General features: G+C 39.5%; 1 protein-coding gene across 1 annotated transcript; it reads left to right on the top strand.

Moving 5' to 3' along the window:
• The first annotated feature begins 30,216 nt into the window (after positions 1-30,216).
• On the top strand, positions 30,217-85,587 carry LOC131228665 (agamous-like MADS-box protein MADS2). The gene is made up of 8 exons (XM_058224482.1): positions 30,217-30,275; positions 79,753-79,831; positions 82,332-82,393; positions 82,509-82,608; positions 83,714-83,755; positions 84,159-84,200; positions 84,678-84,817; positions 85,251-85,587. Exons 2-8 carry the CDS (start codon positions 79,754-79,756, stop codon positions 85,339-85,341), a joined length of 555 nt encoding a protein of 184 aa, XP_058080465.1. The 5' UTR covers positions 30,217-30,275; position 79,753; the 3' UTR covers positions 85,342-85,587.
• The last annotated feature ends 53,496 nt before the right edge of the window (positions 85,588-139,083 follow it).

The raw sequence follows: 139,083 nt of genomic DNA, 5'->3' as shown, positions 1-139,083 counted from the left end.
CTAGGAAGCTCCGCGGGGCTCCGGTAGAGCCGGTTATGACACCCATCGCTGGCCAGTTTAGCTAGGCCGTCCACTACAGAGTTTCCCTCTTAAAGGGTATATGAGAGAACTTTAGATTTAGGGGTTTTTGGTTGCTCCGGATAATTCCTATGCGGTACCGGATATTCAGGGTCCGAGGTTAAAGGATTTGAATTCCATCACACCCGTGCTGATGTACCAGTACTTGAGGTATAAAGGGCTAGTGTTGCCACCATATTGCATGGATAGTAGTACCACGCCCCTAGTGTTTGTTTGTCAATTCTGAAGGCACATTCTCACTTAGGGGTATGACACGTGTAACAAACTAAAGAAAGTAAGGAAGAAGAAGAAAATGAAAAAAAAAAAGAATGGAGAAAGGTACGGATGTGCAGAGAGAAGGCGAGAGAGAGAATGGCACTCAGTAAAGAGCGACTCATCCATGTTTGTGCCGTTGAGTGTCGTAGACCACTCGAGTTTTAAACATTCTTTTTCTCTTAAGTTGACCGTCCCTACTCATGCCTCAGTCGTAGACTCACAAGACTTCCAATATGGGGTCATGATTTGAGTACTCACTGTGGTGAAATCCCATTGTAGTGTGAGTGCACAGGTATATAAAATAAATAAAAACAGCTGACATCCTAATACTTGAAAGCAGATCTACAAGCTTAGAATTTACACTATCATGGTGAATCTCTATCACTTGAAATTTACGTGATCATCTCAGTGATACCACTAGAGCCTTTGCTCCATGGGCCCCGAAATCCATGTCACTGGTGCTGGCAGCACACTGAGGGTTGGGTGTCTGGTTCTACAGATCTCATATGCCTAACAATTTCTTACCCTATAAATTTTTCGGGAGATCTTCAAATTTTTGGGGCTTTTCCTAGGATATTATCTAGAAAATTTTGACAAATATAAAAACCTTTAGAAACAGTTATTGTAAATTAATAAATAAATTTAAAACATAAATATATAGACACATAACAAACTCAAAATATAAATATATAGTCACGTACCAAATTGCTTAAGGTTTTTACTTCTTTTTTTTTTTCAGCAAAAGGGGGAGCACAACACCTATAACTGTGTTAATAAGGAAGCGTAGGCTATAAATAAATAAATAAAAACAGAACAAGCACCAAAAAAAAAACAAAAAAAGGCCTGGCCTCAACTCAAGCATTATGCTAAAAAAAATCAACTCAAGCTTTATACATAAAACAATCAAAGACAAAAGCCTAAGAGAAACTAAGGGGATGGGGAATAGAAGAGCCTAGCCGTACAAGGCTTGACCCTCCCCAAGTGAACCCTGTTAGCTCTTGCAAATTCTGTTGCCATCAAGCATAGCTATAACCTTCACCATAGTATTTAAAAATGACGCTCACCAAAGTGATCCCTACAAATGCCTTCCCCACCAACTTCCCCCGAGTTGCTAGAAGAGGAATCATCCATATTTAGCTTGAACTAGCCTAGGTCTAGCCTATTCCACTTCACTATCTCCACTGAGGATGACCCTCTTCTACTTTGTTGGAGCCCAAGGACAAGAAGGTGCCATGGCAGAACAAATGATTAAGGGTTTCAACAAATGATTAAGGGTTTCAATCGCATTACTTGACTACACTAATGGATTGCCTATCACTAACTATCCTTGAGTAAATATCAATCTCAACTCACCTCATTGGTCTTTCATTGGCTCTTCTCCATCCTTGATAAGGAGACTCAAACACTAGTCTCCTGCTTTGATACCACTTGATGCAGGGAGTACCAGCCAACGCACTAAAAGCTCTATAGTTGTTCGAGAAACACCGGAATATCCATTTATCCAGCCCTCCCAGGCAAACCAACCTAAACCTCTATGTGGACTACCCTGCATTTCACAAGTCGCATAGTGGACCCCACCTTGTGGCCATTATGTATCTCATAGACCCCATCTCGTGGCCATTCTGCATCTCACAGGCCCCATTTCGTGGGTCACCCCATCCTAGTGTGGAGATGCACCTACATCACTCCTACTGATCAAGCCACAAAATGCTCTTACTTGATTCCTATGATAGTAGCCCATTGGGGCCTTGGACCAACAGAAGCCCATGATCGATATTTGTTCTTGAATAGTAAACTACTAATTCTATTTCACTCCATTGCCTCCATGCTACTTGAAGAACCCTCTTCCATTGGTCCCTAATATGATCTTCCACTGTTGTAGCAAACACATCTTGAAACAAGATGCATGCCCACCTGCTGAATGGCTGCATCCACTAAATTGTCCAGCTCATTATTTTTCCAAACAAAAACTACAAGTTTTGGGGGAACAAACTTACTCCACACCCACTTGGTCCAAAGTTGCTTGTTCTTCTTTTCTCCCATGCTACTTGCAAAGTTAATCTTTGGTGCCCAAATCAACCCATCTTCCCGGTCCTGAATCATGAAATTTTTGCTGGAATTTGCTAAAGAACTCCAGGGAACCATATTTTCAATAATCAAAAAATCCCATATCCGCTCACGTGTCCGTAAAAATCAACAATTTTCACCACAATCAAAAGCTCCAAAATGCACATGTTATCCACTGCTACAATAATTCCTACACCTATCCAATTTGCATCCAGAAATTTGCCTAGTATTATATATGTTTATTGGCAGTTTCTAGGCCAAGTCTTTCTATAAATTTGAGCCCTCGATACTAGCTCTCCGCTGGGCTTGAAGAAATTTAGAACAATAATTTGCTTCTTGAATCTTGCCCATAATAAATTTCCCCACTTGTGGTTCCTACACATGTTAATGTGGTACCTTGTCATCACTTCCTCCACCCTCTTGATCTTGAAACCTGCTTCCATTGCTAGATAGTAGGGTTTCGACCATTTAACCAATGTCTTTTTTTGCGGCTCTCTAACTTACCAAAAAAGTAAGTCAAAGAAATTGCCTCCAATTTTTCACATATATATTTTGGGATGTTTAAAGCTGCCATGATGAGTAATGGGTAGCTGCAAAGTAACAAATTTAATAAGAGATTCTCCCTGCTGGAGAAAGAAGTTTCACTTTCCAACCTTCAATCTTCTTCATAGTCTCTAGGGCGAGAAAGGTGAATTGGCTAGCACAAATCCTTCCTTTCGAGATCGGCACCCTCGAGTAGGTAAAGGGTAATGATGACTATTTGAATCCTGACACCTACATTAGACTTTGGGTCCTCAAGATTAGGGTCTTCCTAGGCAAAATGACACAACTCTTCCTATTATTAATTCTCTGCACTGAGGTCTTCTCATAATTGTCTTAAAACCTCTTCAAGCTCCTAATGGAGGATAGCCTACCATTAAGGAAAAGAATAGTATCATTAGAAAAAAGGTGGGAGATCATTGAACATTCCTTCGATAAATGAAAGGGATGACAATCACCATTTAGGATGATAATTTTTCACTCCCATACTAAGAGCGCCAGCTGTGTTGGACGCGGAAACAACCTCAGATCAAATCAAACAATAATAAAGAAAGAAAAATTCAAGCAACTAAAGAGAAAACAAATTTTACATGGAAAACCCTTGCAGGAAAAAATAAAATAAAATCATGGCACAAAGCAACGATCAATCCACTATATCAGAAGAATTACAAGAGATATAACAACTTACAAATGGAAAACCCTAGCTTTACCCTTCAAAACCCTTTAGCTCTTAAGCCTTGTTATACTCTTAACACCCCATAAAGAATTAAAAACAAAACCCGCACTTACACAAAAAAAAAATTACGCTTGTTCAGTCGACCTAACTGAACCTTTAGTTGACTAAAAACTTCACAACATGCTTTGGTCAACCTGATTGGACCTTCAATTAAGCGAACAAATTACAACTTGCAATGGTCTATCGAAACATAACTCGATTGAAGCAAGAAAGAAAGCTGCAACAAATTAAAAGTACTCGATTAACAATCCCCATCTTGGCTTTAATTCTCTAGCTCCACTGCTCTAAGTTACTATCACTATCTCTAATCATCTTTATAGTAACACAATCATTAGTTCTTGTGCACACTCCATCTTCATTTATTCTTTGTCAAGCCTAGAGAAGTCGAGCAAAACTTAAACTTCTCTGTAGGAACAACATTTGTAAGCATGTCCGTTGAATTCATGCTAGCATGAAACTTCTCAAGAGTGATATCTCATTCTTCTAGCATATGTCAGATAAAATGACGATGCACATTAATGTGTTTAGTCCGAAAATGATACACTAAGTTTTTCGCTAAATTGATCACACTCTCGCCGTTAGAATGTAATTTTTGCTGAAGCCCCAACTCATTCATCATCTCTTTTCAACCAAACAACTTTCTTGAATGCTTACATCACTGCCATATATTCAGCTTCGGTTATGGAAAGTGTAACCATAGACTGAAGCTTCAACATCTAACTGATAGCTCCACCCGCTAATAAAAATGAGTAATCAGAAATAAGCCTTCTATTATCCATATTCTCTATATCATACACATCCATATAGCCTACAAGTTTTTCCTTAGAATTTTTGAAAACTAAGATGTAGTCTGTCGTACCTTGTATGTACTAAAGTAACAATTTAACTATTTTCCAATATTGTTTGTCGGGGTTTGACTTGTATCTGCTCACAACACCAACTGCATTTGAAATATCAAATCTACTATTGACCATGGCATATATAAGACTGTCAATCATACTCGAGTAGGGCACATGAGACATATATTGCTTTTCTACATTTGACATGTAGGACATGGCTCCAAAGAAAGTCGAAAGTGAGCAAAGTGGGTGTATTAACTAGTTTAGCCTTTCACAATATTGAGCACGTGTCATCCCCTGTGTAAATTTATCCTTCCTCTAGGAGCACCAGTTCTCCGCGTCTCCATCCATTTTTACTCATAAGCTGGTGGTGACTATCATTGGTGTTAACTTGCCATGCACATCCTTCGTTGTTGTTTGTTGGTCGACTTAAAAGGATATTTTCCATGACTTTCTCTAGCATATCGAGGGACATGTTACTGCAATTAAGATCACCAGCCTTCAAGCAACCTTCATCCGGTCCTTAATGGAAAATTGGCCCTTTGTAGAGGGTATAGACTCTTGACATGATCATCGGAAAACTATTCTTCTTTAATATCATATTCTACATGTATCAGATCTCCTTCAAATAACAAAATATTGGGGGTTTTTTTTTTTTTTTAATACGTTCAGCAGTCTCATTCAACGTTGTAAAGACAAGTTCAAGTTCTTGATTCTTGTATTTTTTTTCACACATCATATGAGAATATCATGATTTTTCAATATGGGTCCGGTGTAGAATATGGTACTGAATTTTTATATGAGAATTTTGTGATTTCGCAGAGTTTTGATAACGCCCTTTAATTGGGACTAGTATGAAACCGGTTCTATATGGATTCATGAATAGTCATTGGCTCCATTAGTACATGGTAATACATACTTTATTTTATTTATACATGGATGAATAAGTATTTCTTTAAAAAAATCCCAACAAGAAGGCAATCTAACCTTATACTCTACCATATAAAGCAACTCAATAAGCATCCACACCCAGATCCATAGCTCAATTGGCAGATTGAGTGGAGATACCTCATTTCAACACTCGAGGTCTTGGTATCGATCCCTAGCGGGGGTGGCTAACATCGAGTGTGTGTACTGACATGGGTGTGTACTAACAAGCTAACCCAAAAAAAATAAAAATAAAAATCAATAAGCATCCTCATGAAACAACCATAGGTTAGCAAATGGCAAAACTATTGTATTTAATGTCCTAAATCTAATCAGATATAGGGTTGTCAATGTCATCAACAGTCTATTCGATGTCACCTTCGATGGCATCGAATAGTACTGCTCGATCCCATCGAAATTTTTTGAATTTTCTCCACCTAGTCTCTGACTTATATGGGCACTTTTTTCGACGCCATCGATGGATGTTTGATTGAACCTTCGATGACATTGAAACCAGATCAATGTAATTGAAATTTTATGAAAAATCGTGTTGTCTCTAGATAGTTTGGGTATTAGTTCAATGCCATCGACCTAGCTTCGATGCCATCGAAGAATAAGTGTCGATGACATCGAAGGACATTCGATGACATTGAACATTTTATGCAAAATTTTGCAGATCCACCAAATCTTTGAAATTTGTTTCCGATTTTGTTTAGAATTCTCCCATAGGCTATAAATATGGGTGTAAATGGGATTGGGTTATATTCCAAGGGTTTCTAAATAGTTCTAGGGTTTCAAAGGGGGGTGGAGCAAGGGTAAGATTCGAGGTTGTTCGAATTGGGTAAGTCTTCTCTCTTTGTAATTTCTACTTTCATAGTGAATTCCTATCGCTTTGTGTCATGGTTTTTTCTCGAAAGGGTTTTCCACGTTAAATCGTTGTATTCTCCTTTGTGTTTACATGGTGCTATCTGATTGGTATTCTAGATTCATCTCTATGTGATTCCGTCATTCTCCCAACAAAAACATGAATCAAAACATCGAGAAAACACTCAAAGCCTATGCTCAAAATCTTGTTGAGTCAATTTCCCAGTCAAGTCACTAAGTTTGAGTTCCACTACTTTCAAGTTCAAGTCACAAGGAATATTCAGAATTTTAAATATAAGGAAATCATCATTAACATTGATCATTTTGTCTAGATTAATTTTTGAAGGTTTGCGATTGGATTTACCTGTGCATCCAAATGCAACCTAAGTTTACTTAGGACAACTCGGGTGAGTTGGGTTAAGGGTCAACGTTAGTTTACCTAGGACAACTCAGGTGAGCCAAGGTGCCCAACTTAAATTCCTCTACACCCAACCCAACCCAACCCAACCCAACCCGTCTCAAATGCATGTGATTATTCTCAACCAACGGTAACCCAACAAGAATTTGCTCAACACAAACTCGTCCTAATGCCCTTGATAACAACCAGCACAAACTCAGGTTTGGGCTAATAAGGTTAGGGTTGACCTGAACCCAACTTTTAGCCTTAGTGTATGGTATCGAGATAGATACTAAGGGGGCGTTTGGTGCTTGGGTTTAAATGGGATTTGGTGAAAGTGGGTTTTAAGATCCCATTAATCATTGCAAGGTGTGTTTGGGAATCACACCGAGGTATAGTTTGTGAAGCCCTTATTAGAATCAACGCAGGGCAAGGATTTCTACTATCCTACTCTGGTTCCTTGTAGCTAGTGTTCGGTGACATGTAGCCAATAAGGCAGGTGCTTGACATGGGTTTGAAGTTTCATGTATAAGAACTGTAAGTATCTTGAGGAAAATATTATCGCATCACTACCGAAGTAGATAATTGGATATAAATAGGTGTACGAGGGCAGCCATGGAAAAGCATCTTGGATAATATGTTGGTGTGAGATAATGGGACCTTTGCAGGAATGGCTTTTCCAAGATAAGAAAACGACGGTTGATATGACATCAGTCAGGTATTTTCTTTATTTAGGTCATATCAACGAATGGTTACTGCACAAGCACGTATATTATACATCAGTTAACTACCTTAAAATACGTAGTCTTATCCGGACCATATAGATACAGGGGATATAACCATTCGGTGCAACATTTTGCACTAAGAGAAGGTTTTTCTTACCCTCCAGAAAGCCCCGTTGCAAATAGTGACCCATTACTGATAACCGGATCCTATCTGAATATCTAGCCGCCTAAGGGCCTGTTTGGCCAGGCAGATTGGAAGGGGTTGGATGGTATTGGAAGGGATTGGAAGTTAAATCCTGAGATTGGCCGGGCATGCCAAACAGACCGGGTGATCTGATCTCGAGATATAGCAATCCCATGGATCTTAAGGGGTCGTTTGGCACCTTGGATTGGAGGGGATTGGAGGGGATTAGAGGGGGTTTCAAATCCCCTTGGTTGTTTGGCAGCATAAAGCAACTGGGGATTGCCAATCCAGGGGGTTCCCAATCCCCTCTTTGAGGGGGTTTGTAATCCAAGGTGAGAGCTTGGATTATACCTAAAATCATTTCAATAGTTGCAGGTATAAATGTACGTCACTGTACACTATCATTCTACTGGGCACATGGCCCACTAACGATGATCAGCACCGTCCAAACATTATTCATGTAGATCAGCACCGTCCAAATATTGTCCAGCACCATCCAAACATTGTCCATATTAATCAACGGTTAAAAATCGTTGGTTAGTCACTCGGACATGATCTTGTGCTTGCGGTCCATCTGAGACTTGGAATTTCATCATTTTTAGGCAAAGCATATATTTTAGCGGGCTTATCACAACCATAGTGTCAAAAATTATATATCTCACTAATTGGGGATATTAAAGTTGATTTAGTAATTAAATTCAAACCCCCGTAAATATACCATGTATAGGTATTTTTGAATTAAAGTTGATTCACACTCCAGGGTGCCAAACACACCGAGAGGATTGCCAATCCAGGGGGTTTCCAATCCTGGGGGTTGCGAATCCAGGGGGTTCCAAATCCACGCTCCCAAACAGGCCCTAAGACAATCCACTGACAACACCATCATTACCTTTAGGGCCTGTTTGGCTGGGCAGATTGAATAGGATTGGATAGAATTAGAGTGGATTGCACGGATTTCAAGGTAATGATAGCTGCGTCAGTGGATTTGTGCAAGATCTATGGGATTGTTATATCCCGGGATTGCTATATCCGGTCTATTTGGCATGCCCAGCCAATTCCGGGATTAAACCTTCCAGTCCCTTTCAATCCCTTGAACCAAACACGTCTTAGGCAATTTTGAAGGGATTAGGGTGGATTGGATGGGATTTAAAGATAATGATGGTGATGTTAGTGGATTGTCTTTAAGATCCATGGGATTTGCCCGATCCCGTGTCTATTTGGTATGCCTGGCAAATCCCTGGATCTATCTTCCAATCCCATCCAATCTACCTGGCGAAATAGGCCCTTAAATCCCATCCAATCCACCCTAATTCATTGAACTTTGCCTGGGACGTGTTTGGTTCAAGACATTGGAAGGGATGGGAAGGTTTAATCCCGAAATTGGCCAGGCGTGCAAAACAGACTCGATATAGCAAATATAGCAATCCCATGGATCTTGCACCAATCCACTGACGTAGCCATCATTACCTTGAAATCTATGCCATCCACCCTAATACCATTCAATCCCTTCCAATCCACCCGGCCAAACACGCCCTAAAAGAAGGCCCATCAACACATGAGATCAATGGCTACAATTAATCCAATGGACTTGATACGCATATGGGCTACGTTCTTACATCAGGTCATGAGATCTGGACCATCTATTCGATGAGGCCACCATGACAGTGGCATGCCCAGGGAAGATTAGACACGTCATTAGTGCTCGTAATGAGTGGGCCCCATGAAATGGTGGCCATCCAAAAACCCAGCTTTGACTGTTCCAAACCCTTCTTGTGGACATCTTCTCCCATCTTCATACAATTTGGAAGCTAGATGGCCACATGTAAATACAGCTTGATTATAGTAACTGGTGGGCCACAAGACACACCGGCCCTCCAAAATCAGATTTTAAATAAATAAATAAATTAAAAAAAAAAACCATGTCACCACCAACCTGAGTGTACGCCTTTCCCGCCTCTTGCTTCTTGTCTTCCTCCACGCTTTCTTCAATATATTTTTTTTTTTTTGGAGTTCTCATTCAGATAGTTGAGGTTTTGTGGGCCCAGTTAGTGTTCAAAACTCTCCACAAACTGGACTTCTTTGTTGTCGTTTCAGATAGTTGAACTGCCAAAGACAGCAGCGAGCTTCTAACTTTCAATTCCTCCCTTCATATGAGTAACGCCTTCAACGATTGGATGTCATCAACAGAATATCTACACTTGCTTTCTCCAGTTTTTGTTCTCTTGCCATTGAGTCGCTTGCTGAGTCATTGTTGCTCCTTGTTCATGTACACGTGTGGTCAATATCGCCTTAAAAGCTCTTCCTGTTGTAACTTCTCACTCGGAGGCCATCACACTGGATAAGCATTCAAACTGAAATTATATAACTGAATTTTTGGATAACTGAAGGCAGTTTCTTCATTTCATGAAACGGAAAAAAAAAAAGAAAAAAGAAGCAAACGTTGATAGTGTAATAGCCAATAAAAGCATGAAGACGATGAGAGGAAGCAAAAATACTTAAAAGAAATCCATGCAACGTCACTTAAGAAATCCAACCTCGGCCAGCGATCCATAGCCTAACAGCATCTACTATGGTAATTTGCCGAGCAGTACGCATCAAGCACATAGTTTTGCTTGTTTGAACATTGGTATAAGAGCTCAGGTCAATTGCCGGAGTCGGATCACCACTGCTGCCCCCCTTTTCACTGATGCCAGCGCTCACGCAGAGTTTACTTTTTTTTTTCTGTCATCTGCGGACCCGCCCTCTCACGCGGCCGACGAAAACACCACAAGTGGACAGCACCACAGCCCTTCGAAGCCGACGAATCTTCTTCCTTTCGATTGCCGTTGCCAACCATCAACGAATCCACTTCCAAATATTGCTATTAAAGAAAAGCAAGTAAGGATTTTTTGAAACCCACCACAGCTAGCATGAATGGGTCAAAACCCTTTTTTCTATTCCTAGGGATTATCCTATTTTAGGTGCGTGGAGTATGCATGAACACGAAGTTACAAAATCAACTTCAAGCGATTCTTACTCCATTATGGCCTCTCTTACGGGCAGTTTTAGTGTAAATAGAGGTAAACCATGGTAAAGGCATAATAATGAAAAGGTACAGTTGTTTGAAATATTAATGAATTTCATCTGAAATTTCAAGCAAAACTCAAATTTGTAAAAGCAAAATCTTATATGGCGCCACTGGGATGTATGTATTATATACATACCGTCCATTCCATTCCTTTTCTTAGATCATTTTAGGGCATGGACCAAAAATTGAGGCACATCCAAAGCTCAAGTGAACCACATCACAAAAACATTTACCCCATTTTTTAAATAATGGACGGCATGGACAAAACACTTACATCAGGGCGGGGCCCACGTAGCTTTCTCGCAATGGTATTGTATTTATGTCATGCAAATCAAGTAATACTAAAGTAAATAATTGGTACTTATTTACGTTAAATTACCAGTAACTACGTCAAATCAAACGTGCCCTAAATCTTCACATCGAATAGCCTTTTATATGGTAGCATCCATTGGTATACTCATCCCTTGTACGAGGGGAGGGACGGGCATCTTTCCTCATTTCTTTGTTGTTTTCTTTGGGTTCTCTGGAGGTGCACAAAGTGCGGTGCACCTCACCCAAAATGTATGGCCCACGACTCTACTTTAGGCCCAACAATTTGGGGCCATTTAACACTAATTGAGGCCCATATAAATTAAGCCCATTCTAAACTCTAGGCCCACTTCCACTCAAATCATACTTTTATTACACAAAGTTGATGGTTGCTATATTTTCTACATCTGACCTAAGATTTTCCATTTAAACCATTAGAATCTTCTTAACAAGATACACGCATGAGAGGAGATAATCAACCATCAAAAGCATTGGATCATCTAATAAGGATCCTGCCTTTGCCGAATTGGTAACATTTCGCTCCAACTTTCCGTGACTGCATCTCAGAGGTATATTGGAGATGGCCTTACTTTCCATTTTATATATTTCTTTATTAAATAGTAAAAGAATTTATTTATTTAATTAAGAGGGATTGACAGGTTAATTGGACTTTGCCCTAGTTGGTTATGATTGCTTGGCTGGGTATCAAATTCGGGTTGCCTAGGTAGAACATAGTGTTTGTCTCATCCCAGCCACACGTAATATAGACAATTGTAAGTTATTACGCTCCCAGTGTAGTGTAAAAGAGGCACACCCAAATTGGTATGAAGGCCCACTTATATGTGATTAAGGTTTTAGTATGAAAGTTTTGGGTAAATACTTTAACGGACAACTTTAAGTAGAGTACTTGAAGGCCCATGTGAGAATCAACATGTGTAGACCAACTATTTGACATAAAATTATAGTTGGTCCATAACCTGCATATAATGAGCCCATTGTGCTTTTTTTTTTTTTCTTTTTGTAATGTAGATGTAGTGTTGCCTATCATAAGAGTTAGAGTTTCTCTCAAGAACATTCATAAAATAGAATAAACACAAGGTCATTCAACGAGCTAAGCGAGTAATATAAGATAACACATATAAGGTAGATGTGAGTAATATAAGGGAATTCTCTTAGAGTTATTTCTATTATTTAATTTAACCAAGTGGGGGGTTGTTGAAATTTTCTTATTTTGGTTAAATAAAATAATAATTTTGAATTTGAAAATAAAAATCTTTAAAAATTTCATTTTCCCTCCAAACATTATGAAATAAGTGTAAAAAAGTGGTTTTTTTAGTACCACATCGATTAGAGATAAGATTTTTTTGGAGTTTATAAAACAATGTTAATGATCCAACGGTCTGAAATGTTTATATTAATAAGTCAACGTTTAAAATGTTTTGCAATGTTCTGATCATTGATGGCCTCAGGTACAATGGTCCGTTTCACCCCAGATATTATAAACCAGACCCCCAAGTCCATAACATCAAAAAGTCCAAAAACAGTGATCTCCTGATCAAGAAAACAATAACAACATCTCTCGTTTCCTTTTAATTAAATTCTCGAACTCATTGAGTTACTCCATCTGAAAACCCATTGAGTCTACTAGAGACAATTAGTGTGTTAGCCAAGTTCCTAAGGTAGTCCATTTGTGATTGTTGCATGCACCATGCAGGACTAAATAGGCTTGTCGTATCCTGAAAGCAATTCATCTACAACTCGCCAGCGATCTGTAATCTCAAAGGAGAGGTTAAGGACAACGTATCTAATACATAATAGTTTCATCTTGGTTCTGATAAATCTTCTTATAATTTTATTTTATTTTTAATTTCAAATTTTTATTTTCAAAGTTTATTTCCAACAGGTTAAAAGCCACAAAGATCAGTCCCATACATTATTTAGGTGGGCCACATGACCAAAAACAATGTATAGAGTAAAGCTTCCTCCAAATTATTTACGTTAGTGTGGCCTAGTTGAATCACGAATGGGCCTAATGTTTAGGACCATGCCTACTATGGCATCTAATGATTAGAGTGAATTTTATATGATCATCACAGTGAGCCTAGTAAAAGTCATGGGTGGACATCTCTCTCCGATTGTTTCCTTTGGTGTGGCCCACCTCAATTATGAGTCAACTTGATTTTTTGCTCCCAAACCTAATATAAGATAAAACATCTACTAGAAGTGGATTTCACATATAGACTATAGTAGGTTCCTTTGAAAAATAAGAGCATATAAAAGGTATATTCCTATAGCAAATTTGAGGGACGCCCACCATTATTTGATACACCCCAACATGATATGTATGTTAGATCCACTCCAACCATTAGACGTCATGTAATCCTACATTAGGCTCAACGTAAAAGAATAAATGACCTATGATTCAAGTGGGCCACAATGAAGGAAATGGCGGCGAGAAATACGCCCACCCTTGTTTTGTATAATGTAAGTCATTATGATTATATGAAATCCACTCCAACCATTATGTCCCACACTAAAATTTAGGCTTGATTTTGAAATATTAAGCCCATCTATGATTCAATTGGGCCACACCAAGCAAAATAGCATGGAGGGTGAGCATTGTTACATACATTGTTTCTAATCATGTCGTCCATCTAAGCCATTGATGGGGCTTCTTCTTTTTCTTTCTTTCTTTTTTTTTCTTTTTTTTTTTGCCTTGGGGCCAACATTTGGTCACTCTCCCGCTATTCCCAGTAGATTTCACATAAACATCAGTGGGCCCACCCGAGCCGGTGCTTTGCATGCATGGGCTGAGCACACTTAATAAAATTTAACGGAACGTTCGCTACTGACCATTACTGGATTAGATTAATGAGGTAGCTTGTTAAAAACATTTTCCAAATAGGTACCAGAATTAAATTTTATACTAAGTAGGTACTGGAATTAAATTTTATACTAAGTAGGTAGTAAAAAATATTAAGTAGGCAGTTTTCTGTAAAATTTCCTGTCTTCTTTCTCTTCTCAACCTACGAAGAGTCAAGTGTGATAAATGCCATCCATCATGCATCGTAGAGTCAGTCCGTTCTGTGGTTCAGTGGAGCACAGGTTCGATACTAACACACAAAATACACATCATTGAGCCATCTTGATCCTGGCCAAGATCACCTGCTGATGAGCGGCTTGGATATAACGTGAATCTTCGCACAGCACTCACATCACACACGGTTAACCGCTAGTGGGCAATCTTACTTGGATTCATCCCTTAATGGCTTGCAGGCAATCGTGTATGAACTCGTTTTTGCCAATAACATGACTCCCGCGTGTATCATGTTTTGTCTGGGCCCATACTTAAGAGTCTATCGATGATCAGAACCGTCCATGTTTTGTCTGGTTCATCAGATGAAATACAGTTTTAAAAAATAAAAATAAAATTAAAATTAAAAATTAAAAATTGAAAATGCTTATGTTGAATGTGGAATACTGAAGAAAAATCATCAGTCTCTCGTTCCTTTCAGAATGACTATTAGACCGTCGGCCATTCAAAACATTACCCAAACGGAGGCCTCTGCCTATCCAACCATCTTTGCATGTGGGCCCCAAGGGATGCCAGTGGCAAAGCTATCTCTACATGTTTCATATGGCAGTGCAATGCAAATGCAGTCCCTTGCATGTTGCATGAGCCAGTGCAATCTCTCTCATCTTGCGTATTTTCACCTTTCATCTTCTTCAGTCGTGTGATGACATGTGGGAAGCAAGTCACCGTGTGGCGAGAAGAGCAGTGTGCTTGATACATACTCGACGAATTGCCTAGTGCATAACTACTAGGGATGATTTCTTCTTCTATAAACAATCAAAATCCTCGTACAAAATCTGTGGTTTCATAATTTTTCTTAGTCCTCGACAGGTTCATGAATATTTGCATCATGCATTTTTTTTTTTCTTTTTAATTTTCATCGTGAATCTTGACAATATGACATTCCGAAGGTATGGTATAGCCGAGGTTATCGTCCTTGATTGAGTATAATGGCAGAATGGGATCCGTGTGGCAACCCAATTACTTAGGATAAAGCTTAGATGATAATGACAGCATCCGAGGATGCCTCACATCGTCCCAGAAAGATAATTTTTCATTGGACAGCTTGGGAACTTTGATTTTCCTTTGTGTATACCAGGTGTTGAGATGTGTAGGCCATCTATTTCGCCAGTTTTCAGCACAAACCAATCCTGCTCAACTGCTATTCCAAGACACCCAAATACACCTGCCAAACTGATATGCCTGTGTGAGAATGATAACTGCCTTGCTTGATTTTTATGCTAGTGCATCTTAAGAGTGTATTCCACCTGTGAAGGGCCTCCCGTTCAAGTGTGATATTTCACCGGTCTTGTGAAATCCTCCTTTCATCTGACATGATGAATAGCCAACATCAGATCATCCTGATTCTGGGTCACAACTCATAAACAATAGGGCCCACCTATTGAACACCTTGGATCTTGCACGGACCCTCTTCATCGAAGTGTGTTGAATATCTTTTTGTGTATACTCCCATTCATTCCAGTCTTAGCTACTAGTTGCTCACTGAGCAACTCAAGCATCCACTAAAGGAGAAACATTAAGGTTTTTTTTAGGGGCCTTGCATACTTTCATTTGTATTGAGAAGTCCTTGAGAATTTTTCTATCTTTTGGAAAATGAAAAAAGAAGAAGAAGAAGAAGAAGAAGAAAAGAATAGAAAAGAAATTGATGGTCGTATTCGGATTAACCAATTTCGCAGATTACCAGGTTGTGGTTGGAGACTTAGAGATTTTAAGAAAATCAAGAAGATCCCACCTTATCACCTTTACATTCTATTTTTGATGATTCAAAGAGCCACATAGAAAACTGCAGTTGAAAAGTCGACACAGTTGAGATGCATTTTGGTAGGTTTCGAAGAAATAAAAGAGTGAATTTCAGAATCATCTTAGTCATCAAGTAACAAAAGTAGTGTTGGGATTAATAGCTATGAGGCCCTTTTGATCACGACCAGTCGTGATGGAGACTTGGGTAATCACCACAATGGTTTGCTAATCCAAATCTTTAATATTGTTTTAAGATAATATTAATATTTCAAATTATATTTATTTTGTGGTCCATTTTGGGCCGCTCAAATTTAAGGGAGGGAAGCATTTTCCTATAGATATTAAAGATCCAACTGATAGGACGGTGGATTGGAATCTATAAAAGGTGATTGGCAACCATTGTGAAACACCATGGGAAATCAAGAGAAATTTTGAGGCTGGGATGAATGTGACGAGGTTAATCAATGTCTTCCTCAAGGATAACTACTTTGAATCCCAAAGCTTTTTTGGACTCCTCACAAAGACTTCTCGAATCCACGAGGAGAAAGCAAGGAAAATAGAAAATAAATTTTATAAAATTCATAATTTGATTGATGAATGAATAAACGAGTTTACACCACTTTAAATAGGGATACTAAGCCATGAAAGAAGTTTTAAAATTAAACTACAACTAAAACTCCTAGAATTCGTAACTTACTATTTATAGACAATCGTGATTTCTACTAGTGCACATGGTTTTCTACCAAAAATAGTAAGTGTCCTATTTGTCGAACCATGGTGTTCTCCTAGTTATTCCATGCACTTTTCATGTTAGGAGCAACTCTTAAAGCCCAACGGATGAAGAGTTATACTCAAACTAAAACTTACTATAAATACTAAAAACGAAATTAAAACAGGGATTCGACCGTCAATCTAAAGGTATTTTGCAAATTTGGCATGCGTAACTCGGTGTAGCAGGGTTGGGTGGCTAAACTAGCTCATCTTACACCAAAATCATATATGGTACGCCCGATAACTCATTCCGGTTTGCAAGATACGTCTGTTTTAAGTTCTGACGGTCCGGATCACCTCTGCTTTTGATTAGGCCTTTTCTGATCCATCTTGGCCATGAAACTGTCCACGACCCACTCTACATCAGTCCCCTCCACTTCAGTAGAACTTGTCCTGCTTTGGTTCAAGATACTCGATCAAGTTCGTGACGTTAAAAGTCCGTGAGATCGTCATGTCATCCAAAAGATCAACAACGTAAGCATTGTCATTGATCTTTCACATGATCGGTACCAATAATCTTCTTATTCTTCAATTTGTTATACGTCCCAGTTGAAAATCTCTCTTTGTGTAGATGGACCATAACGTGGTCATCCACCTCGAATATTTTTTTGTCGCCGATGCTTGTTCGCTTGCTCCTTGTACTTCTCGTTCGAGGTATATAGCTTAATTTGTACCTCTGCATGAATGCCCATGATCCTGTCTGACATATGTTCTGCTACAATGCTTATACGTGGGAGCTTGGGCAGAGGGACCAAGTCAAGAGTGTGACGAGGCACTTGACCATAATTAATCTGGAACGAGGACTTTCCTGTCGAGCAATTCACCATGTTGTTAAATGCAAACTCAACTTGAGACAAGGTCAAATCTCACTGCTTCGATTTTTTACCTGAAATACATTGAAAGAGGATTCCCAACATGCGATTCACAACTTCAGTCTGCCCAACAGTCTTTGGGTAGTAGGCGATACTAAACTGAAGTCATGTATCAAATTGAGTCCACAAAGTCTGCCAAAAGTGGCTAATTAACTTTATATTACGATTAGAAGTAATGGTCTTAGGAACCCTATATAACCGCATGACCTCTTTGAAGAATAGATTTTTCACGTGTGTTACATTGAGTGCTTTCTTGCATGGGAAAAAATGCGCCATCTTGGAGAAACGATCTACCACCACAAACACCGAATCTATACCACGTTGTGTTTATAAGAGACCAAGCATGAAGTCCATGGATAAATCCTCACAAGGGTCATCAGGCACAGGTAACGGGGTGTAGATACCCGTATTCTGAGATTGCCTCCTAGAAGTCTGACAAACATAACAATGTTGCACTGTTTTTCCCACATCACATACCAATTACTGCAAATAATACCGCTCCTTCACAAGAGCTCACATCTTATCTCGCTCAAGATGTCCACCAAGGCCACCTCCATGTAGCTCCTGAATAATCGGATCTCTCAGAAAATTTTAAGGGATGCACAATTGATTCCCTTTGAAGAGGAAATTATCCTTTATATGCAGGTCATTGGGTTGACTTCTTGACACTTTATCCACGAATCTTTGAAGTCCCCGTCCTTGGCATACAGCTCCTTGAGACAGTTGAAGTCGACCACCTCATTGCTCATTATAACAAGTAGTGATACACGACGGCTAAGTGCATCCACCACCTTATTCTACTGCCCTGACTTGTGCTTCAGAATGAACGTGATTCCTGCAAAAACACAACCCATCTAGCATATAGACGATTTATGTTACTCTAACTATTAATAAACTTTAATGCTCGATGGTTAATGATAGAACAAACTCTCTTTGAATCAGATAATGCCGCGAATGTTGCAGACAACTGCGTACAGCTCAAGCTTATACGTCAACCACTTCTTTCAGGCTTCGCTAAGCTTCTCGCTGTAGAAGGCTACTGGCTTGCCTTCCTGTGATAATACTTCAATTCTAATATATGAAACATCACACTCAACCTCAAACAGCTTGTCAAAATTAGAAAGAACCAAGACCGCGGTTGTGGACAACCGATGCTTGATCTCATGAAAGCTATTATCAGCCTCATCAGTCCACTGAAACGGTACCTTTTTCATGCAATCCATAATAGGTGCGATTATCGTGATAAAATTTCACACAAATCATCAATAGAATTTCGTCAACCCGTAAAAAATTCTCACTTCATAAATGTTTGTTGGGATCGACCATTCTCTAATGGCTCGCACCTTTTCATCGTCCCCATGGATGTCCATGGACATTACAACAAATCCTAGGAACAACAGTCTGTCCGTTAAAAAACTACACTTCTTCAAATTGAGGTACAACTTGTTAACTTGTAAGACCTGCAACACCTACTTGAGATGTTCTCTATGCTCTGTCTCATCCTAACTATATATCAGGATTTCATTAAAATATATTACCATAAAATGGCTAGTGAACAGTTTTAGCACTTGATTTATCAAACACATAAAAGTGTTTAGTGTATTCGATAGACCAAAGGGCATGACCAGCCACTCGTACAACCCTTCCTTGGTCTTGAATGTCGTTTTCCACTCATCACCGGGTCGGATACGAATTTGATGGTACTTGCTCCTCGATGGGTCGCGTCACGGTCCGACTACTATGATTGACCGAGTAATATATGGCATGCTTCCATGTCGACCACGTCATAAAGTATTTGATCCTTACAAGTTTTACCAATTAAAAACGAGACAATGCGTTGTTAAGTTACCTTGGTCTCATTCACCCTTTTTATCCATCCAATTGAGTATAGGGAAGGATCTTTTGTCGTTGGTAGATACAACTTGTCCACCATCACTTTTAAGACGATGTTCTCGCTACTACCACCGTCTATGATTACATCACAGACCTTGTTGTTGACGGCACACCGCGTACAGAATATGTTGTGTCATTGTGGATCTAATTCATTCCGTCGGGTGTACAATAATCGCTTCACAATTAGACGTTCGCCACGATCATCGCCCGTTCATTCATCGCCACTGCTCCTTCCTCAGTGGCTTGTTCACTTTCATCAAAGTTAGTGTCTTCTTCTACGGCCTCACCTTCAGTGCCCCCTTCATTTATGGTTAAATGGGTTGCGGGGCGTTGAGGACAGGTGTTTGATAAGTGGACCGGTTAGCCACAGCGATAACAATTGTTCGGCCTTGGTCGAACGTAAGGATTTGGAATCCTACTCAGGCCCGCCGTTATGGGTGCTACACTTTGAGGCCTAGATAAGTCACTCCCCATATCACGGTTTGCGGTGGGAGGAGGTTGAGGACGTCCTCCTACTGGTTCTTTTCCTCATGTCAGCATTAGATCCTATGTTGGACCCGTCATGGGGGGTCGAGTTGAAGGATAAGGCCGAGTAGGAATTCTTACAAGTTGCGTTTCCACCATACTTGTCAATTGAATCACTTCATCCACGGTCCCGACTGGGTGCATCTGTACTCGGTACTGAATCATTGATCGTAATCCCCTATAAATAGTGCTACCTTCTGTGATTCAGTTTCTAACAGATCATTTTACGTTGTCAATCGCTAGAATTCTTTAGTGTAGTCTGTGATGGTTCGATTCCCTTGTCGGTAGTTTTGGTATTACTAGAACAATATATGCTCATAATAACTAGGAATGGATCATGATCTAAGAAGGCATCTCATTCTTAGCGATGATGAGATGAGTGTCTTATTTTGTCTGGCATGTGAGAGTTATAATTGCTCCCACTATGCAGAAGTACCAATTTTTAATTTAAACACTACTAATTTCATATTTTTATTATCTAGCACGTCCATGTAATCAAAATATTATTCTACTTCGGCTAGCCAGTCGAGGAAATCTTTTATGTATAATAAACCGTTAAAACTAGGAAGTTCAACCTTACCTCAATAGTCTCTTTCAGCACGATCTAGACGACCGCCTCCATGGATTGGTCGTCGGGCAAAGCCTTCATCAAGGTCCTCATCGCTAGAGCTCGAATAATCTTGTGTAGCACTACGAATCACCACTGGTAGTGCTCTACGGATATCAGGGTTGTGCCGTACAGCAACTACAAGCAGTTGAGCATCGCCTAGGGCTTGGGACAGAAGTAACGCATCCGCAAGACGGTCGAGGGTTGCCTACAGCCCTTGCATGGTCAACTGACTCTCCTAATGGAAAGCTTCCAGTCTTTCCGAAAGATAACGAATCCCTGGATCACCGTCCATAGAATTTTAGTTCATACCTTCGTTGTTTACCATTAGCCCAAGGGGAGTCCTCGCTTTGATAACAATTGATGCAGGGATGAACGTGCTGAGGTTGATAACTACTCTGAATTCACGGAGCTTCTCTAGACTTCACACAAAGACTTCTTGAATCCATGAGGAAAAAGTACGGAAGTAGAAAATAAATTCTATAAAATTCATAATTTGTTTGTTAAATGAATAAATGAGTTTACACCCCTTTAAATAGGGATACTAAGCCATGGAAGAAGTTTTGGAATTAAACTACAACTAAAACTCCTAAAATTTGCAACTTACTATAAATAGTAAACTTACTATTTATAGACAGTCGTGATTCCTTCTAGTGTGCATGGTTTTCATCCAAAATTAGTAAGTGTCCTATTTGGTTGAACCATTAAGTTCTCCTAGTTATTCTAAGTACTTTTCATATTGGGCGCAACTCCTAAAGCCCAACGAATGAAGAGTTATACTTAAACTAAAACTTATTATAAATAGTAAAAACAAAAGTAAAACAGGGATTCGACCATCGATTTGATGGTATTTTGCAAATACGGCATGCTCAACCCGGTGTAGAGGGGTTGGGTGGTTAAACTAGCTTGTCCTACCCCAAAATCATATGGTACATTCGATAGCTCATTCCAGTTTGCGAGATACATCCGTTTTAAGTTCTGACGGTCCGGATCACCTCCACGTCCGATCGGACCTTTTCTGATCCATCTTGGCCATGAAACTATCCACAACCCGCTCTACATCAAATTTTCTAGAAATTGCTATAGTTTGGAAGAGCATACGATTAAAGTGATTCCCAATATATATCTTTCCTCGTCTTTGGACACTGATTGGCGGTCCCAATCATCGTCATTTTCATGAAGTTGTTAGGTTTGTGAGAAGGGTGCTTTAATATCACTTAAAACGTGCAACTTTCCCATGATCATCTCTCCAAGTTTACTTGTTTTCTTTTTATTTATTTATTGATATGAATAGCTTTATGGAAAAACTACCAACGAACATTTGGGTAGGGTCCCACCTATCATAAGAACTCATATACATAAAACCCAACCCAAAACAGCCCGAAAAATAGATCGAAGAGCACACACCTTAGATAAGGGGAATGAAGGATCGCGAAGAAGACGCTGCAGCTGCCAATCTGGAAAAGATTACTCCCTACCCTTGCATTGTCTAAAGGCCATAGAGCCCCTAATTAACCTTGGAAGGTCCGCTTGACTCTGATATAGTTTATTGGGGCTAGAGCTGGGCATCAGACCGAGTCAGATCGGATTAGGTCCAACTCGACTCGATTCGAAATTTGTAAGGCCTGACCCAAACTCGATCCGATCCAGGATTGAGTCTGGGTCATCTAACTTGAACCGATCCGAACTCCTATTGGCCTGAACCGATCCGAGTCCGACTCCTCAGGAAAACCGAGTTGGATCGGATTGGGCAAGGTTCGGATCGTTCATTTTTTTCAACAGTGTGGAAATCATTATTCTCATTGTTTCCTATAGTGTGATCTACTTGATTATTGGATATACTTAAAATTTAGTATCAACCCCTAAAATGATCTAGAAAAACTGATGGACGGTGTGGATAAACCAAAAAAATTCAAGACGGGCCCCACATAGTTTACTCAGTAGGATAAAAACATATTGAGTTAGTCAGTACGAAATCTGCTTCTTGAAGAAGCTTTATAATTCCCATCAAGTACTACTATCTATAGCTCACACCAGCTATATAGCTGCTCTAGGTACGTGTCATGTGAAGACGAGCACTGACACTCCTCGAGCTCCGAGTTGTACAAATGGTTCAAAGGAGATCAAAGTTACATGGGCCTCACAGTGATGTATTTATTATATCTACACCGTTCATCTATTTTTAAAGATCATTTTAGAGCATTATCCAAAAAAATGAATCATATCCAAAGATCATCTAGACCACACCATAAATAGCAGCAGAGATAATGATTTTCATAGTTACAAAATTTGTAGGGACCACCATAACGTTTATTTTACATCCAATCTATTCATAAAGGTCACAAGTACTTAAATGAAGAGGAAAAACAGATTGCATGAGCTTACAAGTACCTGAATGAAGAGGAAAAACAAATTTCATATTGATCCAAAACTTCTGTGACCCCAAAAAGGGTTTCAATGGTAGACGTTCAATCTCCCACTAGTTTTTGCAGTGTGGTCATGTTGCTGGTTAGATCTGTCTAATTTTTTGTCTCAAGCCTTAAAACGAGCTTGCCAACTGGATGGACAGTTTGGATATCAAACCCACAGATCTTACTGACGTCAATATAGCAGCTATATAGTTGGTGTGAGGTACACTACCAACCAATCCGCTTCCTGTCTACTGCTCACTTGCCTTGTACATCAAGCAACATTTGAACTGTTTGCCTTGCATATCAAGCAAGAAGCAACGAACTGCACCTCTTTCTCTCTTTCTCTCTCTCTGCAACTCTCATGGCAAAAGAATCATGATTTTCAGCATACCAGCTCAAAACCTATGTGAGTTCTTATCAACTCCCTCTTTTTTCATTTTCACCTATACTTCTTATTTCAGCCATGCCCAGCTCTTTAGAATAATAGTGTATTTATTTATTTTCTCTAAAGAAAGTATGCTATTAAGAATTGGTTCATCAGTGTTCATACATATATAAAATAAAATTTATTAGAAACCATAATATACACATCATGTATGGCCTGAATCGGATTGGTCCGGATCGAATCGAATCCAATCGGATCGGATTTCAGATCGGTCCGATCCAGATTGACATTGATCAGAGCCCGATCCGATAAACGGTCGGATCTGTCTGATCATACCCGAACCGCACAAATCCAGGCCATCGGTTCAGTTCGAATCGGGTCGGATCTGGTCAGATTGAGTCAGATCCACCGGATCGAGTTAGAAATGCCCAGCTCTAATTGGGCCAACCATCATTGGTCAACCTAACTAGCCCATCCACGACTGAATTGCCTTCACGAAAGGTTTGAGAAAACTTGAGATTAAGGAATCGCTGTTTTCTTTAAATTTTCTCAATCGGTATGTTCTAAGTGCTGCTAAATGGTCTATAGATTTATGGGAATTGGGGCCCCAAGTTTTCTCTCAAGGAGCCATCAATATTTAATTTAAGTCATCCCTCTCTGGTTTATACCATTTAACGATTTCAACACTCTCGTTGTTCTTTGAATCGCTGCATTTTTTCCCCAAAAGAACCCGATTACTTATTTGCATATTCATTGAAATGAAATTTTAGCGGGTACTCCATAAGTCATAATTGAAGACTACACTAATCTTGACGCAGGGAAGGACGTGTAGAGGTTGAGCACCATCTTCCTCAGGGGGGTAACTATTCTGAATCCATAGAACTTCTCTAGATTCCTCACAGAGATGCCTCAAATCCACGAGGAGAGGTAGAAAATAAAAAAATAATTCTAATAAAATTCATAATAATTTAATTGATGATGAAAAATGAGCTTACAATCTCTTAAATAATAACATAGACCCTAGGAAGAAGTTTCATAATTAAACTGTAACTAAAACTCTTAGAAATCGTGATTCTTACTAGTACGCATGGTCTTTGGCCAAAAATAGTAAGTGTCCTATTTGGCACAACCGTGTGATTCTTCTAATTATTTTAAGCACTTTTCATGTTGGGCGCAACTCCTAAAGCCCAACAGATGAAGAGTTATACTCAAAGTAAAACATACTATAAATAGTAAAAATGAAATTAAAACAGGAATTCGACCATCGATCTGATGGTATTTTGCAAATTCGGCGTGCACAGCCTAGCGTAGCAGGGTTGGGTGGCTAAAGTAGCTTGTCTTACTGTACAATTATATATGGTATGTTGGATAGACTTATATTTAGCTTTATTGAACGAGATGAAAATAGTGTTTTGTGTATGAAAAGATGATGAAAGGTTATAGTAGAGATTGGGCCATTTGGGTCCCAACGGGTAACAAAAATGACACTGCTTGGTATTTTGGTAAAATATGCCAAATGGCTAAGATCACTTAGATAGTGTTTCGTCTACTTGGACTGCAGGGACCATCATCCTCGTTATTGAAATTCCTACACCCCTCCTCCCCTTGGTAAGGTGGGAGCACCTCCAACCATTCCCTTCCTTTTCGAGTCAAATTATCCATCCCTTCCCTTTGGAGTCGGACGGTCCATCATCTTATTCATTAATTATCTATTGAATGGACATCAAGTTGTCGGTTAGGATCGGTTGATGCTCATTAAGCGCTTTAGATTATGAAACATGTGGACCAATATATATGCATGCTTATGTGTACAGTGGAAGGATGATGATGATTGCGTAGTGACCCTGACACCACCAACCCTCTTTGGTGAACCATGGCAGGATTTGTATGGGTCACATGCCACAGCCATATATAAGGCCACACAAAGTATCCTTGAAAGTTATTAAATAAATAAGTACTTGGCTGGTCATCATAGAAGTCAAAAAACACAAGCTCCATTAGCCCTAAAGGTGGGGTGTAAATTAGGTGAGTCTCTAATTATAAGACCTACCTTGACGTGTGTTGTATATTCACATCGCTCTTTCATTTTTCTAGCTCATTTTAGGGTATAGTGTCACGTCCTGTACTTCGGATACAAAGTATGCACCCTTAGACCGAAGTTATGGTCCATGACTCGTACACTAAGTGTACATGAATCCGTCCTTTATATAATTATTAAGAGGCACAATTTATATGTATTCTAGATCATCACCACATTAACATTCATATAACCAACTGTTTCACTACATCTCTCTCTCTCTCTCTCTCTCTCTCTACACACTTACACACACCCCCACACACTAACGTCGTGGGATTTCACCACCTATGGATACTTGAACCCTTGACCGGGTGTTGAAACTCCTAACAGTCTACCACCAGAGCAAGAGTAAGGATCCTATTTTCACTACATCTATTAACACTTCGTCCATATTCAACTAAAGATAGTCAATCTTCATTCAACAAGGTTATGGATATAAACATATTTAATATTTAATCAAATTAACATTAACTAAAATGAATCGAAATTGAAACTCCTAGAATTAATCGCATAATCAATTCAGTTGTGAGCTCGTCTTCAGCCAAATTAGCCCATTGGTCTTGAGTTTCATTTACCAATTCAGCCTCCTTTTTTCTGCACTCGATTAGATTGTTGTACATCATCTGTCTCTATACGGTTGTTAATCCATATATTTAGTAGGCTAGGCTAGTGAGTGAACCCATCATGGTTCATACGTAGCACAATATAAGATATCATAACATAACTGAAAATAGTGAGTATGCAGTATAAGCATGAATGTAGAAATGTCATGAAGTGTATGTCAAGTGGGATGATTGTCCACTTGCTTACGTTAGATATTTGTCAACCTGAAAATTATACCCTTCAAACATCCACTGTATGTAGGCATGGGCATTCTGTACCCATCAGACATCCACCTAGGCAAGCATGGGTAATCAGACATCCACTATATGAGTAGGCTTCCAATATCGTGGGCATCTGGTAATGAATCTACTAAGCATAACCATTCAGGGAGATTCCCTAAAAACCCAGACACAAGGTGTGCATGTAGTTATAATGAATACATATAATGCATGATCAACGTTTATGCATCGACGTGATCAATTGTTATATACATCCCTTGGTTCAAGAGAAAATAATTGTTTAATGATCGCAATGCTTTATATGTTCATGTATTCAATTCACATTTATAGTTATAGAGCATGAATTAATAAAGAAGAATCTTATCCTGTTATTACAACAACATAATGGGAATTCAATCATGGCAATTGTCACAAACATATTTTCTATCTTATCCTTACAGGTATGAGACACGTTGGAATTAATTCATCTATTCGTGGTAAGGTTAAATCTGTCGAATAGTCAAATTAAGATGATTGGACATGCCACAATTCAATTATATTATTCCAACAAGTTGGGTCCATTTTTTATTCAAAAAAAATGACCCAACATTAATTCTTAAATTTAAATTTAGAAAACAACAGAGACCGTCAATCAATACATTCGATCGATCGAGACAGCATGAGGTCCCTCAATCAATCTTCTGATCGATCAACCAAGAATTGATAAAATTCGAATTTAGTTTTTTTAGTCTCTAGACACTTTTAGCTACTTTCGATCGATTGATCGATCGAGCTTCGTTAATTAAATCAGTTTGCTTGCAAGACAAAAACGGTTGACTTTAATTGATCGAGACTGCTCGAGGTTCTCCTCGATCGATCGAACCTGGGTTTCAATCAATCAGAACGGAATTTGAATTAAGGTTTTTGGTCTCTGGACAAAAATCATCTTCTTTGATTGATCGAATCTCGATCAATTGAAGTCGAATGAGTTCTGTTTGTTACATGATTTGATTTTTTTAGAAAAATTTAGCTTTTCTCACTTTATCTTAATTTTGTTTATTCTAATTAATTTTAAGATTTCAGCCCAACTAATTCAATGATTTCACTTATCGTCAAATTCAGATTAACCAAAGTTTTACTTATATCCATTATACCCAAAACCTATCATTGTTAATAAAAACTACCTTTCAGCGAAAATTTATCAAATTCCTTTATATCTTTGGCATAATAAAGTAAATGGGGTTTAAAATCTCCTAAAAGAGAGTTTTGATATCCAAGGAGAAATCTTGAATTACATTCAAAATTCTTCCATGAGTTGCTCGGGTAACATGTGTCACTTGACTAATTAGATTAACAATTTCATCACTATAATTACTTTAATACAATGACATGTGTTGTACAAACATTGTCCATGTAAATCGACCTATGAAAATAGTTGGTTAGTCGCCTGGAAGTGATCATGAAGTTGTGTCCCATCAAGGATTTGGTATTTCAACATTCTCGGAAGAAGTATATATTTCAACGGGACTATTGTGACAAACATATTATATATTTATACTAATTAAAAATATTAAAATGAATTTCAAAATTAAATTCAAACCTTCTAAGTTCAGTATACATAGCTACATTTGCAGTACATTGAGTCCAAGTGCTAAACACGATGGGAGGGTTTCAAATCCCTACGCTCCTCAACAGCATCCATCCTAGAGAGCTATTGTCAGTACGTCCTATAGACCTCCCGCCAGTACCGAATCCGTCCTTGCATGATGGGACGCAGTCCGCTTCTCCCTGTTGGTAGAGCCACGCATGATGTTAGTCGGTCGGCGGACGTACAGCTTTCAAACCATCTTCGTACGTCCATATTTACTGCAGCACGTGGCCAATGGTTAGAAAAAATACGGTGCCGGCATCTCTCTCGTATTTTAAAAAAGCCTAATCTCTTAGACGGCCACGTGGCCCAATGAAAACTCACTCGTCAGGTTTCTCTTTTACTCCTCGAATCCGCTCTACATTGGCAGCGTCATGTCTTGTCGTGAAGGAGACTCGTCTCCGCACCCGTGAAGATGAGAAGTTTCCGAACACAAATAAACACATGTGCTACAACGCGATAATTGTGTGAGATCTAAGCTTTCCATCAGGTGAAGTGTAATAACAAGATCATCTGGAACAGAAAACAGTTCATTTCTTAAATCAAGTGGGCAACAGAATATCGATACAAATGAATTGGTAAAATAAAGTTTTTAACCGTCATTTTTGGTTGTACGTTGTCATCTTACCAACAGGGCGAAAATCATCCCATCATCTGAAGAAGAATTAAGCATAACTTCCAATCTTCTGGATGGCTCAGATCTACCACATCTATTTCAAATTTGCACTTGTGGCCGCGCGTGGGAGTCTACGGCTCCACACGAACGTGCAATTAGCATTCAGTAAACCACTAATAAATATCTTACAATGAATTGCGCAGACGCGTGTACGGAATTGCCCGGTTTCCGGGCGCAGTTTCAGTGGATCTCCGACCCACCGAGGTCGGTGGATCCCTAACTGTGGGGCCCACTGTGATATATGATCCTCAAATCCACACTGTCCATCCATTTGGAAAGCTCATCCAAATAGTTGTTAAACCACACCATAGTAAACATTCGTGATTGAATCCCCACCATTAAAGACTTCAAGGGTGCCATTGGAAGGGTTATTTGCCATCCAAACCTATTGATGACGTCACAAAGACTTGGATGAAGAGATTACACATATATGAGCTTGATCCAAAACTTTTGTGACCCACAAAGTTTTTAATGGTCAATTACCACTGTTTCCTGTATTATGGTTCACCTGATATTTGGATCTGTTTCATTTTTTGGATCATACTCTAAGATGAGTTTTCAAAGCAGATGGACGGCGTGGATATAAGGCGCATGCATCAAGGTGGGCCCCGAAGTCAGGTATCCACCCACCACGGTTGATCCCCGGATCCGGCCTACCCTCGGTTTTCATATGAATGGGGCCCATGGTTTAGAGATCCAAACCATCCATATGTTAGATGTTACCCTTGATCGGCCATTGAGTGAAAAATCCACCTCTTATACAAACTCTCGTTGATGGGGTCCCTATTATCAGGCCTGGCTTCTCTCGTTAGTAAGTTCTCCATCAACGTTGGCCTGGCTTGAGGGTAGCAAAGCAAGATGTCGAAAATTGCAGCTCCTCTCTGAATAAGAAGATCGTGAGATAGCTGTGGATGGCCTGTTTGATATTTTTATGGTATGAAGCGGCCCCGGACCGTCCATCCAAAGTCATATGGGTTCAGCTGGCTCAGAATTATAAAGTGCGGGCCCTGCGACAGCTTTCGTGCCTGGGAGCAGATGGTCGTACGTCGTGTGGTAGCAATTGCCGGTTCTGCTGGAGATAAAAGAGAAGACTAGCTATCCTCTGCAATTGCTTCTTCGGAGCGTCTCTGCCTCAGTAAGATTGTTTGGTAACGGCAATCTGGTATGTTTCTCATGTCTTACCTGTGGTGGGTCTCCTTGAGTGCAAGGCTCCGGAGTTCTCATCTTTGCTACCATCAATTCCATGGAGTTTTGTGACTAGAGAGGATCAGGAAAGCAGGCTTCAGGCGCCAGTTCCTTTTACAGCTTGCTGTGGGAATCGCAGGAAGTAGTGGGATGGCCCTGTTTTCTTGAGATCCTTCTGCAGCTGCTTTGATGAGCTATTTCCGAATTCAGTAGAGGTATGGTGCTGCTCCCCTCTTCGGGGTTGATTAGCGGTCATAAGTCGGTAACCTTTTGCCGGATTTTTCAATGTTCTTCGGTACATTGGCCTTTTTTTTTTAAAATGTATTTTGTTCGGTCGATATGATAGGCGTAGCTTTTTTTCAGCCCGCCAGAATGGATATATGTTTTTTATTTTTATTTTTTTTATTTTTTGAAGATTAATGGATGTATGGTTTCTCTCACACATCTATAAAATTCAGATGATGTGCTCCCACCTTTAGGTGGAGGGGAAAAAAAAAAAAGAAGCAAAAAAAGGGGAGTTCGTACGTCAGTTGCAATTCAAGGATCTAGCGCTAGTCACCACCCACTGGGGCCCACATGCTGGTATGGTCCAATGATCTGAATTGTCCATGTTATCGTTGCTACAGTAAATAAGTTTTCCAATAATCACGTATCAGTATGATCCTAACCTTTGATTTTTAGAGTCCCATATGAGTTGGATTTTTTTATTAATTTTTTTTTTTTTTTAAATTCTCATTGTTCTAAATTCATTTATAGACACTGATGGTCCGAATTATTACATCCCATGTAGCTTAGAGTTCACAACATGGACATTTTTTTATATCATTGAACTGCTCAGCATGTGGGCCTTGAGCCTCCACAGAAGCAAAACAACATCTGTTTATGTTATCTATGCAACCATCCCAAGTTCTAGGCCCTAACCTAGATGGGCCAAAGTAAGGATGAACATTTGATTCTGACCGATAATATTGTGGTTTATTATGAAGCGTGGAAAAGAAAATTTATGGTGACTGCCATTCAATTCAGTAGATTAATGGCCAGGATGATCTCCTTTATACCCTCAGACATTAAGATATTGCCCAGAGCAGATGCTTTGGATCATGTTTTTCATTGTTAATAATTCCGAAATGTGGGAAGACATCACCCGTAATTTTATTGATTTGAATAGGTTATGTGCAGACATTCGGAGAAGGACAACAACCATGCCTATCATATAAACCATCCATGCGCACACAAAAAAAAAAAAAAAAAAAAAAAACTATAATGGGGGTAGAACCAAACAAAACACCTCCGAGAAATAACAGATTCCACCCAATCCACCAAAGTCAGCTACTCCCACCAAACATTATCATGGCTTGCCTCATCCATTGTTAATGTCCCTTTTCACACTAAAAAGATCATCCCACCTTTTGAATACCTTGTTGCTGCTGATCTAGATTCCAATCTAGGCCAGTCCATCCGCTACATTGTTTCAGTCATAAAGTTCTGTAGCCCAAACCAGTTGCAGTACTTAATGCCATCAAGCAAGGCTTTAGCTTCAGCAACTGTATTAGAGACTACTCTGTAATGTTGGTGGAAAAGTGAGGTTTAAGGTTACCATCATGGTCCCTATAGACTCTGCCTCCTGCCCCTGAATAACCTCTTGAGGAACCGTCAGTATTTAGATTACACCAATCCTCTCTTGGCCTGATCCATTTTAAAATTGTGCATTATATCCTTTTATCTACTTTTTTCAAAATACCAAATGGTTCCAGCCTAATTGCCTACAAGAAAGGGAAGCGTGTGTTGCTTGGCTTGTGGCCAACAATATCTGCGATCCAACCATTTATTTTTCCGACGACAAATCGCTGCCACCATTCCCTTGCCATAAAATCTTCTAGCGTTCGGCATAACCACAGTTCCAATATAATGAGACTCGGAAGCATTCCTCAAAGAGTCTTGAAAGTCGACAACGATCTCGCAAGGCTGCACCATTGCTCCAGTCTATTAAATAGACTATTTGTTGTGAAGCCACATATCAAATATACCGCTATTGTGTTCGAACCATGGAGGCTAAGCAGTCATGATATAGAAGATGGCCAAATTTTCCATAACAATTGAAAACATCCCCCTAAGAAGACGACCATCCTCTAACATGGTTGTTAAGACGGACAAATCTCGTTACTAAGTGTCTTGCTGACATCGGACCTCCATTCCTTGTTGCTGAGTGACTTGTCTCACCCAACAAAGTGTCCCCTTAAGTAGCATTACTGACTTTGGGAATTACATGTTGCTTTGTCCCTACCATTTCCTCTCTTAAATAATCAGTTGTTTCATTAGTCAACATTTCAAGCTAAAGGATGGCCCTAGAAACCACCTTGATCATCTCAATATGGCCAGCTTCTCTTCCCTCCCAGGCTAGAAGATGCAACATGATCCTCCTGCCAGATACAGCCACCTCCACGCTTAGCCCATTGGTATTCAAACCATTGACTTCTCTGTTAGATTGATGAGCCCCTTGTTTGGAGAAGATTCTTTCTTGACCACATGCATAGCAATATTGAAATCAAAGGAAAGTAGAAAAAAAGGGCGCTAACCTCAATACAGAGATTTACGTGGTTTTCTTTCAGTACATCCACGGATTCACACAAATCCACTATGCTTAAAGGCAAAAAATGAAGAAGTGGCTCTCAATAGCCCTCGATACAATGACACCTCTCTCTCTCACGAAAGAATATAATTATCCCAAACGAATTAGGGTTTACATAAGAATTCCTTGTGAAATTATGAAATTGGCCTCTGATGATCAAGCGCCATTGATCCTAACACTTTTGGAATCTCCAGCATGTTCCCAAGTCAACTATCACCATCTTTCCTCTTCATATCTGGCATTGGCGATATTCTGAGCTTCCTTCGAGACGCCTTCACAACATACACATTTGGAAACCACATGCATGCCCACCTTTTGTACATTAACATTGATGGGGATCACCTCATTTATCACCTTCTACGCAAAAAATAGAAAATTTTGGAGGCATATACTTGCTCCAGGCCAATCGTGCAGTACCATTTTTCCTATTTTGTCTAGCCCAAACTTGATTCTAAGTTAAATTAGTTGAAAATTTCCTCGATGCTGAGGTTGTCCATATCAAGCAATCCTCCTGACTACTCGTGTTTATACCACTATCTCGAATTTGGGTATGCAACTCATTCGGAACACAACCCTCTAAAATTGCCAAATTCCATTCAACTCATTCAGAACATAGCCTTTTAAAATTGCCAAGTTCCATTCACCCTCTTAAAAAATAATTGCCACCATGGCAACCCCCAAATCATCCAATATTTGAACTCCTTCCCTGGCTTCAATCATGTTGTATACTAGCCAATTCTAGTGCATAGGTTCACACTCCCCCAATCCATTAAGATTTGCCAATGTTTCAGCCCTTTCATTCTATAATCAACTGGGTTCTTCAAAATTTTGGATATGTATTTGGCGTGTATTTATTTGACCCATAAAGACTTACAATGGAGGATTGAAAATAAATCTTTAGCCTTAGGCTTTTCACAATTTCTCTTATTCAGCTATCCCCCCAATCCATCTTTAGTTACACATATTTACTCCATACTAGCTAACACCCTTCTTGTCTTCTCTTCACTCCGTCTCCAAAAGAAATTTGTGAATGCCGTCTCCATATTTGTGCACATGGCCGTTAGAATGTCTAGAGGTGCCATTATATTTATTGAATAGTTGGCGAGGATATGATTGATTAGCGTAAGTCTCCCTATCGATGATAGAAGCTTCCCTTTCAAACCCTCTATCCTCCTCCTCACTTTCTGAGAGAGGTGGAAAGTAAGAGAACCTTAATTTGGTTTTTGCTAACGGTTCTCCTAGGTCATTGGAAGATTAGCCTATTTGAATCCAGGTGTCCTACTCTTTTACATGAACCAGGGGCAGAGGGGCTTTGGATGAGGTGAGAAAACAATTCTTGCCCTTGTCAATCAAGTGATCACACTCTTAAAACGTGGATCCCATTCAATCACGTACAATACTTAGGCTGTCTATTGCAGGAATAGAATTATTCTCCTTCATTATCCCTTAAATTAGGATTGTAATCACGAAAAATTATGGGCCAACATATACAATGTATAGCATTCTGTAATCTATTTAAGAGGATGGAATCTCATTGATCGATGCGGAATTGAATATCATGATATTAGAGCCACGGTGTTCTCTTTGAAGTTCGTGTAATTTTCTTTGCGATTGGAGACTTCTTGTCTTTGATTTATAGATTTCCTTATCTTGTCATTCCCATCAATTTTTTATTTGCTACAATACAAGAAAGTTTCAGCATCTTCTCTCAGTTCGTACAGAATGAGTCTGTGATCTTCCAATCAACGTCAGAAATTACTCTTGAGTTCATGACAGCTGGAATATTTGGAACATTCAGAATATGTTTAGCAATTTTTGCTCATCATAGATCTGATCCATTCTTAGTTGTCATTCATAGAAATGGAGAAGTCTGAGGTATTTTTGGTTCTATTTATTTGAAAGATCTAATCCATTCTGGGCCGTTAATCATAGAAATGGAGAAGCCTCGGGTATTTTTAGTTTGATTTACTAGAAAAAATTATACCTCTTGAGCTTTCGAATTCCAAGTATACCTTGAAGGCAAAGAATTGTGGGGACATGTCTCCGGATCTGATCTACTTGCCTATAGAGTATGAAAAAAAAGAAAAAGAAAGAAAAGATATCCTCCTGATATACTCAGGATGTAAAAAATCAAATCCTGGATTCTTGAATCAATAGATCCTCAATTTATTTTGCATCTCAAACTCTACAAAATCGCGAAGGACATGTGGAAATTTTAAAATAAGTCATATCGTCAAGAAAATTATGCACGTCAATTGCAATTAGAATTTGACATTGCTCAATATCATCAAGGAACTTTGTCCATTCAAAAATATTATTCAGGCTTTTTTACTTTATGGGCTGAATATGATGAGATTATATATGTTAATGTATCTAACGTCGTTCTGGCTGAAATACAAGGACTTCAAGCAACTAGTCATTGGGATCAATTTTTTATGAAACTACATTCTGAATATGAGACTGTTCGGTCTAATCTAATGAGTAGGGTTCCATCTCCATCGTTGGATGAATGCTTGAATAAACTTCTTCATGAGGAACACAAAAATTAACGAAAGTACATTTGGAACAGGAAATTACAAATGTTATTGTTGATGTTGCTTGAGTGGCTCAAGAAAAACCTTCTTCTCATGATATGAGTACCGTATAGTACTACAACTGTAAAAAAAAAATAGTCATTATACCTCCTAGTGTCAACAAGAATTTTGTAATTGCTGCAAAAGAACCGGTCATATCATTACAGAATGCCATAAACAACCTCTGAATCAAACTACTCCAAATCAGTTTCCTCATGCCCATACTGCAATAATTGATGCATCTGTTCTACAGCCTATGATTTCTTCAGCCTTCGACTATCGTGTCCTCATCATCTAGTACATAGCTTGGCTTGTCTGTTTCTTTGACCCCCGAAATGATCCGGCAAATGATTTTAAATGCCTTTTTTGCACTTGGTATCTCATGTAAAATTGGAAAACCTCCTTCTGTTTGATATCTTGATTCTGAAGCATCAAATCACATGATATTCACATTTGGAAATCTTTCCAATGTAAAAAAATATATTTAAAATCTTCAAGTTCAAACTGCAGATGGAGATAGTCTTCCAATTACTACAACTTGTGATTTTAGTCCCATTGACAAATATTTATCTCTCTCCTCGCTTGACCACCAATTTACTTTTTAAGTTGTCTATTTTAGGTACATGGATCCCATTCAATCATGTACTATACTTAGGTTATCTATTTTAGGAATGAAAATTTTCTCATTCATTATCCCATTCAATCATGTACTATACTTGGGTTGTTTATTTTAGGAATAGAATTATTCTCCTCCATTATCCCTTAAATAAGGGATTATAATCACCCAAAATTATGGGTCAACATATACCATGTATAGCATTCTGTAATCTATTTAAGAGGATGGAATCTCACAATGAGACCAACCTGAAATTGGATGAAAACTTGATTTCAAGATCTCAACATTTTAGATTTCTGTAAAAATATCAGCCCTTGTTAATCCTTTGCCTCGACACCCGTTTATACTCCTATTAGAAAAAAAAAGGAAAAAAAAGAAGGAACTTTTGTCTTCTAATTGAAGAGTAGTCATTCATGAAAAATATTATGCCATCAAAATAAACTAAATGGATAATGATAGGGCATGTGTGGGATAAGTGGTATGGCTAGCATTCCCCACTCCTAACAAGATGGTTGAACGCCATACTAAGGACTTTTGCTACTACGATGAAGTAATGGTTTGCAAAGCCTAGAGGTTCTTCCATTTACACATAATTGAAAACCAACAACTATCCCAACATCTTACTAGCAAGCCTATCATTATCATAGGGTAGAACCAAACAAAACACCTCCGAGAAATAACAGCTTCCACCCAATCCACCAAGGTCAGCTACTCCCACCTAACATTATCATGGCTTGCCTCATCCATTGTTAATGTCTCTTTTCACACTTAAAAAAAAAAAAAAAAAAAAAAAAAACCTATAATGGGGTAGAACCAAACAAAACACCTCCGAGAAATAACAGATTCCACCCAATCCACCAAGGTCAGCTACTCCCACCTAACATTATCATGGCTTGCCTCATCCATTGTTAATGTCTCTTTCCACACTAAAAAGATCATCCCACTTTTTGAATACCTTGTTGCAGCCGATCTAGATTCCAATCTGGGCCAGTCCTTTCGCTACATGGCTTCAGTCATAAAATTATGTAGCCCAAATCAGTTGCACTACTTAATGCCATCAAGCAAGGCTTTAGCTTCAGCAACTGTATTAGAGACTACTCTGTAATGTTGATGGAAAAGTGAGGTTTAAGGTTACCATCATGGTCCCTATAGACTCTGCCTCTTGCCCCTGAATAACCTCTTGAGGAACCGTCAGTATTTAGATTACACCAACCCTCTCTTAGCCTGATCCATTTTAAAATTGTGCATTATATCCTTTTATCTACTTTTTTCTAAATACCAAATGGTTCCAGCCTAATTGCCTCCAAGAAAGGGAAGCGTGTGTTGCCTCACACCGGCTTGTGGCCAACAATATCTGTGATCCGACCATTTATTTTTCCGACGACAAATCGCTGCCACCATTCCCTTGCCATAAAATCTTCTAGCGTTCGGGCATAACTACAGTTCCAATATAATGAGACTCGGAAGCATTCCTCAAAGAGCCTTGAAAGTCGACAATGATCTAGTCTATTAAATAGACTATTTGTTGTGAAGCCACATATCAAATATACTACTATTGTGTCCGAACCATGGTGGCTAAGCAGTCATGATATAGAAGATGGCCAAATTTTCCATAACAACTGAAAACATCCCCCTAAGAAGACGACCATCCTCTAACATGGTTGTTGAGATGGACAAATCTCGTTACTAAGTGTCTTGCTGACACCGGACCTCCACTCCTTGCTGCTGAGTGACTTGTCTTACCCAACAGAGTGTCCCCTTATGTAGCATTACTGACTTTGGGAATTACATGTTGCTGTGTCCCTACCATTTCCTCTCTTATATGATCAGTCGTTTCATTAGTCAACATTTCAAGCTAGAGGATGGCCCTAGAAACCACCCTGATCATCTCAATATGTCCAGCTTCTCTTCCCTCCCAGGCTAGAAGATGCAACATGATCCTCCTGCCAGATACAACCACCTCCTCTCTTAGCCCATTGTTATTCAAACCATTGACTTCTCTATTAGATTGATGAGCCTCTTGTTTGGAGAAAGATCCTTTCTCGACCACATGCATAGCAATATTGAAATCAAAGGAAAGTAGAAAAAAAGGACGCGAACCGCAATATAGAGATTTACGTAGTTTTCTTTCAGTATCTCCACGGATTCACACAAATCCACTATGCTTAAAGGCAAAAAATGAAGAAGTGGCTCTCAATAGCCCTCGATACAATGACACCTCTCTCTCTCTCACGAAAGAATATAATTATCCCAAACGAATTAGGGTTTACATAAGAATTCCTTGTGAAATTATGAAATTGGCCTCTGATGATCAAGCGCCATTGATCCTAACACTTTTGGAATCTCCAGCATGTTCCCAAGTCGACTATCACCATCTTTCCTCTTCATATCTGGCATTGGCGATATTTTGAGCTTCCTTTGAGACGCCTTCACAACATACACATTTGGAAACCAGATGCATGCCCACCTTTTGTACATTAACATTGATGGGGATCACCTCATTTATCACCTTCTACGCAAAAAATAGAAAATTTTGGAGGCATATACTTGCTCCAGGCCAATCATGCAGTACCATTTTTCCTATTTTGTCTAGCCCAAACTTGATTCTAAGTTAAATTAGTTGAAAATTTCCTCGATGCTGAGGTTGTCCATATCAAGCAATCCTCCTGACTAGTGTTTATACCACTATCTCGAATTTGGGTATGCAACTCATTTGGAACACAACCCTCTAAAATTGCCAAATTCCATTCAACTCATTCAGAACATAGCCTTTTAAAATTGACAAGTTCCATTCACCCTCCTCTTAAAAAATAATTGCCACCATGGCAACCCCCAAATAATCCAATATTTGAACTCCTTCCCTGGCTTCAATCATGCTGTATCCCAGCCAATTCTAGTGCATAGGTTCACACTCCCCCAATCCATTAAGATTTGCCAATGTTTCAGCCCTTTCATTCTATAATCAACTGGGTTCTTCAAAATTTTGGATATGTATTTGGCGTGTATTTATTTGACCCATAAAGACTTACAATGGAGGATTGAAAATAAATCTTTAGCCTTAGGCTTTTCACAATTTCTCTTATTCAGCTACCCCCCCAATCCATCTTTAGTTACACATATTTACTCCATACTAGCTAACATCCTTCTTGTCTTCTCTTCACTCCCTCTCCAAAAGAAATTCGTGAATGCCGTCTCCATATTTGTGCACATGGCCGTTAGAATGTCTAGAGGTGCCATTATATATATTGAATAGTTGGCGAGGATATGATTGATTAGCGTAAGTCTCCCTATTGATGATAGAAGCTTCCCTTTCTAACCCTCTGTCCTCCTTGTCACTTTCTGAGAGAGGTGGAAAGTGAGAGAACCTTAATTTGGTTTTTGCTAATGGTGCTCCTAGGTCATTGGAAGATTAGCCTGTTTGAATCCAGATGTCCTACTCTTTTACATGAACCATGGGGCAGAGGGGCTTTGGATAAGGTGAGAAAACAATTCTTGCCCTTGTCAATCAAGTGATCACACTCTTAAAACGTGGATCCCATTCAATCACGTACAATACTTAGGCTGTCTATTTCAGGAATAGAATTATTCTCCTTCATTATCCCTTAAATGAGGATTGTAATCACCCAAAGTTATGGGCCAACATATACCATGTATAGCATCTTGTAATCTATTTAAGATGGAATATCACAATGAGATCGACGTGGAATTGAATATCATGATATCAAAGCCACAGTGTTCTCTTTGAAGTTCATGTAATTTTCTTTGCAATTAGAGACTTCTCGTCTTTGATTTATAGATTTCCTTGTCTCGTCATTCCCATCAATTTTTTATTTGCTCCAATACAAGACAGTTTCAACATCTTCTCTCAGTTCGTACAGAATGAGTTTGTGATTTCCAATCAACGTCAGAAATTACTCTTGAGTTCATGACAGCTGGAATATTTGGAACATTCAGAATATGTTTAGCAATTTTTGCTCATCATAGATCTGATCCATTCTTAGTTGTCATTCATAGAAATGGAGAAGTCCGAGGTATTTTTTGTTCTATTTATTTGAAAGATCTAATCCATTTTGGGCCGTTAATCATTGAAATGGAGAAGCCTCAGGTATTTTTAGTTTGATTTACTAGAAAAAATTATACCTCTTGAGCTTTTGAATTCCAAGTATACCTTGAAGGCAAAGAATTGTGGGGAAATGTCTCCGGATCTGATCTACTTGCCTATAGAGTATGAAAAAAAAGAAAAAGAAAGAAAAGATATCCTCCTGATATACTCAGGATGTAAAAAATCAAATCCTGGATTCTTGAATCAATAGATCCTCAATTTATTTTGCATCTCAAACTCTACAAAACCGCCAAGGACATGTGGAAATTTTAAAAAAAGTTATATCATCAAGAAAATTATGCACGTTAATTGCAATTAGAATTTGACATTGCTCAATATCATCAAGGAACTTTGTCCATTCAAAAATATTATTCAGGCTTTTTTACTTTATGTGCTAAATTTGATGAGATTATATATCTTAATGTATCTAACGTCGTTCTGGCTGAAATACGAGGACTTCAAGCAACTAGTCACCGGGATCAATTTTTTATGAAACTACATTCTGAATATGAGACTGTTCGGTCTAATCTAATGAGTAGGGTTCCATTGCCATCCTTGGATGAATGCCTGAATAAACTTCTTCACGAGGAACACAAAAATTAACGAAAGTACATTTGGAACAGGAAATTACGAATGGTATTATTGATGTTGCTTGAATGGCTCAAGAAAAACCTTCTTCTCATGATATGAGTACCGTATAGTACTACAACTGTAAAAAATTTAGTCATTATACCTCCTAGTGTCAACAAGAATTTTGTAATTGCTGCAAAAGATCCGGTCTTATCATTACTGATTGCCATAAACAACCTCTGAATCAAACTACTACAAATCGGTTTCCTCATGCCTATACTGCAATAATTGATGCATCTGTTCTACAGCCTACGATTTCTTCAGCCTTCGACTACTATGTCCTCATCATTTAGTACATAGCTTGGCTTGTCTGTTTCTATGACCCTGAAATGATTTGGCAAATGATTCTAAATGCCTTTTTTGCACTTGGTTTCTCATGTAAAATTGGAAAACCTCCTTCTATTTGATATCTTGATTCTGAAGCATCAAATCACATGATATTCACATTTGAAAATCTTTCCAATGTCAAAAAATATATTGAAATCTTCAAGTTCAAACTGCAGACGGAGATAGTCTTCCAATTGTTGCAACTGGTGATGTTCTTGTTTTAGTCCCATTGACAAATATTTGTCTCTCTCCTCGCTTGGCCACCAATTTACTTTTTAAGTTGTCTATTTTAGGTACATGGATCCCATTCAATCATGTACTAAGGTTATCTATTTTAGGAATGAAAATTTTCTCATTCATTATCCCATTCAATCATGTACTATACTTGGGTTGTTTATTTCAGGAATAGAATTATTCTCCTCCATTATCCCTTAAATAAGGGATTATAATCACCCAAAATTATGGGTCAACATATACCATGTATAGCATTCTGTAATCTATTTAAGAGGATGGAATCTCACAATGAGACCAACCTGAAATTGGATGAAAACTTGATTTCAAGATCTCAACATTTTAGATTTCTGTAAAAATATCAGCCCTTGTTAATCCTTTGCCTCGACACCCGTTTATACTCCTATTAGAAAAAAAAAGAAAAAAAAGGAAAAAAAAAAGGAACTTTTGTCATCTAATTGAAGACTAGTCATTCATGAACAATATTATGCCATCAAAATAAACTAAATGTATAATGATAGGGCATGTGCGGGATAAGTGGTATGGCTAGCATTCCCCACTCCTAACAAGATGGTTGAACACCATACTAAGGACTTTTGCTACTACGATGAAGTAATGGTTTGCAAAGCCTAGAGGTTCTTCCATTTACACATAATTGAAAACCAACAACTATCCCAACATCTTACCAGCAAGCCTATCATTATCATAGGGTAGAACCAAACAAAACACCTCCGAGAAATAGCAGATTCCACCCAATCCACCAAGGTCAGCTACTCCCACCTAATATTATCATGGCTTGCCTCATCCTTTGTTAATGTCCCTTTTCACACTTTAAAAAAAAAAAAAAAAAAAAAACCTATAATGGGGTAGAACCAAACAAAACACCTCCGAGAAATAACAGATTCCACCCAATCCACCAAGGTCAGCTACTCCCACCTAACATTATCATGGCTTGCCTCATCCATTGTTAATGTCTCTTTCCACACTAAAAAGATCATCCCACTTTCTGAATACCTTGTTGCAGCCGATCTAGATTCCAATCTGGGCCAGTCCTTTAGCTATATGGCTTCAGTCATAAAATTATGTAGCCCAAATCAGTTGCACTACTTAATGCCATCAAGCAAGGCTTTAGCTTCAGCCACTGTATTAGAGACTACTTTGAAATGTTGATGGAAAAGTGAGGTTTAAGGTTACCATCATGGTCCCTATAGACTTTGCCTCTTGCCCCTGAATAACCTCTTGAGGAACCGTCAGTATTTAGATTACACCAACCCTCTCTTGGCCTGATCCATTTTAAAATTGTGCATTATATCCTTTTATCTACTTTTTTCTAAATACCAAAAGGTTCCAGCCTAATTGCCTCCAAGAAAGGGAAGCGTGTGTTGCCTGGCTTGTGGCCAACAATATCTGTGATCCGACCATTTATTTTTCCGACGACAAATCGCTGCCACCATTCCCTTGCCATAAAATCTTCTAGCATTCGGGCATAACCACAGTTCCAATATAATGAGAGTCGGAAGCATTCCTCAAAGAGCCTTGAAAGTCGACAATGATCTTGCAAGGTTGCACCATTGCTCTAGTCTATTAAATAGACTATTTGTTGTGAAGCCACATATCAAATATACTACTATTGTGTCCGAACCATGGTGGCTAAGCAGTCATGATATAGAAGATGGCCGAATTTTCCATAACAACTGAAAACATCCCCCTAAGAAGACGACCATCCTCTAACATGGTTGTTGAGATGGACAAATCTCGTTACTAAGTGTCTTGCTGACACCGGACCTCCACTCCTTGTTGCTGAGTCGACAATGATTTACTTTTTAAGTTGTCTATTTTAGGTACATGGATCTCATTCAATCATGTACTATACTTAGGTTATCTATTTTAGGAATGAAAATTTTCTTATTCATTATCCCATTCAATCATGTACTATACTTGGGTTGTTTATTTTAGGAATAGAATTATTCTCCTCCATTATCCCTTAAATAAGGAATTATAATCACTCAAAATTATGGGTCAACATATACCATTTATAGCATTCTGTAATCTATTTAAGAGGATGGAATCTCACAATGAGACCAACTTGAAATTGAATGAAAACTTGATTTCAAGATCTCGACATTTTAGATTTCTGTATAAATATCAGCCCTTGTTAATCCTTTGCCTCGACACCCGTTTATACTCCTATTAGAAAAAAAGAAAAAAGGAAAAAAAAAAAAAAAAATCTTTTGTCATCTAATTGATGACTAGTCATTCATGAACAATATTATGCCATCAAAATAAACTAAATGGATAATGATAGGGCAGGCATGTGTGTGATAAGCGGTATGGCTGGCATTCCCCACTCCTAACAAGATGGTTGAACACCATACCAAGGACTTTTGCTACTACGATGAAGTAATGGTTTGCAAAGCCTAGAGGTTCTTCCATTTACACATAATTGAAAACCAACAACTATCCCAACGTCTTACCAGCAAGCCTATCCATACGTTTGAGAATCCGAACCTCTCTAGAACCTAGGAAATGAAACCCCGTTCTACCAAGTTGTATACATTTTTCATATCAAGCTTGAGAATTATATTAACTCCCTGCACCTTGTGATCTATCTCATTCACCATCTCATTAGCTAGAGCGATATTCTCCAACATGCCTTTGCCTCGTACAAACTTCCTTTGCTCTTCCATATAAGCTTTGGGAGGAACTTAGCTAGCCTGGTGGCGATAAGTTTGGCGAGAAATTTGTAGATACAATTACAAAGATTGATGGACCTGAAGTCCACGATGCTTTCATGGTTTGAAGACTTCTGAATCATGCATATCAAAGTGTTGCCATAGCCCCTCAGGATCTCTCCACCATTGAAAAAAAAATGCAAAATGCTTAGTATGTCTTCACCAATTATGCCCTAGGAAGGAAAAAAAAAACTTTTGGGGAAGCCATCCAGACATAGCATACTATTACTTGGAATAAGAAAAACCACCTACCTCACCTCTACCATTTTCAAGGTGTTTATGAGCTACTTGTTGTTTAGGTCCCTGACTAGATGAGGGATGGAATCTAGTATATTCCCTGTATTTGACTTTCTTTTAATATGTAAAGAGTGTTATAGAACCTGACCATCTTTGCTTCCATTTCCGTTTGCATTTCCAATATTACCACTGATTCTATCTTGATGTGCTTGATAGTTGTATAGAGGTGTCTTTCTAAGACTAAGTCATGAAAGAAACGAGTGATGCAATCTCCCTCCATCAACAAAAGGTTTTTGGATTTTGTTGTGTGCCAAGTGCAAATTTAGTGCATCTTAATACATTGCATTAACTTGTAAAAATGTATTGTGTAGATTAGGCTTAAAATACAAAGCATTGTATTGGATCCAACCTCTTATTTAAGAGGTTAGATCTAATTCAAATGTTTTTAAGCTAAGCTTAACATATAATTTGGGCCCACCATGATTGCTTAATGACACCCAACTCGTTTACTACATGAGTTTCCTCCTATTCTACTTACCTTTCAAAACCCAGCTCAATCCAAAACATGTGGGCCACACTATGTAAAATAATGCCTAAAGCCTCTAAAATTACATATTGTTCCCTACTCAAGTTTTGGATAGTCCAACTATTTGGGTGTTCATACATCCTGGTGTTAGAAATCAAGTAAACTTGATATATAAGTCTTAGTATAACTATGATTAAAATTAGTTGCTATTTTGCTTTGTGGTGAGTTTTTATTTTGAGTTCAATTAGGCTTTATACTTTCAAGTGTAAGTTGTATTCTTTTAGGGACATCATAGATAGAGATAGAGAGAGCAATAAAGTAATTTTTTAATTCTTTTCTTCATCTCTTATAGTATTGTGTGAAGGCTAGTTAATGTAGGGGCATTTTCACACCGGGCTCGAGTGGGGTAGCCTGTGGGATGCGGGGACACACTCGGGGTGGGCAGCCCATGTGAGACAGTGATGTAGAGCGGGTTGCAGACAGTTTAATGGCCAAGATGGATTAGAAAAGGCCTAGTCGATGACAAAAGTGATCCGAACCGTCATACCTTAAATCGGGCATATCACACAATCCGGAATGAGCTATCGGATGTAAAATATATGATTTTGGGATAGAATGAGTTACTTTAGCCACCCAACCTCGCTTCGCCAGGTTGCGCAAGCCGAATTTGTGAAATACCATCAGATCAATGGTCGTTTCCCTATTTTAATTCTGTTTTTACTATAAATAGCAAGTTTTTGTTTGATTATAACTCTTCATCCGTTGAGCTTTAGGAGTTGCGCCCAATGCAAAAAGTGCTTATAATAATTAGGAGAACAACGTGGTGAAGCCAAATAGGACACTTACTATTTTTGGCCTAAAACCATGCTCACTAGTAAACATCATGACCATCTATAAATAGTTAGTTTACTATTTATAGTAAGTTGCGAATTCTAGGAGTTTTAGTTTTAGTTTGATTCTGAAACCTCTCTCGTTGCTTAGTATCCCTATTTAAAGGGTTGTGAACTCGTTTATTTCGTTAATCAATCAAATTACGAATTTTATAGAATTATTTCTATTTTTCTTGCTTTTTTTCCTCGTGGATTCGAGAAGTCTCTATGAAGAGTCCAAAGAAGCTCTGTGGATTCGGAGTAGTTATCCTTGAGGAAAACGGTGATCGACCTCATCACGTTCATCCCTGTGTCAGGCAGGTGGCTTGTGTGATGTGGGGCCCACGAGGGGGGTTCGGCCAAAGTCCTAACCCATGTCATGTGGGGCTTAGGCTATAAGATAAAGGGATTAATTCACCATGCTCTGTCAGTTCGAGCTTTTAGAGCAAGTAGTTAATTGACCTGCATCAAAGTGGTATCAGAGCAGGAGGTCTCGTGTTCGAGACTCCTCACCGGGGGTGATTAATGCATGGACATTTTCACACTCGGCTTGAGTGGGGTAGCCTGTAGGATGTGGGGACACTCAGGGTGGGCGGCCCGTGTGAGGCGGGCCCCACTCGTGTGAGGCGGTACCCATGTGATGTGGGGCCCATGAGGGGGTTTTACGTTTTGCATATTGGTATTATTTAAAACATCATGAACGCTTTGGATTTTTTTTGTTTGGTTTTTATTTTAGTTTACTTTATCGCCAAGTAAGAGGTTGCGCACATGGCACGTTTAGGGGTATAAGATTTTCTCTATAAATAAGCACCCCTTGTAGTTCTTTTGATTCATTGAAGTTGAATAAAAACTTCATACGTGGTTTTTCTGCTCTCTGAGTTTCTGAGTTGTGGAAAAATTAAAGTGGGTCCGAAGCCCTCCCTTGTCGAAGGACTGAGATTAAAGTGGGTGTGAAGCCCTCCTTTTTTGAAGGGTTAACTACTGTGCTGCGAAGCCATGTTTATCCTCATCTACCCTGTATCATCTATATTTCCCCCTTCTACAATCATCCTCACTTCGAATCTGCCAGTTTTTGCAACAGTTCTTCTCCTACAGCCAGTTTTCAGAATCTGGCCCGACAGGAGGGCTGAAACTTTGGTGGAGCACCATGCACAGACCGCATCTCAAATCGAGCTGAAAATCAAGGATTTTGGAGTCCTCCCCTGGCCAACCAGATCCTAGGAGTCGGTTCGGGGAATCGGGCCACACTTGCACGTGCGGCCAGGCTTCGGCGCACATGCGCCCGGCCTTGGTACGTTGTCTGCACATGCGGACTATTCCAGGTTTAGGTTTCCTCCTTATTTTCTCCCTTTTCATACTTGTTTTCATAACCCTAACCCTAGATTGCATTATCCTTAATTTATTTGCCCCTTTTTTCACCCTAGGGTTCCTTGAATTGAAATTGGGGAATCTCATGGATTAGAGATTGATTGTTGTGCATGTGTGGCTGAATTCTATTTCCCTTTGAGCATCGTTTGGTCCATAATTTTATTGATCCAGTCCTAACCTGTGTAGGCCTGGACTCGTGCAGATTCCCTTTTAATTGAATGTTTGAGCTTTTGTGTGGGATGTGGAATTATTATGTGATTGTTCTAAATTAGTATGATCTAAGCCTGAAATCTTGCATATCATATTTAAATTTCATATTCTGCATCACGTGACTTAGAGAACTAAAGTATTCTCCATCTCCAAGAGTGGCCTTTAAAAAGTTATTGATGGAAACGAGATCGAGATCCCAAATGGTGACCAATCAAGGAAGATATGGAAAAGGAAAACCTGTAGTTTTAAAGAAGATGGTGTACAAAGAAGTTTAGAAGAAGGTTTGGTTTATCCATCCCAAGTTTTGAATGAACTCGAGGAGCTCTCTTTGAATAGTGGAATTTCACAAATGTTTGTGAACTACTGAATAGTTAACTTTAAAATAAATGAATTCTGCAAAGATAGATTTACAAAGCGCGATTTTGAAGAGTTGAATGAGAATGAAGGTGAAAGATCTTGTCGTAATTTGAATGTAATAAGAAATGCAAGCAAGAAATATAACTGGAAATTTTGAGTCAACCAAGGAGTATAATTAAGATGTTCGTATTAGAAAATTCTTACCTTTTAAAGATGTGAGAGCTTAAAATATTGAAGGACCAAGAAATGAATAAAAAAAATTAAAGAAAAATGGAAACATTGTTCACAAATGCTTGTGAACTACTAGATAGTTAACTTCAAAACAAATGAGCTCTACAAAGATCGATTTACTGAGCTCAATTTTGAAGAGTTGAATGAGAATGAAGGTGAAAGATCTTTACTTTAAAAATAAAATAAAATGAAGGTGAAAGATCTTGTCGTAATTTGAATGTTACAAGAAATGTAGAAGTAAGAAATTTAACTAGAGTTAGCCAAGGAGTATAATTAAGATGTTCATATTAGAAAATTCTTACTTCCTTTTTAAAGATGAGAGAGCTGAAAATATTGAAGGACCAAGATGTGAATTAAAAAAAATAAAGAAAAGTGGAAACATCATCCATGGATGCTGATGAAGCCATTACTTGGTGTTTATGCCCGCTGGGAACACTAAATGATCTTCTCACTAGAATAGGGGTCTAAAGTTATACCTGTAGATTTTCATCTTGGGGCCCTGGAAGATCCTTGCCAGGTATCTTGGAAGATCCTTGCCAGGTATCTTATCAAGTTCTATAAACTCAGTATGCTTGGTTTTCTTCTCTTGTTGTTCCAACTTATGTTTATGCATAACAGTTTCATTGAGTACCACATCCTTGCTTCTAATGATTTTTTGATTTTTAGTATCCTAAAATCAATAACTAAAATCATTAAAACCATATCCAATGAATGTGAACCATCTGGACTTACGATCAAGCTTGGTCTTATTTTCATAATCAATATGGATATAAGAGATACAACCAAATACTTTTAAACGAGGATAAGTTTGCCTCTTTTCTAGTCCATCCTTCCTCTAGTAATCCACCATCCAAAGCAACTGAGGGTCCTCTGTTGATCAAGTAAACTGTAGTATTTATGGCATCTACCCAAAATTGTTTAGGCAATTTAGCATGAATTCTCATGCTCCTTGCCTGCTCTAGAATAGTTCTGTTCATGCGGTCAACTACACCATCCTGCTATGGGGTTCTTGGAGTCATTTTTTGTTCCTTGATTCCATTAACTACACAATACTCAAACTTGTTATCGTAGTACATCCATTATCTGATCTAAGACACTTCAACTTTAGAGATGTTTTATTCTCAACCAAAGCTTTTCATTTCTTGAATACATTAAATACTTTCAGTTTATGCTTCAAGAAATAAACCCACAATAAAGGCAACAAAATAAAGAGAGTCATAAGGAGTGGATACCTTATCAGGTCCCCACACATTAGTGTAAAATAGTTCCAACCACTCTTAACTTTGGAATCCTTTTGACCTTCAAGAAGCTAACATTCCTCTATTTGTCATAGATAAAATTTTCACAAAAGTCCATATCAATAAATTCTAGCCCTGGCAGCTTTCCTTTCTAAATTAGAACCTTCATCCCCTTTTCGCTTATATGCCCATGTTTATGATGTCATATACACATGGCCACCTCTTATGATGCAACTACAATGGAACTATGAGGTTAAGTCAAGTAAATAGTGCCTTCTTTCTTATCCCATGCAATTATCATAGCCCCCATTGTCATCTTTCACGAGGCACTAGTGAAAGTCGCCATGTGTCCAGAATCTACAAGCTGGCCAACCGAGATCAAATTACTTTTCAGATTTGGAACATGCCTAACAACTTTTAACTTCAGCACTGTTTCATTTGACCGATTTATCTGAACGTTACCTTTTCCAACAATACAACGGGGTTCATCTTCACCTAGATAAACTTTCCCGAGATTACCCTACATATAGTTATAAAGAACATCTCTACTCAAAGTAGTATGAAATGAGGTACCAAAATCTATTACCCAAGATTCATTATGAGTATAGAAAGATAGAATTAGGGCATTAGAAATACTTTCTTTAGAGATGTTTACATAATCTTTTCCTCCCTAATTATTATTTTCTTGTTGTTTCTTTAGATCTTTATGGTCCCACTTCATAGTCTCTTTTTCACCTCAATTCTTGCAACCATCACCCTTTCCGTGTAGAGGCTTGGATGACCAGTTCTTCCTTGATCTTGATTGACCATTATTTTGTTTTCTCTATTTAGTGTTCTTCCCTTTTCTTCAGCATTCAAAGCATTCCTCGATATTTCACCTAAAATCCCGAGGCTAATAAGATTATAAGTGCTCTGATTTCATTATCAAAATTAAGGTTTGCGAACTCCAACTGGCTTTTAACTATGTTCAACTCATTAAGATGCTCAGCCATGTTTCCACCATTAGATATTTTCAAATTGAATAGCCTCTTCATCAAAAGAATCTTGTTAGAAGGAAAGGTTTTTGCGTACATATTTGATAGGGCTACCATCAGATCCTCTATAGTCTTCTCCATTGAGATGTTGAATGCAACAAATTTTGCTGGAGAAAGTTGAATTGTTCCAAAGCATTTTTGTCGAGTACCTCCCAGTCACTATCAGACATCTTCTCTTGTTTCGTTGATTTTCCTCCAAGAGGAAGATAGAGATCCTTCTGGTAGAGGTAATCTTCTATTTGCATATTTCAGAATCCAAAGTGCAAACCATCAAACTTTTTAACATCACCTTTCTTTTTTCCAACATAGCTCCCAATCAAGCCAAGAGCTTATATACCAATTATTGGGAGAAGAGATCCCTTCTCGACCACACATGGTAATATCGATAAAAAAAATGAGAAAATATACAAACCAAAACACAGATTTATGTGGTTCCCTTTTGGTAAGTCCACAGATTCACACTAGTCTACTATGCTCAAAGGCAAAAAATGAAGAAGCAACTCTTAATACAATAACGGCTCTCTCTCTCTCACAATAGAATATATATTTACCCCAAATGAACTAGGGTTTATTGAATAAACAGTACGCCTCTGATGATCAGGCTCCATAGATCCTAGCACCACCACCTCCACTAGGCCCACTAATGCAGGGGCATTTTCACACCAGGCTCAAGTGGGGTAGCCTGTGGGATGCGGAGACACTCGGGGTGGGTGACCCATGTGATTTGGGGCTCACGGGGGAGGACTCGTGTTCGAGACTCCTCCCCGGGGTTGATTAATGCGCATTTCACACCGGGCTTAAGTGGGGTAGCTCGTGGGATGCGGGACACATGGGGTAGGCGGCCGATGTGATTTGGGGCCCACGAGGGGAATTTTGCCAATGTCCTAACCTACGAGATGTGGGGCCTAGGCTATGAGATAAAGGGATTAATTCGCCATACTCTAATAGTTCAAGCTTTTAGAGCAAGTAGTTAATTGTCCTACATCACCCACTTAATTCTCCGTCAGATCCTTTGCCAAGCCCACCAAATGCAGATCTCGCTACTCCACCTACACCAATGACACCAAACCCTCCACCACCTTCACCCATTTCTCTGCCTACACTCATTCCTCTATGAGACCGAGGTCGAATCCCAAGGGACTGATACTTGTACGTTACCTGAAACTAGGTAGAAATAGAACTAGCCTAAGATGAAACCTAATTCAAATATAAATTGATGAATAATGGTGAGAGATTTAATGTAAAACTTGAGAAATTTAGGATTCAGAGGATCTACTTGTAGAGATCAGGGAGATCTTATGCCTGCATCAAGAATCATGGAAATTAAACTGAACTTACGTGATCTAGTTTTTACGAGATGAAAGGTATATGAATTAGAATGGATTCCATCACCAAACCATGCCCAGGAGACAAAGCAAACAACAGAATTAAACTAATTACTAACCAATCAATCAATGTATGAAGGTTAGAGAGGGTACCATCATCCAACCATGCCCAGGAGACGATGGTGAACAACAGGGCTTCCTGACGTCATACACATAAAAGGAAAGGAACATGCTCAAAGTCATCGCAGACCCATTGTAATTTTAGTCACAACAGACCATTAAAAACTAAAAAAACATTCCCTTAATTAAAACCAAAATCAACATCAATTCAGTCTAAACAAAGGCATAACAAAAGTCTCCCATCACGCTACAGGCTTCACCTCTTAGCCCTAGCTAAGAGGTTTAGCTAATCATGGCCACGATTTAACTCACCTCTCAATTTAAAATCAGGACAAGGAGAAGAAAAAAAAAATTGTTAAACAACCCTACTTCCAGCCCTACGTCCAGCTCCACGTCCAGCCTGGCTCTCGTCCCCTCCCTGAATGCCCTTTTCCTCCATTCCTTCTCTCTCTTTATAGGTGCCAGGGGCAGTGCAGGAGAGGCCTGGCTGGAGTCGATAAGACCTTCCGCAACACGTTCTCGCGGATTTTATTTTTGGAGCGGCGAAACTATGGAAAATACTTGCGTCAAAACCGGATTTGGAGTGGTTGGCCGTCTAATCCATCCAATCCGACTTCTTGGGTGTGGCTGAAACCCATCTTGCATGTGTCTGGATGGTCTGGATCACCGATCCGACGTTGATCAGAAACACAAAGGGGCCCACAGCGGCCGGATTTCCCGGACGTCCACGAAACAGGGACCGCGTAAGAGTTACGCTGGATCTTAGTGGGGTCCTCAATCAAGCTCTGATGAGAAATCCACTCTGTCCATTTGATTCCCAGCGAAAAACAGGTCAGGAAAGGTGGGTTTTAGATTAGATTCCGTGCGGCCCACTGGATTTCTCATTCCACCGTTCGTCCTGCGTTTGAACGGTTGATATCTGATCTATGCTGCCTCTTGAAATTTATTCACCTAGGCGATGGTCTTAGCCATCTTCTAAAACAAGTGAACGGGTCGGATCATCGAACTGAGGAGCGAGTGGGGCCCACTGCTGAAAAACGGACGGACAGTGTCCGTCCGCTGTTGCTACGGAAGAAGAAGACGGGTCAGCCCATCTTTGACCGGGCTGACCATTCGGTGCACGGCCGGTGCGTGTACACTATGTACACGCACTGTACATGTAGGGTCCACTGTGATGTTCGTGAGACATCTGCTCCGTCCATTTGTTGTGTCACTCCATTTAAGGCGTTGAGAACAAAATTGAAGCATTTTTAGATGCCAGGCGGGCCCCAAATCACTGATTTATGGGCTGATCTGTCCGTTGGGCCACTTCCAGAGGGATCCAATGGTTGAAATTTGACGTGTACGGTTAGTTTTTGGTCCTCGAGCCATGTATAAAGTTTCGAGACGGACAGATGATGGAAACCTAGTGATCTTGCATTCTGGCTGACTTTCAGGTCGCTTGAGCTTCAGTTTCTCGATTTTCGCGGATCCCTGGCGTGTAATTCCGTCGATCTTGGTCCCCTGGAGTCTGTTCCTTGCTCTGGTGACTTTGGAGCATTAAATCCATGCTTTTAATACTCTTTTTCAATTAAAGCTCCTTATTACATCCTGCAATAAAAACACGATTAATTTATAATATTAGGCGTTATCGTGTACGTAAAATCAGGCAGTAATCGGGGTCTGATATGCAATATTCGACCCTCAACACAACCCCTAACCAGCATTTTGCTAGTCCCGAGCAAAATATGCGAAAAGTAAGTTTAGAATTACAGAACAATTTCTATAAACTTGAGTGATTTTTGCAGAATAATCCAGATATGAGAATTCTCAGATTCATGAATGTTAGGTATTACTTTCTCCTAGACTCAGGTTCACGGTAAACTTCATAATCAAGTTCAAAGTATTATTCTATTAATTAGAAAAATTCTAATCATTGAGTTCCATGAGTGTATAATGTAATCTCCGCTTTATCGTTAAGGTTCACTTCTCTATTTCGTGATATCATTGGTAACTCATAAGAGAATTCATGTCCACCAAAACCTAAACCCAAAACCTGCCCCATAGATTAACTTACCATCTTCTGATTTTTCCATCGATGAGCAGGGGAATCGAATCTGCACCTATAGGGAGCAAACCCATGGTGAAGACTGTACACCCAACTTTTTCACATATCATCCATGGGGAATTAAATCTACACCTATAGGGAGCAAACCTATGGTGTAGACCATTCGCCCAATCCTTTCAAGCTTAGTGATCACCAAGTTAATCCTTTAATATCGAACTGAACCCTTAATGTGCAAGCGAGATGTGTTTTGTGAAATCATGACTCAATCAATATTTAAAACCTCTAACCATGGATTAATAGTTTGAACTTAACTGTGAAATCTAACAAATAGCTGAATCCGAGAGTCATAAATTTCCAACATCACTTGTCTTGTAATACTAAATCCAAGATGGCCGCCAAAATCACTTCAAATTCACAAGAAATTTCAGAAAAAGTTAAAAATTTTCATAATTTTTGCTCAAGACCAAGAAAATACTGATTAGGTAACCTAGTCTCCCACCCCCAACCTAAAATCTACATTGTCCTCAATGTAAAAGAAATAAGCATGCAATGCACATGGGACAACGAAAGTAAATGAGAAGTGATGGGACGATAATACCTGAACAAAAGAATCAAGAGGCTTTCCATAGATTTCTACGTAAGAGCGGGTCAGCACGAGAGAAACCAACAGAAGTAAAATAAAAATAAAATCACAAAAAGAAGATCCTACCTACACCACTTTCGCAGGTACTCTCGATTGCATTTAGCGTATGCAACAAGCCTTTAAACCCCTAGGTTGCCCCTAGTGGATGAGTTGTAGTCTCGTGAGGGTTTGCAGCAATGTTACCCACAAACATTGAACTAACCTAGAATAGCATGAAGTAAACTACCCTAGTCCGATGAAAACAGGAAACCTACCTATACCTCCATCAGACTAGGAGATCAATCCTGGTAAACAGGATCAGTCAGAGGTATGGACATGTCCTCTAAATCAAATTTCTCGACGAATGGCTTTAAGCGATGTCCATTTACTTTATACTCTTTGCCATTGTCCGGATCTCTTATCTCAACGGCCCCATGAGGATACGCAGTGACCACAATGTAAGGGTCAGTCCAACGAGATCGAAGCTTACCTGGAAAGAGATGTAATCGAGAATTATACAAAAGGACTTTTTGACCAGGTGTGAATGATTTCCGTAGAATACGTTGGTCATAAAACGCCTTCATTCTGTCTTTGTAGATTCTCGAGTTCTCATATGCGTCGTTCCGGATTTCTTCAAGTTCATTTAATTGAAGTTTACGTAGCGAGCCAGCGTTGTCTGGATTGAAATTCAGATTCTTGATCGCCCAGTACGCTTTATGTTCCAACTCCACAGGCAAGTGACAAGCTTTTCCATAGACAAGTCTAAAGGGAGACATTCCAATAGGGGTTTTAAAAGCAGTACGGTATGCCCATAAGGCATCGGTCAATCGGATTGACCAATCCTTACGATCAGGGTTAACCGTTTTCTCTAGGATATGTTTGATCTCCCTATTGGAAATTTCAGCTTGTCCACTTGTCTGTGGATGGTATGGGGTGCTCACCTTATGAGAGATACCGTATTTCTTCATTAAGCTCTCGAATGGTCTATTACAAAAGTGTGAGCCCCCATCACTAATGATGGCTCGAGGCGTCCCGAACCGCGAAAGGATGTTCTCTTTTAAGAATTTAATGACCGTGCGATGGTCATTATTTCGGCACGGAATTGCTTTGACCCATTTAGTGACATAATCTACGGCGAGCAAAATATACAAATTTCCAAATGATTGGGGGAATGGTCCCATGAAATCGATGCCCCAACAGTCAAATGCTTCTATGATAAGGATGGGATTCAAAGGCATCATATTTCGACGGGACAATGCTCCCAATTTTTGACAACGCCCACAAGCCTTGCAAAACTCATGAGTGTCCCTGAACATAGTGGGCTAGTAAAAGCCACATTGCAAAATCTTGGCCGTGGTCTTTTTAGCAGAAAAGTGACCACCATAGGCCTGTGAGTGACAAAAGGAGATGACACTCTGATGCTCATCGTTCGACACACATCTCCTTAGGATCTGGTCTGGGCAATATTTAAACAAATATGGATCGTCTCAGAAAAAGTTGCGCACCTTGGTGAAAAATTTCTTCTTATCTTGCGCAGTCCAATGTGTTGGTATGGAACCTGTGGCAAGATAATTAGCAATATTAGCGAACCAAGGTGAATGGGAGACTCTGAACAGTTGTTCATTAGGGAACATATCATTGATATGGGTCGCCTCAAGGGAATCAGTGGTATTAAGGCGAGAAAGGTGATCGGCCACTACGTTCTCTACTCCCTTTTTATCTTTTAGTTCTAGGTCAAATTCCTGGAGTAGGAGGATCCATCGTATCAAGCGGGGCTTAGCATCATTCTTAGACAGAAGATACTTGAGCGCCGCGTGATCAGTGTAAATAGTGATCTTGGATCCGATCAAGTAGGACCTAAATTTATCCAAAGCGAACACTACGGCTAGGAGTTCCTTTTCCGTAGTCGAGTAGTTCACTTGGGCAGAATTTAAAGTTCTACTTGCGTAATGAATGACATAGGGCCTCTTATCTTTTCTCTGGCCTAGAACCGAGCATAATCAGAAGCGTCGCATATAAGCTCAAAAGGAAGGCTCCAATCGGGTGGCTGCATGATAGGTGCAGTGGTTAACATGCCCTTAAGCTTGGTGAAAGCTTCCTGACATTGCTCAGTCCACTCGTATAGTACATCCTTTTGCAGAAGATTACATAAGGGACGAGAGAGGAGACTAAAATCCTTTATGAATCGTCTATAAAACCCTGTGTGTCTTAAGAAGGATTGCACATCTCTGATGTTCTTGGGTGGAGGTAGGTTAGAGATAAGATCGATTTTTGCCTTATCCACCTCGATTCCTTTGGATGAGATAATATGTCCAAGGACAATTCCCTTATGAACCATGAAATGACACTTCTCCCAATTAAGTACCAAGTTCTTCTCTTCACATTTTTTCAGCACACATTTAAGACTCTCTAAGCACTCGCTGAAAGATGAACCGAAAACAGAGAAATCGTCCATGAAGACCTCTAGATATTTCCCCACCATGTCAGAAAAGATACTCATCATACATCGCTGAAAGGTGGCAGGGGCATTACATAATCCGAATGACATTCTTCTGTAGGCAAAGGTGCCGTAGGGACATAAATGTAGTCTTTTCCTGGTCCTCAGGGGCGATTTCAATCTGATTGTAGCCCGCATACCCGTCAAGGAAACAGTAATAGGAATGAGCAGCTAGCCTTTCTAAGATTTGATCAATGAAGGGCAAAGGAAAGTGGTCCTTCCTTGTGACGGTATTCAGCTTCCTGTAGTCCATGCACATTCTCCAACCAGTAGTAACTCTAGTTGGCACGAGTTCATTATTAGCATTGGCTACGATGGTGATCCCAGACTTCTTAGGAACTACCTGAGTTAGACTCACCCATTGACTATCGGATATGGGGTATATGATACCCACATCCAATAGTTTAAGAACCTCGGCCTTAACCACTTCCCTCATGTTCGGATTTAGTCTACGTTGTGATTGCCGAGCGGTCTTAGCATTATCCTCAAGATATATGCGGTGAGTACAAATCGAGGGGTTGATTCCCTTGAGGTCCGCTATCGTCCATCCAAGGGCTCCCTTATGCTCAATAAGAATAGATATGAGCATACTCTCCTGTTCTTTCTCCAGGTGGGTAGAGATCACCACCGGGTATGTCTCATCTTGACCTAAATAGACATATTTCAAATCAGAGGGCAAATGTTTTAGGTCAAGCTTCGGTAGCTTGAGGTTAGACGGTAGAGGCACTACATCAGTTTGGGGTAACTCTTCAAATTGTGGCCTCCACCGATTAACTTCAAGTACCGGTGGAGTATCAAGCAAGGCACACGTCTCCCTAATCATGTCATCATCAAAATCATGGGAGTGGGCCAGGCACGTCTCTAGAGGGTCAGAGGATAAGGTTAGAGGTGTCGTATCTTCCACTAAAGAGTCAATCATGTTAATGTCGTGGAAATCGTCATCATCCTCTAAGTTTTTGCCGTTATTGAAAAAATTGTTTGACTCCAATGTCATATTCCCAAAAGACATAGTCATGACACCATTCCTGCAATTAATAATTGCGTTTGAAGTGGCAAGGAATGGGCGACTAAGAATGACGGGGATCTGAGTGCTCATGTTATTGATGGGTTCGGTGTCTAGGATGATAAAATCTATAGGGTAGTAAAATTTATCAACTTGGACCAACACATCCTCAATTATCCCTCTTGGTACATGAACAGAGCGATCAGCAAGTTGTAGTGTGGTTAGGGTGGGTTTTAATTCACCCAAACCTAACTGTTTGTATACCGAGTAGGGAATCAAATTGACGCTTGCTCCTAAGTCAAGAAGTGCATGATCAATTCGATGGTCCCCGATTACACATGATATGGTTGGGCTACCGGGATCTTTGAATTTCTGTGGCACGTCTTGCTTTAGGATGACACTCACTTTCTTGGTCAAGAAGATCTTCTTTTGAATATTCTGCCGTCGTTTGGTCGTGCATAAGTCTTTCAGGAATTTGGCATATGAAGGTATCTGTTTTACGACATCAAGTAGAGGAATGTTGACTTTCACTTGTTTCAACACCTCTAGGATATCCTTAGAGTTAGAGAGAGATTTTGGTGTGACCAATCGTTGGGGAAATGGAGCAACTGGCTTTTCTAGAAGTTCTGGTTCTAATTTTTGTGGGGCCTCACTAAATCCATTATTGCTGTCCTCTTCTGGTTCTTGAGAGTTTTCGGGCCTAACCGAAGGGTTTTATCAATGATCTTCCCACTCCTAAGAGTAGTGCTGGATTTAGCGTGCCCCATTTGATTTGAAGAGCTGGGATCACTTATCTCGTATTGCGGTTTAAGATTGGGGAGCGATTGTGCAGGAAACATCCCCTTTTCTATAATCGTCATACGTGAATCCATCTTTTATAGAAAGTCTCGCATTGCATGGGTCAGCTCTTGCATGGAATTTTGAACCGGTTCTTCTTGAGGTTTTCCTTGATTTGAATTTTGATTGAAGAAACCTTGAGGGATAGCAGTTTGTCCATTTCTTCAACTAAAGTTTGGATGATTTTTCCAACGAGGATTGTACGTATTATTTACGGCATTGGATTGTTCATTCAACACTTCTCGAAAGGCGGGTATCATAGGACAATTTTCAGTTGTATGAATGTTGCAATCACATATGCCGCAAACACTTTCATTAACTTTATCCTTCTTTCCTTCCATGGCCTCAACTTTTCTTATGAGCGTAGTCACTATATACTTGAGATCATCCTCTTCTTTCAAGAGATACAATCCACCTTTCTCCTTTAATTGAGTCGGCCTAGACGTGGTGTTCGATTTTGGGTAATAATCCCATGATTGTGTTTTTTCAGCAAGACTATCGAGGTAATCCCATACCTCGTCGACATTTTTATTAATGAATTCTCCATTACACATTGTCTCTACCATTTGGCGCATGGAAGATGTCAGTCCATAGTAGAAAAAATTTGTAATGCGCCACGTTTCAAAGCGTGTTGTGGGCATGAACTGACCAAATCCTTGAACCTTTTCCAACATTGGTAAAATGTTTCATCCTCCTTTTGGGTGAAGTTCATGATTGCTTTTCTAAGGGTAATTGTTTTATGATGTGGAAAAAATTTCTTTATAAATTTCCTTTGCATATCATTCCATGTGCCAATGGATCTAGGACGCAGTGAATGTAACCACGTCTTAGCCTTCTCTTTTAAGGAAAAAAGAAAGAGTCTCAGCCTGACTGTGTCCTCGGACACATTTTGAAAATATAAAGTGGTTCTGATCTCATCAAACTCTTTCAAATGTAGATATGGTTCTTCAGATTCAAGCCCATGGAACGTAGGAAGGAGTTGGATAACCCCTGGCTTGATGTCCATATGTCCTGTATTTTCAGGAAAAATCATGCATGAGGGCGTACTCACCCCCGCTGGTTGTAAATAATCTCATAAGGTACGTGGCGGGGGTGCTTGATACACCTCATTCTCATCCTGAATGTCCTCCACCCTAGGCTGGGGTAGAAGAGGTTGGTTTTCAGCCATCACTTCAATTAACTCAGGGGATTTCGAGTGGTGTCTAGTCCTGCGATGGATAGTCAACGCCTCAACCAATCCTCCTTCAGTCAAGAGACGTCGAGTGTTGTCACGGGCCCACTTGGGCATGACACACTTGCAGCCCTCAATCAAATTCGAAACCTAATTCTAAGAAAGAAAATCTAAAAAAAAAAGAGAGAGATGGAAAGAAATTACCAAATTGAAGTCCCTAAGTTAAATACCTGCAAAAGAAAACAAACAAGTCAGTTTCTAAATAGAAGGTCTAGAATTAGAAAATCCTTAAAAAGAAATATAGAAGTAAACTAGTTTCTAAAAGAAGAAAGTCCTAAACTAGAAAGTAAATTACTAAAAGAGAACTGAAAAATAGAAATTTGAGAGGATGCTTACCGAATTAGAAATTTCTACCTTAAAAGCCTACACAATAGGAAAGTTAGTTTCTAAAAGAGTTAAAATTAGAAAGTTACTAAAAAATAAAAATAGAAAGTTAATTTCTAAAAAGGGAAATAACTAACCTAGTTTCTAAAAACAAAAGAGGAAAGTTTCTAAAAATAAACTATTTCCTACAAATAGGAGAATACTAGAATTAGAAAATTTCTAAAATTTAAACCCTAATTTTAAAAGTAGAAAAAGTAGAGAAATTAGGAGGGAATTACCAATTTAGAAACTTATGTCAAGATCCTACAAAACAGGAGAACAAGTTAGTTCTAGAAATCAAATAAAAACCTAAAACTAAAGTTAGTCAAATTCTAATCTTAAACTAATTCTAAACCTAATTAATTTCAAAGAATTGGAACCGTCAGTCCCCTGCAACGGCGCCAAAAGCTTGTTCACACCCCAAGTATAGGGTTGTGATGTAGTAATAAACTCGGTGAGACCGAGGTCGAATCCCAAGGGATTGATACTTGTACGTTACCTGAAACTAGGTAGAAATAGAACTAGCCTAAGATGAAACCTAATTCAAATATAAATTGATGAATAATGGTGAGAGATTTAATGTAAAACTTAAGAAATTTAGAGGTGGGAAACTAGGGATTCAGAGGATTTACTTGTAGAGATCAGGGAGATCTTATGCCTGCATCAAGAATCATGGAAATTAAACTGAACTTACTTGATCTAGTTTTTACGAGATGAAAGGTATATGAATTAGAATGGATTCCATCACCAAACCATGCCCAGGAGACAAAGCAAACAACAGAATTAAACTAATTACTAACCAATCAATCAATGTATGAAGGTTAGGGAGGGCACCGTCATCCAACCATGCCCAGGAGACGATGGTGAACAACAGGGCTTCCTGACGTCATACACATAAAAGGAAAGGAACATGCTTAAAGTCATCGCAGACCCATTGTAATTTTAGTCACAACAAACCATTAAAAACTAAAAAAAAACATTCCCTTAATTAAAACCAAAATCAACATCAATTCAGTCTAAACAAAAGGCATAACAAAAGTCTCCCATCACGCTACAAGCTTCACCTCTTAGCCCTAGCTAAGAGGTTTAGCTAATCATGGCCATGATTTAACTCACCTCTCAATTTAAAATCAGGACAAGGAGAAGAAGAAAAAAAAACTGTTAAACAGCCCTACTTCCAGCCCTACGTCCAGCCTGGCTCTTGTCCCCTCCCTAAATGCCCTTTTCCTCCCTTCCTTCTCTCTCTTTATAGGTGCCAGGGGCAGTGCAAGAGAGGCCTGGTTGGAGTCGGTGAGACCTTCCGCAACACGTTCTCGCGGATTCTATTTTTGGAGCGGCGAAACTATGGAGAATACTTGCGTCAAAACCGGATTTGGAGTGGTTGGCCGTCTAATCCATCCAATCCGACTTCTTGGGTGTGGCTGAAACCCATCTTGCATATGTCTGGATGGTCTGGATCACCGATCCGACGTTGATCAGAAACACAAAGGGGCCCACAGCGGCCGGATTTCCCGGACGTCCGCGAAACAGGGACCGCGTAAGAGTTACGCTGGATCTTAGTGGGGTCCTCGATCAAGCTCTGATGAGAAATCCACTCCATCCATTTGATTCCCAGCGAAAAACAGGTCAGGAAAGGTGGGTTTTAGATTAGATTCCGTGCGGCCCACTGGATTTCTCATTCCACCGTTCGTCCTGCATTTGAACGGTTGATATCTGATCTATGCTGCCTCTTGAAATTTATTCACCTAGGCGATGGTCTTAGCCATCTTCTAAAACAAGTGAACGGGTCGGATCATCGAACTGAGGAGCGAGTGGGGCCCACTGCTGAAAAATGGACGGACAGCGTCCGTCCGCTGTTGCTGCGGAAGAAGAAGACGGGTCAGCCCGTCTTTGGCCGGGCTGACCATTCGGTGCACAGCCGGTGCGTGTACACTATGTACATGCACTGTACATGTAGGGTCCACTGTGATGTTCGTGAGACATCTGCTCCGTCCATTTGTTGTATCACTCCATTTAAGGCGTTGAGAACAAAATTGAAGCATTTTCAAATGCCAGGCGGGCCCCAAATCACTGATTTATGGGCTGATCTGTCAGTTGGGCCACTTCCAGAGGGATCCAATGGCTGAAATTTGACTTGTACGGTTAGTTTTTGGTCCTCGAGCCATGTATAAAGTTTCGAGACGAACAGATGATGGAAACCTAGTGATCTTGCATTTTGGCTAACTTTCAAGCTGCTTGAGCTTCAGTTTCTCGATTTTCGCGGATCCCTGGCATGTAATTCCGTCGATCTTGGTCCCCTGGAGTCTGTTCCTTGCTCTGGTGACTTCGGAGCATTAAATCCATGCTTTTAATACTCTTTTTCAATCAAAGCTCCTTATTACATCCTGCAACAAAAACATGATTAATTTATAATATTAGGCGTTATCGTGTACGTAAAATCAGACAGTAATTGGGGTTTGATATGCAATATTCGACCCTCAACAACCACCTTCACCCATTTCTCTGCCTACACATTCCTCTACTTACAACACCCGTCCACCTGCATCACCACCACCATTCATTCCTTTGCCCCTACCACTACAACCACCCATCCACCTACATCACCACCACCTCCATTCATTCCTTTGCCCTTGCCACTACCACCACCCATTCCACCACTCTTTCCTCTGCCTATCCCACCACTGGTTCTTTTGTCAATTCCAACTCCGCCACCACCACTAACTCCACCAATTTTGTCCTCACCACCACCAATAGCTCCTCTGCATGCCTTCTTCCTTTCCTTTATTAACACGTGTGTGTATAGTCATGTGTGGCCATATGGCCTTTCCACAAAAGCCCATTGAAGGGGTCCAACTTTGTCCTGTAACAAGAGGAAGAGAGATCTGATTGTGCGTAGACATGTTTGAAAGGGAGAGGACTTCTCTGAATTTGCATGGCATATCCAAACAGCTATAAGTAGAGGTAATAAAAATTGAGAGTGCAGTCAAGCAAGTGCACCTCTGCCTTAGAGTAGTAGTAGTAGTGGTAGTAGTAATAATAATTTATATATATATATATATATATATATATATATATATATATATATATATATATATATATATATATATATATATATATATATATATATATATATATATATATAAAGTGAGGGATAAAACCTAACGAATTAGGTCCATTGTGATTTAAGGCCAGTTCAATCAAGCTAAAAGCCCAACAATTTGGCCCATTGTGATAAAGCCAATATGATTGAGATTATGCCCATCTAAGCTCATTATGTCTAGGATAAAGCCTTTACCAACATAACAAAATTGTCCTAACGAAGATGCACGGTTAGGGAGATAGAATCAAACTTCAAAAGCTATGAATCATTGATTACATTGTCTCTTGCCTTTGCTAAAGTGGTTACTTTTCATGTGGTAACCTTTCGCTTTTGTGACCGCATCTCGAGGTATATTGGACATTAAAGTGGTTTTTCATAAGTTTCTCCATTAAATAAATAAATAAACAAATGTTTCCTTCTATAGAATTATTACATCAATTAGGCCTTATCCTTTATGACCATGATCATGTAGTTGGGTCTCATATCTAGATTATCTAGCCAGAAAGTTGTGTATTCCTAATCATGGCCGAACATAGCATAAATGATTGCAAGTTAAATATGCTCAGATCATGGTCAGGTTGCGTCCATATCAAGGTGTTATATTGTCTAGATAAGAGCAACTAAAGAATTGTATCACACATTATGAATGATGTAAATAAAAAATGCAGATTATTATTTTTTTTTGGAAAAACTCCAAATATATTCATTCAGAAAAGGGGTTGTACAGATGGAACAACGGGCGACCCGATCACCCAAAAAGTAGCCTCGGGCTACCTAAGAAAGGACACTCCACCCTATAACAAAGCTAAGGGGGTGTGAATCTATCTGTGACTCAATCTAAGAGCATTAATCCCTGATGGGGCGAGGAAGATTACCCTCCCCCTCAAAGACCCTATGTATTTGAGTAAGGCTTCCTAGCTTGGCTAGAGCATCCACTAGCTCATTTACTTCCCTAGGGGCATAAGTTTTGACGACTTCCACGTCCTTTTTCAAAGCCGCGACGTGGGCCCTCCAATACCACAAATTCCAATTGGAAGCTCTCTTCGACCTGAGCATATCTACGATGACTTTCAAGTCACTTTCAACTAGGATTTTATCATAACCCCTGTTTAAGGCTAGACTTGGCCCCTTGAAAATTGCTCGGGCTTCAGCTCGGATATTGGAGCCTTGACCATAGCCGTTAGAGAAAGCAAAAATAAAAATGGAGTTAATAGCTTACATATGCATCATATGTATCTAAAAATTGAATAATGGTGGGGTAAATCAAACTAGGTGGCTATTATAGTTATGAATGATGAAAAAGATTCTCATACCGTGGGATAAATAGGAAAGTTGAACAAGTAATCTTTATTTTGGGTATGCCACAAATATTTGATATTGTTATCATCAAGATAAATTGACCGACTGGTTGAACCACTTATTAGTGGGGGAAAATGATATAAAATGTTATCTGCCATGATGGCCAAGTGAGAGATATTGGCACGTGTACATGTGTGCATATATGTGGCCATATGGCCTTTCCATAAAAGCCCATTGAAAGGGTCCAACTCTCTCTTGTAACAAGAGGGAGAGAGACTTGATCATGAGTAGACATGTTTAAAAGGGAGAGGGTTTCGCTAAATTTGCATGGGATATCCATACAGTTATGAGTAAAAGCAATAAGCATAGAGAGAGTGCAATGGTTATAGAAATGTGCATATAGAAAATACACAGTGAGACAATCCGGTTAAAAGCCCATACCATTTTGCAATCAAAACTTGTCAATCCAGTCATCTAGTGCCCAACGGCAATTTTAAGAAAATTCTCCATACTACGCTGCCTTAGTCACGTTGATCTTCAAGCTCCACCACCTATGCCAATCACAACACCTTTCTTGATACAATCTTTAACCCCACCACTGTAGATATCCAAACCAACCCTAAGTTTCCTGACACTAAAACTCAACTCATTCCCACCATTGTCCTCATCAATACCACTATCTCAGTAGCAGCCCATACAAAAACCGTCTCAGCCCAAAGTAGCTTTCCCTCTCCCACATCCGTGTTTGAAAGGAGAGTCGCTTGTATGCATGCATGCACTCAAATGTCACTTGAATTGCATGTCTTGGCTTTATTTTGAAAGATAACTTTGTAAGATTTCAAATAAGACTTATTTCACGTTACTTTGAGATTGTTTAACACTTGAATAGTGGTCCTAAAAATAGGTGATGAAAATACTCAAGGAGAGTGATTTCAACAAGTCATAGACTACTTAAATAAGAAATCCTATCGCCTGCAACCCTATGGTTGAGTGGTGGACTTACAAGAATTTCAACATGAGGTCATGGGTTGGAACTCCCACTTTGGTTTGAATGCGTGTGCAAAAAAATAAAAATAACAAAAAATCCTTTGAACATTGATTTGGGACTAGGTCTCTTATTAAATTAATCGTGATTTTTTATGTGGTTTAGATCTTTGGTACAAGTGGCCAATATCCATAACATTCGGGTAGGTTTGATCCTTAATTTGCTTGATTTTAGGACCATTTAGGATCCATTGAATGGATGTATAGCGTAAATGTATCACGTAGCTCAAAACTAGATTGAGAATAGAAGAAATCTATATTATGGTGCTCAATCTACTAAATTTCCTTGAACATTTCTTTGGATTTCTTTGTATATTTTAAAAACAACATAATGAACAAAATAAGAAGTTTGTTTTGCTTCGAGAGGTTTTATTGTATAAGTTCTTCTTATATTACAACATCGATGCGTTTACATGTAATGTGATTAGTATATTGTAGCATAGTAATTCTCTCAAGCACAATGATCCAATGAAAACATATATTGTAATATGCTGTCAAATTTAATTATGCGGTAGACTAACCACCTTAGAGCTATTGGCGGATCACTTACTTCCCCAAAAGGAGATAAGCACACAAAAACAGTTCACTATCCACAATCATCAAAGTAAGGAGTCTGTTTTGCTATTATCTTGTTCGAGAGGTTTTATTGTATTAATTCTTCTTATATTACAGCATTGAGGCTTTTACCTGTAATGTGATTAGTCTATTGCAACATGGTAATTCTCAAGCACAATGATCTAATGAAAACATATATTGTAATATACTGTCAAATTTAATTATGCGGTAGACTAACCACCTTAGAGCTTTTGGCGGATCACTTACATCCCCAAAAGGAGATAAGCCCACTAATGCAGGACAATTAACCACTTGCTCTAAAAGCTCGAACTATTAGAGTACATCGAATTAATCCCTTTATCTCATAGCCCAGGTCCCACATCTCATGGGTTAGGACCTCGGCCGAACCCCCTTCGTGGGCCCCAAATCACATGGGCCGCCCACCTCGAGTGTGTCCCCGCATCCCACGGGCTACCCCACTCGAGCCCGGTGTGAAATGCGCATTAATTACCCTTGGTAAGGAGTCTCGAACACGAAACCTCCCCTGTGGGCCCCAACTCGCATGGGTCACCCACCCCAAGTGTGCTTCTGCATCCAACAGGCAACCCCACTTGAGCCCAATGTGAAAATGCCCCTGCATTAATCACCCCCGGTGAGGAGTCTCGAACTAGAGACCTCTCGCTCTGATACCAATTTGATGCAGGACAATTAACCACTTGCTCTAAAAGCTCGAATTGTTAGAGTACGGCGAATTGATCCCTTTATCTCATAGCCTAGGCCCCACATCTCATGGGTTAGGACCTCGGCCGAACCCCTTTCGTGGGCCCCAAATCACATGGGCCGCCCACCCCGAGTGTGTCCCCGCATCCCACGGGCTACCCCACGCGAGCCCAGTGTGAAATGCGCATTAATCACCCCCGTGGTAAGGAGTCTTGAACACGAGACCTCCCCCGTGGGCTTCAAATCGCATGGGTCACCCACCCTAAGTGTACCCCTTCGTCCAACGGGCAACCCCACTCGAGCCCAGTGTGAAAATGCCCCTGCATTAACCACAAAAATAGTTCACTATCTACAGTCAATTCCTCTTTCCTGAAGTAATTATTTTCGTTTCGTTTTATTTATTAAGTCTCCCCTTTTCACCCCTACGTTCATCAGGTTTCATTTTTTCTTTTGTGTTTTTTTTTTCTTTTCTTTATTGTAGATATCCAGAATGATTATTGGCTTTGCTATTGTTGGTGAAGAAGGATGTTAAAAGTGAATATTCAAATACCACACTAGTTATGTTGCTCAACCAGGAGGAGAGGAAGATAGTGCTCCCTTCAACGAAAATTGTCACTTGTTACCATTATTTTTTGTGCTGTTGACTATTGATGCAAACATGCTTCAATAACTGAAAGATTCTTTCATCTTTGCAATTCTTGGATTTTGTTGCCAAGTAGCAGTTGGGGTGGGGTTAAGCATTGGCCCCAAAAAATTGAACAAAGATCTGATCAGGTCACTATGAGCCAGTTATTGATGCAAACATGCTTCGATAACTAACTTTCGTGTTTAAAATCAATAAAGAATCCTTAAAAGACATGATTTAATGTTGCTCTTCGTAGTTCTTGGAACTTGTTTCCATTCAACAGTTGGAGGTAGGGTTCAGGGATAATATAACACCAAACAAATCAAGTGAAAATCTGATCAGGTTGCAACAAGTCTGCTTATGAAAAATCCTTAAAATATAAAAGCTAATAGGACTTTAAATGCTAGCAAGTAATGAGAAGTAAATTCCAATGCTAAAAATAAATCTAACACCTAAGAAAAAGAGTTGTGTTAAAAAAGGATTGCTCAAATCACAAGCTCTCATAGGATTGCACTAAAACAGCCGTATCTTATTCATATGGTGTTGGATTTATGCATTTTTGGCTTGCCAGAAAGCTAACTCAATAAATTTTCAAACAAGACTAATTTCACATTGTTACGATGTTGTTTGATCTTGCAAAAGTGTGCCATAAATTTCTAAACGGGATTTGGGTGGATATTTAGATTGTAAAGTTTTCTGGTCTGATGGCACCTTTAGGCCGAAAATTAATCCCAACACATGGGATCATGGGACACCTCATGAAAATTTCTATTTTATAGATTTTTCGATTTAATGGCAACCCTAGCTGGCCCAGAATTAAAGCAATCCAAACCATTGGATCTGTCTTAAGTTATGCAGGCCCAATTTAAGGGGAAAGCCCAATCCATCAACTAGGCCCAAGCCTTGGTATTCAGCCCATTATTTCTAATCCAAGTGCATTCATGATGCATGACTTTGGGACTATGCTGCATGCATATAGAAAAGGGAAGAGTTTGAAATTGAAGTATTTCTTGGGAATATCTTTGAGATTATTTTGGAAGTTGTTTCTTTGTTTTGAAAATATATAGTAACACATGGGAAACACATGGTTGTTATTAATGTACTTATGAGGGGTAATTGCAACTATATAAAAGGACCTATTTTATAATGAAAAGTAATCCAATCTTCGAGCTTTAAAAAAACATATTGTTTCCTGTAAATTTCTAGCAAAAGAAAGAGTAGAGTGATCCCTCTTTGGTTGTGAGTGATTCCAACCCATCCTAGTTAATTGATTACTGGTCCCAAAATGTCCTAAAATCAGCCTTATTTCCATTTGGTTTTTGTTTTCTAATTATTTTTTCTTGAAATTATATTCGTCAAGCTTTATTTTGGCTTTTGAATTACATTAAACGGAGTTGTATTCAAGAAGATACACATTTTTTAAATTAGTGTATTAAAATTGTCCATTGTTGTCCATTGCGTCCACATTGGGCTACATCAAGTGGTATCAAAGCAATTTTGATTCTTGTATCAAACTTGATTTCTTATGGCAAGAGGAAGAGAAAATCAAGATATCCACTATCGTGAAGAAATTAAAGAATTAAGGCATGCCAATAATAATTTACAACGCATGATGGATGGAGTTTTGTGACAACTTACCACACGAATCTCTACAAGTATTCCGATTTATGATGAGGATGTCCATGAAGTGTTTAGTAAAATTATTGAACTAAATGTAGGTAATGAAATGAAGATCACATAGAATGTTTGATGAAATGATCGGACCAAATCTATGTGAAGTGAATGAAGACCACGTTAAATTTGATGATGACAAGCCAATTTATGATGAAGATGCCCATGAATTACTTGATGAAATGACTAGATCAAATGAAGGCAAAATTGTTGTTATTTGCAAAGTTTTGGCCACTCCTTAGGCACATGAGGACGATTGGTTACGGGTTAGTATCTTTTGTATACGGTGAACATGTGATAGGAAGGTATGCAATGTCATAATAAATAGTGGGAATGTTGAAAATTGTCTCCAAAGAAATGGTGGACAAGCTTCAATAGAAAATCAAGAAACACCCAAAACTTTATATGCTATCATGGTTCAAAAGGGAAATAAGACCATGGCAATATGATAATAAAAGGCCTACATCCTAAACATCCTAAAATCAACTTTATTTGCATTTAAGTTTTCTTTTTCTTTCTTTTTTTATTTTTTTCTTTTGAAACTAGATTTATCTAGCTTCATTTTGGCTTTTGAATCATGTTTTGAAACTAGATTTATCTAGCTTCATTTTGGCTTTTGAATCACCTCAATCGGAATTATATTCAAGAAGATGCACATTTTTTAATTTGATGCATTTAAGTTGTTCATTATTGTCCATTGCAACCACATCGAGCTACATCACTAAGTAGTCAATTTAGTGTACACCAGGGTTGAAGATTATCTTCTAAACAAGCCTTCATAGATCCATGTCTCAATTAGTGTGCCATTGACAATCAAGTTGATTCAGTGATGCAGAACATGAAATTCAGATATGATGTTCAAGATTTCAAGCTTAGATCATACTAATTCAGAAACAATAACGTAAAAATTCCACATCCTACACAAAAGTCCAAACATTCAATTAAGGGGAATCTATGCGGGTCCAGGCCTACACATGATAGGGCTGGATCAATAAAATTTATGAACCAAACGATGTTCAAAGATAAGAAATAATCATCCACACATGCATAGTAATCAGCCCCTAATCTAAGAGATTCACCAATTTCAAAATCAGAGAATCCTAGGGTGAGAATAGGGATAGAATTTGGGGATTTAGGACCATTTAGGGTTAGGGTTAATGAAAAACAAATATGAGAGTAAATGAGAGGGAACCCTGAACTAGAAGACAACTGTCACGTGCGGACCACGAGTGGGACCTAACACGTGCGCTGGTAATCGGCCGCACGTGTGTGGGGCCATGTACCCAAAAATCATCTCCTTGGGGTTGGTCGGCCAGGCTTGGGCTTCAAAACTCCTCAAATTTCACGTCTATCCAAGCTACGGCCTAGGCGTGGTGCTCCGTCGAAGTTTCAGTCCTCCTGCAGGGCTAGATTTTACAAATCTGTTGAAGAGAAGAAATTTGATGCAATAAGGGATGGATTTGTAGTGCAGATGACTATGGGAGATGAGAATGGTGGATGGTATAAGACGGGTGATAGAGATGGTGATGGATGGAGGTGAATCGGGATAGACGTGGCTTCGCACCACGGTAGTTAACCCTTCGAAGAAGGGAGGGCTTCGCACCCAATTAGGCTTTACAACTCAGAGAGAAAGAAAACGCAGAATTTTTATTAATCTTCAGTGAATCAAAAGAACTAAAAGGGGTGCTTATTCATAGGAAAACCCTATACCCAAAATTCGCGCCATGTGCGCAACGTATTACTTGGCGATGAAATAAACTAAAATAAAAACCAAACAAAGAAATCTAAAGCGTTCATGATGTTCTAAATAATATAAATAAGAAAAATCTAAAGTATGAACTTAATCCGACTAGTGGGATATGATCATGAGATCTAATGGTAGGCTTTTCTTGATTGTCAGGCCCACTCTTTTGAATCAAAACTTCGTCTCCTAACTAGGAGGCCCTCCCTGGATGTCGTCATCGATTCAGATCGAGGGTAGGGTCATCCTTCTTCTGGCGTACATGCATTGGGGGCGGCGAGCGTGCGCGTGTGCGCCTGATGTCCCCATCCTTCGGTTATTGCTTGCATCGGGGGGCAAGGACACTAAAGTATAAAAAGGTGTTTTATTAAGTTTCGTTAACAAGATGCAAAGATTCATTTTTATGGTGTTTTTGTTTTGAAGCTCTAAAGTAGTTTTAATTTTAATGTTGATTGTCATCAACATCAAACCTTAATTGGGGTTGACATTGTGAATGTTGTTTTTCTAAATAAAACCAAAATCATTATGATTGCTTGGCAAAAATTCAATTGACAACTAGTACATTAGCATTAACTTTTCTCCACCCAATCTTCATCTTAGCATTGTCTTCTAAGTAGATTTCTAATCAATTTTTGTTTTTTTAAAGAAAGTTTTTTGTGGTAACAAAAATTATTAAAATATAAAATTGAGGATAGCATCAGCCAAGAACAAAGGTCCATAAATCTTATAATGTGAAAACTAAATTGGATATCTCAAGAAGTCATCAATCCCTTAAAACAAAATAATCACCTCCCACCCAAAAGAAAGAAAAAACCTCAATTTTTCTTTTCAACTTCTTGTTGGGAAGCTAAAGTGACCATTTCTCCTTGAGCTTTTCTGAAGACATGTTCTAGTCGCACAATTTTGTTGCTAAATGTCCTATGTAAAAGTTTGCTTTACCAATGTGATGTATGCAGCATCTAGGCCAAGTCAATCTCCACTATTGCTTTTTCATTCTACGTGTGATCAAACGGTTCCATGGAATCATAAGTAGACCATCATTTATTTTTATTTTTATTTTTACCTTGGAGGACTGTGATCATGATCGTGTGAAGAGTCAGTCGTCGTCATGGGCCTCCGAACAAGTTTCATTTGGTTAACAAACTCCTAAGTCATGTTTGTTTGTTTTAGAGAGGTTTTCTCTTATGTTTTAGTTATTTAGAAAGAGTTATAGTTTTAATTACAATTTCTATCACTTTTATTAAGCTCACTTTGGGATGACTAGATAATATTGAAATTATGTGAAATTGGTTATGTCTTATTAAGTTAGTGTTCCAACAGGCCTAGGTTCGTGCAATTCTGACATTATATGGTTATGATCTATTTTCTAGTAATGTGTGTGATTATGCCAACATTAACGGGTATTTTTAAGTTTACTATTTGGTTGAAATAGATGGTTAGAATTAAACGTTAGGATGTGGAATGAAGCTAGACTAATTAGGATTAGTAGCATAAATGCTAAAGTATGCATTGTAATTTGATAGTTGATTGATATCATGAAATTTCATTTCTCCTCTATGTGAAAGAGGAGAGAGGGGGCTTTATATCCCTTGGATCTTTCTATCTGTGGTTTTTCCATAGCCGAGTCACTCTTAAGGTTAATATGCCAACCTAATCAATGCGATTTGTTATTGAGTTGATCGCCAAAACATTATATGAATTGGCGATCACCATTGTCACTCTTTGGTTTCATTATAGACGAGTGTGTATGTTGTTTTGAACAATGTGAACGATCTTCATCAGAATGATATAACATACCAAGAAAGAAATTTATCCGTGCATTTTTTTTTTCCTAATCCCTTTACAACTCTTTAACCATTGCAAGTAAATATAAATGGAAGTAGGTAAATCCAAAGCTTTATGCATGAATTTTCCTAACCTCAGTGTAAATTCCAACAATCAGCACAAGTACATCAAACCATATAGATACTAAGTTGTCTTTAGCTAACAGTCTTTTTAATATAAGTAGGACATATCACAAATATACACGCCATTTTGTGGGTAGGGAATACAGCCTTGTGCTTTATCCTTAACTCAATACATGCTTCTCTCATATTCCTCTACACTCACAACTTCTTTGTGAGGGAAGCTTTGATAATCATAAAGTTCATGTGTAATAAAGACTCTTTGAATCAGCAAATGGATCTCATCATCATCATCTTGATCATCTAAGCCTTATCCCAATTAATTGGGTCGGATACATGAATCATGTCCCGTCCTTTATTTATTTATTATGTGATCAAAGCTCAACTAGAAGTACTTTTTTTTTTTTTTTTGGAAAAATCGTGTCATATATTTCATTCTGGACAAAAATCCACTCGGGTCTTCTGAGTAAAAAAGGACCTACGGAAGACCTATCATAAGAAAGTTGGGACATCCGGGCCCAAAGGAAAAAAACCCAAAAAAACCCCCAAAAACAAGACTTAGGCCTTCCTCTCCCTGATCGCTCCTAGGCTTACCTTGTCTAAGAATAGGAGACCTCTTGCCCGCTGAGGCAGATCAGCCCTGTTGGAGCTACAAAAACGAGACTGGGACTTCCCTCATGGGCTAGTGCATCAGCCGTCGCGTTACCCTCCTTGAATATGTGCTTGAACTCCACCCTAGCTAGGAGCGGAGCCTGTCCGTTAAAGCTGTCCAACCTTTCCATCTCCAACCAATGTTAGCGCCCTCGTTAAAAGCCTTAATCACCAACTCAGAATCTGATTCCACCACTACTTTGAAACACCCTTTCTCAACACACAGAAGAAGCCCATCATGAACTGCCTGAACCTCGACGCCAATGTTCGACATCACTCCATAACTGTAAGAGAAATCGAAAATGAAATTGCCCTTGTCGTTTCTACAGACTCCGCCTCCCCTTGCCAAACTCGAGTTCCCCCTAGAGGACCCATCAACATTTACTTTTACCCAATCGGCAGGGGGTTTCTGCCATGAGACCAACTGACGAGTTGGCTTTGGGCTAGGAGAACTGCCACTGAACGGACTGCCAAGACTTGGAGGAGATGACACATACCTCCTATTTATAACATCGCCTCTGATGCTGGCCAGCCACTAGGAGACTCACACAATGACGGACTGGGTCGCGGGAGCTTTACCGTCAAAGACTGCTTCATTCCTGGATTTCCATAGTTCCCAAAAGATATACGCTGGCGCCAACAGCTGGCTGGCCGAAAGCCCTCTTCTAACCAAACATGCCCTCCTCCATTGCATAATTCGAGCTTCCACCGCCACAGCCTGCATAATAGAAATCCCGAACTGCATGCCAAAGTATCCCCCAAACGGATGTAGCTAACTGACCATCCAAAAAAAGGTGAGAGATGGACTCACCGGTTGGGCCTTGCTCGGATCCGTCCTTACAACAAACACACTTCGAGGCCAGGGGGACTCCCCTGGATTGTATAGCCATCTCAATTGGTACTGCACTGTGAAGAAGCTTCTAAAGAAAAAGAGAAAATTTCGACGGAAGTTTCCCGTGCCACACCCACCGCGCCCAGCCCTTCCTGGGAGCTAGTGGCCTGCTAGCGTCCCATGCTGATTGCACGGAGAAGCTGCTTGTAGGGGTGAACGACCACAAAGGAGTGTTCGGGCCAACTAATAAACAAAAACCACATTGAAAGATATGGTCAACCTTTGCTTCAAGAAACAGCTGGAAACTCATGATCTTCTTCCAGAAAGGCGAGCCTCACCCTGCATTGATTCCGACGACTGACGAGCCCTGAATGGAGCCATACTTTGCTGCCATAAACAATGCCCAAAGGTTGGACTCCTTATGGAACTGAAACACCCAGACCATTTTAATTTGGAAAGCTTGCATCACTTCAAGTAGTTTCCTGATTCCTAACCCTCCCCTTTACATTGATATATGCTTCAGCTTACGTTTTCCGTCTACCCACCCCCAAAAGAAGGAAGCGAAACTTCTCTCTAGATCAATCAGGACCTGCTTTGGAAGGCTAGAAGTTGCCATTGTATGAATGGGAATACTTCTCAACACATGCTTGATGAGGACTGTTCTCCCTGCTTGCGACAGAAACCTGATTTTCCAACCCTGACACACCCTCTCACTTTGTCCCCCAGGGGCTGAAAGGCACTAGCTTTCAGCCTACCTACGGCCAGAGGCACCCCAAGGTAATGAAAGGATCCTGTGGACCTGCCGATACCGAGCAAATTGGAGATGGCATGAATCTTGGAAGCTGGGGTCTTGTCGGAAAAAAAAATGAGCTTTTACCGCGGTTAATACTTTGCCCCAAAGCCTTTTGATACTCCTCCAACAATGACGCGATCCTGTGCAGCGAGGCCATACCTCCATTAAGAAAGAGTAAGGTATCATCCGCATAGAGGAAGTGTGAAACTTGCGGGCAGCCCCTCTTGAGAGTAAATGGAGCACAACGACCAATCGACACCATATGATTTAGGCTTCAGCTCAGAACATCCGCCCCAAGAATGAAAAAGGCTTGGCGAAAGCGGATCCCCTTCTCTCAGCCCACATGAGGACTTGAAAAAGCCTACAGACTCCCCATTAATCAGCATAAAAAACCAGCTACTTGCCCAGCAGTTTTCAACAATATTGACCCATCTAGAACAAAACCCGAAGCGCGTCAAAACTTGCTTTAGAAAGGCCCAATCCACCTTATCATACGCCTTTACCATATCCAACTTGAGCACCACGTTCCCACCTTTGGCCTTCCTATTAACCTCCCTGAACAACTCCTGCGAAAGAGCAATGTTCTCCAATATAGCACGGCCTTTGATAAATGCCCCTTGCTCTGGGGAGATCAGGGAAGGGAGAAATTGGTTGAGTCTTACCGCTATGATCTTGGAGAAGATCTTATAGAGGCAATTACATAGACTGATAGGCCGGTAGTCGGACCATTTCCTAGGCGCGGCCCCTTTGGGGATCAAACATATCAACGAAGAGTTTATTTATTGAGGTAACTTTCCTCCTTGAAAGAAATAAGATACCGCCTTGTGAATATCCTGTCGTATAATGTCCCAACGTGCCGAGTAAAACATTCTTGAAAAACCGTTTGGGCCAGGCGCACTTTCTAACGGGATAGACTGAATAGCTAACTTTACCTCTTAGATGGAAGGGAGCACCATGAGAAGGTCATTCATTTTCTGTGTCACTAAGGGAGGCACCAACTCCAACAATTCCAAGTTTGAAGGGCTGGTTCTGCCTTTAAACAGCTCCTCAAAATGCTGGATAGCTTCCCTCTTGCTGCTCTGTCCTTCCACTCTATCAACAGTCAGATCATCAGTTAGATCATAATAGATCATCAAGTCTTTTCTTACTACCTCTATGATATCCTTTTGGGCGTTCCCCTGCTCTTTTAGAGCCTTCAACTTGTACCAACTTATTGTTTGTAATTGGCATAGTTATTGCTATCGGTAGCACATGACCATATCAACAAAGCACATTTTACCTCATTTTATTACTTATTGGTGCTAGTCTTAAGTTCCCTCGAGTTCATTCATTTCTAATTCTATTATTCCTCTCTTCCACCCATCCATCTCAGCATCCTCATTTAAGCTACACTCATCCTGTGAATATGTTCCTTAACTACCCAACATTCTATCCCATGAAACATGGTTGCTCAATAACTATCCTATAAAATTTCCCTTTTAGTTTGAGTGGTACACGACAATCACATAAAACTCTAGAGTCACATCTCCATTTCTTCAACGCAGAGCAAATGGAACAATGAAAAAAGAAACAAAGAAAGAATGAAAATCACTCAGAGAAAATGAGTCCCATGGCACACAACCAAGCCAATATTAAAACCAAATGACTTGTAAGGCATGTTTGGAAACCATGTTCTGGATGCAAAAAAATAAAATAAAAATTGTAATGAATATTTCCATCTTTATTTTGAAAACTAAGATTCCAAAATTAGGGCGAATGGTCTTCACCGTAGGTTTGCTCCCTATAGGTGAGGGTTCGATTCCCCTCTTTGACTTATACCCAATACACATGGTTGTGGGTGATTGCATGTATCCGCAGGGATTAGTCTCACTTCAAAAGGAGGTGGGGACACCCTGTGTCTTCAAAAACAAAAAAAAAAACTAAGATTCCAACATTAGGGTCACTTTTGGATATAGGCGGAAATTTTAGTGTTTTTTTTTTTTAAAATTATTACAAAAAAAAAGTCACCTCATATCTTCTATAGCCAGGGTGGATAGGTGTAATGATTATTCGTGGAATCTTGAGTTTTCATGGTATCCAAACAGCCTTGTTTTCTTGTAAGGAAAAACAATTTCCTTTTCCCTTGAATTTCTGCTATCCAAACAAGCTAGTATTGAGCATTGCCAAACTTATTGCGTTTCTGATATTTCGTTTTTCCAATAAACCGTTGCTCTCCCATCCAAATTGACAATAAAGTATGTTCATCCATTGTTTGTTTTATAAAAATGTCAATATTAATATTCTAGAAGGCCACCTTTTTAGAACCCAACTTGGCTTTAGGCTGAATAGGAGATTTTTCTTTTCCTTTTGCATGGCCTCAACCATTGTCTCACTGGCTCTGGATAAAGATGAATGGTAATTCTGATAAATGGTTAAGTGCTTATTCTTAGGGTTTCAGTTGATATTGTGAGAAGGATATAATCCTAGTCTCCCAAATGGGAAATAAGTTGATATTGTGAGAAGGATATAATCCTAGTCTCCCAAATGGGAAATAAGGGTTAAGCTATAACTTACATGAATCTTGAGCTACAACCATAAAATGATATTGGAAAATGGTCCAATTGCTTTTTGATGTATTTTGGAATGTGTAAGGAATAGAAACATTTCGGAGATTCGTGGTTTTTGGGCCAGTTGTGTATTGTATGTGATCACAGTATTTGAATCTAGTGCTACAAACACCATCGTAGTAACTTGCAAAAAAGTTTAAATCCTTCTACCTATGAGGATTTATCATATCTAATACTTATGCTTCATGTAATGAATATTGAATATTAATAATGTGTATTAATGTAGAGAAGGTTTCAAGTTCGAACAGTTGGACCATTATGTATTATCCACCCAATAAATAACTTCCAGCTTATTGTGCTCGTGCAACCTCCAACACTCCTAATAGGCTGGTCCTATCATGTGTATTGTCTTGTATAAAAATCAGCCTCATCCACTCATCAGTTAGGCCACACCATAGAAAAGAATGTTTACCAACAAAATAAAAGTATGGTTCACTTGGTGAGTGGATGTGGTTGCTTCGCTATGTAAACCCATTGTCCAACATGTTGGGTGGGTTGGATATTGCACACGCATGGAAGGTTGGAGTTCTTGCTAGGTTGACCATAAATCATGTTTCAACCTGTTGGACTTAAGAAATTCTCATTAATATATAAGCTTCACTCTATATTTTTTTAATTTAGTTTTAATTATTTTAATTTTAGTTTTTGACATAGCACTCTTGTTTTTTGCTATACGATAAATACCTACTCTTTTTCATATGCAGTCATAAAACACCCTATTCTTAATTTTCGTCAAAGATGACTGTTAAAGGGAGTCATTTACTATTAAATTTAATTGTTGATCACACAAAGTAATACTTTTGCCTTTTGACTTTGTAGAGATAAGAAAAACTCTCATTTGTCCCTATACAAACATGAAAGGTCATACACAACATTTTGATGGTTTTGATTCACCATTTAGATGATTTGGATTAAATACCATTGATGACAGGCGTGGTTTGAACCATGTGGTTGTGTTGAGGGCCACATAACCAAGCAATTTGGATCTCACCCAAAATGAAAACTTCTCTCATCTCTAGCAAGTCAAGGGCATAAGTGTTATTTTATATAGTCAATGGTCAAATGTGATGGTCAATAGTCCAATTCCGCAGTCAACTCTAACCGAAGTTAAGCACATAGGGTTTTTTTATGTATAACCAAAGTAGAGGATGGTATATGTCAGAAAATCTTTTATTTGTTTGTATTAGAGAGCTTGAATGCTCTTGAACCATCCATTATTAAGAATAACTCTAATAACAAAAGGTTTGGTGTCGCAAGGGAGCACTAGACATTGATATACAAAGTAAAATAAAATAAACCTCTCGAACTCTCCCCTCAATGTGGAGCATTGACATCATATATGCCCAACTTTCATATAATACGGTGAAGGTGAAAGTTTGAACAACTTTAGTGAGAATTTCATTTAACTAATTCTTGGGGTAAACATGAAGCATAGAGAACAAGCCAGAAGATGTACCTCCCTAGTAGTTTGCAATGAGCGAAAGTCTATGATTTCTTAGAATTTTATAATTGTACTGCCGTCAGTAATGTCCCTATACTCCTAGTATTTAATGCAGGGGTACTTTCACACTGGGCTTGAGTGGGGTCGCCTGTGGGATGCAGGGGCACACTCGGGGTGGGCGGGGCCCACGGGAGAGGTCTCGTGTTCGAGACTCCTCACTGGGGATGATTAATGCGCATTTCACACCGGGCTCGAGTGGGTAGCCTGTGGGATGCAGGGAGACTCTGGGTGGGCGGCCCGTGTGAGGCGGTACCTATGTGATTTCGGGCCCACCAAGGAGGTTCGGCCGAGGTCCTAACCCATGACATGTGGGGCCTGGGCTATGAGATAAAGGGATTAATTCGTCATGCTCTAACAGTTCGAGCTTTTAGAGCAAGTGGTTAATTGTCCTGCATCAAATTGGTATCAGAGCGAGAGGTCTCATGTTCGAGACTCCTGATCATCGAGGGTGATTAATGTAGGGACATTTTCACACCGGGCTCAAGTAGGGTCGCCTGTGGGATGCAGGGGCACACTCGGGGTGAGCGGGGCTCACGGGGGAGGTCTCATATTCGAGACTCTTCACCAGGGGTGATTAATGCACATTTCACAACGGGCTTGAGTGGGGTAGCCTATGGGATGCGAGGACATACTCGGGGTGGGCGGCCCGTGTGAGGTGGTACGCATGTGATTTGGGGCCCACCAGGGGGTTCGGCCGAAGTCCTAACCATGAGATATGGGGTCTGGGCTATGAAATAAAGAGATTAATTCGCTATGTTCTAGCACTTCGAGCTTTTAGAGCAAGTGGTGAATTAATCCCTTTATCTCATAGCCCACGCCCCACATCTCCTGCATCAGTATTGTTGTTTTTATATTATTTATGTTAAAGATGATTCGGCAAGTGCTTTATTGCTTTATGGTCTCATCATGTAATTGGTGGCACTTGAACAGAAGTTGCATGGCAAAAGTTATTATGCATACATGCATTTTTTGTAATTGCAAAGGAAAATATTCATACTTCCTGCATAATATATGAATTTGGAAACCCTCTAATTCTCTCTCTCTTTTATGCCTTTACTGTAGCATGCTCCAGACGCTCGAGAGGTATCAAAAATGTAGTTATAGCACATTGGAAGTTAACGCTCCAACAAATGAGACACAGGTAGCCAAATCTATTTTATTAGTACATTTGTATGTGTAGATAGGCATTTATACCAAGTAGGTTAACGCAAATAGTATTTTCTTATTTTTCATTTTTATATTTTTCTATTATACATCCTTCTACCACTATATTTTGGTCACACTCCTTAACCATCCATTTAGTTGAATCCTATTGTCTTGTGAGTTATATATGACTTTTGCTATTTATGTTGGCTTGAAGTAATTTGCTAAACTGATATGTATTTGCCATGTAAAAAACATACAAGAGGAAAGAGAAGAGAATGGATAATTAAAACTAAAGGATTCCATATGCGTACATGAACTTGTATATAATTTTGGTAAGTGATGTTGATTTTAACAGAATGCATGTAAACCCCAAAATTTAGTGTTCGAGTACATCCACAATCTCCGAATTCCAAGGTGTTAATAATGCATATAGAAATGTAATTTAATGATTAAATTAATTGGCATAAACTCCCTTATTGAAATTTAAATGAAACAATGTATAATAGTTGAAATTTAAAGGATAAAATACAATTACACTAGTGTTCGTACCATCATTAATATACAACCAAAAACTTCAATTACTGGGGATCTCAAAATTAATATATAAAAATAATTCCATAGTGTGATATTTCTGTATATGCCTCCAATGATAACTTTGAAGTAGAGTCCTGCCAAGTTATTCTTAGTCATCGATCACAATAGCCTTGGTAACACCTCTGCATATATGAGATCTAGTTGTTGTTTTAAAACACCATCTCAGGTGGGAGTGATAGCCATGTTCCACATCAATTAATTGTACCAATCTGTGGTAGCCAAACCTAAAGTAGGCGGTCCACAATTCTAGCAGTTTTTTTTAGAAACTAATCTCAAATAAAGCAAGTCCATAATATCCTATCGTTTTCATATGCATGAATTAATCATATTCCATCAAATTTCTCACTTAGGCATTTAACCAAACACTTAGCATGCCAAATGAATAATTTCTTATTTCTACAAAAGCAAGCCCAGATGAAATATCAAATTCATACAATCCAAGAAACGTATTATCAATTCATCACACATAGTATAAGAATCACAACCATATAATAATTCTAACATTTAAATACATATAATTTTAATCAACACCCAAAACTCATTAACTGAAACAATCAAGAGTTGATAAAAGCTAACTTAAAATAATAGTCCTCACCTTAGGATATGACTCCACGTACTAACCACGTCTGGTATCTAAAATTCAAAGAAAACCTTAAAACCCTACATAAATTTTAAACGAAATTCAATTAAAACATTCGAACTCTCCTACCACAAATAGAAGATTTTGATTTTCTAAATCAAGTATACGTCATAGACTTACCTTCAATTACTACTAGGCGTCGATCAAACGAAAGAAACGATGGTGGAATCAATGAATTCCATTAAAGCCTAAAGAAAACCTAAAAATCTGATTTTCTAACCCTAAAAATCAAATGTGTTTCATATATATAGGTTCATTTGGAAAACTGTGGTGAGTCACACAACTCACATTCCCGTGTTCTAATCTAAGTTGCGTGATTTTGGGTACGGTCTCGGACATTTGATCCATGGGAAACTACACACCTTTTTCTTCTATGTATAAATAAAAAATCTTGCTTCAATCTCGCATACCATATGTGAATCATGAAGGTGAGCACAAGTCGAACAGTAATTTTGAATGGAAATAATCAAAAGGTTTTAAAAGCTAATATGGAAGACTTATTGTTTTGCAATGACTTATATGCACCTGTTGAAGGTGGTGAGGTTAAACTGAAAGATGTGACCAATAATAACTGGAAGAAATTTTACTGGAATGACGTTAGATTTATTCAGCAATGGTTGGATGATAATGTCTTTCATCATGTGTCTACAGAAACTTTAGCAAACTCGTTGTGAAAGAAGTTAGAAGGGTCAATTGTTGCAATTCCTTCCACAACGAGTGTGACAAAGTTTTTGTAAACACATAATGAAGCTGTCATCCAACCATTGTTGAATAAATCTAACGGCTTTCCGATCTAGTTTTTTCCACTCATCATCTTGTTATATCTTTCGGTTTTACCTCATCACCTTTCACATGTGCATACAAGTCCTTGCAATACAATAAGTCTTCCATCTAGACTTTTCAAATCATTCAATTATTTCCATTCAAAATAATCATTTGACTTGTGCGCGTCTCTATAATTCACACAAGGTTTGTGGTTTTCCAACAAATCAAACTTGACATGACTTTACAATATTTATATACTCATTATATTATAAATTTTGTCAGAAAGCTCCAGAAAGTTTGTCCTTGCCTCAAACGAGCTTCCACTTGAATCTAGTTTTCTTCGAGTTTTTAAACTATGGTTTGGATCACTAAAAAGTGGGACTCACATTTAGAGAATTTCAATCTGAATGAAATGGCCCGTATTCAGATACAGCTCAGAACTGTATATTTCCTTTCCAGAGAACTGATGGTTTTCTAGTGTCTAATTCTCAAACAGAGCAGCTATCAGGAATATCTGAAGTTGAAAGCGAGGGTCGAGATTCTGCAACGTACTCAAAGGTAGCAATGCCTGAATTTTTTTTCTAATTTTCGAACAAATCCTGCTTCGGCATTTGGGGTTTCAGATAAATAGAAAAGAATTCATTGATGTCATTGCCAATCATGAAAAATGTAGGAACCTTCTCGGCGAAGACTTGGGCCCATTGAGCACCAAGGAGCTCGAGCAACTCGAGAATCAACTCGAGATGTCATTGAAGCAAATCAGATCAACAAAGGTAATCAAATCCCGCCATCCATTCTTTTTACCTGCGCTCTCTGGTTAGCTCTTTCAATGCAGATAGGATCGGTGGAAATCGCTAGTTTTATTGAAATGAGTAAGAAGACTGGAGCAGAAGCAGAGATTACCAGCACATGTGACATGGTGGCATGTCTATGCACATGTGACAAGGTGGCATGTCTATGAAATTCAAGGCATTCATAAGGTGGGTCCCGACATGAACATTGTCCTGGTCCAAAATTCACACGGCGTCATCGGTCACACATGTATAAGAGAAATCAACGACTAGAAAAGAAGTGACCAACTCCCAATATTCCATGCGCGTGTTTGGGCCACCTGATGAGCTAATCAGCCGAAGTCTTTGGACCGCGACTGACTTCGGACCGCAACAAGTTCACGGCAGGTCTCCACTGATCAATGGCTCAGTGATCTCATGTGTGTGCTATGAATCTCCTCTTCAAGCCTCCGACTGAATCTCACTACTCTTGGAATGAAACAGACCTGATATTCTCTGAAACACCTCAAGAAATCTTATCTTTAATGAAATCTTATGTGCCCCATTCATGCCTTTGAGGCAAAATAAAAAGAAGGCTTGGAATCCATCTTCCATTTCCAATAAATAAACCAGAGAAATTAGCAAAGTCGACAAACCGATTTCCAACTGATGAAAGGAAATAAGTCAATCATTTGAATTTCTTCTTTTTTCACATTTCTACATGAACCCATGGAAAATGGTACTGCAAACCAAACACATTGATTTCCCAATGGAACACAGTTTTCCGTTTCTGGTTAATTCCACATCCACAGATACAAAATTCATGTTCAGAAATTGCACATGCGAAAGCTTTCTTGAAGATGTATTATAGATGGTCTTCCCACTAATCCAATTATCACAAGGTAGTGTTTGGTTCCACCAAATATCATGACATTTTATGATTAATCAGTCCAACTCATTGCAAATTTTCATTATATTTCATGAAGTCTGGTGCAACCAAACACACCCTAAGGTAAGTCCAAAAGAGCAAATTTATTTAAGAACACCTTAAATCCTAATATCTTATGTGATCATGTTTCTGAGTTTACTTTCTCTGAGTGTTTTGCAGACCCTGTTCATGCTGGATCAGCTTTCTGATCTCAAAAGAAAGGTAATGCAAATTTAGTAGAAATTTGTCTTTGATTTCAAGGGTTTCTATGCCATGATTGAACGGTATCGATGGTGTGTTTGGTTGGGCCAGCATTTCATACAGTTGCAGTCCCTTTCAGTGATCCATCGAACAAATCCCAACCTTTTTTACTTTTGAAAGTGAACCATTTTGCTATACAATATTTCCAACCATTATGCAGGTGCTAGGATTGTCCAAAGGAGATGTTTTCTGCAAGGTGGGGCCCACCAGATTGTTTTCATCGATCATTGAATCTTGGCCTCGTATGTAGGCTATTATGCTGGACCAAACTAAAACACTATCGATCTGGGCAGCCATCGCTTTGTTTCTTTTTTTCCATATCTTCATGGTTTATGGTTATGATACATGCCAATCACTGGAGTAGGAACAAATGCTGGTGGAAGCCAACAAGGCCTTAAAAAGGAAGGTACAAAAAGCTATCCATGCTTCTTAATGTTCTTGCCCTTGCATTGCATTAGCGCCCATCACCAATGGGCTGTCGTCCTGTCTACCCAAACCACCCAACTTTCTAATTCAACCTGAAATTTAGGCCCATCCCACTCCATGTCGCAGGAATAATGGGATTAAGGGCCTCAAGATGGTTATTGTGTCTTTGGGTCTAAAATCGATCAGGCCCACTAGGAAAATGGAAGGATGGATGATGCTCGTGCAGAACCTGCCATTTATGGATCTCACCAATAAGGCTGTCAATGGACCTGGCCCGAGGTTGGCTTCAGCTCTGATTTTGAACTTTTTGGGCGTTTTGTCAAGCCCAACCCGGCCCAAGCCATTGATAGCCGATGTGTCTGGATATCGGGCCCAAGAAGGTAAATGGGATGGGCTTAGGTTTACTTGGGGATTTGGTATGAGATTATCAATAACATTGGCCTGAATGTTTAATCAGTTGGAGGAAAGTGGTAGAGAAAATCTTCTTCAGCTGTCGTGGGACACAGGTGCACAAAACATGTCTTCTTATAATCGCCAACCTTCTCATTCTGAGGGATTCTTCCAGCCTTTGGATTGCCAACCAACACTTCAGATGGGGTAAGGTTTTATTTTCTTTTTCTTTTAAAGGACATATTTGATTAGTAGTATATCCAGATTGGGGAGGATTTTGGGGCATGGTCCATCCATCATGGGATCCATCTGAACTATGACCTGGATGACAGAACCATGGATTTCATGCTCTCTCATCACAGGACCAGGCTTTTTCTGGGGCATGGCCTGAAGATTACAATGATGAGACAATCCTAGCCATCTCTGATGGAAGGTAACAAATGTGCGGTTGAAAAGAAAATTGGTCAATGGCCCAGGTTTCCTTGAGTACAGGATTCCGGAGTAAAGTTGGGACCGTGTTTGGATGACCAAAAAATTGACTTGATGGGCCACATCAGGGATGGTGGGATGCCTGAAGGGCTGTGATCATCTAACCTTGGCGTCCTTAAATTTCCTTATGTTCTCTGTCTGTTGGTTGCAGATACCATCCCGTGTATGAAGATCAGATGACCGTTGCAACAAACCACGGACAAAACAACGTCCATGGTTTCATGCCTGCATGGATGACCTGATATTTAACATGATCTTTAAAAAGAAGAAAAATCCTACCATGTGGATGATGGCTTTTTCTCTACATATATTATTTGGGTTTTTGCACCTTTTATTTATTAATGAAAAAGAAAAAAGAAAAGAAAAAAAATAAGAGTAATGTGTATGAGAGTATTTATATCTTTTATATTGTTGTCAAAGACATGAATAATGACAGAGATTTGGTGATCAGCTTATTGTCTGAAAGAAAATCGTTACTGTATTTTTCATACCCAACCTTGCCTTTGTTTGTCACCTCAATTACATGGAGAATTTTTAGTGCACAGACTGTACGGTGGGGCCCATAATATGAGATCGGTTTGGAGGTACAATCTATCGATCAGTGATACATCACATCATTTTTTTAATATTTTTCATTTCTCTTATTCTTTTTCGTTTTCGTTTTTTCTCTTCTGAGGCATCTTTTCATGCCCTGGGGGAGTGGGGGCAAGGGGGACTACGGTTCCCTTAATCAAAATGCTGAATTCCTGTGCCCCGGTTACTGATGGGAAATGCATTAAGCGAGCCATTCAATAGGTAATGTTTACACCTGCCTGTCTGATGCAGGCCGAATTTTAGGAGAAAGTCCAACCCATAAAACCTAGGCCCAAGCCGGGGTATTTAGTCTATTATTTTTAGCCCAAGTGCATTCATAATGCATGACTTTGAGACCATTGTGCGTAGGAAAATGAAGAATTTGAAATTGAAGTGTCTTGAAAATGTCTTTGTCATTATTTTGTAAGTTGTTTCTTTGTTTTGGAAATGTATAGTAATACACTGGAAACATATGGTTGTTATTAATGTATTTATGATGGGTAATTGTAATTGGTCTATAAAAGGATCTATTCAGTAATGAAAAAGCTAAGTTTTAAAAAAAACATTACGTTTCTTACAAATTTCTAGCGGAAGAGAGTAGAATGATTTCTCTTTAGTTGTGAGAGAGTCCAACTTAAATCGGTTGAGTGATTCCCAATCTATCGGCAACTTGTTTAGTCCATTGGTAACTTGCAGAAATTTTCAGTTGTAACGGGTCTGTTGCTTATAACTTTTTACCACTTTTAGTTAGCTAACTATTTTTGTAATTTTTTGTACTTCATCAAGTGTGCTTTCATCCCGTAAAATTTCATCCCATTCGAGATTCAAAACAATTATTAAAATTTATAACGTACCCTGAGATCAATGATTTTTTATACAGTTCTAAAATATCTTAAAATTAGCCTTATTTAAAATTGGGTTTTATTTTCTATTTATTTTTTTTTGAAATTAGACTTGACAAGCTCCAATTTGTCCCTTGAATTATCTCTAGGAGCTTTTTGATTTCCCTTTTCAATTGGTAAATGCCTGTAAAAAGGAGTCATCATTATTTATATCTCAAGGAGCTTTTTGATTTCCTTTTTCAATTGGTAAATGCCTGTAAAAAGGAGTCATCATTATTTACCTGTAGCTTGTCAGGTGAACACACACACCCCACACACTCACGCTAGTGGAATTTCACCATCTATGGGTGCTCGAACCCTTGACCGGGTGTTGAAAATCCTGAGAGTCTACCACCCGAGAAAGAGTTAAGGACCTTTGAATGAGAGTATTTGTTTGCATCTCATGACCATTGTAAATGGTCATCGCGACTCCATCTGATCTTGTTTGGTTTTCATATCAAATACAGTGGGCCTATCTACCCCACTGGAGTACGCGCGAAGCTTCCAGTTGTACCAGGTACCAGCGATTTTGTTGGTGTATTGACGTCAGCAAGTACTATGAGTCCTCTCATGAGGTATGTATTATATACAAACCATCCAACGGTTTGGCGAGATCGTTGTAGGGCTTGATCCAAAAAATAAGACAGTTTACAAGATTAAGTCCACCACACTGCAAAAAGAAGCGGGGGATTGAACGTCTACCATTGAAATCCTTTTGGAGGTCACAGAAGTATTGGATCAGTAAACGTTATGGTGGGCCCTATGTATTTTTTAACGGTGAAAATCATCATCCCTGCAACTATTTGTAGTGCGGTCCAGTTGAGCTTTGGATATGATTCATTTTTTGGTTAATGCTGCAAGATGGTCTCCAAAACTGGATGAACGGTGTGGATATAATAAATATAGCATTGTGGGGCTCATGGAACTTACATCCCTTTTGAACCGTGCAGCATAACTCGGAACTCGAGGAGCGTGAGCGTTGTCTTCGGACGACTGATAATATATCAAGGGAATCGATTGCGTAGTGAGTAACTTTGTGAGGTCCACCATGATTTGTGTATTTTATCCACTCCGTCCATCCATTTTACCAGATAATTTTAGGACTTGAGCCAAAAAATGAAGCATATACAATGCTCAAATGGACCACACCATAGAGGGCATTTAAATTGAACTTCTACTGTTAAAAACATTTCGGGGACCATGGAAGTTTTGGATCAAGCTTATATTTGTGCTTTCCGTTCATCCATGTTTCGATGATCTTATGAACCGGTTGGATGACAAATAAACATCACTTTGGGCGTAGAAAGGTTTCAAGGGCGGTAATCATTATCCCCCACTGTTTCCTGTGGTATCATCCATAGTTCCTTATTTGAGGTTGATCCAAATCTCAAGTGGACCGCACATTGTTGATTGAACGGCTACCATTAAAAAACTTCTTAGGAAGATCTCAAAAGTTTTGTATCGGGCTGATATATATTTTCTCCCTTCAGTCGAGTCTATGTGTCTTAATGGTGTGGTCCACCTGAGATTTATGGTGGATATTCAAATAAGGATTATGTGAAATAACTTATACAGTAGGCTGTTAAAAAGGTTTTTATGGTGGACATTCAATTACTACTGTTCTCCAATGGTGTGATCCACCTGAGATTCAGATCTAAATCCTTTTTGAGATGATAGCCTTAAAATTAGGTTACCAAATGGACGGATGTCGTGGATAAATCACATAGATCATGGTGGGGGTCCAGACTTAACCTAGCACTAACCAACTGATAGATGGTAGCATCACTAGCCAAACTGCATCCTCATGGTGTGGTTTTGGTACTACTCAGCCACTATCTAGCTTGGGATAGACGGTTATGTTAGAGGTTCCGTGGGGCCACCGTCATTTGCATGTTTCATCCACCATCGAATGCAAACCTTCTAGCCTGGGCCGAATAAGGTGGAAGATCAAAGGCTTTACTGGACCACACCACATGTAGCAATGGAATTATGTCAGCAGTCAATGTAGGAGTAAACTTTCATGTTATATACTACAGAAAACAGTGCTTAAACAATGGGAGCACAACTTCCTACATCAATCCAAGACACTGCAAAACATCATATAACACTTTACAATTAAGCAAGAAAAGATACCCCCAACGAGATAATAATAGACATGGATCCAAATGACGATATCAAGAGGCTAACCAATGTTAGATATCCACCACTGCAACTTCGTCGGTTCATGGAGATGAGTTGGACATGCATAATGACATACAATATGCCTAGTAGGAACAACACTGCACTACTGTCACCTTCGTTGGATGTGATCTCCGCCATCATACGTGGCGGGTTTGAAGCTGAGGCCTCATAACCTGCTTAAATTTGGTGGCTAGTATAGTTAATATGGACTTCCTACCCATGCATAGCCTGGTATACAACTGCAGGTTTATCATCACAACTCCCGTTTGGAAGTTCACCATTTGGCATGTTTGGATGTTTGGGTATCGCAGTGAATGCCTCCCAGGCGCGGATTGCTATTTCTTGTAACTTGTACAACTAAAATAGCGCCCTGCGGAACCCGTCTACCTCGGCATTAAATTCCTCCCATGTGAAGTAAATACCAGGCCGTCTTTCCCTGAATACAACATAAACCTTCTCCATCTTCAATAAGAAAAGACTAATCTTTAGAGAACAAATAGATATGATTACAAAACTTCATAATGTTATATATAGAGATTACATATAAGTATATCGAGAAACTATATATGCATTGCTTGTTCACGTTACTAATTGATATTAACATTAAACTAATACCATTTAATACCAATATCGAGTTATCAAAAGTTAAAATTAAGCTATCACAAATAAATACTTATCAGCATATAATTAATCAATGAATAGCACCATAGAAAGTAAGTAATCAAGAGGAAAGTTCCTGCAGCAAATAGTGAAGATATGGATGTAAAAAGTACCACACATACTTTCATAATTAAATATTCAACAACCAACCCAATGTATCCAAAAAGATGAAGCATCATAACATAACATAGATTCGTCCCAAAAAAAAAAGAAAAAAAAGAAAAGAAACCATCATTTTGTGTATACATTGGTGTGTCCAGCAAAAAATAGTCATATTCTACCATGGCAGGCCAAGTGTTTCACTGATTAGCCTTCATTAACATCTTCAAAAATTTCAATCTCCTTTAGTGAGGAAGGTTAAGGAAAGCGGCACCATATTTTTCCTCTTTGGAAAGTAGTTTGGTTGTGCAAAGTACTTCTTGCTCATTAAGTCCCTCTAACTGCTCTAGTTCTGGAATGATAACAGTCATTCGTGCAAAAATTTTTCCCTGAGACATATTTGTTGCAATCGATTGCAGAGCCTCAGCCATGTTGGTCAAACTGTAACTAATCACATTTGTCGGACGGCTACCCCTCAACCTCTTCCTAGAGTTTGCAGTGTTGTTTGTGGTGTTGGAGTTGTTTTCCTTTACTGGCTGTCGATTGTGGTATATCAGCACCTTCACGACTGTCCCATGACCATTGGATATATGGGTCACTATTACCAAAATCATCAGATCCAAAATCTACAGACATGAAATTAAGGTCCACTGTTTGCGTTATCGGTTCATCTGAATCCCTTAAGCCACTAATACCCGTGTGAAAAGTGAAATTTTCGGTTGTACATATTCTACTAATAGTACGATCGTCTCCAAAAATATACTGTAAATCACCGTACCTTGAATACAGCTTATCATGAACATGTTGTGTGTAAAGATGTGACTATTAAGAAAACAAGAATAAGTAATGTCAAGGTAGTTGAGATATAGTCAGTCTAAATTATAAATTAAAACTGTAAAATGGGAAAATAGATTATTGCTTTTCACCCTGATGTAATCCACCCAAACATCATTAGTTGCAATCACCACCTTCAAACTATCATCTAACCCAAAACCACTAGCATTGCACAAATCTCGAATTGTAAAATAGAATTTCTTCATTGTGCGTTAGCAGTAAATGACGTTTTTTGAAGTGAATATTATCCCTAATTTATCTCTAATATTGTCAACAACGGCTTTGTACGTCTTTTTCTTAAAACCATGCCCATTCTTCTTGTCATTTGCAACCTACTCCATAAGGCTATCGATAAGGTAGTTGTCCATGTCATCTGTCCAAACAAGTATACCACCTAGGGAAGGTGTCTCATCTATTAATTTTCTGGTATTCTTCTTTAAAGTCCTTTTTGGTGTCGTTGAATGACTGTTTTCATTACGCTTTGTGGGTGTTGACGGTTGGTCGTTGAGGACGTATCTTCAACAAGCTATAAAAATAACGATTTGTAAAATCGACAAGACAAAAATGGGTCAATACTTTAAAGTTGGACTAATTATTCTAATTTATAAAATATGCAAAACAGAACTACGATATTAAATTGTATGCGATTATCATAAATGTTCAATGATTAATAAACGTTCATCATATCCGAAACTACATTCGCAATATTGTATATGGTAAAATAAAAAAAAATACTCAGGTTACGAATGAGATACATATTACAAAAGGAAAAAATAAATTAAACCATCAGAGTCACTATACCAGAATCATTCTACATTTTCTGTCCAATGTCGTTATGAAATGACAACTATGCATGTCTCTCCGCCTGAGTGGCATTAAGCACATTGCAATCGTCATCGATATTAGAAACCTTTACTGGCAATGGAGATACTCCTAAATCACCATCTCTTGATGTGCCTTCCTCATCCACAATTTCTTCATCTCCTAACAGATGGATAAAATTGTGAAGGACACAACAAGCGAACACAATCTTCGCCTGTGTGAATACAAGGTACTGTGGAGCCATCGTTAGTATGAGAAATGTAATCTTTAGTACACCAAAACAACGCTCGATAACATTTATGAGTTGCGCGTGCCAATACTTAAAAAGTTCTTTTGCATTTACGGGATTACGTCCAGTACGATATTCATTAAGATGGTAACGTACACCTCGATATGGAGCCATGAATCCAGGAGAATAAGCATACCTAGCATCAACTACATAATATTTACGTACAGTGTATAGGGATTGATAGTCAATCAGTAATGAATTCCTGTAATTTATCAAGTAAGAGGTATTAGTCGATAGGTGGCGTTACCTTGACGTATTGTAAAAAAATCACGTGGATTGGTTAAAGCACTTTGTAGGACATGTGCGTCCGAAGCGAATCCCTCCCAACCCGCGAGCACGTAGACGAATTTTATACCAAAATCATATATGACCATTACATTCTGAGAAGTTACCCATTTTCTATTACGATAGATGTCACTCTCACGAGTTAGAACAAATATAAGTATATACGTCCCATATATTGTGCCAATACATTCCTAAATTACATATTATGTATCAAAATGAAATCTATATTCTGCTACTTAAATCTTGAATGTGTAATATCAAGCGTAAGTGAATGTACTCACCTGAAAGTAGTTATTTCAATTTGGATTACTAATAATTTCAGTTGGGGTTTCTGGATTGGGTAACTTTACATACTTTAGGTATAAAGACACTATTGCATTCAGAACCCGATTGAAATAATGACTAACGGTTTCACCAGACCTTATGAAGCAATGTCCAATGACTCGGTTACGGACATTATGTCTTAAGATATGGAGGAACATCATAAGTTGTTCTTCCATACTTACATGCTTCGCATTAGTTAATAAATTCTTATCCTATAGAATGGAGCATAAGTTGAAAAAAGTTATCTTGCTCCTTCTCAACTGGGAGATGCATTAATTGTTAGATGCCCTAATTATCCTATCGATGATCCAAGCTCGTTCATTGTCGGCACGCCTTGGTGGATTTCGAAATAGATAGTTGCGACAATATTCTCTAGCTGTCATGGCTGCTGAGGCAAATGTAAATATAATCGCAAACAATTTCATCTCCTCTTCCATCCATTCGCTAGGATCCATTGTTACTCCCTATCATATACCGATCATCCAAGGATTCTCTATCAGATCTACATTATAAATATACTTGTATCCATCGTTTTAATAAAGACTATTAAAAAGATTTACATTCAAAGAGCTTACAAAATGAATAAAGTGTGTTTAACAACAATCAATGGTTTCACGTAGCACCTAATTTCAATCTCTGCAGCATCGCACTTGATTTCACTACAAAAATCATGGTTCTGACTCATGAAGGTATTTAATCCCCACCGTGTGGTCCACTTGAGCCATGCTTCTTTCTAATGACGTAGCTTTCTATGCTATAATTATATGGCACAATGGGGGAAGTATCTGGATGTAAAACTCTTATATCTTAGTAACCATACTCCTGGCCTCTCTCTCTCTCTCTCTCTCTCTCTCTCTCTCTCTCTCCTTTTTTCATACAAACTCCCTATCCTCTCTCCCTCTCTCACAATGTCAATTATCATTTTCAGGATACTCAAAAGAACATTCATATATATGTGAAATGAAACCCATCTATCTTTTTGAGCCCTCAAAAGATCCATTTGATTGTCAACATCTTTAGATAATTGAATATGAGAGGAGATGAAGAAATATGAACTCCTAAGATATAGTGGTTTTTGGAATTTTGGCATGCCCTAGCTGATGAGAACACCAAAGAGAGACCTTCCAAAACAAAAAGTTTGCATTGTAATTCTCTGACTTTTTCCTTTTTTCTTTTTCTAGGATGATTTCAAATTTTGGTTTCTTGGGTTGGCTTACAGAGAGATAATTGTCGATTCAAATTATCTTATAATACGAGTACAAAACTAAGAAATATGCAAGTCTCAGATGGACCACACATAGGGGATTAAATTCCTACCTTTGAAAAGTTATCAAGGAGCATATAAGTTTTGAATGAAGATGATATTTGTGTTTTCACTAAGGCCGTGTTTGTTAACGCTGAATTTTTGCACTTAATGCGGAATGGGTAAAATTTTCCATGTTTAGTGGTGTTTGTTAATGCGTTGTTAATGCGGAAGACCGAAAGCGCTAAGTGGTTTTTCACTGAATTCTTTCCGTGATAGGAGTCTGGCTTAATGGTGAACGCGGAATGCGCTCCATGATTTTTCATTAAACAAAAATTTTTTACTTTCAAAAGTACCCTTTTTCAAGTTACTATGGAAATTTTTTTCTTTTAAATTATTTGCGCAATACAAAATCAATCTTTAACTTGTGAAATTTCTTTATGCCCCACCATAATTTATATGTTTGATCCACACCATCCATCAACTTTTTTAGATAATTTAAGGGATTGAGTTCAAAATTGAAGCATATCCAAAGATCAAGTGGATCATACCACAAGAAACAGTGGGGATAATGATTTCCACCGTTGAAACCTTTCTAGGCCCCACATTGATGTTTATTTGTTTTTTAACCTGTTCATTATATCCATACGGGCATGGATGAAGACAAAATACAAATATAAGTTTGCTCCCAAACTTCCATGGACCCCCAGAAAATTTCAACTGTAGACCTTCAATTCAACTGTTTCTTGTGGGTGTGGTCCATTCGAACATTCTATATACTTCATTTTTGTGCTCAGGTCATAAAATTATATGATAAAATTAATGGAAGGAGCGGATCAGATACATAAATCATGGTGGACCTCACAAATTTTAATTACTGCGCAATCTGCTTCCTGGATGTACGTGGATCTACTTTGAAGGCATTTCGCATGAGGTTCCTGCGAAACCTAGCTGGGGCTCAATGTGATGTTTGTGAGAAATCCACCCCGTCCATACATTTTATCAGCCTATTTTAGAATTTTATACCAAAAGTGAGTAGGATCCAGGACTCAAGTGGGCCCCACTAAAGGAAAAGGTGGGTATGGAAATTTCTACCGTTGAAACCTCCCGGGGGTTAACAGTGATGTTGACATGCCATCCATACCGTTAATAACGTCATTCTTGTTGGGATGAACTGAAAACACAAATATTAAAATATTAATCTGATTCAAAACTTCTTTAGTCCCACGAATATTTCAACTGTGGACGTGCAATCATCACCTTTCAGGCCAACTTGAATATTTGGATACGGTTCACTTTTGGTCTAATGTCCTAAAATTAGTTCACAAAGGGGATGGACGGGGTAGATTTCTCACAAAAGTCAGGGTGGGCCCTAGATAGGTTTCCAGCTTAGGAAGCCTTTAGTAGGAAATCCACGTCCGAATCTGGACGGGATTGGGAAGCGGATTGGCTGTTGTACCACACACACTAGCTATAGCTGGTGTATTGACGTCAGCAAGTTCTGTGGGTCCCATCATGAGGAGGTATTTGTTATTTCCAAACCGTCCATAAATGTTTTGAGTTGGCCGTAAGTCTTGAGCCGAAAAATAAGACAGATCCAAAGATAAAGGGGACCACACTACAAAAAGCAGTGGGGGGTTGAATGTCTACCATTGAAACCCTTTTGGGGTCATAGAAGTTTCTGATCAAGCGGATATGATTCATTTTTCAGCTAATATTCTAAAATAATCTCGAAAATTTGATGAACGGTGTAAATATAATAAATACATCATCCTAGGGCCATGTAACTTTGATCTCCTTTGAACCGTTCGTACAGCTCAGAGCGGAGTCGGCGATGTGTCTTCGCACGGCAAGTATCCGCACTACCTATATAGCTGAACGCGGATTGCGTCCTACCCCTAATCCGTCCTATCAGGGCTCGGTGGGGCCAACTGTGATGTAAGTGTGTTATCTACGCCGCCATTACTTTTCTCATATCATTTTAATTTCTGATCTTAAAAATCATGTAGGTCCATGGTGGACCACACCAAAGGAAGCTGCAGTGATAATGACACCCATCATAGACACCTTTCCGAGGGCCACCGTGATGTTTTTTACCATACAACTTATTCATAAGGTCACGTAGTACGCGGATGAAGTTAAAACACAAATATCAACTTGATCCAAAACTTCTCTAGCTCACAAGAAGTTTTTAATAGTGGACATTCAATCTCCACTTTATCGTTTACATAAGCCTTGGACTTGGCTAATTTTATTTTCATTTAATAAAAATAATTTCTTTATAATGTAAAGCATTTCTAAATAGGAAATAGATAGGGGCAAATGTGCCAAATTAATATATTTCAGACATTTCAGATGTTTGTTAACAAATAGATTGTTTCAAATTCAGTACTTAATTTTCAGACTTCAGCCATAGTTACCAAACAAGTTTTTTGACTTCAGATTTTAGGTTCAGATTCAGATTTCAGTTCAGTCTTCAGATTTCAGATTCTGGCTTTAGACTTCAGATTTAACAAACGGGGCCTAAATCCATGTATATTCTACTAGCTATCTAGAGGTTGTATGGCAAATAACAAGATGGTGGGCAGGAAAAGGTTTCAATGGTGCATAGGTCCTTAGCACCGCTGCTTCCTTTGGTGTGGTCCACTTGAGCCTTGGATCTACATAATTTTTAGTTCACCGATCTAAAATGATATGGAAAAATAGATGGACGGTGTAGATAGAAGTCATACATCACGTTGGCACCTTAGTGGAAGGTCGAAGCCTCTGCCTGTACCGAGCACCGAAACAGGCGGGGGACTATATCCAACCGCTCCAGTTATTATGCCGGATGCGAAAATGGACTGGCTACTCCCCTTGCCACCAGCCAATGGCTAGTGGTCAGTGCTCTATGGGCCCACCATGATGTATGTGTTTCATCAATGCCGTCCATATATATTTCTAGATCACTTTAGGGTATGAGACCAAAAATGAGGTATATCGAAATCTCAAGTGGACCACATTATAGGAAACAATGTTGAATAAACGTAAAAATGGATGAACGACATGGATCAAGCTAATCTTTATTTTTTACCCTTCATCTAGGTCTGTATGACCTAATCAATAGATTGGATGTCAAATAAACAGTACAGGGGGCCTTAGGAGGATTTTAATGGTGGATATCCAAACACTATTGTTTTCCTTGCTATGGTCCACCTGAGATTTATATTCATCTCGTTTTTGGGATCAAGCCATAAAATAATCTGTAAAAATGGATGAACGGCCTGGATGAAACACATACATCATGGTGGGGCCCACAGAGCACCGACCACCAACCATAGGGCTAGTGGCAAGGGGAGTAGCGAGTCTGTTTTCGCCGGATGCAGATTTCCTGCCAAAGCTGTTCATGGAAAGTTCCCTCGCTGAAAACTTAGGTGGGGCCCACCATGATGTTTATGAGAAATCCACGTCGTCCGTCCGTTTTGTGAGATCATCTTAGGACTTGAGACCAAAAGTGATGAGAATACAAGACTTAAGTGGGCCACACCAAAGGAAAACGTGGGTAGGGAAATTCCTCCCATTGAAACCTCTATGGGGTCGACATTGATATTTACATGTCATCTATACCGTTCATAACATCATTATAACGTTTATAACATCATTCATAATGTGAATGGAAAAAACTGAAAAAAGAAAATTTAGCCTGATTCAAAACTTATGGCCCCATGAATATTTCAAGTATGGACATTAAATCCTCAGGTTTTCGGCCCACTTGAATATTGGATATTCGGCTCATTTTTTTCACTGTCCTAAAATGAGCTCAACAAACAGATGGACAGGGTGGATTTCTCACAAACATTATAGTGGGCCCCACCTGGGATCCGAGCTTTGGAATTTCCTGTGGAAGGCTTTCGCAGGAAATCTGCATCCTATAATGCTTACATACTAGCGATGTAGATTGTGGTGAAAACGTCCATGTATATCTTATCGGAGCCATATTAAAAAAGGAATAGACTGTTTGGATGTACACTGTATCATATCATAGGGGGCCCCACAGTCACTTGGCCCTCCATCTTTGACGGAATTGTGGTTTCAACTGAAGTAATAGGACATATATTATGGTGAGACTCACATCCACTAGTTCACACCACCTCGATGGATGGGTGGTATCACCTCATCCACTCATAGCCATTATAGAAGCTCTAAAAGAATGTCGAGGGTCCCACCCTCATCAGTGGGTTCGGGGTGTGATCTATACTTAGATGCATAAAATTTACAAAAACATGGCATTTTGTATATATTGTAGCAACGAATGAAGAATTCTCTGATCTAATAAGTGCCTGAAGAATCCTAGCAAAGCTTCAAAGTTTCCACCTGCTAAAAGGAAACACCACATCTTCATATATACTTCAGTTGAAAAAGAAGAGAGAATTTATAGCATTAGTTTCATATATGAGACTGACCAGGAAGCACATCGGAAGAAAGCTTGCAAAAGAGGGCTTTTCTATTGAATCAGATTAGCTTTATAGAAAATTTTGAGATGATCATTCATCATTTACTGTAGTCATGTGGACCACTGGAATTATGTTAGCAGTCATAGCCTATTATAGAAGCAATAACTCATTACATCTTTGGTCATGATGCTGCAGTCGGCGGATTGCAATCCTGGAAAGGGGGTACTTCCCTCTGTGCATTCAAAGATTTCCCTGGAGCAAATCCTCTCTGAAAATAAAGAAAATCAAACGGCGGTATTGGCCCACCTGATGGTGTTTCCTATTAATTACATGAAGTAAATGAAAAACAAACACACCCTAATGGGAGTTGTATTCAAGAAGATACAAATTTTTTTAGTTGTCCACTGTGACCGCATCAGGCTACATCACTATCATGGCATGATTCAACAAGTAGGATGGTGCCACACATTAGTTCACTTGTACGAAAGTTAGGAAAAGTACTTACAAAGTGCAGAAGAGAAATCATAAAAATTCAAAATACACATTTATCTTAGTCTTGTGTCATGCCAAGAATGCTATAACACCCAGAGACAAACGCATGACAAAAATCCTAAAGGCGGTCATCCCACCAATAACATGTGGCAAGAATAGATAGGTTGCACATATGCAAAGCACCCTAAGAGCAAGCATAATTCAGCACAATGCTATGACAATGACATCCAATGACATATGGCTGGATTTTATTGGCCACGTTCTACCATAGACCTCTAAACAGTACACCAAAAAGAGTCGTCTGGAAATGAAAATACAACCACAGATGGTAATGTAATTATTGGCCAGTCCCTTTTCAAAATATAAGCATATCAAGCCAAGGCCGATAACTGATAGGACCATCGACCCACAAAGCCAAGGACCATACACAAGGTCATCATCGCCTAACTTAATCAATAAAAGTAGCAAATACTAAAGAGCTCCGGACTTTTGCCAATTGAAATACAATAAACCATTTTCTAGGTCAACACTTCTTATCGAATCTTTTATCCCACATTGGTGCCTATCTTATCTTAGTTTAACCTCCTCACTTTTATCTATTGTCATGCCTCTGCAAGCCCGAATCGATTAGTGTAGCCTTAGTTTAGTTTCTCCCCTTTTGTCTAACACATTGCTACAGTGAGTAAGATTTAGTTTAATTTCATCTACGACATTGTCATTAGAACCCTCAAATCTCTAAGTCTTTACTTAGTGATTCTCCCAACCACAGCTTGTTGGCCAAACCATGACAGTCTCACAACTGTCTAAGCCTAGAAGACTATTAATCATTCATGGACGTCTCGCCCACTCGAATTGTCATTGGTAATCTTTTACTTTATGTATTTGTCGATTGTAGTATATCTATATTCATATTAATAAAATTGACACTTGGCCATATATTTCTTATTTTCTTTCTAAATGTTTATTTTGTTGATAAACGCATCCAAGCTATCACCATTGTGATAATAGTCTATCTTTGAGATAAAAAGAACTCATCCATAGGACTAACCCTCCCTTTCATAAATCCTTTGATTCCTTGTCAATTGGTGGCTAAGCAAACAGGCCAATCTTTTTAGATCTAGTCCTAATCTGGCTATTTCAGCACTTAGGGTCATAAGGCGTTCAGCTCTATTTGAGTCGAATATGACTCTAACATATCCAACACATACATGCTTGCACGCACATAATCATAATTGGGTCATGCACTACATGTGTGCCACATGTCTGAATTAAAGCCCAATATCATTTTTTGACACGCTTGGTGTGATATGGCGTGCTAATCATAGTTCATCAATTGAGAAATTTAATTCAGAGGAAATGTCCATACCTCTGATTGATCCTGTTTACCAAGATTGACCTCGTAGTCTGACGGAGGTGTAGTTAGGTTTATTGCTTCCATAGGATTTAAGACTAGGGTAGTTTGCTTCCAGTCTTTTTTTTTTTTTTTTGTGCTAACCCATTTCATGCTGAGATTCGTAGAAAAGCTTCAAATTTCCTTCCTCCAGGTACCATCTTTCCATCACTAATCCATTTCGTTTCCTTGCCTCATGTGCATTACATGCTTACTTCTTTTACATTGAGGACAATGTAGATTTTAGGTTGGGGGGTGTGTATTAGGTAAACTAATCAGTATTTTCTTCGTTTTTGAGCAAAATTGTGGAAATTTTTGAATTTTTCAAATAAAAACCTGTTTTGAAAGCAATAGTTGTGCGCTTAAGAATGCTTTGAGTATGATGATGGGACATAGTTTGAATTTTGAATTATTGGAGTTTGACTAAGTAATTAATCTATCTCCTAAGTTCTTGCACTCAATAGATTAAGAGGATGTTTGGATATCATGTTGATTTAAATCACGAAGATATGTTAAAATTACTTTCTTAGAATATGCTAGAATACTTAATTGTTGGAATGTAAATCATTGATAGATGTTGAGAACTGAGTCTAGAGAATCTTATTCACCTTAAAAGATGAAAAACCAGTTAAAAAACAGGAGATCGACAAAAAGGTCATGAATGATGAAAAAGAATGAAAAAAGTCTTTAAAGAGAATGAAAATGTCTTTGAAAAGAATGAATAAGAGTGACCGTTGATATAAAATCAAAAACTGAAAAAAGAAGAAAAATGAGATATGTTCGGAATTAGTACTTGAGTTCTTAATTAATCTTGATATGATAAGCATGGCGAACATTATGAACTGATAGTATGTTCATAGGAAGTAAGTTGATAGTTACCAAGCACATTGGAAAAAACTTAATATATGAACTTATGATTTTAAGTGGTTGATAAATAACCTATTTGATTGATTGCTTATGTGATTCGGCTCTAGGTTTTCAAAATCTCACTTTCTCGTCTTGACTCTACTCATTTATACTTAATTACATAAAAAATTGTTTTCTGAAAAAAGGTTTTGAACTTTGAAGATGGAAGATTATTTCACGCATGTTTTGCTCGGGACTAGCAAAATGTTGGTTGGGGAGTGTGTTGAGTGTCAAATATTGCATATTTTTTCCACTTATATCTTTATTTTATGAACATGATAATGCTTAATGATATATTTTATACAAGTTTGTGTTGCAAGGTGAGTTTAAGAGCTTGGATTGAAAAGAATACTAAAGGTATAAATTTAAGACTTAAGAATTGCCCAAGCAAAGAATGGATCCTTGGAGATCAAAATTGAAGATTTCAAGACCCCAAGATTCAAGAAAACCAGGTGGAGAAGGAAGGAAGTCGAAAGAACAAAGTGTTGAAATTCACTTCGATCACATCGAACACATCTCAATGACATCAAATTTTTACATGAAATTCAAGTTGGCTGCTGGACATATTGGATGCAATTATCGATGAATCGAAGTCATGCTCGATGACTTGAAGAAGATGTTCAATGACATCGAAGTTTATTCGATGGCATCGAATTTATTGAAGAATTTTGTAGCAACTCGTTGGACTGTTTTAGACACATTCTCAATGGATCGAAGACCCTTCGATGGCATCGAAGGACTTTTTAATGACATCAAAGGAAGGTTCGATGACATAAGAACTTACATAGTACGGGAAAGTTATACAGTGCGTAAAGGTGCGACTTCCGAAATTTAAAGTATGTTCGATGATATCGAAGGTTGTTCGATGTCATCGAACACATTATACAGAGTTACGCAGACTACATAAATTGAGGCGATTTTGCGATCTTACACGAACTATACTATAAATATAGGTTTCCTACAGACTTTTTGGGATATCTAGGGTTTTGAGGAGCTGAGTAAAGGGGTGGAGCCGTCATCCAAGAGTTTGTTCTTTCTTTCTTCCTAGTTTTTAATGCTTTCTTTCAGGGTTTTGATTCCAATCATGTCTATGGTTGGCTAAACCTTTTAGCTAGGGCTAAGAGGTGAAGCTTGTAGTTTTTTTGAGATGTTTTTCTTATTCGATTCTTGTTCTTATTGAACTTCTTGATTCTAATTTGATATTTAAGGAATACTTTTAGTTTTTAATGGTCTGTTATGACTCAAATTACAATAAATCTGCAATAGATTTGAGTATCTTCTTTCTCTTATCTTGGGATTGTGGAATTGGTAAATCCTGTTGTTAGCCATTGTCTCCGGGGCATGGTTTGGTGATGGAATCCCTTCCATTCCTCATAATTCTCCTTCATTGAGAATTAGGTCAATGAAAGTTCAGATTTGATTCTATTAATATCTCTTCCAATTGGATAAGATAGGACTCCAATTCCAACTGTGTTCCTTGAATCAAATAAGGAAACATCCTGATAGCCACAAGTGGATCCTTGGAACCCTAGTTCCCTTTAGATTATTGAAATCCTTTTCACAATTACTTCCTCTATTTCCAAATTTTTAACTTAGATCTTTTTCTAGTTTTAATTCTAGTTACCTTTAGAATATACATAAGATTAGTCCCTATAGATTCGACCTCGGTCTTACTGAGATTATTACTACATCGCAACCTTACACTTGGGGTTGTGAACAGATCTAGCATATAATGGTGACTCTGTTGGGGATATGCTAGTCCCACTAATCGCAACCCGTGAAAAACGAGGTCACTCAAATCCTTAACGATTAATAATTCTTACACATTCGCATTCGCATTTGCATTCAGCATTCATTCTAATAACAAAACCAAAAACAATAAAAATCCCAAAGATCGAAACCATTACGCCTTTTTTGACCAAAAGTCCCCGATCTCAAATAGCCATGACCAACTACAAAGAGGAGGTCCATCCCTTCCCCGCTCTCGACATGACAAAAGCTCAGCCGTCATGATTGCAGCAAGCAGAAGTCGTCCTGGTTGCCTGCATCTAGGAACTGGCACAAGGGATGAAAGTCTTGAAGGAAATGTTCCTACAATTCATGTAAGCACAAGCTACCTCAGCCACCAACCAATTTAGACCATCTTAGCAACAACAAGCCCCAGCTCCGATTTTCTTTCCAGCATCCAGTTCGGTTCAAGCACTCGGATTTCGTACAGGATTTCCAACACCATTCAGCACAACCATCGACCATAGGGCATTTGTTTCAATACCCTTCCGCAGTCGAGAGTCAACTTCAAAGCAATCCCGCAACCAGGATTTTTAGTCAAAGATAACATCTTTATAACCATTCTTAAACATTAATCCGCTCGTGTGAGCATAATCCGCCCAGGATCTAGCACAAAATGGCAACTCTGTTAAGGATATGCTAGTCCCACTAGTCGTAACCCGATTTGAAAAATGAGGTCACTCAAATCCTTGACGACTACTAGTACTCGCACATTCTCATCTGCATTCAACATTCAGTCCAATCACTCAACCAAAAACAATAAAAATCTGAAAGATCAAAACCATTACGCCTTTTGGAGTAGACGTCCCCGAATTTTATTTTATTTTTCATTCCATAGCATAATCCATACCCAATCTCAAATAGCCATGACCAACCACAAAGAGGAGGTCCAACCCCTCCCTGCTCTCAATATGACAGAAACTCAACTGCATAATTGAGGCAATTGGAAGTCATGTCGACTGCCTGCATCCAAGAACTGGCACAAGAAATGAAAGCCATGCAGGAAATGTTCCTAAAATTCATGCAAGCACAAGCTACCTTAGCCAGCAACCGAGTTAGCCTAGCTCAGCAACAACAAGCCCTAGCGCCCTTTTTCTTTATAGAATCTAGTTCAGTTCATGAACTTGGATTCCATTCAGGATTCTCGACACCAGCGAGTGCAACCCTTGACCATGGGGCATTTGTTTCAACACCCTTCCGCAATAAGGAGTCAATTTCAAAACAATCTCGCGACCAAAATTTCTAGTCAATTTCCAGCCAATCCCGCGACCGGGATTTCTAATCAACTTCCAACAATAACAGCTTCCCCGACCAAAAGTCTAAGGCACCGAGGGGTTAGTGTCGGTCCCAATTCAATCATCGAACAGTGGTGAATACCCACCAAAGGGGTCACTTCCCAACCTCTCTGCCTCTCTCGACGGGAGTGCTTTTCAATTCCATTAATTTTTCATAGTCAAGAAGATAGTCACCTTCTAACAAGTTCACCCTAATGAGAGCCATAGGGTGAAAGAAGTCGACCACTATGCCGAACAAGCGAAGCAAGCATTGCCATGAGAGATGCCAATCTCTTAAACGAGCCTAACAGAAGTGAAGGAGTTGTGAAAGCATCTCCAGATCATGCAAAACCAACTTCAATGACAGCAAGGGGTTGACCTCCCCTCAATAAAGTTCAGGGACCTGTCCCTTCCCAAATGCACGGGTTCCTCGCAACTTTGAAGTAACTAAGTTCAAGAGATACGATGGCAGTGGTTGCCCTATGACACATCTCAAGGCCTTCCGTGGGGAGCTAAATGCAATGGCAAGGAATGACGGGGCCCTCATCCACCCATTCTGAAAGTCTCCGAAGGGTGATGCTCTGCGTGGTACACATCTCTAGATTGCCACTGAATTAAGATTTGGGAACAACTTTCTCGGGCATTCGTCAACAAATATGTGTATAACCTCAACATGGTGCCCAAAAGAGCAAAGTTGGCAGCCCTCAGACAGAGGAGTGATGAAACCTTGTCAACATACATTGGATGCTGGCGAGATATGGCCGATAGAATGCAAACCCTAATCGATGATCAGTAGATCTCCATGATCATCCACTTAGCGAACCCGAGTATTTCTTGATACCTGATCTAGTACCTTTACGCGAGCTTCACCAAACTCATTCATGTCAGGGAGCAAGTAGCAGTAGTAACACGAGCAGCGACAATCTCCCCATGGCCTCATCAGGCTTCTCCGGTCAAACAAAATAAGGTTGAAGAAAGACCCGCAGGATACTAGAATGGGAGTGGAAATGGTTTCACCCAGCGCCCGACTGAAGTGAACAACATCATTGCATTTACTCAGGGTAACCAGTATGCTCCCTAACAGGGACGCTCGCAGTATCAATAGTACCAGCCTTAACAACACCCACCGAGATATCAACAGCGTCCACCACCACTGCAACCACAACCACATCAACAACAACAGTTCAAGGGAAACACGCAGCACCCCTATCAAAATAGGCATATGGAGAGGGAACATAGGAAGTTCACCCTAGTCACACAAATGTATAGCCAGATCATGGCTACGTTAGAACAGAACCAACTTCTAACCCCTTTACAACCTAGGCCACCTCTGAATCCTCTACCTCCTAACTACAATGCGAACGAGTACTGTGCATATCATCAAGGTCGCAGCCATACCATAGATCATTGCTTCTCACTAAAGCATGTGGTCCAAGACCTGATTGACAATCAGAAGAGTGTGATCTTGATCCCAAGAACGACTCCTACTACCCCACCAACATTCTCTAAGATCCCCTACCACAACATCAAGTAGGCCCCATCTCATCAGGTGGCCCTACCATCAACTGCTTTGAAGAAGAGCACGTCGACCACTTCTTCTCTCCCATATAGTCCATCCATACCATCTCATATGAACGTACTGATACACCTTTGGTTATGTAAGGGGAACCCTAGGCTCTTCCTCCAACAATGAAACCAGTAGTCCTTTAAGGGGCACACACCCCACATGCTTCATCATTGCCTCCAACTAGAAAATGGATTTCAAGTGATAGACAAAGTCGGGAACCTGTGGCCCTAGAAGGCACCTCTCCAGCTTCTAGCCTGTAATCTTGCAAGGGGGACTCCAACTTATGAGCCGGTAATCCTGAAAGGCGCCCTCTTTAACTTCGAGCCTATCATCTTTCGAGGGGCACCTCCAACTTACGAGCCAGTGATTCTGGAAGGGGCCTTCTCTCCACATCCTTCATCGCTCCCACCAATCACGCCCCAAACTTGGAAACTGGGCTCACTAAATTTTCGATCGCCGAATCCGACACCGATAGCCTCCGTAGTACCCCATTCTCGGCTCCCAGTGCTCATTCGCTAGGTTCCGATCCTGGGATACTATGAGGAGGATTTTCAACGTCAATTTGATTTATAATAAGCATAACCAAATACATAACCCACAAACAACAACCAAAAACTCCATCACATTTCCACTATAATAAAAAAAACTTTACACGTACAATGAGCATAAAGGAAAATACAATGATAATGGATAAAAGCTCCAAGATAATCTGTTATGCGCTCCTGCCTCAGCGCTGCCGCGGTCCAACGTCACCTGCACGCAACGGTCTTACATAAGCATATAGAAAGCTTAGAGGATGGTGAGAGTGTGAGCGCAAGGTAGAATACAGTTATGTAGTATCAGAGTAATGCGGAACATGCTAATGAATCCATGAATACCATTAGCCGTACCAAGGCTATGCGATGCAAGGCATGAATGATGTCGGCCATACCAAGGCCATGCGATGCGAGATGCAACTCAAGCATACGAATCCTCATCTAAGTCCACATATCAATACAGCTCAACTTTATAATATAACCGGGGTCTAGTACACTCCAACTAGGTTGCCACCCCATCGCGCACAACAAGGTGAGTGGAAAAGACCTCACTATCCGCCTGCCAATATCGGACTCGGCTTGCCGATAGCGGACCCATTCCTCGAGCTGGTCAGACTCAGCCTAGCTTTGCCCCCTCCTCTCGAGCGAGTAAGGCCACACCCACTTCCAACAAACCACGACACAATGGAAAGCACGTTCTCCTGATAATCGGCACTCGGTGCTCATGCATCCACTCGGTCTAGACGTTGGAGCAACCTCCTGGTACCATAAGGGTTTAGGGACTTTCACCTAGGGATATCTATAGCACCCCATGTATAACAAAATTTTTGGTATCCAATCTTGCCAACCACGATACGCCTGTAGTGGTTACAACCCTGATGTCACTAAGGCGTACAGTAACTATGTCACGCAATGCAAGATGCATGAATCACACAATCCATTCATACAGCGAACATGTGCATATTGCATGCTCATGTAGGGCAACTCTGCCTATCAGGGAGCCCATAGACAATCTGCTCGAAGGCATGTGCTATGATCAATCACTAATCCATCACAAGCATGCAGATGATGTGTATAGACATGTATCATAATGTTATGTTATTACATAATCGATAATTGAAATCGGTAATCGAAATTGGTCAATCACATACGGCGAATGGGGCCCACTTATTTGGGTTAACCCACGAAGAGATTGGGCCTAACAAGGCCTAAGGGAAGGTCACAATGAGGACATCTAACCATCATTGCCCATCAATGTGGACATCTAACCAACATTGCTCCCACGGCATGACCGCCAAAAACATTATCACATACATCATGGTGGAATCTAAATCAAATGGGCCGAATCAATGGGCTGAATCAGATTGGGCCGAATCGATGGGCTGAATCAATTGGCCGAGTTAAATGGGCCGAATCAATTGGGCCGAATATATATTAAAATCGGGCCCACCCCTATGTAGTTTGAGATCCGACCTATTCATAAGTTAGCATAGAGATAGATGAAGTGAAAACAAATATCAATTTAATTGGAAACTATCGTGGTTCATAGGAGTTTGAACGGTGGATGTCACGGTCCACTATTTAAATGGTAGGGTCCACTTAACCTTAGATCTAACCCATTCTTTTGCTCACACCATAAAATGATATTTCAAATGGTTGGACGGTTTGTATACAACACATGCATCATGGTGGGTCGCATAATTAGACGATGTGGATGGATCAAGTGGGACCCATGCATCTTGCTGCCGTGTACAGCAGCAATGGGGCAGCCATATAGCTTTTGTACATGCAGCTACTGCTGCTAAAAGAGAAGCAAAGGTGGGTCCCACGTAGGACCCACCTCTCTCTTTTAAACGCAGAAAAGCTGCATGTACAGCAGCTGGTGTTGTTTTATATTAAATATATATTTTTATATTACATATGAGGGTGGGCCCTACGTGGGACCCACCTCTGCCCCTTTAATGCTAAAAGCTGCACTAGCGACAGCTGTATATATATAGCATTGGACATATTCATCTCTTTCAACCTGTTGCTAGGAAGACCCTGACTCCATAAGGTTGGAGCCATTCCTTCTATGCTCCACCAAAGGGTTAAGTACATATGGGAGAAAAGGGTAATCTCTGTACCTGTGAAGCAAGAATTCATCCTCCCTGTCATGACCACTATGTTCGAGTCGAATATCCCAACTATCGACATTCAGCATTCAGAGAATGATATTACCTACCACAATTTTGAATTTGAGATTGTGAACACAATCGTCAATCCTTCACCTATAGATGTTGACTATGTGTTCCACCCACCCGAACACTTAAGTCTCAAATACCGCACAAAGAACCACACTAAAGCCACGACGGTAGAGATTATGGTCATTGGGCCAGACCACGATCCTCCTCCCATCTCATCAACCCCCGTCGAAAAAACAAGGGATCTCAAATGGTCATTGGTCCCTTTAACTGTTGAGTCAACGGCGAACCATCCAAGGGCATTGACCTTAAAAAAATGCCAAACTAAGTAAGCATTTGGCACCATGAGTCAGGCTAGGATCAATTATGGTTTGCGATGCTTACCTGCTCAGGGTGTCACGCCCCAAACCCAGAAATTGGGCTCACAAAATTCTCGATCACCGAATCCAGTGCCGATAGCCTCCGTAGTACCCCATTCTCTGCTCCCAGCATGCATACGCTAGATTCCGATCCTGGGATCCTACAAGGAGGATTTTTCAATGTACATTTGTCTCGTAATAAGCATAACCACAAGTTTACCCAAATCACAAAGGCAACATCAAAATCACATATCCACTAATATAAACATTTGAATACAATGCTGAAAGGGAAAAATATGTAAAAATCAAAACTCCAGAAGTCAACTACATGCTCCATGCTCAACGCCGCTGCAAACTAACGCCACCTGCACGCATCTATCATGCATAAGCTTATAGAAAGCTTAGAGGGTGGTGTAAGTGTGTGCACAAGGTAAGTGCTAAGTAAGCAATATAAGAGAAATCAGAGTAAGCGAAAATACTGACAAGCTCATAATTCATACAATATCAGAAATACTGGCAAGTTCATAAATCATACAATATCAGAGTAATGCGAAAACATACTGAAAGACCCATAATTACCATCAGCCCTATCCAGGCTATGCGATGCAGAAATATAATAAAAATAATATCATATACTGATGAAGCAATGTAGATCAGCTATGCAATGCGGATACAGTAAGCTAAATATCAGATGCCGATGATGCAGTGCAATATGCAAATCCTGATGAGTCTACGAATACCGACAGTCGTATCTAGGCCGTATAAATGCATAAACATAGTAACCCCAAATACCATATGCTGCGGATGTAATGCGATATGCGGTGCGAATGACCATGGTGGAGTATGAAGTCGGGATGATAGTACGTAGTATTACAAGCAATAAGATCCATCATAAGGGACTTCTATCCAAACCAGTCCCAAACCTAAATTTGGATAGTTAAACTCAATATGGTAAACTCCTGATCTCAGGTTAGTCACACGCCCCAACCGAAATCCTGGCCATTAGGGAGGTACACGTAACAAATATTTACACACCACCAACCCGAGTGGATAGTAAATGAATGAATGAATGAGTATGCAACTCCTGCTCAATAAGTCCACATATCAGTACTGTTCATCTTTAGGATCATCACCGGGGTTTAGTACACTCTAAATGGCACTGCCACTCTTCCAGCCGCACAGTCCAAGTGAGCGTAAGAAACCTCACTATCCGCCTGACCAATAGTTTACCAATACCTATTCGGCACGTCGATAGCAGACCCATTCACAAGTTGGTCAAACTTAGCCTAGCAATGCCCCCTACGCTCAGGCGGGTAAGGCCACACCCCCTCCCAACCGACCACGACACAGTGGGAGATGCTGCCTCCTGGTATTCGGCACTCGGGCGCTCATGTATTCACTCGGTCTCGACTTTGGGGCATCCTCTGGTACCAAGAGAGTTTAAGAATTTTCACCCAGGGCCATCTATGACAGCCCGATGCTAGAATAAATTTTTGGTGTCCCGTCTGGCCATCCACAATATGCCTGTAGAGGCTACGGCCCTGATGTCGCTAGGGCGTACAGTAATCATAATGCAATGTGCATGAGTCATACAATCCAGTCATGCATCAATTCTTCGCATACCATGCCCTCATGCGAGATAACCTCCGCCTATCAGGGAGTCTCATAACAACATGCTCAATGACATATGCAATGATTAACAACATCTCATAATAAATATGCAGATGATGCATGTGGGCATGTATCATGATGCTATGCTATCATATACTCATAATCGGTATATATAATTGACATCAACAATCGACCTCGACAATGTGGACATTTAACTAACATTGCCCTCATGGCATGGCCCTCATAGAGCCTAACATACAATGGACCCATGGCCCCACCCGGGGGCCAATTATATAACACCATGGGCCTCACTCAAGAACTTAATACACATCACGATGGGCCTCACTCAAGAACTTAATACACATCATGATGGGCCTCACTCATGGGCCACATATACATCAAGTGGGTCACATCTCACGGGTCTAATATACACGACAGGTGGGCCCTACACATGGGCCTCAAATACATCAAATGGGCCATGTACCTGGGTCTCGAATACATTAAGTGGGCCACACATCATGGGCCTAATACATATCACAATGGGCCTTGCCCTTAGGCCACAAATACATCACAATGGGCCTTGCCCATGGGCCTCAGATTCAGCAGGTGGGTCCCATCATGTGGGCCTTAAATACAAGGTAGATGGGCCCTATCACATGGGCCTCAAAATACAAGGCAAGTGGGCCCTGTCACATGGGCAAAATATAAATAGGTGGGCCCCGCACATGGGCCAATAATACATCATGATGGGCCTCATGGATAGGTCGCACCAATGGGCTTCAAGTGGGCTTGGATTACACCAAAATTCATTTCAATAGTTGTAGCTGTATCATGTGTATCCTTGTACACTATTATAGGGGTACATGGTTCACTAATGTGATCAGCACTATCCAAACATTTCTCAAGTAAATCAGCACCACCCAAACATTGCCTATATAAATCAGCACGGTCCAAACATTGTCCAGCACTATCTGAACGATGTGGATATTAAATAAATAAATCAAAGTGGACCACACGTCCATCCAAATGGATAGACGGGTGAATATAACACACGCATCATGGAAGGCCACATACATCAAGGTCGGCTCCAATCAGCACCGTCCAAATGGACGGTGTGAATATAGACACGTACATCTCAATACGCCCCACACCACAGAAGGTAGATGGACGGCGTTGATGAAACACATATATCACGGTGGGGTACATGGCCGAACGGCCTGGATGAACACATACCTCACGGTGGTTCCCACAAAACTGGACGAATGGCGTGGGTATACAACACATATATCTGGTGGTCCCCACGGAACTTGCTGACGTCAACTACAACAGTAATATAGCCGGTGGGGCCCTCCGATGTACAGTTTAGATGTAACACATAACTCATGTGGGTAACTCCTATCAATGAGTCCCATGAATAGTTTACCCAATGGCATATGCTATGATCATTCACTACTCATATCAAGCATACATATGATGTGTATGGGCATGAATCATGGAGTTACACAAAGTAAGGTGATGAACTATCCTCACAACGAAGATGGGCCTAGGTGGCCTACACCCAACAAGTATGGGCCTATCAATGGGCCCTAGGGAGAGTTATAATGCGGACATTTAACCAACATTATTCTTACAATGTGGACGTCAAACCAACATTGCTCCCAAGGCATGGCCCGCCATAAATGTCATTACATAACCCATGGTGGAATCACACAATGTAATAGACCTTGTATACATCCCATTGGGCCTCGACCCATGGGCCTCAAATACATCAAATGGGCCTCATCATATGGTCCTCATATGTGTCAAGGTGGGCCTCAACAACGGGCCTCATACACATCACGGTGGGCCTTAATAACGGGCCTCATACACATTAAGGTGGGCCTCAAATAACGGACCTTGATTACATCACAATGGGCCTCAACCCATGGACCCCAAATACATCACAATGGGCCTCAACCCATGGGCCCTAAATATGGCAAGTGGGCCACATCACACAGGCCCTATGTATATCCAATGGGCCTCACCCACATATAGGTGGTCCACTTGATCCTAGATCTCCCTTATTCTTCTACTCATGCCATAAAATGAGCTCTTAAAATGGTTTAGAGGGTTGGGATGCAACACATGCATCATGGTGGGTCCCACTATCATTAGACAGTATGAATAAAACACATACATCATTATGGGTTCTAAAACACAAATATCACTGTGGGCTCCACCGTCTGCCTAGACGGTGGGAATAAAACACATATATTATTGTGGGTCCCACGTGAGGCCCACCATAACATTTGCTTTCCATCCAACCTGTTGATAAGGTTGCACGGACCCAGATGAATAGGGAAACAAATTCCATATTGATTCAGAACTTCTGTGGTGACCCAAAAGGGTTTCAATGGCAGTCGTTCAATCACCGCTGTTTCCTATGATGTGGGCCACTTAAGCCATATTTATAGTTGATCTTTAGAGGGGGCCCACTTCAGGAAGTGGCCCACCCAATGAACAGTGTGGATAATTAACATACATCATGGTGGGGCCCACGACTGGACCGTGGTCCTGCTGGTCGGGCAGCAGCTGTCCTATATATATATATATATATATATATATATCTATATATATATATATATATATATATATATATATATATATATATATATAAAATCATGTTAGTATTTCCTGCCTCTTGTTTCTTTCCCAACACCCTCCAAATTAATGGATTCTATAGTCCATAACCAATCTATCAAGCCTAATATTGGACATGCTTCGGCGTGTAGAAAATTTTAAGTGAATTTGAATGGTAAAAATTATTGTTTTCAAAGGTGTGGCCCACCAGAAAGTTAGATCAGCTTCATTTTTCGGTTCAACGCCTAAAATGAGTTGGTAAATAGGATGAACGGCGTAGATTGAATGCATACATCAATGTGGGGCCAATACAAGTGGCCCTCTCCAAAGCCAAAAAAATCAAACAAATATATTTATTTTCCCAGTTCACGTCCAGACGCTGGACGGTTCTGGGCTTAACAAATGCATTTAAGGTGGGCCCTGCTTAGGTGGGCCCCCACATGGCTGGGTGGTGTGGAAAAACACATATAAAGTCGGCCCCACCTATAGATGGCTTGGATAAAATACATGCCTTATGGCGGGGTCCATCCGGGTGGGCCACAGGGCCATTTCATCATATATAAAAGAGAGAGAGAGAGAGAGAGAGAGAGAGAGAAAGAAAGAGATCGAGAGACACGTGATGATGGAGGGACCCCGACAATATGGGCCCTCCTTTGCAATCAATCATACATCAAGTGGGTCCCATAACACATGAGCCCAACAAATCAAAGATCAACGGTGGAGATTCCTTCTCCACTAAAATGGAAGGTCTAGATGACCTCCAGCCATGCAAAGAAAATAAACATTGTGATGGAGTCCATGGAGAATAGCCCCATCATGGAATGATCATGTGGATCAAGGTGGGCCAGCGGCCACACCTGTGGTCCAAAGTGAGATCCATACCATCAATCGGTAGTCTCACTTGGCCCTTCATCAAAAAAAGAAAATCTAGGCCTAATAGAAGCACCCACCTCAAGATCTCTTATTCATTCTTTCATCAACACGTTTTATAGCTCTAAAGAATGTGATCCAACGGTTGAGATGAGGCTTAAAGGGTGGGATTAGGAGATAGGAAGGTGGGCCACACTAGCTTCTCCATGGAATCTTGAGAAGCTTGGACGTTGGAGCTTGGATTGCTTGGGAGAGTGAGAGAGAGAATGAGAGAGAGAGACAGGTGATGGGAGAGAAGTGATGGGAGAGAGGGATGGTGAGGGATGTAAGTAGGTACTTTATTGTAAGAAAAGGTTGACTTTCGGGGAGGGTGGTTGTACTTGGGGATGGGTGTGAGTGATGGTGAGTGATGGGAGTGTACTTGACATTTGATGTGATGGATTCTCTTGGAATTTGCAACACGCGGTGTTTTCCTCGAACTGAACGCAAGCCCACATCTCCTAGCCCGGGTATCACCTCGGCATGCGAGACACGACATCGAAACCGTGGCGACGACGTAGTCGCTAGGGTACAAGTCTTGGGTTGATCCGACTCTGGAATATGGGACACAACTCAAGGTTTCACCAACTGCAGATAACAGATTATGGGTTGCCGGAATTCGACCGGGAGGACTGCGGAAGCCTATAGAACAGTACGTGCTAGGATACGGGCCTCACACAGGGTCCATTGGAAACTAAAAAATATATATATTAAAACCCAAAAACATCAAGCATTTCAACTTTTCAAAGATTTCAAAAATCATAAAGCATTTCAAATTTTGCATGCAATCATGTGGAGATTTCGTCTGCTACGCCATATGAGTTCAAGGTCGAGTCGTATGACTTCATCATTGAATTAGACTTTGAGCTCATGCGTCTGTATGAAGTCCAAGATGGGGAAGATGATGACCTGACTTCTTACTTAGAGGATCTCCTCAAAAAGTTCAAAACCAAGGCTAATGTTGTCGCGGAAAGCTTCGAGATTGAAAACCTGGGGACTCCTGAAGTTCCTCGGGAAGTATGCATCGAGAAATCCTTGTCTCCATAATACAAGTAGAGAATGATGGACTTCCTAACTCTTAGGCTATCCAACTTCACATTCTCATACGAAGATATGTGAAGGCTTGATGAAGAAATCATTGTACACCACCTGCCGACGAAGCCAGAAATGAAGCCAGTTAAGCAGAAGCTAAGAAGAATGAAGCCAGAATGAGCCCTGAAGGTCTGAGAAGAAGCCATCAAATAATACAACGCGGGATTCTTGGTAGTCTCTAACTATCCTGAATCGCTCGATAATATGCTAATAGTACCAAAGAAGGATGGCAGAATCCGGTTGTGTATCGACTTTTGACACCATATATCAATACTTTGATCAACAACACCGTAGGGCACAAGATCTTCTCATTCATGGACGTTTTCTTGATGGAGCCAAAAGGATGACAACCCCAAGTGTAGGGCTGCGATGTAATTTTAACTCGGTGAGACCGATATGGAATATGCAGGGACTTATATTTGTGCATTCTCTAGAATACTTTAGAACTAGAACTAAAACTAACTACGAAATTGGTTTTTTAAAAAGTAATGATTGAAGTTCAGAAAAAATCAATAAATAGAAACACTAGAGCTCCAAGGATCCATTTATAGCCATTCTCAATATTTAATTCACTTTATTTAATTAGAAAACTCAACTGGAATCAAAATCCCATACTATACATCTGGATAATATAGCGGTTAATTCATCATTCACAAAATAAAAATAGATTTAAATTTCAATTGATTCAGATCCCACGTAAGGCACTAAAATACTGATCGCAGGGAATTCAAAGCATCTATCATGCCCGTAATCTACAATAGATCAATGGATTTTATAGATCAATCCCTTGCAAAATAAATAAGCAATCACTCATAGCCTTCCTAAGCATCCAATGTGTCCGAAGTTAATAATGAATCAAACCAAACTAAAAATAAAGCTTTGTTCAAACTAATTTCAAAGAATTGTTCAACATTCAAACCAAAGAACTTAAATCAAAGTAAACTAAGACATTAAAACCACTACAAGCTTTACCTCTTAGCCCTAGCTAAGAGATTTAGCTAACCATAGACATGATTGAACTAAACTCAAACAAAAATATGAAATCAACTTAGAATCGAAAGATTAGAGAGGAAGAACGGCTCCATAGCTGCTACACAACTCCTTGCTCTCTCTCTCAAATCATAAATTATGCTTAGAAAAGGCTTAAAACATTCCTTTAAATATACTTCATTCACACTGACTTCGTACTGACTTCAAATTTATGCACTTTTGTTATGCAAATTTATGCACTTTTGTTATGCTTCAATTCCATCGACAGTCACCTTCGGTCGCACCAAAGTCACATCGAGTCCAGCCAAATATTCCTTCGGCTGCAACCAAATTTTATCAAAATTTGTCTGAAGTCTTTCTCTCCTTCAAATCGCACCGAACCCTCCTTCGGTGGCACCGAACATGGATTCGGTCAAACCGAATTTCGAACCAAATTAACTCTGAAAATTACAATTTCTTGCTAAACTGTTCTGTGCATATTCAGTCAGACGGAACCAACCTCAGGTAGGATTAAACAGTCTGTTATTTTTGTTAATGCATTACATGATTTTTCAATCTTTTCTTCATCCTCTGTCCATGGTTGTCTTGGATCTTTTGCATGTAAATTATTTATTAATGTTCTCCAAATGTCCAATTCTTCATTGATCATTCTTTTGAGCTTTAATCTATCTTGTAAAGCATGTATTCTTCTTTAGGTCCAAAATCTCCTCATATGTAGAAAACATGTATTAAAGAATCAATTTAGCACTTAAATACCAGAAAAGCCAATATAATTAAGAGGGTAAATATCCAATATGTAGGCATTATCTCCCCTCCCCCCCCCCCAGCATTTTACTAGTCCCAAGCAAAACATGAGAAAAAGTAATCTTCAAAACTCAACTTCTAACCTCTAAAAAAACAACATTCTGTGTGGTCATATCCATATGTAGGTAGAATTTAGAGATACAAGGATGAAATATCATCTGTGTAAAACCTAATATCACTATTAAACCATTAAAATAAATTCTCTTTTATCAATAAATTAATAAAATGCATTCAAACATCAAGTCCGTAGTGTGCATAGTGAATTCTAACTTATAATCTATGAGAGTCAGCCTTCCCTCTATGATGTTAACTATGATGATTACTTTAAAGTGGTCAGATCAACACAAGTCGTTGATTTCAAACCCATCTCCCTTTCCACTTATTTTTTCGACTTTTTTATTTTTTTATCGATGACCTTCACACTATCACATTTTCTTCTTTTCTTCCTTTTATTTTTCTTCATTGTTTTCTCTTTCTATTTTTTCATTTAGACACATGCAATAGGTAGCCATTTTTTTATTTCACTATTTTTTTCTACTAGTCTTTTTTTCTTCCTTTTATATCAAGGTAGATAAGGATCTTCATGCTTGTTCCTAACACTTTTGAGTAATCATCAAGCTAAACACTAGGAGTTCAAGTTAACCTTAAAGAATATAAGTCATATGTAAATTGTGAAGTAAACTCGATTGATGTTTAAATCTTCTTATCAATCAATTCATTAAGAGAACTTGTTCAAAATTCTACTAATCAACTAAACTCTAGACTTTCAAAAATTACTTTATATCTTGTCATCTCATACTTACACACACAGAAAATCAATCTTCAAATAGAGTTTTGAAATTTGAAATTGAACATTTAAAAAAAAAAATCTCAAAAACTAAGAAAATATTGATTGATTCCATCAACTCTCAGCCCCCAACGTAAAATTACATTGTCCTCACTGTAAAAAGATATGCAATGCATCATAACATAAGAGGAACACGAGTAAGAAACAATACATGAGGAAGATTAAAGCAATGGCACGAAGTCTCCATCATCTAAAGAGGTTTCTACTAGACAAAATAAACTAACACAAAACCTAAACTACTGTAACCTTATACTAAGAAAGCGATAAATGGATAGATGGACCACCATTAGAATAAAAGGTCGGTCCTGGTAGACAGGATCTTTCAAGGGGATTAACATATCCTTTAAATCGAAGTTCTCTGTAAATGGCTTAAGGAGGTGACCGTTCACTTTGAAAATGTTACCATTCACCGAATTCTCTATCTCAACAGCCCTATGAGAATAAACCATTTTAACTTTAAAGAGGCTGGTCCAATGAGATATCAGTTTTTTAGAAAAAGATGCAATCTCAAATTATACAAAAGGACTTTTTGATGTGGTTCAAAGTTTTTTCAAATGATGTTCTTGTCATGAAATACCTCCATCCTATCCTTATATATCCGAGAGTTCTCGTAGGCCTCATTATAGATTTCATCAAGTTCATTTAATAGTAATTTGCACAGCGAGCTAGCTTTGTTGGGATTAAAATTGAAATTCTTTATATCCCAATACACCTTATGTTCCAACTTCACAGGCAAGTGGCAAGCCTTCCCATAGACAAGTCCATAAGGTAACATACCAATAGAGTTTTGTATGTTGTACAGTAAGCCCACAGTGCATCGGTTAATCGAAATGACCAATCCTTGCGATCCAGGTTAACCATTTTCTCTAAAATCTATCTGATATCCCTATTTGATATTTCAGCTTGGCCGCTCATCTGTAGGTGATAAGGGATACTCACTTCATGTGAAATATTGTATTTCTTCATTAATGTTTTGAATGATTTATTGCAAAAGTGAGATCATCCATCACTAATGATGGCTCGAGACGTGCCAAACCTAAACAAAATATTTTCTTTCATAAATTTAATGACCGTGCAATGGTTATTATTCTGACACGGAATTGCCTCAACCCATTTGGAAACATAATCAACGGTGAGGAGAATATAAAGATTTTTAAAAGATTGGGGGAATTGTCACATGAAATCGATGCCCCCGCAATCGAATGCTTCAATGATTAAAATAGGGTTTAGTAGCATTATATTTCGATGGGATATTCCACCCAGTTTCTAACATTTCTCACATGCTTTCCAGAATTTTCATTGTGCTCTTTCTAGCCAAGAAGTGGCCACCACACACATGAATGACAAAATGAGATGACACCGTGTTGTTTGTGATCAGGTACATATCTCCTTATGATTTGATCTAAGAAGTATTTAAAAAGGTATGGATCATCCCAGAAGAACTTGCATACCTTGGTGCACAGTCCAATGAGTAGGAATTGTGTCTATGGAAAGATAATTGACAATGTCAGTATACCAAGGTAATTGGAAAACTTTGAAAAGTTATTCATGATAGAGAGGGTCGCTTAAAGAAGAAACATGATAAAAGAGAATCCTCGAGAACAAAGTACAAAATATGTGCCTCGAAATGAGGACGGAACGTTCGCCAAAACCCTCGACCAATGGGCAGCAATAATGTTTCTAGAGAAATTCCTCCTCCTCCAAGCCCTATTACCGCTAGGTTTTGTTAGTGCACTTAATTGCACTCATGTTTGTCAATTACGTGACTAGTTGTGTCTTGATGTCGGATGAGTTCCTGACAAGTGAAGACCGGTAACGCAACTGAAGCTGAAGCAGGAAAAGCTACATTGAAGACTACTTTTACGATCTTAAACCTTACAAATAGATGATCCCAACCCAAATACGAATACCTACTTAGGTCATCTATTCTAAAGCCAATCCGAAGTCCATATTTCCTATCTTATAGTATTGACTTTTGCAAAGTTGATGAAAGATGTATTGGACAAAACAAGAAAAATAGAAAAATCTGTCCAAACATCGGTGAGACGAAGGTGCCACCGAATAGCACCTTTGGTACCACTGAAGATACCTTCGATGTTACTAAAGAGGCTCAAAATGGTCCAACAAGCTTACAATGTTAATTCGATATCACCGACTGCCACCGATGAACAAAGTTCGGTGCCACCGAAAGATATTGTTTTCGATCAACAACTTGGGTATTTAATTCGGGACTACCGATAGATAATTTGGTGCTACCGAACCAAGTTCGGTGGTACCGAAGGTTACTTCGGTAGCACCATAAACTAGCCATTTTATAGCCATTTTCTATCCGTTAGAAGCTTTTATATATAAGTATGGCTTGTAGGAACTTGCAAAAAGCATGGATTAAGGCTATTGAGAGTCCCTAGTGTAATCCAAGCTTATCTTAACCTACCTAGACTCTATCCATATGAGATTCATGCTCTCTTCATTGTGATTCATTAAGCATTCAAAGCTCAAATTTATAAAGAACATGATCTCAAGCCTTCATTAGAGTATTGAGACCAAACCTATAGGTATATCCTTGATCTCACTCATACTCCAGTGTATCCATTAGTTGAATCTCTTAGGAAACCCATGCATTACCTTCGTTAGAGATTCAACCAACTCCCATAACCTTAGTCACCTTTATAGGTATATCATATGCATGGTTTTTTTATCGTGAAGCTGAGCCAACAGGTAAATCTAAGCGACGCGATCGGAGGAGCATTGGGAAGTTGATTCGAGCACGCAAGCATGAAGATCAAACATCCGAAGACAAGCGCTACAAAAGTGAACTCAATCTGACAAGTAAGTGTCTTAGTTAAGAGTTCAAAGTTTAGTCTTTTTCCTCGTGTAGGATTGAGGCCAAGAGTTTACTATCAACAAACTCGATTAAGTTTCTAGTGTGGGACCTTGGCCAGTGGGCCTAAAGGTAGGTGCCTTATGTGTGACCTTGGCCGGTGGGCCTAAATGTTAGGTGTCTTGTGTGGGACCTTGGCCGATAGGCCTAAACGGTAGGTGTCTTGTGTGGAACCTTGGCCGGTGGGCCTAAACTGTAGGTGTCTTGTGTGGGACCTTGGTCAGTAAAGGTTGTTGGTGAACCTGATTTAAAACCATCAATAGTGAAATCTGGTACACTCTGGGATTAAGTGTGGATGCCGGGAGTGGAGTAGGCACATAGCTGAACCACTATACATGCTTGTGTTTGGGATTGTCATTTGTGCATTTGTTTAATCATGCTTATATATGCTTAAATGCTTAAATTCTTATAGATGATTGAATGAATGTTATTTAATTGATAGGAAGCACTTCCCGCACACAAGCTCACTATGATATAGGCTAGTTGCTTTATTAAAATATCTTAAGCTGCATATGTGATTGGACCCTCTAACTGGCTTGGAAGCCATTATAGTTACATTGCCTTACTAAGTTTATTTATAAATCATTTAAGTTAGGCAATAGAAGTTTTTATTTGGTACAATCACTTGAAAAGTCCTATTCATCCTCCTATAGGACTATAAGAACAGTTTCATACCTCTACTAGTGCGGTGAAACCGCAATTTCAATTGGTATCAGAGCAGGTTCCTCTTGAAGGGCTTAACAACCTAGAGGGAAATCCTAAACAAAAGTTGGAACAATGAGTAAAGAGGGACCAACTGTCTCTCGGCCTCCTCTCTTTGATGGCTTAGACTACTCTTATTGGAAGCCCAGGATGTCATATTTCTATAAGTCATGGATACTGAAGTTTGGGAAGTTGTTGAGAATGGATATGTACCTCCAACTGAACTAGTGGTACTAGACAACAATATAACTATCTCCAGACCAAAACCAAAAGAGAAATGGACTACTTATGATAAAGAAATGAAATTATATGAAGCTAAAGCCATGAATGCTATTTACTGTGGAGTTTAACAAGAAGTATTTAATCAAATCAGTATGCGTGGAACTTTGAAAGAAGCATGGGATTTATCGGAAACCACCCATGAAGGAACCAACACAGTAAAAAGATCAAGGCTGCAGCTGCTAACCTCCCAATTCGAAAGCATAAGAATGGAAGAACATGAGACATTCATGGAATTTTTTACAAAACTAAATATCATATGTAATTCCATGGTTGGTCTATGTGAAAAAGTTCTGGCACCCAAAATCTGTAGAAAAATCTTAAGATTTCTACCGGAAAGATTCAACTCTAAAGTCACCACAATAGAAGAATGTAGGACCATTGATGAGATGAAAGTTGAAGAACTTGTGGGATAATTACAAACATTTGAACTACAGTTCAAACCACCCACAAAATCTAAACTCAATGTTCTGAAAACTTCCAAAACCATAAAGGAGGAGGAAGAAAATGAAAATGATGATGAGGAAGTGGCTCTCCTGGCTAAACGGTTCAACACGAACTGCGAGAGACCCTTTAAGGGGAAACAACTGGACGACAAACGCCAAATGGGAAAATCCTTCAAAAAGTCTAAGGAACCCCAATGCTACAATTGCCAAAAGTACGGACATATATCAACTGAATGTCCAACTAAAAAATCAAAAGGAAAAGTCATGGCAGCCACATGAGATGACACAAATGACTCCAATTCTGAAAACAGCGAATCCAAAGTGAAGATGACCAAAAGTCACTAAAAATACTCTTGGCATCTATAACTACTGTCATTCCCAATTTGAAGAACAAAATAGAACAAAAACACATGAATATAAAGGATGAGAGCCAAGAGTGCTGTTTATTAGCTCACATCATATCATCCTCTCAAAAATACTGAATAGCGACCATAGAGGTCGACTTGAGCTGAAGTTGTTACATCCGAGGATCATGCCTCCCATATGAGCATTAGAGTCAAATCGAAGGACTAAGCCTATTAATTGGCCAAACTGATAAATCTAAGGATTCTTGGTCTCTAAATATTTTTGAATGTACACTAGAAAATTTGTTGTAGAAAAATCTCAGGGATATTTCGGTAACACCGAACCTATCTCCGATGTTACCAAAATCGAGTTGTGTCAAACAACTTAAAACCCTCAACACTCACTTCTGTTTAGAATGTGACTGTTCGTGTTTCTTCCCAAAGTCCGGTTGGAGGGCTAAACAAAGAGGTTCTTTCTAGTGCTTTCTCAATACTCTAAAAGTAGGTTCATTTGTCTTAGGTTTGTCTTCTCTTGATAGGTTCGTCCTTTATCTCACTTCATTTTTCCAAATGAAGTCATCACCACCTAGAGAAAACAGATCTGAGGAAGCATGACACTAAAGGTCCAACTGGAACTAGGCAAAAACTCTGCGTTCCAAATCGTGGACAATCTTCTAATCAATTATTTAGACCTTCATCTTCCTCAAATCTTAATTCTTTCAGCCCATTATAGCTAGATTTTTGAAGAGAAGAATTGTTTGTGAAAGGAAAGTAAATGTAAAATATCTTGAAAATTTCAAAGTTCAGGAAATTCTTTCACAACAAGGATGGCTGAAAGTTCTGTCATTTGGAGGGCCAGTGAACGAAACCTTAGTCCGATCATTCTTGTCTCATTGCACTCTATCTAAGGGTTTTGAAGTTAACTACGATGGCCGTAAAATCAAAATCCACCCATATCGCATTTCAACCCTTATAGGAATACCATTATGCTCCAAACAACCCATTGAATTAAACCTACATACTAAAACAAAAAAAGCTGTTTGGACAAAAATTTTGTGCAATGGGAAGAATGTCCCTTGGCATCATGGGAATGTGCTACAGGCCACAAATATGTCAAATGATTATCGTAGACTCCATTTGATTTGTATTTCCAACATCTATCCTAGATACGAAATCACACGGAGCTTACACCATTCATGGTGGAGACTTTATATCACATTGGTAAAGGGGAACCATTATGTCTACCTACCCTGATATACAACGAAATAGTCTCAAGTCTTGAGTTTAACTTCACAGCAATACCTTTCGGTCATCTGCTATGCAAGCTGGCCCATAAATTTGGATTCAAGGCACTTGAAGGAGAATCCATATCAGCTCCAGAAATCAATGAGAATAGTATCCGGAAACTGAGTCTCTCTTCTAAAAATGTTACTAATGTTCTAATATTAGCAGAAGAAGAGCTTCTTAGGAAGGAAGATGATATGGTTAAAGAAGGCCTAGATACCTATTCACCAACTTCAGCTCCTACAATTTCTACTCAAAAGGATGCTCTCATGCAACTTTTGGACGATCAATCAAAACTTGATGAGATGTGAAGTCCATGGAAGAAAAACTTTCCTCACTTCAATAGTCAGTGGAACAGATTGCGGCACATTTGTCATGCCCTGAAGAAGATATTACTGATAGATCTTCTTAAGATTTACAATGTATTAAGACTATTTCTGTTGTGTGTATTTTCCTTCATTTCTTTTCTGGATACTTATTTTAGGATATTGATGCATCAACTATTCATTTTCTTAATAACTGATTTTCAAAGGAAATTAGAAGTCTCCAGCCTTTTGTTTTTATTGAGTCATAGTTGTTAATTTATTTTGAAGAATAGATTATCTCACGTTGCATATGCATCACTTAATTCTTCTGAATTATTTCATCTGTTTTTCTTGGTATATCTGAAAAATATGAAACTTTATATGCATATTGTTAACCTTTCCATTAATAATTATGATATATGATTTTAGCACAACTATGGTTAAAGAAAAAGGCAAGGTTCTTGCAAAAGGAAAACACTCTAGTAGACAAACTAACATTTGTCGCTCTCCTTATTCCAACCCCACTGAAATGGCTATGTTAAACAAAACAATCTTTGATAGATTGATCAGATCCCTACTCATCGAACCATATGGGATTGATCTCTACTTAGGATCGTTAGGGTGGGACAACCTACTATACTTTGGAGGAGAGGTTCAGTACGACCTCATTCATCAATTCTTAAATTCTTGTCATCACACTCATGATGATCCTCCATCAATCAGCATCAACTTCATGAACCAAACCAAGGAGGTCACTCCTTTGGTGCTAAGTCAACTATTTCACCTTCAAGTAACACAAACTCCTCCAACTGATCGTTCTCTCAATCATCTCGGAGTTTGGGGTGAAATACCTTGAGGATTGTGTAATGGTGCCACAATCCCTTGAAATAAAAGAAATTTCCTTTCATCGTCGCATTTGGACTCAACTACCAAAGTATTGCACAACATTCTGAGTACAAATGCATACCCATGTGAAGTCTATGGAGATATGATCTATCCATTTGTTCTAAATATCTTGTATGACATCTTTTATGGGATTGAAATATGCCTACGAACCCTTATCTTGAAACAATTGATCCTAGTCGTCAAAGGTGTTTATTATACTAGCCTTCCTTTTCCAAGTGTTATCTGTAAATTCTCAAAATTCCTTGGACTGCCATCTACTCATGATACAGTGTATCTCGTTGTGTGTTTTACCAAGGAAACTTTAAAACAATTGAATGTGTTTGCAACTAAATTTGAGGAGAATCAGGAATGTAGGAGCGACGAAGATGCTCAAGATGCTCCCATGGCCGTTGGCTAGGACTCTTGTCGCACCCCATTACCTGCACCAAGTCCATTATCTGTCAGCACTGGGCGCCTCGTTCGTCAGAACGATCTAATGCGTCAACTTCTTAAAGGGCAGTCAAATATAGAACCTCGCCTCCGGCAATGCGAAAATCGACTTTCCGGGATTGAACTGCGTCTTGACGCTATTTAGTATACTGGGGAGCACATCACTGAATTGTTTCTGACTCGCCGCTCTTATATCCCTCTGTATGAGGGTGGATCGTCCCGATGATCTTTACTGTGTTATTGTTGAATCATAGTACATTTTCTTTTTAGATATTTATGCCCTTAAGGGCTCTCTCATTTTATTTTTTTTTTTGTTTTTGGATAATGGCTTAATCTACCCAACCTTGAGGTACTAATTTTGATGAATTTATCATAATATCATTTTTGTGCATGTTAGATACTCCTACGATTATCTTTTCTATCTAACATATGGTTTGACTGCTTATGATGATATATTTCACTGTCTGAATGAAGATCTTTAAACTTATATCATTATATGACCTAACTGTTCTATTCTCTTACCCTCTGTTTTATCTATTCTCAAATGTTATTAGAATATTTCTTAATTAACTTTTTACCAATAACTGACAAAAAGGGGGAGAAGAAATCTACCCACCAAAACAATGCTATTCTTACGAAAATTATTTGTTTCCCTTATTGCAGGTTATTCTTGATAAACATTAAGGAGGAGCAGCATGATTTTGTATTACATGTCAAGTCTGGAGTTGTAAATTTTATTTTTGATATGTAATCTTTATTATTTTAGTATGACATTGGTGTGGACCATGACATGGTTGTAGGTTGGTTGTAGGTTAGGGTGTTTTTGTCATGTAATTGACAAATGGGGAGATTGTTAGTGCACTTAATTGCACTCATGTTTGTCAATTACGTGACTAATTGTCTCTTGATGTCAGATGAGTTCCTGAGAAGTGAAGACCGACGATGCAACTGAAGCTGAAGCAAGAAAAGGTATATTGAAGACAAAAGACCTGCTTCTATCATCTTAAACTTTGCAAATAGATGATCCCAACCCAAATAGGAATACCTAGTTAGGTCATCTATTCCAAAGCCAATCCCAAGTCCGTATTTCATATCCTATATAGTATTGGCTTTTGCAAGTCCTAAGTTGATGAAAAATGTATTGGACAAAACAAGAAAAATAAAAAAATCTGTCCAAACATCAGTAGGACGAAGGTGCCACCGAATAGCACCTTCGGTACTACCGAAGATACCTTCGGTGTTACCGAAGAGGCTCAAAACAGTCCAACAAGCTTACAACATTAATTCGGTATCACCGACTAAGTATTTAGGTGACACCGATTGTCATCGACGAATAAAGTTCGGTGCCACCGAAAGAGATTGTTTTCGATCAGCAACTTGGGTACTTAATTCGGTACTACTGATAGATAATTCGATGGTATCGAAGGTCACTTCGGTAGCACCGTAAACTAGCCGTTTTCTATCCGTTAGAAGCTTTTATCTATAAATATGGCTTGTGGGAACTTGCAAAAAGCATGGATTAAGGCTATTGAGAGTCTCTAGTGTAACTCAAGCTTATCTTGACCTACCTAGACTCCAACCATAAGAGATTCATGCTCTCTTCATTGTGATTCATCATCTAAAGATCATTCAAAGCTCGAATTTATGAAGAACATGATCTCAAGCCTTCCCTAGAGTATTGAGACCAAATTTATAAGTGTATCATTGATCTTAATCATACTCTAGTGTATCCATCAGTTGAATCTCTTAGAAAACCCATGCATAACCTTCGTTAGAGATTCAACCAACTCTGATAACCTTGGTCACCTTTATAGGTATATCATATGCAAGGTTTTTTATCGTGAAGCTGAGCCAATAAGTAAATCCAAGCAACGTGATCGGGGGAGCATTGGGAAGCTGATTCAAGCATGGAAGCATGAAGATCAAGCATCACAAGACGAACTACAAAAGTGAAATCATTCTGACAAGTGTCATAGTTAAGAGTTCAAAGTTTAGTCTCTTTCCTCGTGTAGGATTGAGGCTAAGAGTTTGCTATCAACAAACTCAATTTGGTTCCCTTGGCTAGTGCGCCTAAAGGTAGGTGCCTTGTGTGGGACCTTGGCCGATGGGCCTAAACGTTAGGTGTCTTGAGTGAGACCTTGGTCGGTGGGGCCTAAACTGTAGGTGCCTCGTGTGAGACATTGGTCAGTCGGCCTAAACGTGGGTTCTAGGTGTAGGACCTTTGCTCTTGCGAAGAGCATAAATTGGTGTCCTTAGTGTAAGACTGTAAAGGTTGTTGGTGAACCTCATTTAAAACCATTAATAGTGAAATCCGGTGCACTCTGGGATTAAGTGTGGACTATACATACTTATGTTTGGGATTGTCATTTGCGCATCTGTTTAATCATGCTTATATATGCTTAAATGCTTAAATTCTTATACATGATTGAATGAATGTTATTTAATTGATAGGAAGCACTTCCCACACATAAGCTCACTATGATATAGGCTAGTTGTTTTATTGAAATATCTTAAGCTGCCTATGTGATTAGACCTTATAACTGGCTTAGAGGCCATTAGAGTTACATTATCTTACTAAGTTTATTTACGAATCATTTAAGTTAGGCAATAGAAGTTTTTATTTGGTACAATCACTTGAAAAGTCCTATTCACCCTCCTCTAGGAGTATAAGAACGGTTCCATACTTCTACTAGTGCGGTGCAAACCGCAATTTCAGGTTTGCTATTAGAAAAATCATTTGCGAACGGAATATTGATTCCTCGTGTCTTGACGACTACAATGTTTATGATATCCTCCGTCTCTGTGGATGAGACCCAATCTTGTGCTTTGGAGGAGAAGTTGATGTAAATCTTGTTAAATCTTTCCTTTCTCACTGCACTCAACCCGAGGATCGAGAAACTCTTGCCTTCGAAGTAAAATATTACGAAAAAGTATTCATTGTCACTCCTTCTAAGATTGCTTCGCTAGTTAAGGTGCCCGTATGTTTAGAACAATCCGCTGATCTACATATGACAGCAGCTGCTAAAAGAATTATTTGGACTCAATTCTTTTACAATGGTCAGAATGTCGAATGGAGCAAAGGCAATGCTCTTTGAGCTTCGGAGATGTCGAATGACTACCGAATCCTTCACCTCATCTTTGTTTCCAATGTGTATCCCCACTCAGGCAATTATACTGAGCTCACCCCATTTATTGTTGAGATTCTCTATAAACTTGGGAAGGGGAAGCCCATGTGCCTTCCAATCATGATTTTTCATCGAATTGTCTTTTCTTTTGAGTCCAATACCTCTGGGATACCATTTGGTCGGTTGCTCTGTCATTTAGCCAGCTAGTTCGGCATAAAAGGGGACAAGGGCGAAATGCTCACCGCACCAAAATTCATAGCCAACAGTCTTAGGAAGATGAAACTCTCCTCTGGGCATGGATCGAGGGACCAAGCTGAAGATGAAAAAATTTGAGAAGATGCTCCTGACCCCACTGAAGGCACTGCTGCCCCACAATCACCACCTCCTACTCCTACGGCTTCTTCAGACGACATTCTCTTAACCATTAGAGAGGAGCAGGTGTGGATCATTGAGCGTCAGTCCAGGTTAGAGAGGATGGTTCAGTCCATGGGAGAAGTCGTTCACTCCCTACAGCTGTGAGACCCGTATCCTAGCCCGTACCGTTTCGTATACCTCCGCGGTCTTCCCGGTCGAATTTCGGCAATCCGCGATCTGTTATTGGTGTTTGCGCACAATCCGCGATCTGTCACCACGGTTCCGACGCCGCATATTACGCGCTGAGACGATACCTAGACCAAGATATGTGGGCCCGTGTTCGATTCGAGAAAAATACCGCGCGTTGTAATTTCGAGAGAATCTCTACGAAATGTCACATCAATCCATCAATCAATCAAAGTACTCCCATCACCTCACACCCCATCCCCAAGTACAACCACCCCTCCCCTAAAGTCAACACTCTCTTACAACCAAGTACACCTACCCATCACTCACCATCCCTCTCTCCCATCACTCCTCTCCCATCATCTCTCTCTCTCCCATTCTCTCTCTCATTCTCCCAAGCAACCCCAAGAGAAGAATCGTCCATGGCTTCCATGGAGAAGCCATGTGTGGCCCACCTTCCTATCACCCAATCCCAACCTCTAAAATCGATCTCAACCGTTGAATCTTGTTCCCTTGAAGCTCTACAACGCGTTGGTGGAAGAATGAAGAAGAAGATCCTAAGGTGGGTGATCTTATTTGTTAATTTTTGATGATTGGAGGGCCCACATATGGTGGGACCCATCTTGATGTATGTATTATGTTGAGGGGCCCATAGTGCAGGGTCCCTCTGCTACTCCGATGTCTCTCTCTCTCTCTCTCTCTCTCTCTCTCTCTCTTTCTTTTTATGGTGGTGATGTGTGGCCCACCGTGATTATCCATGCCATCCTTCCTGTGGGCGAGGCCCACCTGGCTGTCCGTTTGGACAGGCCTGGGTGAATAGAAAAATACAAATATCTGCTTGGTCCTGTGGACCCACCATGTTATATATGTAAATGTCCACACCGTCCATCCAATCTACTGGACTGGTGGGCCACACGTGTGGACCCACCTTGGGATGGAAGCAGATTGGCTGGTGTACGCTGGTCAGCAACCAGCTATAAAGCCACTGTACCCAGCAACTTCCATGGGTCCCACACAATATATGTAGGTTACATCCACACCGTCAGTCCACCAGTGAGGAACCCACCTTGATGTTGGGCTGTATCTGACCGTCCAACCATCCTTATGTGTGGCCCACCCTGCACACGTGTTACACGTGCAGGAAATGAACCCACCATGATATCAGTGTTTTATACTCACCGTCCGTTTGAGACGGTGGGATTCCACCGTAATGAGTATGCACATCCAGCCGTCCATACCTTCCTGGACGCTGGACGCTGGTGCTTTAGAAATATATATATAAATATATAATATATATCATAACATGATATAATAAAATATTATAATACATAATATCTTATGGTAGGCCCCACGTGTGGGACCCACCTAATATAACTAATATATATATATATATATATATATATATATATATACATGCCATCCATCCATCTTACAGCAGCAGATGGCCGTTGTACTGGCGTCATCATGTGGGCCCCACGTATAATATGTGTTTTATCTCCACCGTCCAGATTACTGGACGGTGGGGTCACACCGTAATATGTGTATTTTATGCATGCCGTCCACACGTATAGGCTTCATCCAGGCCGTCCGTCCATTATTGGGACGTGAGGCCACTTGGTGCATGTGTTGTATATCCACGCCATTCTCCAGATCGTGGGACCCATCTTGTGTGTATCTAATTGGCAGGTGCTTTACGAGCTAAATAGCTGCTGTCGTAGCATCAGCGGCTCTGTGGGCCCCACATAGAATTATATCTGGACCGTCCATCAATGGACGTCAAATCCAGACCGTCCATCAATGGACGTCCAGATAATGGATGTTTAAAAAAAATATAATAATAATAATAATAATAATAATAATAATAAAATGAGGCAGATCTATCAGGTGGACCACACTATAGAGAATAGTGGTGAGTTGAACGTCTGAAATCCTTTTTGGTTATAGAAGTTTAGATCAACATGATATTCATTTTCCCTCTTAATCCAGGTGTTTGTGACCTTATGACCAGATTGGATGGAGATTAAACTTTATGTTGGACCCTGTGATTTGTTTAACGGTGGAAATCATTATTACCACTGATAATTGTGATGCAGTCCAAATGATCTTTTAATCATTATCTCCACTGTTATTTGTGGTATAGCCCAGACGATCCTTTGATGTGATTCATTTTTGGGTAATGCTCTAGAATGATTTCTAAAAATAGATGTATGGTGTAGATAGTTCACCTGTTTTGTAATTGAAGCCCATATGCGAGGCCCACCTATTGTGTATTTGAAGCCCATGTATTAGGGCCCACATGACGTACATTGACCTGCATGAGAGGCCCGTTGTAATGTGTGAGGCCCATGGGCGAGGCCCGATGTGATGTATTCAAGGCCCATGGGCATGGCCCATTGTGATACACTTGAGGCCCTCATATGAAGCCCAATGCGATGTCTGTGAGGCCCAATGTGATGCATGTGTAGCCACAGGATTGCGGATTGCGTATAAATCTCTTATGTGGGCCATTCCTTGGGAGCAATGTTGGTTAGATGTCCGCATTGAGGGGCAATGATGGTTAGATGTCCTCATTGTGACCTTCCCTTAGGCCTTGTTAGGCCCCTTCTCTTCGTGGGTTAACCCAAATAAGTGGGCCCCATTCACCGTACACGGATGGCTCCGTGCTATCGGATTTGATATAACCACAGCTGAGTGCCGATCTTTATACTATGGTTGATCGGCTGATCATCTATGGACCCCGCTTGTTTATCTACTGATTACCGGTGCCGATTATCGATGCTGATTATCGGTGCCGATTGTCATGACCGATTACTGATTTCAATTGACGTGACCGATTTGCTGATTCTGATTATCGATCGATTCTGATTGTCATAACCGATTGTCGATTCCGATCGACATGACCAATTTGCCGATTCTGATTATCGATTGATTCCGATTCTCGTGACCGATTGCTGATTTTGATTGACGTAACCAATTTGCTGATTCTGATTAACGATCGATTTTGATTGTCATGACCAATTGTCCATTCCGATCGACGTGACCGATTTGCCAATTCTGATTATCGATTGATTCCAATTGTCGTGACCGATTACTGATTTCGATTGACGTGACCGATTTACTGATTCTGATTATCGATCGTATCCGATTATCATGACCGATTGTCGATTCTGATTGACTTGACCGATTTACCGATTCTGATTATCGATTGATTCTGATTGTCGTGACCGATTGCTGATTTCGATTGACGTAACCGATTATCATGACCGATTGCCGATTCTGTTTGACTTGACCGATTTGCCGATTCTGATCATCGATTGATTTCGATTGTCATGACCGATTGTCGATTCCGATCGACATGTCCGATTTGCCGATTCTGATTATCGATTGTTTTCGATTGTTGCTGATTTCGATTGATGTGACCGATTTGCTAATTCCGATTATCAATCGATTCCGATTGTCATGACCGATTGTCGATTTCGATCGACGTGACCGATTTGTCGATTCTGATTATCAATTGATTCCGATTGTCGTGACCGATTCTTGATTTCGATTGACGTGACCGATTTGCCGATTCTGATTATCGATCGATTCCGATTGTCATGACCGATTTGCCGATTCTGATTATCGATTGATTCCGATTGTCGATACAGATTTTAATTGTCGAGGCCAAGTATTGGGGCCGATTCCGATTGTCGAGGCGAGATTGAGGCTAATTGTATCGGCCGATTCCGATTGTCGAGGCTAAGTATCGAGACCGTTTCTGATTTGTCGAGGCCGATTGTATAGGCCGATTTCGATTGTCGAGGCCGATTTTGATTACCGAGGCCGATTGTCGAGGCCTATGTGATAAGGCCCATTGTGATACATTTGAGGGCCAGGCGATGGAGCCCATTGTGATGTATGTTAGGCCCATGTGAAAGGCCCATCGTGATGTGTATTAAGCTCTTAAGTGAGGCCTATAGTGTTGTATATCAGGCCCTTTGTGAGGTCATGGGTCCACTATATGTTAGGCTCTATATAGGTCACTCCTTGGGGGTAATGTTGGTTAAATGTCCACATTGTCGAGGCCGATTGTCGATGCCGATTGTCGGTACCAGTTATTGATACCGATTATGAGTATGTGACAGCATAACATCACGATATATGCCCATACGCATCATCTGCATGTTTGTTATGAGATGTGGTTGACCATTGCATATGATATTGGGCATGTTGTTATAAGACTCCCTGATAGGCGGAGATTTGTCTCACATAAGTACACGGTATACGCAGAATTGATGCATGACTGGATCGTATCACTCGTGCATCTTGCATCGTGTTGTGATTACTGTACGCCCTAACGACATCAAGGTCATAGCCTCCACAGGTATTTCGTGGATGGCCAGATGGGACACCGAAAATCTGTTTTACATGGGGTGCTATAGATATCCCTAGGTGAAAGTTCCTAAACCCTCTTGGTTTCAGAGGTTGTTTCAACGTCTAAACCGAGTGGATGCATAAGCGCATGAAGGTCGTATACCGTTAGGCCGCGTCTCCCACTGTATCATGGTCGGTTGGAAGGGGGTGCAGCCTTACCTGCCCAAGAGGAGGGGGCAAAGCTAGGCTGAGTTTGACCAGCTCAAGGAATGGGTCCGCTATCGACAAGTCGGGCCCGATATTGGCAGGCGGATAGTGAGGTCTCTTCCACTCACCTTATTGCACGCGATGGGGCGGTAACCTGGTTTGGAGTGTAATAGACCCCGGTAATGATCCCAAAGAGGAATCGTACTGATATGTGGACTTATTGAGCAGGAATTGCATATTCATTCATTCATTCACTATCCACTCGAGCTGGTGGTACGCAACTATTTATTTCGTGTATCTTCGCATGGCTAAGATTTCGGTTGGGGTGCGTGACTAACCTAAGATCAAGAGTTTACCACATCGAGTCTGACTATCCAAATTTAGGTATGGGATTGGTTTGGATAAAAGTCCCTTGTGATGAACCCCATAGCTTGCGATACTACGTACTACCATCCCAACTTCACACCAGCTTGTTCATTTCATTCGCATCGCATATTGCATTGCATCCTTAGCACATAGTATTTGGCTTACTATCTCTGCATAACATAGCTGATCTACATTACTTCCTCAGTATATGATATTGGTGTATTATATTTTTGCATCGCATAGCCTGGATAAGGTTGATGATATTTATGGGCCTAACAGCATGTTTTCCCATTATTCTGATATTGTATGATTGTGGGCTTGTCCGTATTTTCGCTTACTCTGCTATCGTATGACTTATGATCTTGTCAGTATTTCTGCTTATTCCGATATTGTGCGATTTATGGATTACCAGTAATTCCAGTATTGTATGATGATAGTATTGTATTGAAAATCTGGCACTTACCTTGTACACACACTTACACTACCCTCTAAGCTTTTTATAAGCTTATGCACGATACATGTGTGCAGGAGATGTCAGGTTGCAACAATGTTGAGCTTGGGGCGTGTAGCGGTCTTCTGGAGCTTGATTTTCGATTTATGTATTTCCCTTTCAACATTGTACTCAAATGATTATATTAATTGATATGTGATGATGACGTTGCCTTTGTGAATTGGGTAATCTTGTGGTTATGCTTATTACGAGTTAAATGTACATTGAAAAAAAAAATCCTCCTTGTAGGATCCCAAGATCGGAATCTGGCATATGGACGCTAGGAGCCGAGAATGGAATACTACAGAGGCTGTTGGCACCGGATTCGGCGATCAGGATTCCTGTGAATCCGATTTCCGGGTTTGGGGCGTGACAACAGCGGACTGTGTAGCGGATTGCGGCTCATTTGTCATGCCATTAGGATGATATTGTGGCAACTAGGCCGACTAACTCATCTTAGTTTAATGTTATCTGTGGATGTGATATAGTTATTACTGTTTGAACAAAAGAAAAAATTTAACTTCAACCCCAACACTTTTTGGACTTGGGTGATGATGTTCATGCTCTAATTCTACCCAACTCAGTGTTTCATAGGTCAAACTGACATTTAAGCCTAAAATTTTGTTGACTACTAAGGCTTTACATTAATTTAATGATACTCCTTTTGTCTTAGTTCAGTTATATTTTGTTTACAGTTCTTTAGTCTCTTAACTGCCATACACCGCATGCTCATATTTACACATCTTTGTCCTACATAATTGGAACATCCATGTTTTTATTGATCTATCTATTGTGGACTAACCCTTCATCAAATACTTGCAAAAGGGGGGAGATGAATCAACCCACTAAAACAACCCATTATCTTCCGTAGGGATGGTTCTTCCTATGTTGCAGGTTGATCATGGAAGAAATTTAGGGGGAGCATTACTGCATTACATATTTTAGTATCTTAGAGTTGTAAAATTTCTATATTGGCATATAATTTTTATTGTTTTGGTATGTCATTGGTATGGATCATGATATTGTTCTAGGATAGTTTGTTTGGTCACGTAATTGACAAAGGAGGAGATTATTAGTGCACCCATTCATGCACACTTGTTTATCAGTCTCGTGAACCGTTGTGTCAAGTAGTCTGGTGAGCCCTTGGAAAATGAAGATCGAAGACGCAACTGGAGCAGAAGCATCAAGCAACACTCACAGGGTAAAATATGCTCCTATGATGCCAATCCTCAAAACAAAACAAACATATACACTCTAAATGATCCTGGCCCAATTAGAAAACCTCTGTTAAATCATCTCTTAAGTCATAAAAGTTCATATTTCCTATCTCCTTAGATTTGGCCTTAGAAGTTTGAAGTTGTTGAAATAGACATTGAAAAACAGCAACCTTTGATTTGACCAATCATAGCGTCGGTCCGACCAAACATAGCTATTGCAGGACAAAAACTTAAACAGGAAAATGTTGGTCTCTACTTCGGTTGGAGTAAGTCTGACTGAAGTGTCCTTCGGTCCAACCGAGCTATAATTCGGTCCGATTGACTAAAACCGAAGAATAGCCTCGGTCCGGCCGAAAGTGACCAAAAGTGTCCAGCAACCTAAGGACCTTATTCGGTCCGACAGAGCATTAATTCGGTCCGACCGAGCATTAATTCAATCCGACCGACGATAGTTCGGTCCGACCAAAGGACCTCTCGGTAGGACCGAAATATAGCCGTAAGAGATCCGTTGCAACCTTTTTCTTATAAAAAGAGCATCTAGATCTTTGCAGAAATCATGGATTAAGGCATCCTAGAGTCCCTAATGCATCCCAAGCTTAACCAAATCATCGTACACTCTACTCCTATGAGATTCATGTCCTTATCATTGTGATTCCTCACCTTAATAAGCATTCAAAGCTCCTATTAGTGAAAAATATTATCTCAAGCCTTCTCTAGAGCATTGAGACCAAACTTATTGGTATATTCATAGTCTCCATGATACTCTAGAGCATCCATCAGTTGAATCCCCTAGGAAATCCACTTACTATCTAGTTGTAGGAGATTCAACCCACTCCTATTACCTTGGTCACACTAAAGGAGTCTCGTATGCAAGGAAATTGATGGTGAAGATTAAGCATCAAGACAAACACAGCGTTGTGATCAGGGGAACATCCAAGAGCTGATTGAAGCTCAACAAAGAAGAAATCAGGCAACCCACAAGCTGCAACAAGAAGGGCTCATCCACTTACAAGTACAAGAGTCCAAAGAGTCTGAAACCTCTTCCTTGTGTAGGATTTGGTTTCAGAGGTTGTTTCTCAAACTCGCTAAAACCTTTTGTAGGCCTCCGACGAGAGAATACGTATAGTGTCCTTGTGTAGGACCTAATGCCTTGTGTAGGTATGTATGAGTGCCTTGTGTAGGCTTGAATGATTGTCTTGTGTAGGCAATACCTTGTGTAGGTGGTAAAGGTTTAAGGTAAACCTGATTTTAAACCTTTTCATAGTAAAATGCGGTACACTCTAGGAGAGAGTGAGTCCACCAGGAGTGGAGTAGGCACATAGCCAAACTACTATACATTCTTATGTTTGGAATTGACATTTGTGTATCTGTCTAATTCTTGCTTATATGTTTGAATGCTTAGATATGTATACATGATAAGATGGATGGTTAGTATTAATAAGTAGCATATTCCATTCACACATGTCTATCATGCTATAGACTAGTTGATTGATTGATATATATTTAGAAGTCTATGAGATTGGATCCTCTATTGGCTTGGAAGCCTTCCAGTTAGATTGCTCCCCCCCCAAAAGGACCTTAGTCATACATTTATACTTCAATAGCAGCGGTCTAAACTGCAATTTCATTCGGCATGTCTTAAGAAGAATCACACGCCACATATGCACTTGGGTGGTGTTAGGTTAGAGATTAAGTTGATTTCAGATTTATCCACCTCAATTCCATTGGTTGATATGATGTGTCCAATGACTATTCCCTTCTGAACCATGAAGTGACATTTCTCCCAATTCATCATAATGTTCTTTTCATCACCAATTTCAAGTTCTCAAGGCACTCGCTGAAGGAATCACCAAATAAGGAGAAATCATCCATGAAGACCTCTAAAAGCTACCCCTACTATGTCAGAAAAAATACCCAAGATGCATCGCTGAAATGTGGCGGGGGCATTACACAATCCGAATGGTATCCTTCAGTAGGCGAAAGTGTCAAAGGGACATGTGAATAAAGTCTTTTCTTGGTCCTCTAGAGCTATCTTTATCTAGTTGTAGCCCAAATACCCATCCAGGAAGTAATAGTAGGAATGACTAGTTAATCTTTCCAAAATCTAGTCAACGAAGGGCAAAGAAAAGTGGTGCTTCCTCGTGATGGTATTCAGTTTCCGGTAGTCAATGTACATTATTCAACCAGTAGTGACTCTAGTTGGCATGAGTTAATTATCTACATTGGCTACAATGCTGATTTCAAACTTTTTAGACACCACCTGAGTTGAACTCATCCATTGGCTATCGGATATAGGGTATATGATACCCACATCCAATATCTTTAGCACATCAGCCTTAACCACTTCTTTCATATTTGGATTTAAGTGGCGTTATAGTTGTCTAAATGTTTTCACATTATCTTCGAGGTGGATGCAGTGAGTACAAATCAAAGGTTCAATTCCCTTGAGGTCCATAATAGTCCATCCAAGAGCTCAAGAGCTCCCTTATGCTCTTTGAGAGTAGAAATCAGCATACTCTCTTGTTCCTTATCCAAGTGGGAAGAAATCATCACTGGATATGTCTCATATTGATCCAAATAAGCATATTTAAGATTAACAGACAAAGGTTTTATGTCAAGTTTCGGTGCCTTAACACTAGACAGTAGAGGCTTTGAGTGACTTACAGGTAATCATTCAAATTCAGGCCTCCACCGTTTAGTTTCAAGTATCGATGTCACATCAAGGCATCAATCTCCATAATCATAACATCATGTAAATCAGTGAAGTGGGTCAAGCACGTCTTTAAAGTGTCAGAGTACAAAGTCAAAAGTGACTTGTCTTCTATGAATCAATCTATCAAGATAATTTCATGAATATCATCACTATCCTCTTGTTGTTTGCACATATTGAACACGTTCAGCTCAAGTGTCATATTAACAAAGGACAGTTTCATAATCTCGTTCCTACAATTGATTATGGCGTTTAATGTGGTTAGAAATGGGCGGCTAAGAATGGCAGGAATTTGAGTGCTGGCATTAATAATGGGCCACATATCCAAAATAATAAAATCTACTAGATAATAGAATTTATCAACTTGAACAAGCACATCTTATTTCATCCCTCTCGGTATTCGAATCGAACAATTAGCAAGTTAGAGTGTGGTCTTGGTAGGTTTCAATTCACCTAGAACAAGCTGTTCATAGACCGAGTAGGGGATCAAAATTCACACTCACCTCTAAATTACATAAAGCGCCCAAAGAGCATATGTAACTTAACGCAAAGCTAAGGTGGTGACATCCCATGACACATGGATGGATTTAATTAACCACACACAGTTGTAGACCTCAAAGCGGTGCACGTAAGAGAGAGCTATCTGGAAATGAAAACACAACTATGCTTAGTAACATAGTGGTCGACTATCCCCCTCTCAAAATATAAGCATGAGACCATCGTCTCCGTAAGCCTAAGGACCATACACATGGCCACCGCTTAACCCGGGTTTATAAAAGTAGCAAAGAATGAAAAGCTTTGAGCCCTCATCAATCGAAATATAACAAACCTCTTTTCAGGTCAACACTATCTATCAAATCTTTCGTCTCACATGGACACATATCTTATCTTTAGCTTAGCATAGTTTAATCTCTTTACTCTTGTCCAACGCCACGCTACATCAATGATAAATTAGTATAGCTTTATTTTAATTTTTTCACAATAAGTCAGATTTGGTTTAGTTTCATCCATGACCTCGACATTAGAACCCCCGTATTCTTAAGTCCTTACTTAGTGACTCCCTCAGCTACCGTCGTCATAGTTGCAACACCCAAAGTCTCAAGTCCTTGGTGATTCCCTCATCTACATTCTACTAACCACAAACTGTAACCATCTAGACTATCAATCAATCATCCACGGCCGTCTCATCCGCTCAAACTACCCTTGGTAATATTCTATGTTATTTATTTACTAATTGTATTGCATCTAATCATATTATTAAAATCGACACTTACCTTATATTTTTTATTTTCTTTCTAAATGTTTATTTTGTTGACAAACACAACTAAATTTTTTCTTTTCTTTCCTGTTCTTTTCTTTTTCACACACTTACATATACACCCACATGGGCACTCCAACCCATGACC

The sequence above is a fragment of the Magnolia sinica genome, chromosome 16 (genome assembly GCF_029962835.1).
Source record: "Magnolia sinica isolate HGM2019 chromosome 16, MsV1, whole genome shotgun sequence".
NCBI lineage: Eukaryota > Viridiplantae > Streptophyta > Magnoliopsida > Magnoliales > Magnoliaceae > Magnolia > Magnolia sinica.
This window is presented reverse-complemented; position numbering and strand designations above follow the sequence as displayed.

Bases quoted from the DNA above. Each gene is read 5' to 3' on its own strand.
- LOC131228665 (XM_058224482.1), top strand. From the start codon at position 79,754: ATGCTCCAGACGCTCGAGAGGTATCAAAAATGTAGTTATAGCACATTG. The intron at 82,394-82,508 runs GTAGCAATGCCT...TGAAAAATGTAG, and splicing joins ATTCTGCAACGTACTCAAAG to GAACCTTCTCGGCGAAGACT. The intron at 84,818-85,250 runs GTAAGGTTTTAT...TGTTGGTTGCAG, and splicing joins CAACCAACACTTCAGATGGG to ATACCATCCCGTGTATGAAG.